The 140,179-nt window shown below is 42.4% G+C and overlaps 13 protein-coding genes across 27 annotated transcripts in view; 7 read left to right on the forward strand and 6 right to left on the reverse strand.

The window, feature by feature from the left end:
* Positions 1–9,922, forward strand: part of LOC135642399 (DEAD-box ATP-dependent RNA helicase 57-like) — a 47,821-nt gene extending 37,899 nt beyond the window's left edge. For 2 of the 3 annotated variants that reach the window (XR_010497964.1, XR_010497965.1), the window contains exons 8-13: positions 7,249–7,443; positions 7,529–7,619; positions 8,047–8,169; positions 8,361–8,511; positions 9,317–9,582; positions 9,662–9,902. Coding sequence is in view for 1 of the 3 variants with exons in the window: in XM_065158526.1 (XP_065014598.1) it covers positions 7,249–7,443; positions 7,529–7,619; positions 8,047–8,169; positions 8,361–8,511; positions 9,317–9,522 (766 nt within the window). In the remaining 2 variants the exon portion in view is untranslated. Of the gene's footprint in view, positions 1–7,248; positions 7,444–7,528; positions 7,620–8,046; positions 8,170–8,360; positions 8,512–9,316; positions 9,583–9,661 lie in introns of all 3 variants that reach the window. The other variant, XM_065158526.1, reaches the window with a different exon arrangement.
* A 14,399-nt stretch (positions 9,923–24,321) lies between these two features.
* LOC135642520 (phenylcoumaran benzylic ether reductase Pyrc5-like) lies at positions 24,322–26,357 on the reverse strand. Its single transcript, XM_065158732.1, has 5 exons — positions 26,061–26,357; positions 25,841–25,975; positions 25,166–25,403; positions 24,817–25,020; positions 24,322–24,721 (listed from the first exon to the last, which is right to left on the reverse strand). The coding sequence occupies exons 1-5, from the start codon at positions 26,244–26,246 to the stop codon at positions 24,555–24,557; spliced, it is 930 nt and encodes a 309-aa protein (XP_065014804.1). The 5' UTR covers positions 26,247–26,357; the 3' UTR covers positions 24,322–24,554.
* Positions 26,358–28,295: 1,938 nt separating this feature from the next.
* Positions 28,296–30,534, reverse strand: LOC135642990 (putative pentatricopeptide repeat-containing protein At5g40405). Its single transcript, XM_065159474.1, has one exon. It carries the CDS (start codon positions 30,349–30,351, stop codon positions 28,384–28,386), a length of 1,968 nt encoding a protein of 655 aa, XP_065015546.1. The 5' UTR covers positions 30,352–30,534; the 3' UTR covers positions 28,296–28,383.
* Positions 30,535–31,043: 509 nt separating this feature from the next.
* LOC135642210 (mitochondrial outer membrane protein porin 1-like) lies at positions 31,044–35,629 on the forward strand. Its single transcript, XM_065158166.1, has 6 exons — positions 31,044–31,246; positions 31,339–31,406; positions 33,893–34,003; positions 34,575–34,664; positions 34,760–34,968; positions 35,095–35,629. Exons 1-6 carry the CDS (start codon positions 31,204–31,206, stop codon positions 35,399–35,401), a joined length of 828 nt encoding a protein of 275 aa, XP_065014238.1. The 5' UTR covers positions 31,044–31,203; the 3' UTR covers positions 35,402–35,629.
* A 3,544-nt stretch (positions 35,630–39,173) lies between these two features.
* Positions 39,174–40,700, forward strand: LOC135643164 (uncharacterized). 2 transcript variants are annotated; one of them, XM_065159812.1, is made up of 2 exons: positions 39,174–39,836; positions 40,208–40,700. In XM_065159812.1, exons 1-2 carry the CDS (start codon positions 39,513–39,515, stop codon positions 40,277–40,279), a joined length of 396 nt encoding a protein of 131 aa, XP_065015884.1. In that variant the 5' UTR covers positions 39,174–39,512; the 3' UTR covers positions 40,280–40,700. The 2 variants fall into 2 exon arrangements, with proteins under 2 accessions (XP_065015884.1, XP_065015885.1); XM_065159813.1 differs by having other exon boundaries at positions 39,178–39,836; positions 40,323–40,700.
* A 3,846-nt stretch (positions 40,701–44,546) lies between these two features.
* On the forward strand, positions 44,547–46,072 carry LOC135643172 (uncharacterized). 2 transcript variants are annotated; one of them, XM_065159827.1, is made up of 2 exons: positions 44,547–45,208; positions 45,580–46,072. In XM_065159827.1, the coding sequence occupies exons 1-2, from the start codon at positions 44,885–44,887 to the stop codon at positions 45,649–45,651; spliced, it is 396 nt and encodes a 131-aa protein (XP_065015899.1). In that variant the 5' UTR covers positions 44,547–44,884; the 3' UTR covers positions 45,652–46,072. The 2 variants fall into 2 exon arrangements, with proteins under 2 accessions (XP_065015899.1, XP_065015900.1); XM_065159828.1 differs by having other exon boundaries at positions 44,551–45,208; positions 45,695–46,072.
* A 3,853-nt stretch (positions 46,073–49,925) lies between these two features.
* LOC103991041 (uncharacterized) lies at positions 49,926–58,731 on the forward strand. Of its 2 annotated transcripts, none has more exons than XM_018828704.2 (2): positions 49,926–50,580; positions 50,952–51,080. In XM_018828704.2, the coding sequence occupies exons 1-2, from the start codon at positions 50,257–50,259 to the stop codon at positions 51,021–51,023; spliced, it is 396 nt and encodes a 131-aa protein (XP_018684249.1). In that variant the 5' UTR covers positions 49,926–50,256; the 3' UTR covers positions 51,024–51,080. The 2 variants fall into 2 exon arrangements, with proteins under 2 accessions (XP_018684249.1, XP_009408681.2); XM_009410406.3 differs by lacking the exon at positions 50,952–51,080 and adding an exon at positions 58,259–58,731 and having other exon boundaries at positions 49,929–50,580.
* Positions 58,732–70,422: 11,691 nt separating this feature from the next.
* On the reverse strand, positions 70,423–71,754 carry LOC103991177 (uncharacterized). Its single transcript, XM_009410535.3, has one exon. It carries the CDS (start codon positions 71,468–71,470, stop codon positions 70,583–70,585), a length of 888 nt encoding a protein of 295 aa, XP_009408810.2. The 5' UTR covers positions 71,471–71,754; the 3' UTR covers positions 70,423–70,582.
* Positions 71,755–77,006: 5,252 nt separating this feature from the next.
* On the reverse strand, positions 77,007–80,342 carry LOC103991040 (internal alternative NAD(P)H-ubiquinone oxidoreductase A1, mitochondrial). 4 transcript variants are annotated; one of them, XM_009410405.3, is made up of 9 exons: positions 80,305–80,335; positions 79,089–79,703; positions 78,794–79,007; positions 78,453–78,613; positions 78,288–78,353; positions 78,044–78,207; positions 77,830–77,944; positions 77,515–77,694; positions 77,007–77,430 (listed from the first exon to the last, which is right to left on the reverse strand). In XM_009410405.3, exons 2-9 carry the CDS (start codon positions 79,677–79,679, stop codon positions 77,275–77,277), a joined length of 1,647 nt encoding a protein of 548 aa, XP_009408680.2. In that variant the 5' UTR covers positions 79,680–79,703; positions 80,305–80,335; the 3' UTR covers positions 77,007–77,274. The 4 variants fall into 4 exon arrangements, 3 of the variants coding, with proteins under 3 accessions (XP_009408680.2, XP_018684253.2, XP_065015758.1); XM_018828708.2 differs by having other exon boundaries at positions 77,113–77,430; positions 80,256–80,342; XR_010498143.1 differs by having other exon boundaries at positions 77,293–77,430; positions 77,515–77,726; positions 80,256–80,342.
* A 1,374-nt stretch (positions 80,343–81,716) lies between these two features.
* LOC135582512 (uncharacterized) lies at positions 81,717–98,223 on the reverse strand. 3 transcript variants are annotated; one of them, XM_065157767.1, is made up of 9 exons: positions 97,850–98,219; positions 90,666–90,830; positions 89,628–89,828; positions 88,620–88,698; positions 88,364–88,506; positions 87,651–87,732; positions 85,705–85,778; positions 82,475–82,733; positions 81,717–82,390 (listed from the first exon to the last, which is right to left on the reverse strand). In XM_065157767.1, exons 1-9 carry the CDS (start codon positions 97,904–97,906, stop codon positions 82,311–82,313), a joined length of 1,140 nt encoding a protein of 379 aa, XP_065013839.1. In that variant the 5' UTR covers positions 97,907–98,219; the 3' UTR covers positions 81,717–82,310. The 3 variants fall into 3 exon arrangements, with proteins under 3 accessions (XP_065013839.1, XP_065013840.1, XP_065013841.1); XM_065157768.1 differs by having other exon boundaries at positions 82,475–82,724; positions 97,850–98,217; XM_065157769.1 differs by lacking the exon at positions 90,666–90,830 and having other exon boundaries at positions 97,850–98,223.
* A 433-nt stretch (positions 98,224–98,656) lies between these two features.
* On the reverse strand, positions 98,657–118,394 carry LOC135642007 (B3 domain-containing protein Os07g0563300-like). Of its 4 annotated transcripts, none has more exons than XM_065157748.1 (12): positions 118,049–118,394; positions 117,486–117,567; positions 117,249–117,347; positions 110,636–111,432; positions 110,372–110,468; positions 109,108–109,231; positions 108,243–108,319; positions 107,399–107,767; positions 104,937–104,986; positions 101,204–101,317; positions 100,237–100,304; positions 98,657–99,456 (listed from the first exon to the last, which is right to left on the reverse strand). In XM_065157748.1, the coding sequence occupies exons 1-12, from the start codon at positions 118,195–118,197 to the stop codon at positions 98,870–98,872; spliced, it is 2,613 nt and encodes an 870-aa protein (XP_065013820.1). In that variant the 5' UTR covers positions 118,198–118,394; the 3' UTR covers positions 98,657–98,869. The 4 variants fall into 4 exon arrangements, with proteins under 4 accessions (XP_065013820.1, XP_065013821.1, XP_065013818.1 ...); XM_065157749.1 differs by having other exon boundaries at positions 98,657–99,402; positions 109,108–109,282; XM_065157746.1 differs by having other exon boundaries at positions 109,108–109,282.
* Positions 118,395–124,811: 6,417 nt separating this feature from the next.
* LOC135642525 (probable NAD(P)H dehydrogenase (quinone) FQR1-like 1) lies at positions 124,812–129,935 on the forward strand. Of its 2 annotated transcripts, XM_065158738.1 has the most exons (4): positions 124,812–124,966; positions 126,927–127,020; positions 127,952–128,214; positions 129,486–129,935. In XM_065158738.1, the coding sequence occupies exons 1-4, from the start codon at positions 124,944–124,946 to the stop codon at positions 129,715–129,717; spliced, it is 612 nt and encodes a 203-aa protein (XP_065014810.1). In that variant the 5' UTR covers positions 124,812–124,943; the 3' UTR covers positions 129,718–129,935. The 2 variants fall into 2 exon arrangements, with proteins under 2 accessions (XP_065014810.1, XP_065014811.1); XM_065158739.1 differs by lacking the exon at positions 126,927–127,020 and having other exon boundaries at positions 124,838–124,966.
* Positions 129,936–139,263: 9,328 nt separating this feature from the next.
* The window catches only part of LOC135643059 (probable indole-3-acetic acid-amido synthetase GH3.1), a 2,299-nt gene continuing 1,383 nt past the window's right edge, over positions 139,264–140,179 (forward strand). The window contains exons 1-2 of the mRNA XM_065159603.1: positions 139,264–139,723; positions 139,836–140,179. The exon at positions 139,836–140,179 is cut by the window's right edge and continues 561 nt beyond it. Coding sequence (XP_065015675.1) covers positions 139,401–139,723; positions 139,836–140,179 — 667 coding nt within the window. The 5' untranslated portion in view covers positions 139,264–139,400. The remainder of the gene's footprint in view (positions 139,724–139,835) is intronic.

The raw sequence follows: 140,179 nt of genomic DNA on the forward strand, positions 1-140,179 counted from the left end.
AGAGTCTGCTCTTCTTCTGGGCCTATTAAAATTGATTATGAAGCTCAGATCACAACCAGATTTTGATGGTGAGAAATATTTATGTAATTATATGTTTTTTGTCATCATGCCAACACTCACCTCTTTGAACATGAGGATATTCTTATCTGTTTATTCTTAATGGCTTCTCATTTGTCTGTATATGCATTATTCTTTCTGTGTTTTATTTGCTTACATGATGTAGGCCTACCGCCATGCCAGTGACCTTTATGGTGTTGTGTTACCACGCATCAACCATGCTCATGCCTCCATGTGGTAGCATGCACCAGTATATATATGCCATGGATGCACTTATATGCATGGGAAGCAGAATTATGCTTCTCTGTTTCATGCTAAAATTGAGCTGATGTAATACAAAATTAGCTGGTACTTAGCAAATAGTGTTGTACTTTAGGCTTGGTTAAAAGAAAATGTATTGGGAGTTTAGAGTAATTGAATAGGACTGTTGTGAGAATACAATAGCATGTATAAAATATTAAGATCTCTATCGAATGTTGTTAGACCATTTCTAACATCCTGCACCTGATTTAGACCATTTCTTTTTTAATCACAATATGCAAATTCAAGTTTGTGAAGTCCTTATCTTACAGGGATTAGAAATGGCACATGGAAGTAAGGTTCGTAATTTCGTTTCATACTAGAGTATCGAGCTCAACTCGATTTGGTACGGTACGAGTATACCAAGCAGTACGTTTTGGCATATCGCTTGGTGTGTATGTGTGTGTGTGTGTATATATATAAAAAATAAAAAAATAAAAAAAGGGGCGACATCGCCTCATTTCTTTTGCCCGCGTGGGAAGAGGAAACGTTGCCTCGTTTCGCCTCGAGGTTTCTTGTCCCCGTGAAAAAAAGGGTGGCATCGTCAAGGCAACGTCGCCTTGTTTCTTCTGCTCAGTTTCTTCTCCTCGTGCTATCACAGATTTAGCTAGAATTGCCTAAGTCGTGAGGCACCCTTGCGAACGCGTATGTCGCAAGGGCACCTCATGACTTAGGCAATCTTAGCTAAGTCCGACAAGTTGGCGCGAGGGTGCTTCGCGACTTAGGCAACTTAAACTAAGCTCGCGTCTTGGCCGCAAGGGTGCCTCACGACTTAGGCAATTCTAGCTAAGTCCGTGACATTGTGGTATCAGAGCGGGCAAGCAATTCGAGCAAGCAGCGAAGGAACTTCGCAATTTTGCCATGCCAAAGCATCGTGGCGAATCAAGCATAGCGGGGCAAGCCAGACCTTTGCCCCAAGCAGTTGCAAGTGCAAACTCACTCTCATGTCGTTGGAGTCGTTTTGGAGAATCGTGGCAGCGAACATGATGAGTGAGAAATTGGCTACTCTCTGCGAGCGGAGGAGGCGTAATCTGGAGCGCCAACCAAGAAGAAGAGCCATAAGGAGAGACTCATTGCGGCGGAAACTCGCTTGGACATTCTTGAAGCAAGATTAGAGGAACTCTACCAAGGCCAACGAAGGCTTCTTGGGGTAGAGAGCTCGCAAGAAGAAGTTTAATCCCGAATTGACAAGGTCGAGGCCCTAGTCGATCGGCTGTCGGACGACACCAAAGACTCCGTGCAACATCTGCAGGAAGTCGTGGTAGAACTCACTTCTAGGGTGACTATGCTCACAAGGGCACTGAATGCGAGAGGAAGCAACACCCGTGTTGCACCGACAAAACATGAGGGCACTCAAGCCGTATTGTTATGGAGGTGCCAGAGATGTTAAAGTGCTCGAGAATTTCCTATTCGACATGGAACAATACTTTCGAGCTAGAAGGCCTGATTCTGAAGAAACCAAAGTTTCGATAGCAACCATATATTTAAATGAGGATGTAAAACTTTGGTGGCAAACCCGTTTGGAGGAGATCCAACAAGGTCGATGTCCGGTGGCCACATGGGAGGACTTAAAGCGAGAGTTGAGAACTCAGTTTCTACCTGAGAACACAGAGTTCGTCGCAAGGAGGAAACTAAGACTACTCCGCCAAAGTACTTTCATTCGAGACTACATGAAGCAATTTTCTGCACTAATGCTGGACATACAGGATATGTCCGAGAAGGATAAGCTATTCAGCTTTCTTGATGGTTTGAAGCCATGCGCCCAACAAGAACTGCATCAAAGGAATGTCACCGATGTGATCGGGGCAATTGCTGTCACAAAAAGACTCACCGACTTTGTTTCCTCTGAGGACCCGAGAAAAAGGAAACAATCTTCAGGAAATCGCCCTCTAAAATATTCTCGTGGGATGGAGCCCGGGTGCGAATAGAGGAAGAAGGGTTCCCACAAAGGGCCAAACTCAAAAGGCAAGGCTCCAAAACCTGTCGGATACTTCTTGTGCGAAGGGTCGCACATGGTGAGAGAGTGCCCACAGAAGCAAGCACTAAATGCCTTAATAGCTTCTATTCATCACCTCAAATCAGACAAGGGCAAGGCTATCGCTCTTACTTCGAGTAGCTCAGAATCCAGCAGCGACGATGAGGAGTCACAAGGACCCTGAATGGGAGCAATGCGTTTGTTGAACGCTATGCGGGGTCAAGTGAGGGAGAACATGAAGGCAAGGCCACAAAAAGCAAGAAGTAGCGAGCTGATGTACGTAGACATTAAACTCAATGGCCAAACGACCCGTGCAATGGTGGACACGGGCGCTACTCACAACTTTATTGTCGATCGAGAAGCAAAGCGACTTGGACTGATCTTCGAAAAGAACCCAAGTCGAATGAAGGCGGTGAACTCGGAGGCCAAGCGAATCTCCGAGTTGGCAAAGGGAGTTCCCATCAAGATTGGAACATGGAGCGGGAGCACAAACATGATGGCGGTGCCACTGGACGACTTCCAAGTGATTCTTAGAATGGAATTCTTGCACGCGACGAAGTTGGTGCCGATGCAGTTCCTAAACTCCCTATGTATGATGGGAGGTGACAACCCCTATGTGGTTCCCGTCTCTCGGAGGGGAACCAGGGAACCCCAATAGATATCGGCATTACAACTAAAGAAAGGGGTACGAAAAGGCAAATTAACGTTTGTGGCTGTTATAAAACTAGAGCCACTCGATGAGAAGGCCATTCATAAACCTACTGTGGTGGCGAATGTCCTGAAGGCCATTGATATGAGGCGTGGATCATCATATCAAGCTGGAGCTAGGAGTGAAGCCTCCAGCGAGACCACCTTACCACATGCCCCCTCCATAGTTGGTAAAGCTCAGAAAGCAGTTAGGCGAATTGCTAAGCGGTGGTCTAATCCGCAGTTCTAAAGCATCATTCGGAGCTCCAATTCTCTTCCAAAAGAAACAAGATGGGAGCCTCCGACTATGTGTTGATTATCGAGCCCTCAATAAAGTGATGGTGAAGAACAAGTATCTCATCCCGCTCATCGTGGACTTGTTCGACCAATTGGGCAAAGTCAAGTAGTTTTCAAAACATGACCTCCGGTCGGGGTATTGGCAGGTGCACATTGCTGAAGGCGACGAAGTGAAGACTACCTGTGTGACCAAGTATGGAGCGTTTGACTTCTTGGTGATGCCTTTCAGCTTAACCAATGCTCCAACCACATTCTGCACTCTTATGAACCAACTATTCAAAGAATATTTGGATAAATTCGTGGTCGTCTACTTGGACGATATCGCCGTCTACAGCCAAATGCTCGAGGAGCATGTTGAGCACCTTTGGACAATTTTCAAGGTTCTCAGGGAGAACACTTTTTTCGTGAAAAGGGAGAACTGCTACTTTGCTCAACTAGAGATCTTATTCTTGGGGCATCGAATCGGTGATGGCTCCATTCAAATGAACAAATCGAATGTGCAAGCTATTACGAAATAGCGAACTCCAAAGAAGGTGCTAGAGCTGGGATCCTTCCTTGGTTTCGTCAACTACTATCGACGCTTCATAGCGGGGTATTCGAAGCGTGCAACTCCACTGATGGAGTTGCTGAAGGAGAAGCCTTGGAGGTGGTCTGATAAAATGTGAAGCTACGTTCCAAGATCTGAAGGCTACTGTGTTGGAAGAACTGGTGCTCAAATTGTTAGACTATAGGGAGCCCTTCGAAGTCCATACAGATGCTTCAGACTTCGTTATCGGGGGAGTACTCCTGCAGGAGGGTCATCCGGTGGCCTACAAGAGCCATAAGCTCAACGAGACCGAGCAGCGGTATTAGGTGCACGAGAAGGAAATGACAGCGGTGGTCCACTGTCTATGAGTTTGGCGACACTATCTTCTTGGATCGTAATTTGTGCTAAGGACAGACAACATCGTTTTGAGCTATTTCCAAACTCAAAAGAAACTCTCCTCAAAGCAAGCACGATGGTAGGACTTCCTGGCTGAGTTTGATATGGCAATGGAGTATAAGCCCGGAACGGCAATTGTCGTGGTCGATCCATTGAGTCGGAAAGTGGAGCGTGTGAATGTCGTATAATTAGAGGGCAGAGGCTAAACAAGTTAGTTGCACTCCAAATTTCTTTCCAGGATCAAGGATGGATTGTACAGTGATCCCCAAGCAGTAACCCTGATGCAGCTCATCAAAGAAGGCAAGGCACGACGATTTTAGGTCCAGGAGGGACTCGTTTACACAAAAGGGAGTAGGGTCTATGTCCTTCAAGTGGACAATTTAAGGTGTGAGCTCTTAAGAGAGTGTCACAATTCCTTTTGGGCTGGACATCCGGGCATTCACAGAACCTTGGCTCTCATGGAGAGGGTCTTCTACTGGTCGAAGATGGGGACTGATGTGGAGGAATATGTTCGAACGTGCCTCACTTGCCAACATGATAAGGTGGACCAACGGAAGCTGGTGGGACTTTTGGAGCCGTTGCCCATACCAGAAAAGTCATGGGAGAGCACTTCCTTGAACTTCATATCAAGCTTGTCGGCAGTAGGGGGACTTGGATCGGTACTCGTGGTGGTCGATCGATTTTCAAAGTATGCAACTTTCCTTGCTGCACCCCTACACTGTTCAGCAGAGGAGGCGGCCAAGCTGATGATGAAGAATGTGGTGAAGTATTGGGAAGTCCCGCACAATATCATTAGTGATCGAGACGCTCGGTTCCTGGGACGATTCTGGACCGAGTTATTCAAATTGTTGGGGTCTAAGTTATACTTCTTCATAAGTCTCCCACCTAGACTGATAGCCAACCCGAAAAGATAAACTCACTCTTGGAGCAATATCTTCGACACTACGTGAGTGCCTACCAACGAGTTTGGGTGAAGCTGTTGGACATAGCGCAGTTCTCCTACAAACTTGCAGCGGAGCTCTGTATCTAACAAGAGCCCCTTCGAGATCATTACAGAACAACCGTCGGCTCCTCACACCTTGGCTATCGGATATACTAGGAGTAGTCCGTCAGCATATCACTTTGTAAAAGAATGGCACCGAAATGCAGATATTACACGGGCTTACTTGGAGAATGCAGTCAAAAAGGTGAAGAAGTGGGCCGACTTGGGAAGGCGACCATAGGAGTTCAAAGTCAGCGATTTGGTGTTGGTGAAGCTCCAACTAGCATCACTCCAATTCTTTAGGAACAAAGTACACAAAGGATTGGTGCGCAAGTATGAATGGCCCTCTCCAATTATCAGTAGGGTGGGCAACGTCTCCTACAGGTTGCAGCTGCCCGCGTGGCTCAAAATTCAAAATGTTTTTCACGCCAGTAACTTGAAAGCCTACCACACAGATTCGTAAGATGCTTCCCGAAGTGTTCCAACTCGGCTACCCCTCACCAGAGCCTCCTACGAGAAGCAAGTTGAAACCATTTTGGCGAATCACAAGATAAAGCCACCCAATGGAGCTGAGCAGACCGAGTACTTGGTGAAGTGGCAAAAGCTTCCCCAAACTGAAGCTAGTTGGGAGCCCGAAGACGCCCTACGACATGAAGAAGCAATCATCAACAATTACCAACAAGCGTCAACGAGGGCGTCGACAATTTAAGTGGGGGAGAATGTCACTAACGATCGTCGCGCACCCGCAACAACTTCGTTCAACGAACCGTTCCTTGCTTTTGCATGCTTGTACCGAGACATGGCAGTATGTTTTGCCTTAGTTTTATGTGTTTTTGCTTGTAAAAATGCATGTTCGAACAGGTTGCAACGTTGCAATGCGATCGCTCGCCGCGCCAAGCCGAACTGCTCAAAACAAATCCGTTTTCGCGTGCCACGGCTTGTTTTCTGCAAGCCGCAGCTGCGCGCGAAATGTCAGCCATCTCAGCACCTTGGAACCCCCCGAGTGGCACAAGGCTGAATGGGGCTTCGGTACATTGTCGAGCATTGAAAAACTCTTTACAAGTTCGCACGTTAACTTGAAGGGAACTTGCTTTCGTGCCTGGCACTCGGTGAGCAGTTGTTTGTAAACTTGCAACTGTTCGTTCTACCTACCTTCTGAAGTCCTTATTTTCCTCCTTTCTCTCTTTTCTCCTATGCACACAAGGTACTTGCTGAATTGCTTATAAAGCTTACCTCTTTGCGAGATGTCGGGACTTGTCCGTCGCTCGTTTTCAATCTAATCAACTTTTTATTTTACAGATCCTTCGGGACCTGTACGAGGTTGCAACTAGGTTGACCCTTTGTGGACACGTATGTCGCAAGGGTGCCTTATGACTTGCGCAATCCCAGCTAAGTCCGAGAAGTTGGCGTAACGGTGCTTCGTGACTTAGGCAACTCAAGCTATGTTCGCGTCTTGGTCGCAAGGGTATCTCACGACTTAGGCAATTCTAGCTTTGTCCGTGACAGCACGGATGAGGAGAAGTCGCCGACAACGCTGAGGCCTCATCGCCTAAGATGAGGAGGCGATATCTTATCTGTGGCGTCCGACGAGAGAGGGTGGCGACAGATCGAGATTGTCGAGGGAGAGCAACGTTGGATCTCCAGGTTCTTCCTTTTCTTCCCCCTCTTCTTCCTTCTCCCTCAGCTAATATCGCCCGATAACAGGCGGCGACGGTCAAAATCAATCGTCACCAATCGATTTCGTGTGGTAACAGGATGGAAACAGTCCCAATTAACGGTACCGCCCGGTAGTAGGCGGTCCGCGCATCGGTCTGCTGGCGGACTGATACGTATCGCCTGGTACGAGCGGTATCATTTGAAATTAAACTCCTTGCATGGAAGTATTATAGATATTATAAACACATAAATATGTTGTCATATTGAGTTTGTATCCATAGCATTCAGCATTTTATGTAATAAGTGGTGTATAAAGTGCAAGAATTTTTATTAATGGTCCTGCATATCTCATTTAGTATTTGCTTTGTGCAGGGTTAAATATCTTGTCTTGGATGAAGCTGATAAGCTTTTCGAGCTAGGTTTTGTAGAACAAATTGATTCTGTGGTCAAAGCCTGTTCAAAAACTACTGTAGTACGTACACTGTTCAGTGCGACTTTGCCTGAAACTGTTGAAAAACTTGCAAGCACAGTTATGGTTGATGCAGTTCGAATCATCATTGGTAGAAAGTATGCATGTAGAATAGTATTTACACTATGAACTTCCCAGTTTCTTATTCAGATGATACATCTCTAACAGAACAACTTTTGACAGAAATTCTGCCTCCGAGATGATTAAGCAAAAGCTTGTTTTTGCTGGTAGTGAAAAAGGGAAATTGCTTGCTATTCGTCAAAGCTTTTCGGAGGTACAACTGATATCTTTATATAGCACATTAAATCCATATGATTAATCAAATATGCCTGTCTGTCAAGCAGAACAGGAATGATATCTTATTCCTTTTTAATGATGGATATCCTTTCTATATTATGAATATAAATATGTCAGTGTAGTGCACTAATACAATTGAAATTGTTTAAACAGCAGTTCGAGGCTCCCTAATAATATTGTTATTAGTAGCAATTTAGATTTATTTAACAATTTTTAAAACATTGAGCACTCTCTTTTTCTCATACAGCAATTCATTTAAACTTTGATTCACTGAACTTCACTGTGGTTACTCAAAAATAGTATATGATGCGCTTGGGCTTCTTTGCTTGATTCAGAGTTGTTCTTTTTTTCTGCTGGATTACTAGCTAAGGTTTGACTAACATCTCTGTAATTTTTACCAATAGAGTCTGAATCCTCCAGTGCTAGTGTTTGTTCAAAGCAAAGAAAGAGCGAAGGAACTTTACAAGGAATTAACATTTGATGACATAAAAGTTGATGTTATTCATGCAGACCTTTCCCAGCAGCAGGTTAGCATTTGTGCAGTTGATTGTTAAGAAAACTGGCTAATTGACTTTTGTGGATCTTTTCTTCAGAACATTAGAAAAATTGCTTATTGCAACACTCAGATTTTGGTTGAACAGTCATCTTAATTTAACATTTACAATTGTCCTTCATACACATCATTTCCCTAATCATAACTTTTCTTTTATTGTTATAGCGAGAAGATGCAGTTGATAACTTCAGATCGGGCAAGACATGGGTTCTGATAGCAACTGATGTTGTTTCTCGGGGTATGGATTTTAAGGGGATCAACTGTGTGATCAACTATGATTTTCCTGAATCAGCTGCAGCATATATTCATAGAATTGGTATGCAGCTAAACTTTTTCCTTACTAGTTGTAGTATAACCTTTTTGTAATCAGCAAATTGTTTTGGCTTCATGCTTGAAAATTTATCTGGCTTCTCTAAATGGACCAGCACGGTTCCGATCCATGCCAGCATACTGACACATGGTATGCTGGAATATATTGTGGTACTAATCTTCTGGGGTAGCGAGGACTAGGTTAATGCTCAGACCAGTAAATATTGGCCGGTATGGTCCGATCTTGGCAAAATTGAGTTCTATAATATGAAGAGTAATATTTTCAATTGATGCTAATAATCAACCATCCTGCAGAGAGAGGGAGAGGGTCAATAGTAGAGGTAAGGTTTGGGACTAGCATACCAGGTCATGCAAACTCAGGTTGGGAATGGATCCTAATACAGAAGGCAATGCAGATTCAGAACTTTGGATTAGGATTGGATGTTATCATCTTGATGAGAATAAACAGATGAATAAAGTTAAGTCTTACCAATAAGCAAATACGAATTCATGATTGGATGACACGTTTATGAACCTTAAAATAATAGTACCATGCCCAAAATTCAATTAACTTTTGCATCTTCTACCTAGTTTCTACTGTTGATGATCTTTATGCAGATGCACACTCAGGCTTCATGCCTTGTGATTGTCTTTCCAGATTCTAATGCTTTTCTTTTCCCAATCTTATGCTTTTCTAAAATTTGTCTATCCAGATTCTAAAGCTCTTCTTTTCCCAATCTTATGCCTTGTGTTCTTCTACCTAGTTTCTCCTATTGTTCTAAGTTTATAGTATCTTCTTTCTCAATCTTCAGGTCGATCTGGACGAGCTGGAAGACCCGGAGAAGCTGTAACATTCTTCACTGAAGAGGATAAGCCTTTTCTGAGGAACATAGCCAATGTGATGGCAGCATCCGGCTGTGAGGTTCTTTCCTGGATTCTAGCTTTGCCTAAGCTCAGAAAAAGAAAGCACCGACCACAGAGAGACTCGATATCAACCATTCCCGATGACAGTGCCTAGTAAAAGAAATGCTGCAGTATGTTCTAAAGCATCAGGTTCATTGCTCCCATCCTTCCGGAGGTTGGATTTCAATCTATTCACACGTGACTTGGTTAATCTTCTGTTTGTAAAATCTGATTGACAGTGTTGTTTATTACAGAGTCTACTGCTGTAGTTTTCATCAGCATTTTGACCCTTCAATGCCAACACTGAGTTTGCGGACGAAGATTGCGATTCAGGGAAACAGGCTTCAAACAGGACTGATAAAAATGTTTATATGTACTTCATAACTTAAGATTTTTAAGATCGTGTTTTGAGTTAGAACATTGAGCTAAGAAGTGTAACAGAAGGAAGAAAAGCAGTGCTTTAATTAGCTTTAATTAGGCACTTGGGTGTGGCAACGAGGCTCGAGCTTCTTGTGTGTGGACCAAGTGGTGTGCTTCAATGGGGCGTCGTTTGAGCGCTTACTCAAACCCAAGCATTGGGCACTTCGGACAAGCATCCGGTTCAAATAAATGAATCGAACTAGACTTAAAAAGTTTTGTTTGGTTCAATAACCCTTTTTCTTACTCGTAAAAACCATTCTTCACACCCGCATGACCTCGAGCCAACTTTAGCATTGCCAAACGTGGCCACTTTTTCTATTGTTGCCTCAATCGTAGTTTTCTTCTGTCACTTAGTGTATAGTTCCTTTACGTTGCCAAACGTGGCTTGCTTACCTCTCCTCTGGCGTTGCTACTTACCTCTCCTCCAGTGTCGTTGCTTCTTGTTCCAAAGGCGGAGATCGCTTAGTCACCTCTCGCCCTCACAAGAATCTTGCCTATACTGTCGTGGTGGTCATCGTTCTCGCAATTGCTCGTTCTCGCATCTTGCTCGAGCGAGAAGAGCTGCTATCGCCATCCTTGTCGCATAGCCATCATTGCCTTCCTGCGGCAGCAGGAACGATTACAGTTCTTGCAACTTCCATCTGCAGTCGCTTCCCTCTACCACAGCAATTTCTCTGCTACAGCAATTTTTACTACCGCGGCAAGCTTCAGCAACTGTAACAACTGTAGAGTTTTCCATCTAATCGCTACAGATTTTTTTCACCTAATCGCTACAGATATCTCGAGCTAATCACTACGGATTTCTCGTGCATCGCTACAGCCTCCTCTGAAGTGCGTCGCAACCTCCTCTGCAGTGTGTCGCTACAGCCTCCTCTGTAGTTCATCGTTGCAGCTTCCTCGCTCATCACTGCAACTTTCTCGCTCATCACTACAACTTCCTCGCTCATCGCTGTAGCCTCCTCTATAGTGCATCGTTGTAGCCTCCTCAGCAGCGCATCAATCTGCCTCCCTCCTATATCTTTACATCTTCTGTAAAGATCGCTTAAACCGCCACAAAATGTCTGGGATGTCTTCATTTTCTTCTTCTGATATTCCTATTACTGTTTCTGTAGTGACTGTGAACACTTCTCCTACAAGGCTTATCTCCATCAATGCTGCCACGTTAATCCCTTTCAAGTTACCAAAGGGTGGCAACTATGCATCCTGGCCAACATAATTTTCTAATCTCTTATTTGGATACGACTTGCTCAGCTACATTAACGGCTCCTTCAGTTGTCCGCCAGCCATGATCAATATTCTCGGAGAACCCAGTCCTATACCAAATCCGGCTCACAAATTTTGGCTGCGTCAGGATCGTCTCATCCTCCGCTATTCAAACCTCAATTGTTGGATCCGTCGCTCCATTGATTTCTACATATGTGACTGCTGCCGATGCATGGTGTAAACTGTAAATAACCTTGGCGAATCATTCGTATACTCGCAAGCTCAATCTTCTATCCAAGCTGATGGTGACCAAACAAGAGGAAAGTACTATCACTGATTATCTACAAAATATCAACGTTATTATCGATGACTTGGCTTTGATAGATCATTCCCTATGTGATGAGGAGATCATCATTCATACCTTAAATGGTCTTGGAGATGACTACAAGGAATTGGCAGCTGCAATTCGGGCACGCGACTCGCTAATCTCCTTTGAAGAACTCTATGACAAGTTGACTGACTATAAGATGTATTTAAAGTGTGCGGATAAACTGCCCGAACCATCTATCACAGCTCAAGTCAGTTATAAGTATAAGAGAAAGAACACCCAATACCCTCCGAACATCACTAAAGGTACTCTTGATCCTATGAGTCCTATGCAACACCCCTCTTATCCCTCTAATCATAATTTCTCACAAAGTGGCAACTCCAATACTCGTCCGCCTTGGCATCCTGCCCCTTCAAGCCAACAACGATAGGTTGTCTGCCAATTGTGTGTTAAAGTCGGACACTCCGCTAAAGTTTATCAGTCTTGACCCCGTCTTCTTGCTCCATCACACTGGCCTCAAGTAAATCTCCTCACTTCTCCGACAACTAGCCAGCCCAACTGGATTGTGGACCCTAGAGCCTCCCATCACATCACCTCTGATCTTCAGAATTTGTCTCTTCACAATCCCTAGGGTGGCGATGAAGATATCATCATCAGTGACGGTAAAAGCCTTCCTATAACTCATATTGGTTCCACAACGCTTACTTCTGATACTACCACATTTACACTCGATAATGTCTTATGCGCCCCTAATATTAAACGCAACCTCATTTATATTTCTTAATTTTATAAAAATAATAATACTTCAATTGATTTTTTTCTTGATTTCTTTCTTGTTAAGGACTTGAGCATGGGGGCATTCTTAGTTCAGGGCCTGAATAGAGGCAACATTTATGAATGGCCGTCAGCTCCACAAATAACCCAACCCACTATTCATTCTTCTGTTGCGGCTCCACATGTGTGGCATCGTCGTCTTGGTCATCCCTCATCCCTTATTCAGCAAAAATTACTTTCTCATTTCTCTCTTCCTATTTTTAAATCATATAGTTCTATATCGCATTGTGATGCATGTCTCAGTAATAAAAGTCATCGATAACCATTTGGCTCATCTTTCATTTTCACCTCTAAACCATTTGAAATTATTTATACTGATGTTTGGGGCCCTGCCCCTATCCTGTCTTTTGATAAATTTAGATTTTATGTCATTTTTGTAGATCACTTCACTAAGTACACATAGTTATATCCTCTTCACCATAAATCTGACGTTTCAACCATCTTTCCCACTTTTCGAAAGTTGATCGAAAATCACTTTCAATCTACCATCAAAATGGTTTACTCTGATGTTGGTGATGAATATCAAGCCCTAACTTCCTATCTCTCAGCTTGTGGTTTCCAACACCTTAAGTCTCGCCCGCATACTCCTCAACTTGTTGGCTCCACCGAATGCAAACATCGGCATATAGTGGAAACTGGGCTCACACTTCTCCATCAAGCTTCCATGCTTTCAAACTTTTGGACGGCAACCTTTCAAACTGTCGTCTACCTTATAAATAGCATGCCTACGCTAGTCCTACAATACCAGTCCCTCTTTGACACACTATTTCACAAACCCCCAAACCTTCATAAACTTAGAGTATTTGATTGTCCATGTTATTCATGGTTGCGTCCCTATGCCTCTCACAAATTAACATCACGATCTAATCCTTGCAATTTTATAAGTTACTCTCTTAAACATAATGCTTTCCGCTGCTATAATCTCCACGCTCAAAATTTTTATATCGTGTCATGTTATTTTTTTTTAGTATGTCTTTCCTTTTCATAACCATACCTCTCCTACCATGCAGACCACCTCATTAACTATTTCTCATTGAGGTATACCTCCGATCCAACCGGATGAGCCTCCCATAACATCATCCAGTTCCTCCTCTCATGATCCACATTATTCCACTCCTCCGGTTCAGCAATTACCCATTCCTACTCCACTTCTCTCTTCTCCGACTATTGGGGTGCTTGGTTCAGGATCACAACTGTTATCTTTACCTCCTTCTCGGCCAAGTGACCCTAACGTACCTCACTTGACCCGCCCTGTGTCAATGACTCTCAACCCCTTCTTCCAACAACACAGTCTCACGGTCCCATAGTCTCCAACCACCCTATGACCACACGCTCTAAAAGTGGTATTTTCAAACCGCATCAGGTCCTTAATCTTCATGGTATCGTGAATTCCTCATCCACCACCGTTGAACCCACCACCTTCACTCAAGCCCAAAAATTTTCGCATTGGCGTACCACCATGTGTGAGGAATATAATGCCCTCCTCCATAACTCAATATGGGATCTAGTACTCTTTCATTATATATAAAACATCATTGGGTGTAAGTGGGTTTTTTGAGTTAAGCGGAACCTCGATGGCTCTATTGCCCGATATAAGGCACGCCTCGTCACCAAAGGGTTTCATCAAAGACCTGGAGTTGATTTCACTAAGACATTTAGTCTCGTTGTTAAGCCCACTACAATCAGACTTATCTTGAGTCTCGCCACCACTAAGGGTTGGCAATTACGCCAATTGGACATTAATAATGTCTTTTTACAAGGGACTCTAACTGAAGATGTTTTTCTAACTTAAGATTTTTAAGATCATGTTTTGAGTTAGAACATTGAGCTAAGAAGTGTAACAGAAGGAAGAAAAGCAGTGCTTTAATTAGCTTTAATTAGGCACTTGGGTGTGGCAACGAGGCTCGAGCTTCTTGTGTGTGGACCAAGTGGTGTGCTTCAATGGGGCGTCGTTTGAGCGCTTACTCAAACCCAAGCATTGGGCACTTCGGACAAGCATCCGGTTCAAATAAATGAATCGAACTAGACTTAAAAAGTTTTGTTTGGTTCAATAACCCTTTTTCTTACTCGTAAAAACCATTCTTCACACCCGCATGACCTCGAGCCAACTTTAGCATTGCCAAACGTGGCCACTTTTTCTATTGTTGCCTCAATCGTAGTTTTCTTCTGTCACTTAGTGTATAGTTCCTTTACGTTGCCAAACGTGGCTTGCTTACCTCTCCTCTGGCGTTGCTACCTACCTCTCCTCCAGTGTCGTTGCTTCTTGTTCCAAAGGCGGAGATCGCTTAGTCACCTCTCGCCCTCACAAGAATCTCGCCTATACTGTCGTGGTGGTCATCGTTCTCGCAATTGCTCGTTCTCGCATCTTGCTCGAGCGAGAAGAGCTGCTATCGCCATCCTTGTCGCATAGCCATCATTGCCTTCCTGCGGCAGCAGGAACGATTACAGTTCTTGCAACTTCCATCTGCAGTCGCTTCCCTCTACCGCAGCAATTTCTCTGCTACAGCAATTTTTACTACCGCGGCAAGCTTCAGCAACTGTAACAACTGTAGAGTTTTCCATCTAATCGCTACAGATTTTTTTCACCTAATCGCTACAGATTTCTCGAGCTAATCACTACGGATTTCTCGTGCATCGCTACAGCCTCCTCTGAAGTGCGTCGCAACCTCCTTTGCAGTGTGTCGCTACAGCCTCCTCTGTAGTTCATCGCTGCAGATTCCTCGCTCATCACTGCAACTTTCTCGCTCATCGCTACAACTTCCTCGCTCATCGCTGTAGCCTCCTCTATAGTGCATCGTTGTAACCTCCTCAGCAGCGCATCAATCTGCCTCCCTCCTATATCTTTACATCTTCTGTAAAGATCGCTTAAACCGCCACAAAATGTCTGGGATGTCTTCATTTTCTTCTTCCGATATTCCTATTACTGTTTATGCAGTGACTGTGAACACTTCTCCTACAAGGCTTATCTCCATCAATGCTGCCACGTTAATACCTTTCAAGTTACCAAAGGGTGGCAACTATGCATCCTGGCCAACATAATTTTCTAATCTCTTATTTGGATACGACTTGCTCAGCTACATTAACGGCTCCTTCAGTTGTCCGCCAGCCATGATCAATATTCTCGGAGAACCCAGTCCTATACCAAATCCGGCTCACAAATTGTGGCTACGTCAGGATCGTCTCATCCTCCGCTATTCAAACCTCAATTGTTGGATCCGTCGCTCCATTGATTTCTACATATGTGACTGCTGCCGATGCATGGTGTAAACTGTAAATAACCTTGGCGAATCATTCGTATACTCGCAAGCTCAATCTTCTATCCAAGCTGATGGTGACCAAACAAGAGGAAAGTACTATCACTGATTATCTACAAAATATCAACGTTATTATCGATGACTTGGCTTTGATAGATCATTCCCTATGTGATGAGGAGATCATCATTCATACCTTAAATGGTCTTGGAGATGACTACAAGGAATTGGCAGCTGCAATTCGGGCACACGACTCGCTAATCTCCTTTGAAGAACTCTATGACAAGTTGACTGACTATAAGATGTATTTAAAGCGTGCGGATAAACTGCCCGAACCATCTATCATAGCTCAAGTCAGTTATAAGTATAAGAGAAAGAACACCCAATACCCTCCGAACATCACTAAAGGTACTCTTGATCCTATGAGTCCTATGCAACACCCCTCTTATCCCTCGAATCATAATTTCTCACAAAGTGGCAACTCCAATACTCGTCCGCCTTGGCATCCTGCCCCTTCAAGCCAACAACGATAGGTTGTCTGCCAATTGTGTGTTAAAGTCGGACACTCCGCTAAAGTTTATCAGTCTTGACCCCGTCTTCTTGCTCCATCACACTGGCCTTAAGTAAATCTCCTCAATTCTCCGACAACTAGCCAGCCCAACTGGATTGTGGACCCTAGAGCCTCCCATCACATCACCTCTGATCTTCAGAATTTGTCTCTTCACAATCCCTAGGGTGGCGATGAAGATATCATCATCAGTGACGGTAAAAGCCTTCCTATAACTCATATTGGTTCCACAACGCTTACTTCTGATACTACCACATTTACACTCGATGATGTCTTATGCGCCCCTAATATTAAACACAACCTCATTTATATTTCTTAATTTTATAAAAATAATAATACTTCAATTGATTTTTTTCTTGATTTCTTTCTTGTTAAGGACTTGAGCATGAGGGCATTCTTAGTTCAGGGCCTGAATAGAGGCAACATTTATGAATGGCCGTCAGCTCCACAAATAACCCAACCCACTATTCATTCTTCTGTTGCGGCTCCACATGTGTGGCATCGTCGTCTTGGTCATCCCTCATCCCTTATTCAGCAAAAATTACTTTCTCATTTCTCTCTTCCTATTTTTAAATCATATAGTTCTATATCGCATTGTGATGCATGTCTCAGTAATAAAAGTCATCTATAACCATTTGGCTCATCTTTCATTTTCACCTCTAAACCATTTGAAATTATTTATACTGATGTTTGGGGCCCTGCCCCTATCCTGTCTTTTGATAAATTTAGATTTTATGTCATTTTTGTAGATCACTTCACTAAGTACACATAGTTATATCCTCTTCACCATAAATCTGACGTTTCAACCATCTTTCCCACTTTTCGAAAGTTGATCGAAAATCACTTTCAATCTACCATCAAAATGGTTTACTCTGATGTTGGTGATGAATATCAAGCCCTAACTTCCTATCTCTTAGCTTGTGGTTTCCAACACCTTAAGTCTCGCCCGCATACTCCTCAACTTGTTGGCTCCACCGAATGCAAACATCGGCATATAGTGGAAACTGGGCTCACACTTCTCCATCAAGCTTCCATGCTTTCAAACTTTTGGACGGCAACCTTTCAAACTGTCGTCTACCTTATAAATAGCATGCCTACGCTAGTCCTACAATACCAGTCCCTCTTTGACACACTATTTCACAAACCCCCAAACCTTCATAAACTTAGAGTATTTGATTGTCCATGTTATTCATGGTTGCGTCCCTATGCCTCTCACAAATTAACATCACGATCTAATCCTTGCATTTTTATAAGTTACTCTCTTAAACATAATGCTTTCCGCTGCTATAATCTCCACGCTCAAAATTTTTATATCGTGTCATGTTATTTTTTTTGAGTCTGTCTTTCCTTTTCATAACCATACCTCTCCTACCATGCAGACCACCTCATTAACTATTTCTCATTGAGGTATACCTCCGATCCAACCGGATGAGCCTCCCATAACATCATCCAGTTCCTCCTCTCATGATCCACATTATTCCACTCCTCCGGTTCAGCAATTACCCATTCCTACTCCACTTCTCTCTTCTCCGACTATTGGGGTGCTTGGTTCAGGATCACAACTGTTATCTTTACCTCCTTCTCGGCCAAGTGACCCTAACGTACCTCACTTGACCCGCCCTGTTGACACGGACTTAACTGGTTTTGCCTAAGTCGTGCGGCACCCTTGCGTGTCCGTCCGCAAAGGTCAGCCTCCCCGAAGACTCCCATTGTCCCTTAGGACCAACAAAAGAGAGAACAGGCAAAAGAGAACGCCTCAATCGGGATCCACAAGCAAACATGTCCGAAAAACACTTCATAGACAATGCAAATTACAAACAGACTTTACAAGCTCTGAACAGTGGCACAACAAAGGGTAAAATGGTCCATTACAGACCGAAAAGCTCTCTCACGTGTCCACATGACACAACCTTTATTTACAAGCCTAAAGAGGCCACCAACCCAACTAAAATGGGACTTATAAGCCTTCGGCTGCCCCTTTACATTCTGTACAGGGCATGAACATGCCAAAAGACACGGACACACATAAGCATTACATCCAACGTCTTGTTGAGAAGTTTGTCCGTGACATTCTCCCCCACTTATCCCTTCGACGTCCTCGTCGAAGCCTTTGTGAACACTGCAACTCTTCGCCTTTGCTGAGTCTTCAATCTTCTGCTCCAGCTGCAATGCGCCTCCTGGCTCCCAGCTGCTCTCCGCTGCTGTTTTTGAGTAGTCGAACCTTTGATCCGCCATGCGGCTTCAACTCGCCAATGACTCTGACTCTGGTGTGGGGTTGGCTGAGTTGTGTTGATCCTCGTTGATTCCTGCGGATCCACCAAATGAAGGAAAAGACCATCCTTACTGCGCCAGTCTCTCAAAATTTCCACATGCTGCTTGAACTGGGTGGATGCTTGTTGGAGCTTTAACGAGCATCGCCTCGCAAACTTCTGAAATTTTGGGTCCTTCCTCCACAAAATCTGCTCATTGACTCTTCTTTCAGTTAGTTGTCATATCCAAGTAGGTTCGCATCACTTCCGCTTTCGATTGGCATTTCGTTGGGAAATGAAGCGGACAATCTACTCTCAGTAGCACTGATCACCGTTGGTGAGGATTTGACAACTATTGTCTTCCATTATCTTCGAAGGGTCTTTGAACTTGTGCAGAGCTCCTCTGCTGGATAGATAAGAGAATTGGGGTACTCGGTTTCGCCCATTCTCTTAAGAGTTGAGAAGGCAAAGGTTACTTGACTTCGCCCGCCTCCTCGAGGTTGTACTTCATGCATCGAGCTGGTTACTGGCCTTCGCCTGCTCTTTGCTCACACTTCTGAAGCACTTGAAGTGTTTGCACTCCTTGCATTGAGTTAGTTACTGTGATTCACCTTCTCAAAGCCATTGAACTTCTGGAATGCAGGAAGTTTCCACCCCAACTTGGAGTAATTCTCTGATAGATGAGGTCGCCTCTGGGATTGTACCGTCTTCTCCATCAACCCTGCCGCCTACTCCACTGAGTAGCAAAGGTACAGCACCGCGTACTGCCAGCTTCGTTCCTTGGTCGTGCACTCTTACATGACCCGAAGTCCTTCACTTACGGCTGTCTTGATGAGAAGCACACTGACACCGGTCTTACGAAGTTCCTCGGCCTCTGCCCTTCAGCCTTGTCCCGGTACTTGGAGATTGCCTCTGCATGCTCCACCTCCTCGGCCCCTTTCACGACCAAACGCTCTCCCTCCGTGAGAGCAAGGGATCAATGACTTGCACGGAAGTCCCGCCTCTGCGGTACCATGGCGCTGCAATGCCCATGGCCCTACTATCCGTCGCCTCGCATCTGCATCCCTTTTCTTCACGATCAGTAGACATGTCTCCGTGGCCCTCCTCTGAGTCCACCTCCATTCTAACTGATGCTTGATTTTGGGTAGCTAAGTCCCTCTGGACTCGTCGTCGCTTCCTCGCCCCTTTCGACCCCCTGCTTCAACACCTCTGTGTTCTCCAAGCAGCTCCTTCTGGTCGATGGAAAGACAGACTGCACTCCCATGCATGGCCTCTGCCATCGCATTGTAGGGTTTGCACCGATTCTGTTCTCCATAGCTTCCTTGGTAGCAACGTTCGCTTACTCGGCCTTGTCCTCTGACTTGCCGGGCTCCCTTAAGCGAATATGAGCTCTGGAGCAGTCCAACTCTCCAGCTGCTTCGATCATACCTCTGCATGATCAAGTCCCTCCCATGGAACTCACTAGTACTTGCATTCGAACTTTTCCCTTGGTGGAACCCAGCCCCCATATGCTGATGACCAAGGTTTTCATCCGATGCAAAATTCGGTGCACGCCCGGAAGACCCGCCTCTGCGGTACCATGGCCTTCACTCCTTGAATCCATAGCCCTTCTTGCCGTCGTGTTGTTCACCGAAGCGGAGCTCCCAGTAGCTCCCGATCATACCTCCATATGATCACATCCCTCACGGGACGAGTTGTGTGTATCGCATTGCCACGAACTGTTCCACCACGATCCGCTGCACCATGTCGCCTCCTGGTGACATCTCCATTGCATTCTGATCCTTGGGGAATAAACTCAAATTGTGAACCCTCCATGTGTGGCCTCTGCCAATACATCGCCGAGTCTCTTCCACCTTCGATTTTGTTCGCTCCTTTGGCAATCGATCTTCATCCACCCACTCTTGGGTCACACCTAGATGAAGCACCGCTCTAGGACAGTCCGTCGCCTAGTAGCTCCCGAAGTCCGCCGACTTCGCTGTAATTTGTGCACCATTGCCTGGATCCTGGGCCTCTGCCCCTACCAGCACAATCTCTGCTGCGCACCGCTTCCTTCCTAGCAACTCGAATGGCAACACTGTGGCATATTCTTCAAGAGTACCCGCCTCTGCGTCCTCTTGCCCCGTGCTAAGGCCTTCTGAACTCAACTTCGCCTCCGCAAATTGAGTCGCCTTAGTTCCTTCATCAAATGCTCCTCCGAGATAAGGTGCATGTGCCCCGAAGCTCCCTTCGTCTTTGGCACCATGCAAGATGAGTCCGCTCCGTCAGAAAGAAAGACCCATGGAACAACATGATCCCACTCTTGCCTCTGCAAGAGTTCATGTCCTTGACCTCTGTCTAAGGAAAGCACTGTGCCTCTGCTCCATGTTCCAACTTCTATGCTGGCTTCCTTCATGCGGCTTGGGTACTTCGCCAAGTTACACCCAAGTTGCTCCGCTCCTCGTTTCTGCATTGAGTCGATGGTGGCCCTCGCGCCCACCATTCCACGGGTCAGCCCTCCCTTGAGTCCGATCTCCACATAGACTCCAAGTGTGCCTTCATTTAAGTTGCTTAAGGTCGCTCCCCCACTTGATCTCGCAATGCATCCACCAATGCATTCTCTCGAGCGAGATCATGCGACAACTCCTTGCCGCTTGCTCAGTCCATCGAGCTTCGTGGAGTACTCCTCAACATGTGAAGTCCGTCTCACATGATTCTCCCTCTGGAGAGCTGAGACTTATCCCTCCTGGATAACTGTCCCATTGGAGCAACATCTCTCTTCGTTTCGGAGACCACCATCCCCTTGGACTACTCCGATCTGCTGAACAAACTGTGCATTGTTCTGCCTCTTGCAAACGCACTTGCTAGATTGCGCCTCCACGTCAATACAGCCACCGCTGCACCCCTCAAGGCCTAGCAACATGCTGAACTCGTTGCACACTTCATCCTCCTACGGACGTATCCTTCACATGCCGAAGAGAAAGTTTCAATGCTCCATGGCGCCGAGTCTCGGCCGCCTTGGGATGGCCACGAACATTCTGTCGTCCGCATACAAGCCCATGCATGAGTACCAAATTCTTCGAGTTAGCAATTCCCCTCACCTCTGTGAGCTTTGCATAACTCTTTTGGTCGTTGAGCAACTCATTCCACCTTGGATGGTCTCATTCTTACCAAGCGCCTCGCTTGCCTAGAGCACCATCAAGTATAGTTGTCAACGTTGAGCCGTAGCTCAAACTCAGCCATCCCAACCTTTGTGCGCTCCAAATTCTTCCAAGCTTGCCTGTTCTCGTGGTGCCTCTTGCGCGAAGGGTTGGCCATTCCTCTGAATGCCAATCTCAGATGCCCGCTCCTCTGAGCGACTCTTTTCCCTACATCTCCATGCCCGTTTTCCCTCAAACGGTCGCGCGTGTGCTGACTGCCCTCAACGCAGTCCCGCTAGGTCCCCCACGTTTGCATGCTAAGTGTTTCTATGAGTGCTTGTCCCGCTCTGATACCATATGACACGGACTTAGCTGATTTTGCCTAAGTCGTGCGGCACCCTTGCGTGTCCGTCCGCAAAGGTCAGCCTCCCCGAAGACTCCCATTGTCCCTTAGGACCAACAAAAGAGAGAACAGGCAAAAGAGAACGCCTCAATCAGGATCCACAAGCAAACATGTCCGAAAAACACTTCATAGACAATGCAAATTACAAACAGACTTTACAAGCTCTGAACAGTGGCACAACAAAGGGTAAAATGGTCCATTACAGACCGAAAAGCTCTCTCACGTGTCCACATGACACAACCTTTATTTACAAGCCTAAAGAGGCCACCAACCCAACTAAAATGGGACTTATAAGCCTTCGGCCGCCCCTTTACATTCTGTACAGGGCATGAACATGCCAAAAGACACGGACACACATAAGCATTACATCCAACGTCTTGTTGAGAAGTTTGTCCGTGACACTGTGTCAATGACTCTCAACCCCTTCTTCCAACAACACAGTCTCACGGTCCCATAGTCTCCAACCACCCTATGACCACACGCTCTAAAAGTGGTATTTTCAAACCGCATCAGGTCCTTAATCTTCATGCTATCGTGAATTCCTAATCCACCACCGTTGAACCCACCACCTTCACTCAAGCCCAAAAAATTTCGCATTGGCGTACCACCATGTGTGAGGAATATAATGCCCTCCTCCATAACTCAATATGGGATCTAGTACTCTTTCATTATACATAAAACATCATTGGGTGTAAGTGGGTTTTTTGAGTTAAGCGGAACCTCGATGGCTCTATTGCCCGATATAAGGCACGCCTCATCACCAAAGGGTTTCATCAAAGACCTGGAGTTGATTTCACTAAGACATTTAGTCTCGTTGTTAAGCCCACTACAATCAGACTTATCTTGAGTCTCGCCACCACTAAGGGTTGGTAATTACGCCAATTGGACATTAATAATGTCTTTTTACATGGGACTCTAACTGAAGATGTTTTTACGCAACAACGTCCTAGTTTCACTCATCCTCAATATCCAAGGCATGTTTGCAAACTTTGAAAATCTATTTATGGACTTCGTCAGGCTCCAAGAGCTTGGTACACTGAACTTGGCTTTTTTCTAACTTCAATTGGCTTTCTCAACTCCAAATCTGATTTCTCGTTATTTTTGAGATACCACCATAGCAACACAATTTATATTTTGGTCTATGTGGATGACATCATTGTCACAGGCAACAACCTTGAAGAAATCCAAGTATTCATCAAATAGTTGGCAGATCGATTCTCACTCAAAGATCTAGGACCCCTAAACTACTTTCTGAGTGTAAAGGCTACATTCACACCTTCCGATCTCTTTCTGTCACAAAGAAAGTATTCAAGATTTATTATCCAAAACAAACATGCAAGATGCAAATGTGGTTACAACCCCTCTATCTACTAGTGGCTCTCTCAAATTATGTAATGGAAGTCCTACTACGGAACCCACTCAATACTGACAAGTCATTGGTTCTCTACAGTACAAAGCTCTCACCCGTTCCGACATCTCATTTGCAGTTAACAAATTATCACAGTTTATACAGAGACCGTCTACTATGCATTGGTCTGCGGTCAAATGAGTCCTATGATATCTTAAGGGGACTCTCAATCATAGTGTCTTTCTTCATAAATACTCTCCACTTCAGCTTCATGCCTTTATCGATGTTGATTGGGCAGGCAATTTTGATGATCGAACATCCATATCGGGGTATATTATCTTCCTGGCGCTAATCCAATCAGTTGGAGTTCTAAGAAGTAAAAGATAGTCACACGATCTACAACTGAAACTGAATACCATGCCATCACCACTGCCACTGCAAAACTCAATTTGGTCACAAATTTGCTCAAAGAACTCAACATCAACTCTACTCCTATAATATATTATGATAATGTCGGAGCTACCTATATGTGCGCTAATCCAGTGTTCCACTCACGCATAACATATTGCTATCGACTTCCATTTTGTGCGAGATCAAGTTGTCCGTCGTCAACTACGAGTTTCTCATGTCCATTCGGTTGATCAATTAGCCGACTCACTCACGAAACCCCTCGCTCGCCATCTTTTTATATTACATCGGTTCAAGATTGACGTCCTTGATAGGAGCGGACATGTGAATACAATCAAGCTTCTTCAGTTATTCTTTTCTATCTCTTTTCAGCTATGTTGTTAGAAAGTTTTCACTCATGAAGAGATTGTCGTGAGACATCCCTTAGGTCGCATGTATCACTTGTATAAATCGTCAATTCCCTTGTTTTCGTAAGTATCGTATGAACTCTCCCGGATCATCCATCAACCTTTCAACCAAACCCTCCTTGTGTGGACTTTACCGCCCAAAGTGTTCATGGCTTTTGTAGAGATTCATCAACTTTCGGTTGACAATACCAAGCCACAGCTCCAACCAGTAATGTGACACTTCAAAAAGGTGACTTGGACGCAAGTATAACGACTCTTCTCTTTCTATTTACAGATCCGGAGGATTCAATAAGAAATATTCCAACTCATCCAGCTTCTAAATCAGTGATCAGAGGAAACAGGAAAAAGAAAAAGAGCATATGATTGCTATTAATCAAAATGATAGAAATCCAGAATCACTTGGAGCCATGCTTTTCAACAATCAAGCGCGTACAATGCCATTGCAGCAACTAAAATGATAAGCTTTCATGTGAAACGAATAACAATGGAGTGACAAACTCAAGAACAAGAAGCCAATGTTATTAGATGGCGTGTTCATTGGCCACAGAGAAAGCCATTGAACTGTTTTACTTGCGTGTTTATTGGCTATAGAAATATGTTCGCGGCATATTCTCAGAGGAAGCGATTCAAGTATTCATCTACAGTCGTATATTTGACATCAGGATAGAGTGCAGTAGCCTCCACACCAGATGACGGATCGATTTCAAAGTTGGTGTGATCCCCCTTGACAAAAACAGAGTGCATGATCGCAAGTATGATGGTCATTTGGAAAGGTCCTTCTGAAGAAATGAGTAGATGGTTAGTGAGTTGATTTAAATTACCAGATTGGTGTCTAATCAAAACAACTATGAGCTCGGGAAGTCTTTCTACACACCTTGGATCTGCTTCAAAACTTCTTCTTCAGGGACGTAAACCCGCTCAAAAGTCCTGCCAACCTTTTTCTCCCAGAGAGATACAAGCTCATTATGCGTTAAAGTGTTAGCAGACGGCCTCACATACAGAATCTTGTTCAAAGTTCTTGGGTCATCGGCGGACCTAACGGTGTATGTCCCGATATCATCTTCATCAACAAATATAGCTGAACATCCAAATACAAATGTGTGAGAAGCGAGACTTATTTAGAGTATACCAATACTGTTGATGGTCCTGACGGAAAACTCAAATCATTTCTTTTCCCGTATTTCCTGAAAATCCACGGAGATGGGTACTTTTGATACGTTTACCTTTGACATTTCCATCGCCTAATATAGTGACTTTGTCTACGGGAAGGCCACTAGCTCCTGCTTGTGCCAGCGTCGGAAGGAAGTAACCAGCGAACCAGTTGCAGGCCACGAAGGTGTACGGGATCCCTGATGCCTCGACAGTCCGTCGAAATTGAACCTTCTCGACAAGAATTGGTTTTGCTGCCTCCACCAGATGTGCACGATCCACATCGTTCCCAAACTCCGACGGAAAAAACCTCTGCGAAATCGTGTTGAACAACAACTGTCAAGAACTGCTCAGAAGAAGGAAACTAAAAGCTCAGAAGTGACCGCCGAAGAACAATAGACTTTTCACCGGTGAAAGAAACAGACGAGCCATATTTAGCAGAGATGATTGTTCATGTTTCGATACCTTAGAAGATTCATTGTTTATATCTCGATATTCGTGAAATTGCAAACCAAGGATGCAAAACTGCGAGGCCCTACGATTATAAACTGAACAATAGCAATCTCCGATAAAACAATTAAGGCAAACTAAAAGCAAAGTCACCGAAACAGGAAGCCATTTACAGTTTTTTTTCTTTTTTGAATCTTTCTTGATTCCGTAAAGATTTAATTTCACGGCCGCTTCGTTGCCGGATTCCCGCACAGAAGAAATTAGAAAGGGAAAGGAAACAGGGGAGAATTATTAAGAACCTTGATGTTTCCGGCCTCTTTAATGGCATCCAGGATCTTTGACTGATCCGCCGTCTGCATGAACCCCACTGTGGAGATGACCACGTCTACCTGCTTAATTGCTTTCACCAGGCTCTCGTGATCGTACAAATCCCCCTAACTCATCAGCGATAAAGAAAAATTAGAAAAAAGAAAAACAGAAGAGGTGAGATGACGAGAAAGAATTGGAGGAAGAAGTTACTCGGAGAAGGGTGACGCCGGAGGCCTTGAAGTCTTCTAAGAGCTTGGCCTTGGCGGGGTCGGAAGGAGTGGAGTCCCTGATCAGAGCGAACGTGGGGTGACCGGAGCGAACGCTGGCTGTCACCATGAACTTGCCAATATACCCCGTCCCTCCGATGATCAAAATCTTGCTCTTCACTTCCGCCATGTTTGTTTGTTATCGATGGTGATGAAGATTTAAAAGCACCAGTAGCTTGTTCATGATGTTGGAGGAAGAGGAATATTTATAGTCAGAAAGGGAGGAAGTGGCGATCCCTACGGCGGCCCGCCTGTAAACCATACAAAACGAGCTGGAAGAGAATGGTTGGTTACCGTGTTGCATGGTTGTTGCCGATGAATCGATGACCAGGAATGGCGGCATTTTGTGGTGATGACGCACCGCATGAGCTGTCAGCAGTTTTCTTTTTCTTTCTTTATACTCTTCTAGAAGAAAGATGACGTTTGAACACTTTTACGATTTTTCTTGTCTGTTGTTATCGTTTGTCTCGTCTTCCGCCTTTCTTTCTACGGCGCAGCACATTTTATGATGGCATCCACATGAATCAGCTTTCAGCCAAAGTCTCTGCTTAGCCAACTCTTATTTCCCAACCTATACCATACCCATGATATCTCTTCATCTCCAAGGGAAAGGGAAGATGGGTTTCACCTTCGTTATTGACTACGTGTAGTTGGTGAGGAACATATCATAAACGTAGTCTCCTTAGAGAAGTCCATGAATCAAAATGGTGTATATTAAAGTATACCTCCAGGACATAAGCCCTGTCACTAGCTACCTTGATCTGCTTTAGAGGAATTTCTCCAAGTAGGTGATGCTTATAATTTTTTTATTCACGTAGGCAATCGATTACGAAGGTGGAACTCTTCTTCTTCTCGTCCTTCACGAATGTTGCAGTTTCTCCATTGCTCTCCTCTGTCAACGCAGATTCACAACTATAAATGTGAACTCCTAAGCTAGTTAGGCTCATTATCTTCTCTTTGCTTTCTTTTAAATGTGGAGGGAACCGTGAGAGTGGAAGAGGGTTGGGGAAGAAGAGTTGAGGAAGAACGAGAAGGGAATAAGTTAGCAAAGGATAAACATTGATATCTTTGTAAATAAAATAGCTAACCACTAATCATGGGCATTTTCTCCCGATATAATATAAGGAAGACCAAGAGAACCTCATTAAGAAAACCAGGAATTCACCGCTATGTTGCCATGCCACTAAAGAATAAAAAATATTGCATTTATTAGAAAGATAGAAAAGAAGGATAAGATCATGGCACCCGAGGCCAACGCGAACTTAAGCCCAGATTTCTATTGTCTAATAGGACTAAAAAACAAATCAGAAAAAATAAAATACTATAATTATACACCATGTAAATATTTGCCACACACCATGACATCAAGAGTTGGACCATTTCATTTATTAGGAAGGCTTCTCGAGGTGCCGGTCTCCAACCAAACATCTAAAACTTTGACATCATAGTGATCGATTTTCCACTTTAAGTCGCAGCCATAGTAGGTACACCAACTCCGAGAACCAAACGACCAAACAGCTTTGCCACTATGGGCTCACTGCCCATTCCAACGTATCATAATGGGCGTTGACTATGTTTCCGGTATCTTTGGCTCAAACAATGTCAATAAGATCGGAAAAAATATTAATACTTCCACAGCATTGCTATCCATGTAATCCAATAATCCTTTCCCTTCATATTAGTACTCCTATTTCATATCCATAAAATGTATGTGTTTCCTTGCCTCAATTTCTCAAAAAAAAATGATGAATGATGCAGGCCAAGGGAAAGTGATTTATGGCTTAGATTATCACTTGTTTGATGTTTGTGGTAAAGAAATTCTAATATCGGGTGAAATCATGTGCGTCACGTTTGAAAATTTTTAATTAGACCATTATATTGGATGGTAAAAGAAGAATATCCCATGTCTTTAATAACATATGAGTAATTCGACACAACTCGATCTCGGAGAGTGACGTAGTAGATTCTCAAAACCGTTCACTCCATGAACAAACCAACTAACATATATCATAATTCTATATATATGAAATTTTTGTTTTGATTATGTTAAATCAATCATTTTTCCCCTTATATATATATATGTGTGTATGTATATGTATATGTATATACATATACATATACATATACATATACATATACATATACATATGCAAGCTCTTCATCGTTGTGAGAATGTTAATTCTTGCAAATCAAAAACAAGTATGGCGATTGTGTTTATGTGATGCTCCAACAAAAGGAAATAAAAATAATAAAAGAAGTGGAAGCCATCACCAGTAATCCATACAAGAACACATCCCATCTCTGAAGTGGTGAAACCGGTTCCTGTCCCTGACGACGATGTCCCTCTGAAACACCTTGGATATCAACTTGGTAGCATCATGGCAATCCCAACACACTCTAAGGTTCTTCACGATCCTGATGCTAGCGCCCTCTCCCGAGGCAATCAGCCCGAAGGCGATCGCCAACTTCTCACTGTGCCAACACACAGCATCCTCCTTCTCCTCTTCCTCTATGTCGAACATCACCGCGTTCGTTTTGGCCGCGTACCCCGCCAACCTAAGCCTCCTCGATATCTCTCGCAGCATCACCTCGATCTCCCTGTACCTGGGATGTGAGTTGTCCCCCACAAAGAACTCATGGACCTCACCACCAACCTCTATCACGCTGCAACCTGGCTCCTTCCTCACACCCTTGGCCTTCATCGACTCCCTGACATCGTTAACTCCTCCCCAGTTCCTGGATTCGGCGTAGATATTAGACAAGAGGACATAAGCCCCATGGTTCTTCGACTCCATCTCCACCATCTTTTTCATTGCATACTCGCCCAATTCAATGTTCCTGTAAATTCTGCAAGCGTTGAGCAAAGCTCCCCAAGCTCCAGCATGCGGCTCAATGGGCATCGAATTGATAAAATGGACGGCATCGTCCAACCGCCCAGCTCGCCCGTACAAGTCCACCATGCAACCGTAGTGCTCGTGCCATGGATCGACTCCGTACTGATCCCTCATGGAGTCGAAGTGCCGGCGGCCCTCCTCGACCAATCCAGCTACGCTGCACCCACGAAGCACGGAGACGAAGGTGACCCCGGTAGGCAGCACGCCATGTTCCTTCATGAGCTCGAAGAGATCGAGGCATTCTTTGCCGGCTCCATGCATCGCCAGCCCGCTCATCGCGGTGCTCCAGGTGTAGACGTTCTTCTCCTGCATCCTCCAGAAAACATCCATCCCCCTCCCGACGTCGCCACACTTGGAGTACATGTCTACGAGGGCAGTACCGAGCGTTACCGTAACGCGGAGTCTGTTCCTTTGCATGTAGGCGTGCACCCACTTGCCCTGGTCAAGCGCGCCCAGGTGGGCGCATGCGGTGAGGACCGAGACCAACGTCGCCACACTGACTCTGACACCCTCCAACTGCATTGAGGAAAACAGTTCCAGCGCCTCTCTGGAACGGCCGACCTGCGAGTACCCGGCGATCATGGCGTTCCAGGCTATGGGGTCCCGGCGGGGCATACTGTCGAACAACTCGCGGGCGAGGACAATGTCACCAGCGGCGGCAAGGGCTCCAAGCATGGCTGTGCGGGAAACGAGATCAGGGTCGGGAAGCTCGTCATAGACGCGGCGGGCAGCGTCGAGGAGGCCGAACTGGGCGTACATGCGGATTAGAGCGCTGTGGACGTGGGGGTTGGAAACGAAGCCGCGGCGGAGGGCGGCGGCATGTGCAATGACCCCGGCGGCGGAGGAGGGCCCTCCTCGGCCGCAGGAGCCGACAAGGAAGGTGAAGGTGAAGCGGTCAGGGGAGAGAGCGTCGGGGGAGCAGAGCAGTCGGCGGTAGAAGCGGAAGGCAGGGGCCGGGTCAGGGCCTCTCGAGTGGGCGCGAATTAAGGAGTTAAGGACGAAGGTGGTGGGCGGGTGCGGAGAGTAATCGAGAAGCCGCTGAGAATAGAGGAGCAGGAGTTGTCGTTCGTGGTGCTGAGGAGAAGAGGGGGTGGTGTTGCTGGGCGAGAGAAGGGCGACGGCAGCGAGGAACTGGACGAAGAGGAGGGGGTGGTTGAGGTGGCCATGGACGAGGAGTTGGGCGTGGATTTGGTGGACGTGGGCAAGGGTGACGGGGCCGAAGGATGAGTCGAGAAGCGTTATGGGGTTGTGTCTGGTGATTATGTTCCGAAGTGACGTTGTCATCGCAAGGGCACGCGCGGCGTCGAGCGGTGTGGAGGGAGGGATAATTTTAGTCGTCATTCAAAGAAGGGGCATTGCCTGAACAATAGGAGTCGCATAGAAACACACTCCGTGCACTGGAGATGTCGACGTGGAACAATTTTCATGGCAGAATGCAGAGCGAGGAGGCAGCGTTGGCAGCCACGCAGAAGTACTCTACCGGGGGAGATGGACAAGACCGGTGCTGAGACTGAACAAGATATGCTTTAACAATTTGAGACTTGAGCATGGAATGCCGGATAGCTATTTCGGAAAAGAATCAAAATTGATGATGGAACGAGATAAATTTTAGAACGGAGAGTTTTCCTAACAAAAATTTTGATTATCCGAACAACTTTCAAGGATCAAATTTGTAGAATAATCCAAGAGGATAAGTGCCCAACTTCAATTATCCTGAATGCATGCTGAGAGAAAAACTCAACAAATTGACTGAGGTTTTGGCCCTCTTTTTTTTTCGATTGCCGTCGCTGCTGTAATTTGTCACAATGATATGTGGGTCGACGTGTCATGTCGGTCACATCATCCCTGAAATACTTCGAGGGCTCGTTCCGATAGACGGCTGCACCCAGCAGTCAAAGGGCATAACCCGCCCCAGAAATCAATCCGGGTGACCTGACAGTTCATCTAGCGGTTCCAGAGCACTTGACCCCACGAATTCAACGGCTGTCATCTCCCTGCACCAAACAACGGGTCGGTCTCATCGCCGTCTTATGGTTCTCACGGCGGATTAGGGCCTTCACGCTCGCTCCTCCACATCCGTCTCACTTCACGTTGTTGATATTTACTAATATTTAGGAAGGCGCCGCTCTGTCCTCTCTCCGCCTTTCCTCGCTGCGACGTTTTATCTTCCTTACCACTCTGCCCTTCGGTCTCATGGGTCCGGGTCTCTACTCCGAGATCGGCAAAAAGGCCCGAGGTAATTTACTTTCTGTCATTTTTTTTTTTTCCATCCTTTCTTTCCTTCCTTTTTCCGTCTTTATGCTGGACATCTTTGATTTTTTTTTGCAGATCTTCTTTACAAGGATTATCAGACTGACCACAAGTTTACCGTCACTACCTGCACCGCAAATGGAGTCGTAAGTGATTATTTTCTTTTTCTTTTCGGTTTTTCTTGCTCGTTGATCTTGCTTTTGTGTCGTTGGAAATGGGTTTGGCGTCATATATTTGCTGATTATCTTCTTAGCTTCTCTCCTTCCGATGAATGGATGTATTTATGTAGTTTAGTCATGTTGTGTAAACTTAATCTCGAAATCACTTAGATGCCTCTATGGCTTGCGATTTCTTTTTGAAACCTCACAATCTATGACCCAAAGGGGTGTTGTATAGGTGGTTTTTTTTTTTCCTCTGATTGATCTATGGATCGTCTGATGGACTCCAAGCAAGGAAGATTGTGCTTAAAAGAATGACAAGGGTAGAAATGCCACTTGGATATTTTCCAAATACTGATGTTTGTTTGGCCTTTGTGCAAGTTATAAGAGGATCTTACTCTGAGGGTAGGAGGGTAGGATTATTCGTAACTGTCTCTGGGCAACTGGAATCCCTAACAGGTCTGAGATATCTTATTGTGGTACTTAAATTGGACCATTAGATATCTTTGATCTGTTGATTGCACTGCAGATCAATTGTTTCAACATTTGGCTCTTTCTGTAAACTGAAGTGCCGAAAGATCCTCAGAAGTAGGAATATACTTTTACCTTGAATTTTTTAGATGTTTGGCGCATGATTGCCTTCGACAGAGCTCATGGTGTGAAAAGATTCATGTAACTAGCTCCCAGTAGTCATGACCCAAGACTTGTGGTGTTAGTGTAGGCATGATATGAGCAATTGTGACTTTTTCCCAGAAGCTGTGACTATGATTGAGATAAAAATTGGATCGTAATATGACAACAAGCAGTCTTTATGTGCAGCAAAGTTATTTTTGTTTGATAGTTGGGACCTTTTGGTTTGTAATTGCTTTCTTCTGGTTGTTTACCATAATCACTTTGATGTGGGACAATTTTTATTTTTTTATTGAATAAATTTTATTAATTTAGGGATATTTTGCAAATGTCATAAGTTTCCATATGAAAAATCTTCTATAATTCTATATTAATTACCAAGATTGCCAAAAAGAATGAAAAAAATGAAAATCCAGAAGGAAGGATGCAAACATACCTTTATAAAGGATGCAATGTTTGATTATTGATATGACTTGATTTTTGGGATATTATTGTATTCTTCTTCATTTTTAAAAACATATCTTTTTTTGGAATATTATTATTTGAGGTCTATAAAAAGGAAAAAATGAATCGTAATTGAAAATTAGAGAATTAATGAATGAAAGAATATTTTTTCCACAAAGTATAAGTTGACAACGTGTGAGTTGTATGAGGACATTCCAATGGTGAATTTCCATCAGTCATATATAAGATGTGCGGAGGTGAGATTTTCATCCCTGGCAGTTGCACAATGAGCTGAGTCTAATACTTATTCTTTGTTATATTATCTATTTCTCTTCTCTCTTTTGCTTATTCTATTCTTAAATAAAAGAATATATTTGCTTGTCATGAACTGGTCTTATGTTACACACTTCATAATCATAGTCTCTTAGGAGTCCGCTATAGTATTTTACTATACAATGTAACTCTAGCAGTCCTGGGACAGAATTTTTGGCATGTGGTGATGTTAGCATGCCTATCATTTAGTGGTGACAGGATATAGTATCTCCTTCCTCTTTTGTTTTTTAGAGGTCAGGCCTTCCAGTCATAATATTCTTTCCCCATTCCATATCTTGTCTGCTAATATAAAACAGTCTAGTTTTGTGTGTTTCATGTTAGCTTCACTAATTTTTTGTTTGTTCGTGTTTTCATGGCATTTGACACTCATCCAGCTGCTCCTGTTTTTAAAGTATGTGACTGTCTGGAGCACTTAGAGCAACAACCACCATTAAAGATCCTTCCTTGTGTATTGCTGGATATAAGTTATTTTCAATTACCATTATGTTCTTTCAGCACATGCTATGGGATATTGGCAATTTCTTAATTGACTTTCTATATGATCTCATGGAAAAGGGAAAGCTAGTGAAGTAATTATGGTCTTGGTGCTGGCATATGACGGTTAGAATTTGTTCAGGTGGACAACCAATGTGCTTTGAACTTTGATTTATATTGACCCATTCTACATTGGTTTGGCTAGTTTAAGCTGTGGGTCTTATAAATATGCATATTACTGGAGAAACTGAATTTACTAAAAAATATATTAAATGTGCATTGTACATTGTCTTCTCTTTCTACATTGGTTTGGCTTGTTTGAGTCTGGTTTTACTTAAAATATATATTTCTAGTTTATGGGAAAAGTAATGGTGGATAAGATTCATGTGGCCACCTCCAAGTATTCAGGAACTTGGTCTTCTTGTTGATTCTACTAATCTAGGAAACATGATGGTTAGAACTTTCTAGTTCAATCATCCATGTAGAGAGCTTGTTTGCTGACAGTCAGCTTCTTGGCATTTGTGATCCTTAAGTTTCTACCTTTTTTGCAACACTCTACCATTCTAGTTGTTTGATCTTTTTCTCTGCTGCAGGCAATTACAGCTTCGGGTACAAGGAAGAATGATATAATTTTTGGTGAGATTCAGTCTCAGATAAAGAACAATAACATCACTTTTGATGTGAAGACAAACTCAGATTCAAATGTAAGATTTATTACCATTTCATTGTTGTTTATGAATTGACATGTATGGTGTATGAAGCACAAGGCTTTTAGATGTAATAGTTTCTGAAAATATGAGAAATGTTATGCTGTTTCATTGGCCATGGTACATACAATTTGTTGTGGTTATTAAGCACAATTTTGGAGCACCTATGGAGAAGTGACCATTATTCTTATGGAGCATGTTTTTTGTTTTATTTTTTTTACCTTTTGTATCTCATACTTAATTGTTTCTCCAGCCAAATGTTCCATAGTCATAATAAGTTGATCTGTTTTGCATTATAACATGGTTAACCAGTAACTAATATTTGCATTTACAAAATAACTTGATAAAATAAATGGTGATGCAGCCAAGTCAATGATGATTATTAACCACATGGTTTTACTTATCATGAAAATGGCATTTTCAGGATGGATGATACTGAGCTTGTGTATTCTCAAGTCAATTGCTTTTAGGGCACTAAAAACAGACATGAGAGGATGTACTGCTTCCTTTTGTATATGAAAATTTTCTTCTACCAGATGGTCATAACTATTATTGTCATACTTGCTAGGTGACAACTACAGTTACCATTAATGAACTTGCCACCCCAGGTTTGAAGACAATTTTCAGCTTTGTTATTCCAGATCAGAGGTCTGGGAAGGTGAGAAGTTCTAGTTGTATTTTTTGTTGATGAAGATATGTTCAGCATAATTGTTCTCTTTTTCATTTCAATCATTAAATAAACTACTTTTTCAGGTTGAGCTTCACTACTTGCATGATTATGCTGGGGTTAATGCAAGCATTGGATTGACTGCAAATCCTGTGGTTAACTTTTCTGGTGTGGTTGGATCTAAGACTGTCTCAGTTGGTGCCGATGTGGCATTTGATACTGCAACTGGGAATTTTATCAAGTACAATGCCAGTCTGAGCATCACTAATGCTGATCTTATTGCTGCCTTGGCTCTGTGAGTATTTTCTCTCAAGTAAAATTTCACCAAATAAAGAATTTTTTTGATATTTTGGTGAAAATGCCAAATTCTAAGCATGGTCTTGGATATTTATGGTAAATTTTGACTTTTATTTGCATGCAGGAATAACAAGGGAGATAGCTTGAGTGCTTCCTATTACCACTTGGTTAACCCTTTGTCAAGCACAGCAGTTGGTGCAGAGCTGACCCATAGCTTCTCTAGCAACGAGAACACACTCGCCTTTGGAACTCAGCATGCGCTCGACCCTCTGACCACAATAAAGGCACGCTTCAACAATTATGGCAAGGCTAGTGCTCTTATCCAGCATGAGTGGAAGCCCAAATCATTTTTCACCATCTCAGGAGAGGTTGACACCAAGGCCATTGAGAAGAGTTCAAAAATAGGCTTGTCCTTGGTGCTTAAGCCATGATGAAAAGTTCTTGGGTATTGTTTGCAATGTACTTCCGTTTCAAAATTTAATGGAATGGAATAAGTTTAGAAGGAACTATGCCCCGATTGGTGGCAGCATCATTTTTAGTTGTTGTCATGCTTGTAGTTGCTTAACGTTGGGCATGGGGGCTTTGTCTCCCTGCTTGTTTTGATACTAGTCTGTAAGAATAATTCTTATCCAGCGACTGAGACCAGATGCTGCCCTGCATATTACCATTTTCTTCCTAGATATATAAACTGGTTGTGAGCAGAGATTGGTATCAAATGATTAGAATTTGCTTTTTGGTATTCCTCCGATTATAATTTTCTGCCAGTGGTATTTGGCGTACATATCTTTAGCATGCTTAACCTTTTGGAACAAAGATATGATCGACTGGTATTTCTACGTTTATTTAGTGGGGGTAATGTCATTCTCTGAGCATTTAAGGGTAAGTGTAGCTTTCCAACGGATTATAATTAGGAGTCCCATCACTGTCCTTTTGGGTAAGCGTAGCTTCCTCGAATTTCCATGCATAGGGTCATCTTGTAGACTAAGCTCTTAGAAATACTTTAGTCAAAATAATTTGAAGTTACACATAAAACCAGCAACCTAGCAGTTTGAATGATGGTCTTTTTAATGTTGAAGCACGTAGAAAAATAGAGAACAATCATTAACTATGCCCGAATATATACTGTCAAAGTTAAACATTAACTGGATGATGCTTTTCTTATTACTATGATCAGCTCTAAGAGAGTACTATAAAGCTGGAGGTCAAGTAACAAGTATAATTTAAGTTGCATTATAGCATAGTCATTACTTTTATTATCACTGGAAGAGAAGTTTTATGGATCATATATGCAGTTTGTAGCTTGTCTTGTGATTCTCGATGCCAAAATCTAATCCTTAAATTAATTCTGACTCCATGCAGGGTATATAAGACGATGCAGAAAAGAGTGATCTTGTACAATGTTGATGAAGAACTACTAGAATGAAGCGAGCCATGGAAGGGCTCAGTGTCATGTGCAAACTTGTGCAGAAAAGAAGAGACAGAATCAATGAGAAGATGAAGGCACTGAATAGCTGTTACCTCGTTGCAACAAGGTGATCTGACATACTTCTTTCCACAGTCGATGAAAGAAAATATCATGTTTTCCTGTGCTCTTGTTGCATTTTCTACAGCCATGGAATCAAAAGCTTACGGTTCTTGATAGCAGTAGCAACTAGTGAATACACCCCTTGGTACACACAAAGTTTAAAAGTATTGGTTTTGAAAAAAATAAGATTATATGAAAATGACATCAAATGCAGATTAATATTTCGAAATGTGACAATCCATTTCCATGATGTGCTCAGGCCTATTTTATTCTTGTGCATTCTATTTTATATTTTTTTTATTATCAACCTAACGACCTGCCTTCTATGTTTACGTGAACTTGTGACCCCGTGAAGAGAGTGCCGAAGAACGAAGACGTGAAAATATCCTGATGCAAAAGACAATGTGGTTTTTTTTCGATATGATGCAATGAAATTAAATAGCTGTAAGTTCATGAAGTCACTTTAGCATTCAGTATTCTGAATACACGAAGTCACTTTTAGCTGTAAGTTGTGCTTAGCATTCAGTATTCTCATATGCCAGTAATGAAATTTCTCAAATGATTATTGTCATTTGAACTATATATATATATATATATATATATATATATATATATATATATGCGAGAATGGGAAGGGACAGGTTGTAGAAGTTTTTATTCATAAACTCATATCCTTGTGGTTCTTTGTGAAGGTGAGACTGTACCGGCGGATAAAAATGTAAGTTTCCTCATCTCTAGGCTTTGTTTAAGCTTCCCTATAACTATGCCTCATCTCTTTTACACTTGTTAATATTTTGCTCTTTTTCAAGATGGTGTATGAAACAATCAATGACAGACGATAGGTACTACTTAATCGTATTATCTAAGGGTATATATGCTTGTTTCACGGCTCCATGCCTCCGCGAACGCAAGTGTCGTAGTAACTCATCCAACTGGATGGAAACATGTTATCCGACGTGACCCGCATCAGGATTGGGCGCTCCTCACATCACAATTACCGTCCGTCCGTCCGTCCGACGTCCCTCTTTTGGCGAAAGAGTGTAGAGAAGGCAATGCGAACCCGACCGTTTCCAACTTACGCCGATTGGGCCGACATCGGTGCCTGACGTGTCGGTGGCAAACCCCCGCCCTCACCTCACCTCACCTCTCAATGTTTTTAGTTCGTACCCCCGCTTTGAAGTCCCGCCGGACAAGTGTCTACCCTGGCCCACTGTCCTCTCCGACGCATCTCGCCTCGCTGGCCTCGCCTACAGACCCATGTGGGTGGTTGATCAGTCATCCTGGGGTGTCCACCGCTTTCACGGCAGCCCATGCGTAGCCCGTGGACCCAGCCTGCCGTACCCAACGCACCTAGTCGGCTTTGGTTCGGCACGGCCTCGTTTCAAGTTGGACTTACATTCCTCCGTCCTCCAAGTTGTATGAGCGTTGGTTATTCCTTTGCATCCCCACGGATTCCCATGTTGTTTCTGGAGCACGAGCATCGGGGACGAGGAAGAATCCCTTTTATAGTCGTTTACGTTTCGATATAACAAATAAAGAGAACCGCTGATCTGCAGACCCGCAGGCTTAGGCTTTGCCCCTCGCAATTAGGGAGCCTATGCCTAAAAATGCAACCGGACAAAATCACTTTAGAAAATAATTTTCGAATGGCATATACAACCAATGATATTTATAGAATAATAAAAATAATTTTAGAAAAATATTATTTAGTTTTTAAAAAAATTTCTATTGGTTTTAAAAATGCATTGACAAATCAACTAATCGAATTAGCAAGAGTAAAATCTTTGAGAGAAAAAACTATTAGTACAAAGTAAAAAAAAAAAATCAAGGGAATAGTCGAACTCCAAGCTTGATATGCATCTAACAACTCCATTTTAAATTTGGTGATAGTATGAAGGTGTGATATGCAATAAAATTTATAATTTTTAACAAAAATCACGAGTCAAATATTAGCTACTCTACTATTGATGATAACTTAAAGCAAACCTTTAACACGAGAGGATAAATATGAAATGAAATCAGATCAAACATAACCTCTTGAATTAGAATAAACTCAAGCATGTGGACAAGGGGGGGCGATAAAATGAAAATAAGAGATCATTTGCGAAGAAAATGATCTCTTATTCAACCTATCAACTAAAGGGACTATAGGAATCGAAACCTCCATCGTCATCGATATTGATTATGATTTATAATTTTACTTAATTTTATATCAAAAATTTTAATTATATCATAATTATCATTACATATTTTGACTTATTAAGTTATTATGGATATACATCAATATTTAAAAATTTAAAAAATAAAAAATTATATTATAAATTAAGTTTAAAAAATATTTGATTACAATCAACTGAATCAGAATCGAAATCGGGGATTAAAACTAATGATTCTGGTTCAGTTCCAGAGTTAAAATTTAATCGATTCGTTTTTAATTCTAAATTTTTAAAAATAAAAAATCGATGATTCTAAAATCAAAACAACGATCCTAAAATCGAAGCCGAGGATGCCGTCGATCACATGCGGCTCCGTCATGTGATCGCATCCGGCTTTCGTCGCCAAGGATACCGTCGAATCTGGAGCCCTGCCGCTTCTCCACGTATACCCTGCCGCTTCTCTCCTTTCCTCTCACTCCGTTTCGGGAGTAGAAAACAAAAGCTGAGAGCCCCGAGAGTGAGTGACCCCACTGTCAGTCTTTTTTAACCAAGCGGATACAAAGACAGATCAGGCCTTCTCCGCGAGCGTCCGAGAGATAAAAGAGCTAGTCATCATCGTCGTCGTCGTCGTCAAGCGTCATTGTCTCCACCGTTTCCCTCCTGTCTGCTTCTCCTCCGCGCCCAGGAATGTGATGCCCTACGGAAGGCCATTTTGAGTGTCCCCGTTCATCACAAGGCCACGAAGTGAGGAGGTGGCAGTGCTGGTGGTGGAGGACGAGGAGAGAGGAAGCGGAATGACGGAGCTACGGTGCTAAGAAATTCCGTAGCAGTGGGTGGGGAGTGAGCACGCCAGAGGGAGGGATGGGCGAGAGCGGGGGCCCGACGATGGCGCCGCTGAACGTGGCGGCTCTGAGAGGAGAGGAGAGGTGGCGGCACTTCGACGACTCCGTCAACGCCGTCTCATTTGGCTTCGTGGCCACCGCCATCCTCATCTCCATGTTCCTTGCCATGGCCATCTTTGAGCGCTTCCTCCGCCCCAGGTCCCCTCTCCTCTTTTCTTCCGACAACGGCCAGCGCGGCGGAGGAGGGCCTGTCTCGGCTTTCCAGAGGGGGACGCTCTTGTCCGCGGATCTGGAGGCGCAACCCCAGGGATTCGCTGGCAAGCTCGATTATCCTTCGCCCAAGGTACGGACTAATTTGAGATTTATGCTGATTAGCGCACCAATGCACCATATCATGCTAACAACCTACTTTTGCTGCTGCTGTTATGTTTAACCCTCATGAGTTACGCCCTCCAATCCTTATTCGTTGTGGATAGATAATGAAATTATGCCCCTTCCTTTTGATCTACTACTGGTCACACGACTCGGCCTAAGTTCGTTTAGCTTTCTCTGGATCTCATCTTCTTTTTTCTTTTTTACTCCGTCTTCAACCTTTAATGATTGGTTTGGCTCAAATGGGCTTTTGTCATGACTCATAACTGCGCTGGACAATTCTAAACGCTTCTAACAACTTGTACCCTTGTTTGGACTTTGTTTTCTCTCTTCGTCGACAAGACTCCGGAAAACGTTCGAAAGATAAGAGGGTTTATGTTTCCACAATCTGAATTTTCAACGGACCACTTGTAAAGCGGCTGATCATTTTTCAACAAGATATACTATCTTTGTACAGGACCACGTCGGATTGTATATATTGTCCTGTTTCTGATATCAAATGGAATTGAGAAAAAGGAATATGCAGTAATAAATGACCCATTTGTCATCTATCGACAAGGAAACAGGCATCCGTAAGGAGACAAGAATGTCCTCTGATAGCGTCCAAAGTTTAAAAAAGAGGTGCTCTGGAGTCCCCATCGTCCCCCAGTCATTCCATGGCTGAGGCACTTGCACAATGCCTCCTATAAAGAAGTGACCTATCGAATAAAAATTAGTTTTAAGCTAATTTGTACCAAAAAAGTTATGTGATAATTCATTGGGATCATTATTCGTATGTTATCTTATGCAAATTGGGTTGTGTGGTCTCAATCACCACAAGGATTTTCACCTGAAAGTTATGTTTGATCTGATTTTTACAGAAAAGTGACATTGTTAACTGTTTAAAGTCCCAGTATTATGTGCTTGCAGCCTAAATACTGGTATTATAAACCTAAGCCATTCAATTTCATCCAAAATTAGTCTTCTTTTAATTATATTTGGATCTGTATCACAACCATCAAAACCCCTTAGATTTGTCAAACTTATTGGAACTGGGTCAAATGCAATCACAACAAGCAGAATCTAACAAAACTATTTGGGTTTTTGGGTGGCTCTTGGCTGAAAACAATTTGCTTCATTCAAACTTTAGACCCTAAATCCAAGGAATAAAAGAAACAAGGTACAAGCATTGCTCTTAATTTTCAAACACTGCTAATTTTCCATTTCATTATGATGCCAAATATAACATTTCACTTGTTTAATAAATTCATTTTAATCGGATCTATGCTTTTGTAATCTGTGAAGAGGCCTTAACATGAATGTAGTAGGTGATGAATCGTTGTGTTTTTTCTTGTCCGTGGCAATGTTTTAAAAAAAGAGAAAAGTTAGGAAATTTCGGTGAACTTTGACCATACACCTCTTGGTAACAGTTTTAGAGCAAGCAAGCTCTTGCCAACCTTTTGCTCCATTAGTATCTTGATGCAAGCCTTATTTTGTTCAAGATGGGTCGGTGAGAGTACAATTCGAGTTTGAGAAATGCATCACGGATGAAATGAAATATTTTATGGCTAATCTGAGTCAATCTACTCAAGTTGGTTATGTATCATGGCAGAGATAAATTAACATGAACAATGACCTTGCCTAGACATTCGAAGACTAAAAACATGCAACTGGAATTGGGATTGGATTGCCTAGGACAAAAAAACACTGGCTGGAATTTTTTATATTGCATTGCAATCATGTCTCTATCTAAAAGCGGCATGGATGAAAGCCCAATCATACACTTGTGCAGCTCCTCATGTTCTCCTATTTAAGGCCTTTCATCTCTTCCAGGGCTTCCAATTCAATTGCAGCAACTTCATGATGATTAGCCTCAATATAAATTTAATTGCAAGAATCATGACCAGCTCATCATTGTCCCACTAAATCAAGTTGTAGGTTCTAATACTTATGATAGATATGATGACATACATGAGCTCCTTATGAGTATATTCATTTCGAAGGAATTGTGATACTTATATAACTAAAGAAATTGGTTAGCTGTTTCACAATGGGTAATGGTGGTTTTATGGAAATAATATATTCGGAAGGCAAAAGTTTATGCTTTATTATTTAGCAACATATGAGGTATTGCTTCTTTGTTTGGAGTAGTAATCTTGTCAAAAGCTTGAATAACTCTTTAGTGTGATGACAAACAACTTGAGATATGGAGACTGAGTTCCTGATCTATGATAAATAAACTCAGACGCTGTTTCTCGCCAAAGGCCTTTTATTGTTTATCCATGATGAAATCCAGAAGATGTATAGAAGTTTAAACTCAACAGTTTTGAAAGCTTGGTTTAGTGCATCTGCTATGTTTTCTTTTAACTGGGATGCACCATCCTATCTAGGCCTGGCATACAAGGTATATAAGGAACTTATCATTAATCATTCTAGACCAACCAGTACAGTCGAAATATGAATCCTTGGTGCTCACTAAAGATTGAAAGCTTTCCTTTATCTTAAACAAAAGATACATCCCAGCTAAACTATGTCTGGTTGGGACTCGATTCTATCCAAGAATATTTATGCACTCAGGATTTATGCATTGCCCAAAAGGATACAATATGAGTGCATGTTGGTGTAAATACTATTGTGAGATGCATCATTATTAGCAATTTTGAATGCCTATTTGTGCATTTTATATAGTTTGTTTAACCTGGATATGTATATTATATCCTTATCAGCTTATTCTGGGGTGTTTCAGGTAAAAGAAAAAAAGAACTGCAATGTAACAAGATAAATCATGCAAACTATAGACCTATATTTTAATTTTCATTAATACTTTGTGTTTGATTTTATGTTGTGCTGGTTTTATATCTTTGATCATTTTTTCGATACTGTTGAAGTGTGATTGTCATGATAATGTATTTATCCTATTAGACTAGCAGCTAGAGCAAGGAATCATAGTCCATCTTACAGTGTATCTAGAAGATAAATATAAGCAGTTATTCATCATGTTATTTTCAATGCCATAATTTCTCTAAAATGTTATATGGGAATGTTTATTCAGATGAGAGAAAATAGTGTCAGAGGTTGAATAAATAAAAAGGAGCTTGTGTAAAATTAGAATATACCTTTTTGCCAATAACAACAACAAACCCGTAAGTCCCAATTATTTGGGATCGGTTACATAGATCTTTTGCTGCTATTGAGATATGTAAAAAGTCATATGTTTAGTTAAGTTCAAAATACTTAAATATTTATTTATAGTTCTTATTAAAGTCTTTTTAGGTATTCCTTTATCTTTCCTCGTATCACTAACATTAATCATTTCATCTCTTCTAACTACCACATCCGGAGGTCTCCTAAACACATACTCATACAATCTTAAACAATTTTCTCTCATCTTATCCTTTATTGAAGCGATACCTAGTTGTTCACAAATAAAAATATTTTTTTTCTATCTTTCCTAGTAACTCCATATATTAACATTCTCATCTCGGCAACACAAACTTTATATATATGTTGCTTCTTAACTACCCTTTTATAGTCGTTTACGCTTCGATATAACAAATAAAGAGAACCGCTGATCTGCAGACCCGCAGGCTTAGGCTTTGCCCCTCGCAATTAGGGAGCCTATGCCTAAAAATGCAACCGGACAAAATCACTTTAGAAAATAATTTTCGAATGGCATATACAACCAATGATATTTATAGAATAATAAAAATAATTTTAGAAAAATATTATTTAGTTTTTAAAAAAATTTCTATTGGTTTTAAAAATGCATTGACAAATCAACTAATCGAATTAGCAAGAGTAAAATCTTTGAGAGAAAAAACTATTAGTACAAAGTAAAAAAAAAAAATCAAGGGAATAGTCGAACTCCAAGCTTGATATGCATCTAACAACTCCATTTTAAATTTGGTGATAGTATGAAGGTGTGATATGCAATAAAATTTATAATTTTTAACAAAAATCACGAGTCAAATATTAGCTACTCTACTATTGATGATAACTTAAAGCAAACCTTTAACACGAGAGGATAAATATGAAATGAAATCAGATCAAACATAACCTCTTGAATTAGAATAAACTCAAGCATGTGGACAAGGGGGGGCGATAAAATGAAAATAAGAGATCATTTGCGAAGAAAATGATCTCTTATTCAACCTATCAACTAAAGGGACTATAGGAATCGAAACCTCCATCGTCATCGATATTGATTATGATTTATAATTTTACTTAATTTTATATCAAAAATTTTAATTATATCATAATTATCATTACATATTTTGACTTATTAAGTTATTATGGATATACATCAATATTTAAAAATTTAAAAAATAAAAAATTATATTATAAATTAAGTTTAAAAAATATTTGATTACAATCAACTGAATCAGAATCGAAATCGGGGATTAAAACTAATGATTCTGGTTCAGTTCCAGAGTTAAAATTTAATCGATTCGTTTTTAATTCTAAATTTTTAAAAATAAAAAATCGATGATTCTAAAATCAAAACAACGATCCTAAAATCGAAGCCGAGGATGCCGTCGATCACATGCGGCTCCGTCATGTGATCGCATCCGGCTTTCGTCGCCAAGGATACCGTCGAATCTGGAGCCCTGCCGCTTCTCCACGTATACCCTGCCGCTTCTCTCCTTTCCTCTCACTCCGTTTCGGGAGTAGAAAACAAAAGCTGAGAGCCCCGAGAGTGAGTGACCCCACTGTCAGTCTTTTTTAACCAAGCGGATACAAAGACAGATCAGGCCTTCTCCGCGAGCGTCCGAGAGATAAAAGAGCTAGTCATCATCGTCGTCGTCGTCGTCAAGCGTCATTGTCTCCACCGTTTCCCTCCTGTCTGCTTCTCCTCCGCGCCCAGGAATGTGATGCCCTACGGAAGGCCATTTTGAGTGTCCCCGTTCATCACAAGGCCACGAAGTGAGGAGGTGGCAGTGCTGGTGGTGGAGGACGAGGAGAGAGGAAGCGGAATGACGGAGCTACGGTGCTAAGAAATTCCGTAGCAGTGGGTGGGGAGTGAGCACGCCAGAGGGAGGGATGGGCGAGAGCGGGGGCCCGACGATGGCGCCGCTGAACGTGGCGGCTCTGAGAGGAGAGGAGAGGTGGCGGCACTTCGACGACTCCGTCAACGCCGTCTCATTTGGCTTCGTGGCCACCGCCATCCTCATCTCCATGTTCCTTGCCATGGCCATCTTTGAGCGCTTCCTCCGCCCCAGGTCCCCTCTCCTCTTTTCTTCCGACAACGGCCAGCGCGGCGGAGGAGGGCCTGTCTCGGCTTTCCAGAGGGGGACGCTCTTGTCCGCGGATCTGGAGGCGCAACCCCAGGGATTCGCTGGCAAGCTCGATTATCCTTCGCCCAAGGTACGGACTAATTTGAGATTTATGCTGATTAGCGCACCAATGCACCATATCATGCTAACAACCTACTTTTGCTGCTGCTGTTATGTTTAACCCTCATGAGTTACGCCCTCCAATCCTTATTCGTTGTGGATAGATAATGAAATTATGCCCCTTCCTTTTGATCTACTACTGGTCACACGACTCGGCCTAAGTTCGTTTAGCTTTCTCTGGATCTCATCTTCTTTTTTCTTTTTTACTCCGTCTTCAACCTTTAATGATTGGTTTGGCTCAAATGGGCTTTTGTCATGACTCATAACTGCGCTGGACAATTCTAAACGCTTCTAACAACTTGTACCCTTGTTTGGACTTTGTTTTCTCTCTTCGTCGACAAGACTCCGGAAAACGTTCGAAAGATAAGAGGGTTTATGTTTCCACAATCTGAATTTTCAACGGACCACTTGTAAAGCGGCTGATCATTTTTCAACAAGATATACTATCTTTGTACAGGACCACGTCGGATTGTATATATTGTCCTGTTTCTGATATCAAATGGAATTGAGAAAAAGGAATATGCAGTAATAAATGACCCATTTGTCATCTATCGACAAGGAAACAGGCATCCGTAAGGAGACAAGAATGTCCTCTGATAGCGTCCAAAGTTTAAAAAAGAGGTGCTCTGGAGTCCCCATCGTCCCCCAGTCATTCCATGGCTGAGGCACTTGCACAATGCCTCCTATAAAGAAGTGACCTATCGAATAAAAATTAGTTTTAAGCTAATTTGTACCAAAAAAGTTATGTGATAATTCATTGGGATCATTATTCGTATGTTATCTTATGCAAATTGGGTTGTGTGGTCTCAATCACCACAAGGATTTTCACCTGAAAGTTATGTTTGATCTGATTTTTACAGAAAAGTGACATTGTTAACTGTTTAAAGTCCCAGTATTATGTGCTTGCAGCCTAAATACTGGTATTATAAACCTAAGCCATTCAATTTCATCCAAAATTAGTCTTCTTTTAATTATATTTGGATCTGTATCACAACCATCAAAACCCCTTAGATTTGTCAAACTTATTGGAACTGGGTCAAATGCAATCACAACAAGCAGAATCTAACAAAACTATTTGGGTTTTTGGGTGGCTCTTGGCTGAAAACAATTTGCTTCATTCAAACTTTAGACCCTAAATCCAAGGAATAAAAGAAACAAGGTACAAGCATTGCTCTTAATTTTCAAACACTGCTAATTTTCCATTTCATTATGATGCCAAATATAACATTTCACTTGTTTAATAAATTCATTTTAATCGGATCTATGCTTTTGTAATCTGTGAAGAGGCCTTAACATGAATGTAGTAGGTGATGAATCGTTGTGTTTTTTCTTGTCCGTGGCAATGTTTTAAAAAAAGAGAAAAGTTAGGAAATTTCGGTGAACTTTGACCATACACCTCTTGGTAACAGTTTTAGAGCAAGCAAGCTCTTGCCAACCTTTTGCTCCATTAGTATCTTGATGCAAGCCTTATTTTGTTCAAGATGGGTCGGTGAGAGTACAATTCGAGTTTGAGAAATGCATCACGGATGAAATGAAATATTTTATGGCTAATCTGAGTCAATCTACTCAAGTTGGTTATGTATCATGGCAGAGATAAATTAACATGAACAATGACCTTGCCTAGACATTCGAAGACTAAAAACATGCAACTGGAATTGGGATTGGATTGCCTAGGACAAAAAAACACTGGCTGGAATTTTTTATATTGCATTGCAATCATGTCTCTATCTAAAAGCGGCATGGATGAAAGCCCAATCATACACTTGTGCAGCTCCTCATGTTCTCCTATTTAAGGCCTTTCATCTCTTCCAGGGCTTCCAATTCAATTGCAGCAACTTCATGATGATTAGCCTCAATATAAATTTAATTGCAAGAATCATGACCAGCTCATCATTGTCCCACTAAATCAAGTTGTAGGTTCTAATACTTATGATAGATATGATGACATACATGAGCTCCTTATGAGTATATTCATTTCGAAGGAATTGTGATACTTATATAACTAAAGAAATTGGTTAGCTGTTTCACAATGGGTAATGGTGGTTTTATGGAAATAATATATTCGGAAGGCAAAAGTTTATGCTTTATTATTTAGCAACATATGAGGTATTGCTTCTTTGTTTGGAGTAGTAATCTTGTCAAAAGCTTGAATAACTCTTTAGTGTGATGACAAACAACTTGAGATATGGAGACTGAGTTCCTGATCTATGATAAATAAACTCAGACGCTGTTTCTCGCCAAAGGCCTTTTATTGTTTATCCATGATGAAATCCAGAAGATGTATAGAAGTTTAAACTCAACAGTTTTGAAAGCTTGGTTTAGTGCATCTGCTATGTTTTCTTTTAACTGGGATGCACCATCCTATCTAGGCCTGGCATACAAGGTATATAAGGAACTTATCATTAATCATTCTAGACCAACCAGTACAGTCGAAATATGAATCCTTGGTGCTCACTAAAGATTGAAAGCTTTCCTTTATCTTAAACAAAAGATACATCCCAGCTAAACTATGTCTGGTTGGGACTCGATTCTATCCAAGAATATTTATGCACTCAGGATTTATGCATTGCCCAAAAGGATACAATATGAGTGCATGTTGGTGTAAATACTATTGTGAGATGCATCATTATTAGCAATTTTGAATGCCTATTTGTGCATTTTATATAGTTTGTTTAACCTGGATATGTATATTATATCCTTATCAGCTTATTCTGGGGTGTTTCAGGTAAAAGAAAAAAAGAACTGCAATGTAACAAGATAAATCATGCAAACTATAGACCTATATTTTAATTTTCATTAATACTTTGTGTTTGATTTTATGTTGTGCTGGTTTTATATCTTTGATCATTTTTTCGATACTGTTGAAGTGTGATTGTCATGATAATGTATTTATCCTATTAGACTAGCAGCTAGAGCAAGGAATCATAGTCCATCTTACAGTGTATCTAGAAGATAAATATAAGCAGTTATTCATCATGTTATTTTCAATGCCATAATTTCTCTAAAATGTTATATGGGAATGTTTATTCAGATGAGAGAAAATAGTGTCAGAGGTTGAATAAATAAAAAGGAGCTTGTGTAAAATTAGAATATACCTTTTTGCCAATAACAACAACAAACCCGTAAGTCCCAATTATTTGGGATCGGTTACATAGATCTTTTGCTGCTATTGAGATATGTAAAAAGTCATATGTTTAGTTAAGTTCAAAATACTTAAATATTTATTTATAGTTCTTATTAAAGTCTTTTTAGGTATTCCTTTATCTTTCCTCGTATCACTAACATTAATCATTTCATCTCTTCTAACTACCACATCCGGAGGTCTCCTAAACACATACTCATACAATCTTAAACAATTTTCTCTCATCTTATCCTTTATTGAAGCGATACCTAGTTGTTCACAAATAAAAATATTTTTTTTCTATCTTTCCTAGTAACTCCATATATTAACATTCTCATCTCGGCAACACAAACTTTATATATATGTTGCTTCTTAACTACCCTTTTATAGTCGTTTACGCTTCGATATAACAAATAAAGAGAACCGCTGATCTGCAGACCCGCAGGCTTAGGCTTTGCCCCTCGCAATTAGGGAGCCTATGCCTAAAAATGCAACCGGACAAAATCACTTTAGAAAATAATTTTCGAATGGCATATACAACCAATGATATTTATAGAATAATAAAAATAATTTTAGAAAAATATTATTTAGTTTTTAAAAAAATTTCTATTGGTTTTAAAAATGCATTGACAAATCAACTAATCGAATTAGCAAGAGTAAAATCTTTGAGAGAAAAAACTATTAGTACAAAGTAAAAAAAAAAAATCAAGGGAATAGTCGAACTCCAAGCTTGATATGCATCTAACAACTCCATTTTAAATTTGGTGATAGTATGAAGGTGTGATATGCAATAAAATTTATAATTTTTAACAAAAATCACGAGTCAAATATTAGCTACTCTACTATTGATGATAACTTAAAGCAAACCTTTAACACGAGAGGATAAATATGAAATGAAATCAGATCAAACATAACCTCTTGAATTAGAATAAACTCAAGCATGTGGACAAGGGGGGGCGATAAAATGAAAATAAGAGATCATTTGCGAAGAAAATGATCTCTTATTCAACCTATCAACTAAAGGGACTATAGGAATCGAAACCTCCATCGTCATCGATATTGATTATGATTTATAATTTTACTTAATTTTATATCAAAAATTTTAATTATATCATAATTATCATTACATATTTTGACTTATTAAGTTATTATGGATATACATCAATATTTAAAAATTTAAAAAATAAAAAATTATATTATAAATTAAGTTTAAAAAATATTTGATTACAATCAACTGAATCAGAATCGAAATCGGGGATTAAAACTAATGATTCTGGTTCAGTTCCAGAGTTAAAATTTAATCGATTCGTTTTTAATTCTAAATTTTTAAAAATAAAAAATCGATGATTCTAAAATCAAAACAACGATCCTAAAATCGAAGCCGAGGATGCCGTCGATCACATGCGGCTCCGTCATGTGATCGCATCCGGCTTTCGTCGCCAAGGATACCGTCGAATCTGGAGCCCTGCCGCTTCTCCACGTATACCCTGCCGCTTCTCTCCTTTCCTCTCACTCCGTTTCGGGAGTAGAAAACAAAAGCTGAGAGCCCCGAGAGTGAGTGACCCCACTGTCAGTCTTTTTTAACCAAGCGGATACAAAGACAGATCAGGCCTTCTCCGCGAGCGTCCGAGAGATAAAAGAGCTAGTCATCATCGTCGTCGTCGTCGTCAAGCGTCATTGTCTCCACCGTTTCCCTCCTGTCTGCTTCTCCTCCGCGCCCAGGAATGTGATGCCCTACGGAAGGCCATTTTGAGTGTCCCCGTTCATCACAAGGCCACGAAGTGAGGAGGTGGCAGTGCTGGTGGTGGAGGACGAGGAGAGAGGAAGCGGAATGACGGAGCTACGGTGCTAAGAAATTCCGTAGCAGTGGGTGGGGAGTGAGCACGCCAGAGGGAGGGATGGGCGAGAGCGGGGGCCCGACGATGGCGCCGCTGAACGTGGCGGCTCTGAGAGGAGAGGAGAGGTGGCGGCACTTCGACGACTCCGTCAACGCCGTCTCATTTGGCTTCGTGGCCACCGCCATCCTCATCTCCATGTTCCTTGCCATGGCCATCTTTGAGCGCTTCCTCCGCCCCAGGTCCCCTCTCCTCTTTTCTTCCGACAACGGCCAGCGCGGCGGAGGAGGGCCTGTCTCGGCTTTCCAGAGGGGGACGCTCTTGTCCGCGGATCTGGAGGCGCAACCCCAGGGATTCGCTGGCAAGCTCGATTATCCTTCGCCCAAGGTACGGACTAATTTGAGATTTATGCTGATTAGCGCACCAATGCACCATATCATGCTAACAACCTACTTTTGCTGCTGCTGTTATGTTTAACCCTCATGAGTTACGCCCTCCAATCCTTATTCGTTGTGGATAGATAATGAAATTATGCCCCTTCCTTTTGATCTACTACTGGTCACACGACTCGGCCTAAGTTCGTTTAGCTTTCTCTGGATCTCATCTTCTTTTTTCTTTTTTACTCCGTCTTCAACCTTTAATGATTGGTTTGGCTCAAATGGGCTTTTGTCATGACTCATAACTGCGCTGGACAATTCTAAACGCTTCTAACAACTTGTACCCTTGTTTGGACTTTGTTTTCTCTCTTCGTCGACAAGACTCCGGAAAACGTTCGAAAGATAAGAGGGTTTATGTTTCCACAATCTGAATTTTCAACGGACCACTTGTAAAGCGGCTGATCATTTTTCAACAAGATATACTATCTTTGTACAGGACCACGTCGGATTGTATATATTGTCCTGTTTCTGATATCAAATGGAATTGAGAAAAAGGAATATGCAGTAATAAATGACCCATTTGTCATCTATCGACAAGGAAACAGGCATCCGTAAGGAGACAAGAATGTCCTCTGATAGCGTCCAAAGTTTAAAAAAGAGGTGCTCTGGAGTCCCCATCGTCCCCCAGTCATTCCATGGCTGAGGCACTTGCACAATGCCTCCTATAAAGAAGTGACCTATCGAATAAAAATTAGTTTTAAGCTAATTTGTACCAAAAAAGTTATGTGATAATTCATTGGGATCATTATTCGTATGTTATCTTATGCAAATTGGGTTGTGTGGTCTCAATCACCACAAGGATTTTCACCTGAAAGTTATGTTTGATCTGATTTTTACAGAAAAGTGACATTGTTAACTGTTTAAAGTCCCAGTATTATGTGCTTGCAGCCTAAATACTGGTATTATAAACCTAAGCCATTCAATTTCATCCAAAATTAGTCTTCTTTTAATTATATTTGGATCTGTATCACAACCATCAAAACCCCTTAGATTTGTCAAACTTATTGGAACTGGGTCAAATGCAATCACAACAAGCAGAATCTAACAAAACTATTTGGGTTTTTGGGTGGCTCTTGGCTGAAAACAATTTGCTTCATTCAAACTTTAGACCCTAAATCCAAGGAATAAAAGAAACAAGGTACAAGCATTGCTCTTAATTTTCAAACACTGCTAATTTTCCATTTCATTATGATGCCAAATATAACATTTCACTTGTTTAATAAATTCATTTTAATCGGATCTATGCTTTTGTAATCTGTGAAGAGGCCTTAACATGAATGTAGTAGGTGATGAATCGTTGTGTTTTTTCTTGTCCGTGGCAATGTTTTAAAAAAAGAGAAAAGTTAGGAAATTTCGGTGAACTTTGACCATACACCTCTTGGTAACAGTTTTAGAGCAAGCAAGCTCTTGCCAACCTTTTGCTCCATTAGTATCTTGATGCAAGCCTTATTTTGTTCAAGATGGGTCGGTGAGAGTACAATTCGAGTTTGAGAAATGCATCACGGATGAAATGAAATATTTTATGGCTAATCTGAGTCAATCTACTCAAGTTGGTTATGTATCATGGCAGAGATAAATTAACATGAACAATGACCTTGCCTAGACATTCGAAGACTAAAAACATGCAACTGGAATTGGGATTGGATTGCCTAGGACAAAAAAACACTGGCTGGAATTTTTTATATTGCATTGCAATCATGTCTCTATCTAAAAGCGGCATGGATGAAAGCCCAATCATACACTTGTGCAGCTCCTCATGTTCTCCTATTTAAGGTCTTTCATCTCTTCCAGGGCTTCCAATTCAATTGCAGCAACTTCATGATGATTAGCCTCAATATAAATTTAATTGCAAGAATCATGACCAGCTCATCATTGTCCCACTAAATCAAGTTGTAGGTTCTAATACTTATGATAGATATGATGACATACATGAGCTCCTTATGAGTATATTCATTTCGAAGGAATTGTGATACTTATATAACTAAAGAAATTGGTTAGCTGTTTCACAATGGGTAATGGTGGTTTTATGGAAATAATATATTCGGAAGGCAAAAGTTTATGCTTTATTATTTAGCAACATATGAGGTATTGCTTCTTTGTTTGGAGTAGTAATCTTGTCAAAAGCTTGAATAACTCTTTAGTGTGATGACAAACAACTTGAGATATGGAGACTGAGTTCCTGATCTATGATAAATAAACTCAGACGCTGTTTCTCGCCAAAGGCCTTTTATTGTTTATCCATGATGAAATCCAGAAGATGTATAGAAGTTTAAACTCAACAGTTTTGAAAGCTTGGTTTAGTGCATCTGCTATGTTTTCTTTTAACTGGGATGCACCATCCTATCTAGGCCTGGCATACAAGGTATATAAGGAACTTATCATTAATCATTCTAGACCAACCAGTACAGTCGAAATATGAATCCTTGGTGCTCACTAAAGATTGAAAGCTTTCCTTTATCTTAAACAAAAGATACATCCCAGCTAAACTATGTCTGGTTGGGACTCGATTCTATCCAAGAATATTTATGCACTCAGGATTTATGCATTGCCCAAAAGGATACAATATGAGTGCATGTTGGTGTAAATACTATTGTGAGATGCATCATTATTAGCAATTTTGAATGCCTATTTGTGCATTTTATATAGTTTGTTTAACCTGGATATGTATATTATATCCTTATCAGCTTATTCTGGGGTGTTTCAGGTAAAAGAAAAAAAGAACTGCAATGTAACAAGATAAATCATGCAAACTATAGACCTATATTTTAATTTTCATTAATACTTTGTGTTTGATTTTATGTTGTGCTGGTTTTATATCTTTGATCATTTTTTCGATACTGTTGAAGTGTGATTGTCATGATAATGTATTTATCCTATTAGACTAGCAGCTAGAGCAAGGAATCATAGTCCATCTTACAGTGTATCTAGAAGATAAATATAAGCAGTTATTCATCATGTTATTTTCAATGCCATAATTTCTCTAAAATGTTATATGGGAATGTTTATTCAGATGAGAGAAAATAGTGTCAGAGGTTGAATAAATAAAAAGGAGCTTGTGTAAAATTAGAATATACCTTTTTGCCAATAACAACAACAAACCCGTAAGTCCCAATTATTTGGGATCGGTTACATAGATCTTTTGCTGCTATTGAGATATGTAAAAAGTCATATGTTTAGTTAAGTTCAAAATACTTAAATATTTATTTATAGTTCTTATTAAAGTCTTTTTAGGTATTCCTTTATCTTTCCTCGTATCACTAACATTAATCATTTCATCTCTTCTAACTACCACATCCGGAGGTCTCCTAAACACATACTCATACAATCTTAAACAATTTTCTCTCATCTTATCCTTTATTGAAGCGATACCTAGTTGTTCACAAATAAAAATATTTTTTTTTTATCTTTCCTAGTAACTCCATATATTAACATTCTCATCTCGGCAACACAAACTTTATATATATGTTGCTTCTTAACTACCCAATGCTCAGATTCATAAAGTATTGTTGGTTTCATAATTGTCTTATGAAATTTTTTTTAATCTCAAAGATATTTGATAATCACACAAGACTCATGACGCCTCTCGCTATTTTAACCATCATGTTTTTGTATAATGAATTATATCTTCATCGATCTTTTCATCTTGTTGAATAATTTGTTTAAGATACCTAGAGTCTTTATTTCAAGAAATTTCTTGTCTATCAAACTTAACTATATTATTCTGTCTATTACTAGAATTACTAAAATTGCATCTCATATATTCAGTTTTAGTCTATAATTTAAAACCTTTAGTATCTAAAATTTTCTCTATAGTTCAAGTTTATAATTAATTTCACTTGGTCTCTCATTAACTAAGATAATATCATCAACAAATAATATATACTAGGGACTAGGGAGGTCTATCATATAAGTGATTGGTAAGTTCATCCATTATTAATATGAAAAAATAGGGACTTAATACAGATCCTTGATGTAATCGTATGCTAATTGGAAACTCACTAGACACACTCTTTATAGTTCTAACACTAGTAGCTACATTATCATATATATCTTTAATAACATCAATATAATTAGTAGATATATCTTTTTTTTCTGAAACCTACCATAATAAATCTTTAGGAACTTTATTATAGCTTTTCTCTAAGTCAATAAAAAGCATATGCAAATCTTTCTTCTTCTCCCTATACTTTTTCATTAATTGTCTTAATAAATAAATAGCTTCTATGATTGATCTTTCAAGAATAAAATCAAATTGATTTTCAGAGATATTTATTTAAAGTCTATTTTATTTTCGATAACTTTTTCCCAAAGTTTTATGGTCTGACTCATGATTTTAATTTCTCTATAAATTAAACATTTTTGTATGTCACTTTTATTCTTGTAAATTGGTACTAAAAACCTCTTTCTCCATTCATGATCTTTCTAAATATTATGATATTGGTAAATAAGTTAGTTAACCAAGTTACTCCCTTGTCCCCTAAGTTTTTCTAGACCTCAATAGAGATCCCATTAAGTCTCATACTCTTAGTTATTTTCATATTTTTTATTACGTCTTTTATTTTACTAGTTCTAATTTTATGAACAAATATATGATTATTAAATCTATTACTACTATTTATCATTAAATCTTAGTCCTATGTGAAATATTCATTAAATAATTTATAAAAATAATTTCTTCGTATTTCCTTAATCTTGTTATCATTAACAAATATTTTTTTATCTTCGTTTTTAATGCTTCTAATATTATCTAAATCTGTATACTTTCTTCCCTAGCTTTAGCAGTTTGATATGTATCTTTTTTACCATCTTTAGTATCTTGTTTATTATAAAAATTATCATAAGCTTTATATCTTATCATACTAACCATTTTTCTTTTTTTATTTTCTATAATAAACATCTAGTACTATCAACTTATGTTGATTTACTAAACTTTCCCCAGGTATAACTTTACAATTCTTACAAATAACTTTATCTATCTTTCTAGTGAGAAAAAAATTTATTTGACTACACCACCATCTTCATTTCTCTCCCATAACTAAAGCCGCCATGCACCCTTCTATATTCACCATTTTCTCTATATGACTATTCAAATTTTCTCTAATTATAAGTTTTTTGGTTATAGATATTTCCTTGAATGATAGAGAGGAATAATCTAAGCTTTCCCAAAATTCTCTTTTGATTTGATCATCTAATCCGACTTAAGGGGCATAAGCACTAATGACATTCAAATCATTATGTCTTTTCATAAATTTTAGGACTATTATTCTATCGTCAAATCTTTTTGCGTCTTCAATATTGTTCTTAAATTTTAACTTTCTTAGTATATAAAATTTTAAATCGAGTACTACCAATCTCTTTAGATTTTTCCTCTACCCACTTAGTCTTTTGTAAGCAAATACTATTAATCCTAGTATTTTAAATCCAGAACATACCTTTCTGCAATTATCTACAAATCCTAGAATGTAGGTTGATTATGTTAGGGGCAGAACTGGATCCCAATCAGCCTGGTGGTAAAGAAATACATACGTGAGGTATACTATCTGGAAAGCTTAAAAGAATAAGTCATGCTCTCATAAATCAGATGCTTTTTACCATCTCATGTCTATCCTATACAAGTCCATTTGCTTAGACCATCTGCTCACTAATGAATATCAACACTTCCCCATTCAATTATGATACCTTGGTCATGGTTCTAAATCTTGGATGCTAGACTCATATAGGTCCCTTGATGGTCCAGTATAGGTCCTGTATGCACCGATATACCAATTTATTGTCCGTTGGTGCACATATAGCACCAAAAGGAGGAAAAGGAGAAGAGTAGGAAATGGAGGTAAAGGCGGAGATCAAGGAGGAAGAAGAGGAGAGGAGTACATGGCAAGCCAATAGCAACGACATTCGGCACAAGAAGTAGTTGGGCTACAGTGATGGCCAAGGGCAAGCGTGGATGGTGTGAAGAGGTGAGGTGAGCGCACATGTGCGAGAGAGAGAGAGAGAGAGAGAGAGAGAGAGAGGTTTTAACCCTAAATAAAAGACCTATACAAGATCTGAACCACCTGAAAAAAGGTCAGCTTGTAACCCGGTTCCCAATTGGGCTGGTAAATACCACTCAGTATGGACCGTTCTAGAGAGTAGAACCTTGACCTTGATAATAACACCCCCTGTGTGACCTTGTTCGAGTCAATCCCACATGCAATGATAACCCAATTATGCATTCCTCGAAAGTGCATGGTGCCAATCCACAACTCAACCATCTAAACATTGAGTCGGTATCAAGCTAGACAATCAACTGCTTATTTGTCTCTTAAAGCTAGTCAGCTGCTCAGAACCAACAGCGTCGGTCGGCTTAATCACCATATGTATAGGAGTCTGTCACTATCTATCATCAATTCCATTACTTGTCTGCCATAATTAAACCACTGATTTTGAGATCACATGTTGAGGAGAGAACTGGTTCCCAGTCAGCCTACTTGTAAAGGATACATTCAGGCATCACCAAACCCAAAATCATAAGCCTCGTGGACTCTCATGTCATATACCCACTTACTATTTCACGTGATCATAATGGTGAGGTTATTCATTTAACCCTCTACTCAAGTGTACACCCAACAATTTCCCCAACACACTCTGGAGAAACTCTAGGGACTAATTATATTTCAGTACGCCTGGGTTGTTTGCGGATCTTTTTTTGTCAACTTTTGTGTTATCATAACAACATAGTGGCTATTATGTCTTCCATTATTAACCTAATCAGTACAGTATCTGCGAAGATGAAATTGAACAATGAGTTATTTTCGAATTCCCAGTTCTGTTGAACATGGTTACATAAAAGTATCATTATCAATATGAAAAATCATTTTCAGCTTACTAGTATATCTAAAAATTATATGAATGATGAGCCCTCTTGCAGCACATTAGCTGGGAGACTTTGAACTAGTGTAAGATCTATTTGAAACACGAACAGTAACAATTAAATTAGGAAGCAGGTGAGTTTAAAAGAGACTTCTTTGACTTCAGTGAGAGAGGCTTCATTGATTCAGATTTCTTTGCATTTAAGTATAGATAACAGACCAGAACTGGTAGTTTCATATATATAAGTGTATATGTATATGAGTATGATATATTGATGCTGTTTAGTCTCTCTGGTTTTAGTTTTTAAAATTTTCAACACTGTTGTGCTTCCTATATGATTCACTTTATATCCTCTGATACAGAATTAGGTTTTAGCATAGATGCTGTAATTTTATAAAAGCAATACCTGCAATTTAGGCAGTCTAATCCTTGGAGGTCGCTCTACTTATAAAAGACATACCTTCTTTTGCATCAAAGTATCATGTCTACCATGTGTAAATAAGAGAAAGCTACGTAGCATCTGATTGTCACCCATGATATACAAAATAGGAACCACTTTATAGAAAGCTATTTATTAGTTCCCTGCTTATAATTTTGGTTAAATTTAGGAGGACATAGTTATGTAAAAGTTTTAATTCAGTAATAATAATATCATAACTAGTGGGCAACAGATGCTCAGATGAAAGAATTTAGTAACCAAATCCATCTATCTGTTTAAGATAGTTACTGACTGGTACTTGCTTTCTATCACTGTTATTTATGTTCTCTTTCTTGATCAGATGTCGATCTATTCAAAGGAGGTACCAGTGCTGATGCCCGGGCATAGCGTGCCCACCTTCATTGCACATCCTGCTCCTGTTCCCTGCCGACCTGAGCGGATCCCATGGCCTTCTCATCAACAATACTCAATTAGTGGATCTCCCTCAAATTTAGGCTAGTGAACATCAAATTCAAGTTGAACTTGGTTCCATCTGCGGGACGTTCTGCTATCTGGCAGTGTCTCATCTTGTTATAGAACTCGTTGCTGTGGTTAGATAGGCATTGCCGGTGTCTGTATAGTTGTTTTCTTTGGCTTCAATCAAGTATGCTGCCCCTGTTGCTCACTGTAATAGAGAGGTAGCTTTCTTAAGGCAAGTTTTTATGGGTTCTACTTGGATACTTTGAAACAGTTGTTAGCTCATTGCCCTTGTTTCAGTCTGTCCAATGAATTTGTTTAAGCTTTTCCATGAGAAATTAATTGGTTCCAGATGAATTTCCTTTGTTTGGCCTTCCAGTTTCGTGCGTAAATGAGTGCAATCCTTTGTTAGGGAACTGAACTTTAAGCTTCTAAGAAGTGGTTTGATTTTTTTTTTTTAAAGATTTTTTATTACATCTATTATTAGAAAGTTGTATGAAAGCATCCATGTTTAGATAATGTAAATTCTACAGATGTGTGTTTAAAGGTAATTGCATAATTGAGCTGTATATATATATATATATATATAGTGTCAGTTGAAGGGGTCTCAAGAAAAGGATATTGTGTTAACACGAATTAAATGGGGAATTAGGAAGAGCAATCAGCAAGGAGGACCCAAGTTATGTTTATCCATGGGGTCAATATTAAATCTGACCATGCTCTTGGTTAGTGTTGAAATAAAAAATGGTTTATATGTATGTGTATTATAAGCCTATTACTACCATGGACATTAAAATGCAGTCACAATTTATCAGTGTGGAAAATTAAAATGTGGTTGCTGAGAATGCTTGTAGGGTTCTCATGTTTGCACATGTCTGTCTCGTCCTAATAATGGAAAGTAAGATCAACCAGAAAACCATTGATCTGATGGTGACCCTTTTTGTTTTTTTCTTCTACCAGTGATTCATGTTAAGCTTATATATCGTCATTTCTATTTTAGATCAAGTGAATTAAAAATTGTTGGCTGCTATGTTTGAAGACAATTCTCATCATGAAGTTGTAAACCCAGCAAGGGTCTCTTCGGACGGAGTTCAGCTAACCCAATTGGGTAGTCTCAAGGATGGCAGTTGGTGTGTCTACTCGAACATGACTTTTTCGGAACGGGAAAGACACGCCGTTGCGTTGGCGCCCGTCGACACGCCACCCCCGTAGCCATGGAGGTTGTACCGTGTTGACACGGACTTAGCTGGTTTTGCCTAAGTCGTGCGGCACCCTTGCGTGTCCGTCCGCAAAGGTCAGCCTCCCCGAAGCCTCCCATTATCCCTTAGGACCAACAAAAGAGAGAACGGGTTAGCGTTCTTGTGAGCATAGCCACCTTTGCCGTGAGTTCCGCCACAACATCCTGTAGGTGCTGCACGGAGTCCTTGGTGTCATCGGACAGTCGGTCGACTAGGGCCTCGACCTTGTCGATCTTGGACTCCGCTTCCTCTTGCGAGCTCTCTACCCCAACAAGTCTTTGTTGGCCATGGTAGAGTTCCTCCATGCTCGCTTCCAGAACATCCAGGCGGGTTTCCGCCGTCGTGAGTCTCTCCTTATGACTCTTTTTCCCAGTTAGCGCACCAGATTGCGCTTCCTCCGCTCGCGGAGAGTTGCCAACTTCTCGCTCATCCTGTTCGCTGCCGCGATCCTCATGAGCGGCTCCAACAACATGAGAGCGAGTGTGCACATGCAGCCCACCTGCGGCTGTTTGGGGCAAGGGTCCGGCTTGCCCCGTCTTGCTTGATTCGCCACGATGCTTTGCCATGGTGAAGTTGCGAAGTTCGTTCGCTGTTCGATCGAAGAGCTTGCCCGCTCTGATAGCACAATGTCACGACCTTAGCTGGAATTGCCTAAAGCGTGCGGCACCCTTGCGGCTAAAGACGCGAACTTAGCTTGCGTTGCCTAAGTCGCGAGTCACCCGTGCGGCAAAGACGCGAACTTAGCTTGCCTTGCCTAAGTCGCGCTTCGCCCTTGCGATCATGCTCCGCAAGGATCAGCCCACTTTGTAACCTCTCGTAGGTCTCGAAGGACCTGTAAAAGAGAAAGAGAGTTAGATCGAAAGTACGAGCAACGGACAAGTCCCGAAGTCTCGCGAAAAGGAAAGCTTTACAAGCAATTCGTCGAACACCTTGTGTGCACAAGAGAAAAGAGGGAGAGGGAGAAAAACAAGGCTTTCAAGGATGAACGAACAGCTGCAAGCCCACAAACAGCCGCTCACCTGGTCCCGGGCGCAAAACCAAGTTCCCGTAAAGGTCACGTGCGAACTTGCGAAAGAGTGTTCAACGCCCGGTATATAACCGAAGCCCCATCCAGCCATGTGCCACCCGGGGGGTTCCTGGGTGCTGAGATGGCTGACATTTTGGTGAGCGGAGGCAGAACTCCGCTCACCTCCCGCGGCAGGCGAAAACGGAGCCGTTTTGGGCTGTTTTGCTCGGTTCGGTGAGCGATCGCTTTGCAACGCTGCAGCTTGTTCGAACTTACATATTTACAAGCAAAATGACCCAAAACCATGGGAAAACATGCTGTCAAGCAGCTGTACATGCGGGTGTGAGCGACGAACGGTTCGTTGAACGGAGTTGTTGCGGGTGCGCGACGATCGTTCGTGACATTCTCCCCCACTTAAACTGTCGACGCCCTCGTCGACGCTTGTTGGTAGTTGTTGATGACTTCTTCTTCATGTCGCAGGGCGTCTTCAGGCTCCCAACTGGCTTCAGTTCGGGGAAGCTTTCGCCACTTCACCAAGTACTCTGTCTGCTCCGCTCCGTTGGGTAGCTTTATCTTGCGATCCGCCAGAATGGTTTCCACTCGCTTCTCGTAGGAGGCTGTGATGGGAGGTAGCCGAGTTGGAACACTTCGAGAAGCATCTTGCGGATCTGAATGGTAGGCCTTCAGGTTGCTGGCGTGAAGAACGTTGTGAATTTTGAACCACGCCGGTAGCTGCAACTTGTAAGAAACATTGCCTACCCTGCTGATAATTGGGAAGGGTCCTTCATACTTGCGCACCAATCCTTTGTGGACTCTTTTCCTGAAGAATTGGAGTGATGCTGGTTGGAGCTTCACCAACACCAAATCGCCAACTTTGAACTCTTGTGGTCGCCTTCCCAAGTCTGCCCACTTCTTCATCCGTTTTGCCGCCTTCTCCAAGTAAGCCCGCGCAATATCGGCATTTCGATGCCACTCCTTTGCGAAAAGGTAGGCTGATGGACTACTCCCAGTATACCCAATTGCCATAGTGTGCGGAGTCGACGGTTGTTGTCCTGTGATAATTTCGAAGGGGCTCTTGTTGGACGCAGAGCTCCGCTGCAAGTTGTAGGAGAATTGGGCGATGTCCAACAGCTTCACCCAATCTCGTTGATTGGCACTCACGTAGTGCCGGAGATACTGCTCTAAGAGCGAATTTATTCTTTCAATCTGACCATCCGTCTGGGGGTGGAGGCTTGTAGAGAAGTATAACTTTGACCCCAACAATTTGAATAGCTCGGTCCAGAAACGTCCCAGGAACCGAGCGTCTCGATCACTAACGATATTGTGTGGGACTCCCCAATACTTCACTACACCCTTCATCATCAGTCCGGCCGCCTCTTCAGCTGAACAGTGTAGGGAGCAGCAATGAAAGTTGCATACTTTGAAAACCGATCGACCACCACAAGTATCGATCCAAGTCCCCCTACAGGTGGCAAGCTTGATATGAAATCTAAGGAAATGCTCTCCCATGGCCTTTCTGGTACGGGCAACGGCTCCAAAAGTCCCACCGGCTTCCGTTGCTCCACCTTGTCTTGTTGGCAAGTAAGGCATGTTCGAACATACTCCTCCACATCAATCCCCATCTTTGGCCAGTAGAAGGCCCTCTCCACGAGAGCCAATGTTCTGTGAATGCCAGGATGTCCAGCCCAAAGGGAATCGTGACACTCTTTTAAGAGTTCACGCCTTAAATTGTCCACTCGGGGAACATAAACCCTATTCCCTTTTGTGTAAACGAGTCCCTCCTGGACCCAAAATCGTCGTGCCTTGCCTTCTTTGATGAGCTGCATCAGGATAACTGCCTGGGGATCACTATACAGTCCATCTCTGATTCGGGAAAGGAAGTTGGAGTGTAACTGACTTGTTTGGCCTCTGCCCTCCAGTTGTGCAGCATTCACGCACTCCACCTTCCGACTCAGCGCATCGGCCACGACATTCGCCTTCCCGGGCTTATATTCCATTGCCATATCAAATTCAGCCAGGAAGTCCTGCCACCGTGCTTGCTTTGGGGAGAGCTTCTTCTGAGTTTGGAAATAACTCAGGGCGATGTTGTCTGTCCTCAGCACAAATCGCGACCCGAGGAGGTAGTGTCACCAAACTCGTAGGCAGTGGATCACCGCTGTCATCTCCTTCTCATGCACTGGATACCGCCTCTCGGTCTCGTTGAGTTTGCGGCTCTCGTAGGCCACCGGATGACCTTCTTGCATGAGTACTCCACCAATAGCAAAGTCGGAAGCATCTGTATGGACTTCAAAGGGCTCTCCATAGTTTGGCAATTTGAGAACTGGTTCTTCCAGAACAGCAGCCTTCAGATCTTGGAATGCTATCTCACATCTGTCAGACCACTTCCAAGGCTGCTCCTTCTTCAAGTTTTGTGGCGGTGCAACGCGGGTGTTGCCTCCTCCCGCATTTAGCGTTCTTGTGAGCATAGCCACCTTTGCCGTGAGTTCCGCCACAACATCCTGTAGGTGCTGCACGGAGTCCTTGGTGTCATCGGACAGTCGGTCGACTAGGGCCTCGACCTTGTCGATCTTGGACTCCGCTTCCTCTTGCGAGCTCTCTACCCCAACAAGTCTTTGTTGGCCATGGTAGAGTTCCTCCATGCTCGCTTCCAGAACATCCAGGCGGGTTTCCGCCGTCGTGAGTCTCTCCTTATGACTCTTTTTCCCAGTTAGCGCACCAGATTGCGCTTCCTCCGCTCGCGGAGAGTTGCCAACTTCTCGCTCATCCTGTTCGCTGCCGCGATCCTCATGAGCGGCTCCAACAACATGAGAGCGAGTGTGCACATGCAGCCCACCTGCGGCTGTTTGGGGCAAGGGTCCGGCTTGCCCCGTCTTGCTTGATTCGCCACGATGCTTTGCCATGGCAAAGTTGCGAAGTTCGTTCGCTGTTCGATCGAAGAGCTTGCCCGCTCTGATACCACAATGTCACGACCTTAGCTGGAATTGCCTAAGGCGTGCGGCACCCTTGCGGCCAAAGACGCGAACTTAGCTTGCGTTGCCTAAGTCGCGAGTCACCCGTGCGGCAAAGACGCGAACTTAGCTTGCCTTACCTAAGTCGCGCTTCGCCCTTGCGATCTTGCTCCGCAAGGATCAGCCCACTTTGTAACCTCTCGCAGGTCCCGAAGGACCTATAAAAGAGAAAGAGAGTTAGATCGAAAGAACGAGCAACGGACAAGTCCCGAAGTCTCGCGAAAAGGAAAGCTTTACAAGCAATTCGTCGAACACCTTGTGTGCACAAGAGAAAAGAGGGAGAGGGAGAAAAACAAGGCTTTCAAGGATGAACGAACAGCTGCAAGCCCACAAACAGCCGCTCACCTGGTCCCGGGCGCAAAACCAAGTTCCCGTAAAGGTCACGTGCGAACTTGCGAAAGAGTGTTCAACGCCCGGTATATAACCGAAGCCCCATCCAGCCATGTGCCACCCGGGGGGTTCCTGGGTGCTGAGATGGCTGACATTTTGGTGAGCGGAGGCAGAACTCCGCTCACCTCCCGCGGCAGGCGAAAACGGAGCCGTTTTGGGCTGTTTTGCTCGGTTCGGTGAGCGATCGCTTTGCAACGCTGCAGCTTGTTCGAACTTACATATTTACAAGCAAAATGACCCAAAACCATGGGAAAACATGCTGTCAAGCAGCTGTACATGCGGGTGTGAGCGACGAACGGTTCGTTGAACGGAGTTGTTGCGGGTGCGCGACGATCGTTCGTGACATTCTCCCCCACTTAAACTGTCGACGCCCTCGTCGACGCTTGTTGGTAGTTGTTGATGACTTCTTCTTCATGTCGCAGGGCGTCTTCAGGCTCCCAACTGGCTTCAGTTCGGGGAAGCTTTCGCCACTTCACCAAGTACTCTGTCTGCTCCGCTCCGTTGGGTAGCTTTATCTTGCGATCCGCCAGAATGGTTTCCACTCGCTTCTCGTAGGAGGCTGTGATGGGAGGTAGCCGAGTTGGAACACTTCGAGAAGCATCTTGCGGATCTGAATGGTAGGCCTTCAGGTTGCTGGCGTGAAGAACGTTGTGAATTTTGAACCACGCCGGTAGCTGCAACTTGTAAGAAACATTGCCTACCCTGCTGATAATTGGGAAGGGTCCTTCATACTTGCGCACCAATCCTTTGTGGACTCTTTTCCTGAAGAATTGGAGTGATGCTGGTTGGAGCTTCACCAACACCAAATCGCCAACTTTGAACTCTTGTGGTCGCCTTCCCAAGTCTGCCCACTTCTTCATCCGTTTTGCCGCCTTCTCCAAGTAAGCCCGCGCAATATCGGCATTTCGATGCCACTCCTTTGCGAAAAGGTAGGCTGATGGACTACTCCCAGTATACCCAATTGCCATAGTGTGCGGAGTCGACGGTTGTTGTCCTGTGATAATTTCGAAGGGGCTCTTGTTGGACGCAGAGCTCCGCTGCAAGTTGTAGGAGAATTGGGCGATGTCCAACAGCTTCACCCAATCTCGTTGATTGGCACTCACGTAGTGCCGGAGATACTGCTCTAAGAGCGAATTTATTCTTTCAATCTGACCATCCGTCTGGGGGTGGAGGCTTGTAGAGAAGTATAACTTTGACCCCAACAATTTGAATAGCTCGGTCCAGAAACGTCCCAGGAACCGAGCGTCTCGATCACTAACGATATTGTGTGGGACTCCCCAATACTTCACTACACCCTTCATCATCAGTCCGGCCGCCTCTTCAGCTGAACAGTGTAGGGAGCAGCAATGAAAGTTGCATACTTTGAAAACCGATCGACCACCACAAGTATCGATCCAAGTCCCCCTACAGGTGGCAAGCTTGATATGAAATCTAAGGAAATGCTCTCCCATGGCCTTTCTGGTACGGGCAACGGCTCCAAAAGTCCCACCGGCTTCCGTTGCTCCACCTTGTCTTGTTGGCAAGTAAGGCATGTTCGAACATACTCCTCCACATCAATCCCCATCTTTGGCCAGTAGAAGGCCCTCTCCACGAGAGCCAATGTTCTGTGAATGCCAGGATGTCCAGCCCAAAGGGAATCGTGACACTCTTTTAAGAGTTCACGCCTTAAATTGTCCACTCGGGGAACATAAACCCTATTCCCTTTTGTGTAAACGAGTCCCTCCTGGACCCAAAATCGTCGTGCCTTGCCTTCTTTGATGAGCTGCATCAGGATAACTGCCTGGGGATCACTATACAGTCCATCTCTGATTCGGGAAAGGAAGTTGGAGTGTAACTGACTTGTTTGGCCTCTGCCCTCCAGTTGTGCAGCATTCACGCACTCCACCTTCCGACTCAGCGCATCGGCCACGACATTCGCCTTCCCGGGCTTATATTCCATTGCCATATCAAATTCAGCCAGGAAGTCCTGCCACCGTGCTTGCTTTGGGGAGAGCTTCTTCTGAGTTTGGAAATAACTCAGGGCGATGTTGTCTGTCCTCAGCACAAATCGCGACCCGAGGAGGTAGTGTCACCAAACTCGTAGGCAGTGGATCACCGCTGTCATCTCCTTCTCATGCACTGGATACCGCCTCTCGGTCTCGTTGAGTTTGCGGCTCTCGTAGGCCACCGGATGACCTTCTTGCATGAGTACTCCACCAATAGCAAAGTCGGAAGCATCTGTATGGACTTCAAAGGGCTCTCCATAGTTTGGCAATTTGAGAACTGGTTCTTCCAGAACAGCAGCCTTCAGATCTTGGAATGCTATCTCACATCTGTCAGACCACTTCCAAGGCTGCTCCTTCTTCAGCAACTCCGTCAGTGGGGTTGCCCGCTTCGAATATCCCGCGATGAAGCGTCGATAGTAGTTGACAAAACCAAGGAAGGATCTCAACTCTGGCACCTTCTTTGGAGTTCGCCATTCCGCAACTGCTTGCACCTTCGACTTATCCATCCGAATGGAACCATCACCGATTCGATGCCCCAAGAATAGGATCTCAGTCTGAGCAAAGTAGCATTTCTCCCTTTTTACGAACAACGTGTTCTCCCTGAGAACCTTGAAAATCGTTCGAAGGTGCTTGACGTGCTCCTCGAGCGTTTGGCTGTAGACGACGATATCGTCCAAGTAGACGACCACGAACTTATCCAAATACTCCTTGAATAGCTGGTTCATGAGAGTACAGAATGTGGCCGGAGCGTTGGTTAAGCCGAAAGGCATCACCAAGAACTCAAACGGTCCATATCTGGTCACACAAGTAGTCTTTGCTTCGTCGCCTTCAGCAATGCGCACCTGCCAATATCCCGACCGGAGGTCGAGTTTTGAGAAATACTTCGCCTTGCCCAATTGATCGAACAAGTCCGCAATGAGCGGGATGGGATACTTGTTCTTCACTGTTACTTTGTTGAGGGCTCGGTAGTCGACGCATAATCGGAGGCTCCCATCTTGTTTCTTCTGGAAGAGAACCGGAGCTCCGAAAGGTGCTTTTGAGCTGCGGATGAGACCACCGCTTAGCAGTTCGCCTAACTGCTTCCTGAGTTCCACCAACTCTGGCGGGGGCATGCGGTATGGTGGTCTCGCTGGAGGCTTGACTCCTGGCTCCAACTCGATACTGTGATCCACGCCTCTGCGTGGTGGGAGAGTCTTCGGCAACTCGGGTGGCATAACGTCTTTGAACTCCTTCAGGACGTTCGCCACCACTGCAGGTTCTTGAATGGCCTCTTCGTTGAGTGGCTCTAGCTTCATCGCAGCCACAAATGTCAGTTCGCCTTTTCGCACCCCTTTCTTCAATTGTAATGCCGAAATGTGTTGGGGCTCTTTGGTTCCTCTCCGAGAGACGGGAACCACGCAGGGGTCATCGCCTCCCATCATACATAGGGAATTCAAGAATGGCATCGGCACCAACTTCGCCGCGTGCATAAACTCCATTCCAAGAATCACTTGGAAGTCATCTAGTGGCACGGCCATCATGTTGGTGTTCCCGTTCCATGTTCCGATTTTGATGGGAACTCCCTTCGCCAACCCGGAGATTCGCCTGGCCTCCGAGTTCACCGCTTTCATTCGGCTTGGGCTCTTCTCCAATGTCAACCCAAGTCGCTGTGCTTCACGATCGGCTATGAAGTTGTGGGTAGCGCCCGTGTCCACCATTGCACGGGTCGTTTGGCCATTCAGCTTGATGTCCACATACATCAGTTCACTACTTCCTGCTTTTTGTGCCTTCGTCTTCATGTTCTCCCCCACTTGACCCCGCATAGCGTTCAACAAACGCATTGCTCCCATTCGGGGTCCTTGCGACTCTTCATCGTCGCTACTGGATTCAGAACTGCTTGAGCTAAGGGCAACAGCTTTGCCCTTGTCCGATCGGGGAGGGTGGATGGAAGCCGTCAAAGCATTGAGTGCCTGTTTCTGTGGGCACTCCCTTACCATGTGCGGTCCTCCGCACAAGAAACATCCTCCCGGGTTTGAGGCCTTGCCTTTCGGGTTCGGCCCTTTATGGGAGCTCTTCTTCTTTTGTTCGCCCCCGAGCTCCTTCCCTCGAGAATGTTTCGGAGGGCGATTGCTTGAAGATTGTTTCCTTCTCGCTGGGTCTTCAGAGGAAACGAAGTTGGTGAGTCTTTCTGCAGCTGCAATTGCCCCGACCACGTCGGTAACATTCCTTCGATTCAGCTCTTGCTGAGCCCATGGTTTCAAACCATCAAGGAAACTGAACAACTTGTCCTTCTCGGACATGTCCTGTATGTCCAGCATCAATGCAGAAAACTGCTTTACATAATCTCGGATGGTGGTACTTTGGCGGAGTTGTCTCAACTTCCTTCTTGCGACGAACTCTGTGTTCTCCGGTAGGAACTGAGTTCTCAACTCCCGCTTCAAGTCTTCCCATGTGTCGACTCGACACTGACCTTGTTAGATCTCCTCCCAACGAGTTCGCCACCAAAGCTTCGCATCTCCATTCAGATACATTGTCGCTATAGAAACTTTGGTATCTTCAGAATCGGGCCTCGTAGCACGGAAGTATTGCTCCATGTCGAACAAAAAGTTCTCGAGTTCCTTAGCATCTCTAGCCCCTCCGTATCCATGGGGCTCAGGTGCCCTCAAGTTTTGTGGCGGTGCAACGCGGGTGTTGCCTCCTCCCGCATTTAGCGTTCTTGTGAGCATAGCCACCTTTGCCGTGAGTTCCGCCACAACATCCTGTAGGTGCTGCACGGAGTCCTTGGTGTCATCGGACAGTCGGTCGACTAGGGCCTCGACCTTGTCGATCTTGGACTCCGCTTCCTCTTGCGAGCTCTCTACCCCAACAAGTCTTTGTTGGCCATGGTAGAGTTCCTCCATGCTCGCTTCCAGAACATCCAGGCGGGTTTCCGCCGTCGTGAGTCTCTCCTTATGACTCTTTTTCCCAGTTAGCGCACCAGATTGCGCTTCCTCCGCTCGCGGAGAGTTGCCAACTTCTCGCTCATCCTGTTCGCTGCCGCGATCCTCATGAGCGGCTCCAACAACATGAGAGCGAGTGTGCACATGCAGCCCACCTGCGGCTGTTTGGGGCAAGGGTCCGGCTTGCCCCGTCTTGCTTGATTCGCCACGATGCTTTGCCATGGCAAAGTTGCGAAGTTCGTTCGCTGTTCGATCGAAGAGCTTGCCCGCTCTGATACCACAATGTCACGACCTTAGCTGGAATTGCCTAAGGCGTGCGGCACCCTTGCGGCCAAAGACGCGAACTTAGCTTGCGTTGCCTAAGTCGCGAGTCACCCGTGCGGCAAAGACGCGAACTTAGCTTGCCTTACCTAAGTCGCGCTTCGCCCTTGCGATCTTGCTCCGCAAGGATCAGCCCACTTTGTAACCTCTCGCAGGTCCCGAAGGACCTATAAAAGAGAAAGAGAGTTAGATCGAAAGAACGAGCAACGGACAAGTCCCGAAGTCTCGCGAAAAGGAAAGCTTTACAAGCAATTCGTCGAACACCTTGTGTGCACAAGAGAAAAGAGGGAGAGGGAGAAAAACAAGGCTTTCAAGGATGAACGAACAGCTGCAAGCCCACAAACAGCCGCTCACCTGGTCCCGGGCGCAAAACCAAGTTCCCGTAAAGGTCACGTGCGAACTTGCGAAAGAGTGTTCAACGCCCGGTATATAACCGAAGCCCCATCCAGCCATGTGCCACCCGGGGGGTTCCTGGGTGCTGAGATGGCTGACATTTTGGTGAGCGGAGGCAGAACTCCGCTCACCTCCCGCGGCACGCGAAAACGGAGCCGTTTTGGGCTGTTTTGCTCGGTTCGGTGAGCGATCGCTTTGCAACGCTGCAGCTTGTTCGAACTTACATATTTACAAGCAAAATGACTCAAAACCATGGGAAAACATGCTGTCAAGCAGCTGTACATGCGGGTGTGAGCGACGAACGATTCGTTGAACGGAGTTGTTGCGGGTGCGCGACGACCGTTCGTGACAGTGTGGTGGCAGCACGTTACCCTCAAACTTTTTTCGATCCAACGTCCACCACCCCTTATATCACACAGTCTCCTCAAAAGTAGCTCTCCCTCGAACGCCGTAGGCAACCGCAAGCCGCCGCCTCGTCTTCCGCCTTTGCTTTCTTTGGATTCCGAGAGAGCAAGTCACGTCGCTTTCGTCTTTTATTCGCTCATCGAAACTCGACTCGCGGATAAACCCAAGTGGTCCTGCGGTGTTAAAACCCAACAACCGCAGTGGCCATCGCTAGCTTTGGGGCTCCTCCATCGTCAAAACGACGGAACAAAGTCACATGTACATACATGTTCACGTTAGGTTCGCTGACGTCCCTTCTCCAACTGTTGTCGTCTTCGTCTCCCTCCCTCTCTTCGTCAGCTTGGTTGCAGTTCGATTTGGCATGCAAGGGAATTGCTAGGTCCTGTATTAAAAATAAATAAATCCCCTCTTTATACGTTGGCTGCCTGCGAGACATTCTTTTCCTTTCATCAAACTCACGAAGCTAACTAGCATTAAGGATTAGAATTCTTATGCTAATACCAGAGTCACCATTTCCAAAAAGAAACAAAATTAATAATAAAAGTTAGAGGAAGATGAAGCACTCCAGGGAGACGAAAGGGTTCTCCAGCGACTCCTTCGCTTCCCCTGCAGATCCCGCGGCCTCGCCGCCCACTATGCCCTCGTCTTTTACGCATAACTTCTTTTCTCCCTCGTCCCCAGGCATCTGCTGCTTCGTCCCGTTTGCCCTCGCCGCCGCCCGCTTCATAACCGGGGACACCGACCGCCTGCCGGATCTCTCCCCCAGGTCTCCTGTGGCCCCGGGTCTGGAAGCTCGGCTGCTCGCAAACTCTCTGGCGGAGTTCGTCCTGGCGACGGCGGCGTGCTCCGACCTTCTTCCCGCAGGCGAGAATGAGGATCTCCGGCTGCCGCAGCCGACGGCAACGCTCCGGTCCCTCCTGCAAGCGAAATCTCCAGAGACGGACCGCTTCCTTTGGTACTTCGCCGGCGAGCGCTCCTCCCTCGTCGCCCTCATCCCTGCCTCTGCCACAGCTCCTCGTCGCCTCTCCGCCGTGGTGGCGGAGGCCGAGAGGGTCTCGCTCTTCGCGCTGACGCTCCAGGCCTCAGATGCGTCCTCGGATATGGAGTCACAGCCGTTGCTGCTGTCGATCGAGAGGGGAGCAATGCCGTTGAGAGGAACACCAGTGGCGTAACCCTTTTCGATTATCTCGACCTCCTTGGAGTTGGCATCTTCACATGCGCTCGTCCTGGTGGTTGGTAATGGCGGGGTCGACCGCGGCCTGGGCGTCTCCAAGAGGACTTCTTTCACCGCCTCCTCTGCTTCGGTCTCTGGCGGCCGTGAATCCCTCTGCACCAACGGGTCGCGATGGACTGTGGCAGAAGCCGCAGCCGGCTTCCCCTTAGCGAGAGACTCTTCCCTTTTGGTGATACTACTACTGAAGCAGCCGCCCATCCTACAGCTAAGCTGGCATCTCCTCCAGCAGCAAGAACAGCAGTTACGGATGAACTTTTAGATCTTGGCGTATCTGAAAGGGAGGAACCTTGGATATTTTTTTGGTGTTTCTACCGTGAAGACAATGCAAGTTCCCGTTTCTCTTTTCGACATGTGAGGGGACGACGCAACAGAAGAATGAGATCCTCGTTATAGTCCCAAGAAGAGGGAGAGAGGATTCTTTTGTCTTTGGGTCAAAAAGTATGGGGACGGTTTAAAATGCATTGCGGTTACCCTAAAATATAAATCTTCATGTCCATGCCTTTTCTTTTTCTACATACATATATGCCTTTTGACTGACTTTAAAGATTATTACATGATTTTTATATACTATTACATTGTTTTACAAAGTGTCAATCTGTTCAAATTCGATTTAAAAATCTCTATAATCATCTAAAAAATCAATATTTATATCATAAAATTTTAATATTTATATCATAAATGAACGGTGTGATGCTCGATTGTTCTTACAAATAGGCTTAAAAATTTTTTAAGATTACATAAAAATTATAAAAACAATGAAATCACTATATACAAATATATATATATATATATATATATATAATGTTTGTTTAATATATTGAAATATGATTGTGATATGAATAATTTTAAATTTATGATATTACATAGTTAAAGCTTTATGGTATCACACACTTAATTTACAAGTGTAATACTATAAATTTTATCCAACTCACCTTCAACTTTCACAATCCAAAAAATATTGTATAAATAATTAATTCATTATTTTTAAATTTTTAATTATTTTAAGTACTTTTAGAGTACTACAACGATAATAACAAGGTTGCAAGTCTTAATTATTCTGGGTCAGATCATTTGTCGACACTAAGATAATAATTATAAAAAAATCATAATTTTAAGTACTTTTAGAGTCTATTTTAATATTTTCATCTTAATTTTGTAAGTGTAGCATAGTTCATTTAACCTTGCTCAACTCACATCAAGCTTTCACAATCGAAGCATAACATTATGGATTTTGAAGTCCAATTTGTTGGTAGATAAATCAGTTTGATTTATTTACACAGATGGTTTAATCAACTTTTGGGTATTTGAGTAGATCAGGATGCCCCTAGGTAAATATTGAATAAAGGGGCACTCTTAGCTAAATATTGATTGCAGATGACCTTTTGGGTAGATTACCCTCTTTTACCTTTTGTTTCTTTGGAGGATTTATCGAAGAAATCATCCTAATTTATTTTTTTTTCATCAAATGTATTGAAAACTTTAAGGTATGATATGTTTTGAAAACTTTAAAGTGAAGAAGTCAAATATAATATCAATATCATTTTTAAAATTTTCTATTCAGGAATATCCTATCGAATTTGTTATGTTTTCAATAAAAATTTATAGTCGAGTGTAGTTCAATTTATCTTCAAGCGTAACAAAATGAAAGTTTCTTCCAATCACATGAAACTTACGAGTAAAATATGACACTAATACTCTTTCTATTTTTTTAAAAAAAATTTAGAATGATTTTATGGCTATTTTAAAATATGAGTCAAATATGATACTAATATGCTTTTTATTTTTATTTTAGGATGATTTTATACGTTTTTTTTTACCTGAAATCTGGTGTTATTTTTGGTTGAATTTATAGTCAAGTGTAGTTTATTTTTTATTTTTAGTAATGACATGAAGTTTCTCTAAACCACTGTAAACTTTCATTATAGGAGTCAAATATGATACTAATACTATTTTTAGTGGTTTTATTATTTGATGATGATTTAAGAGGTATCTTATGTCGAATTTTACATGTTTTCAGCAAGAATATATAATTGAGTGTATTTTTATCTGTTGATGAGTGTAATAAGATGAAGCTACTCCAACCAAACTTTGGAGTCAAATATAATACTTAAATGTTATTTCCATTTTAGGATGATTATATGTCCATTTTAATATATTTTCAAGTTGAATCATTGTATTTTAGTCTATTTTCAAGTGTAACAAAATAGAGTTTCTTAAAGCTACCAAAATGTTTCACCATGAGAGTCAAATACAATACTAATATTCCTTACAGTGACTTTTACATTTTAGGACAGTTTTATGAATATTTTGTCGAATTTTACACTCCCTTAGGTAGAATCAGCAGTCAAGAATAGTTTAGTTCATTTTTTTATTATAACAAAATAAGTTCTCTAAAGTACTTAAAACTTTGATCATTTGAGTAATATATGATACCAATATCCTATCTTTTTTTTTTCATTTTAGGATGATTTTATGGGTATTTAATGTTGGATTTAATACATTTTAAGGGTAAATTTATAATCGAGAGTATTTTAATTTATTTTTTGAGTGTAACAACATGAAGTTTCTTCAAATCATCGAAAATAATTATCAAAAGAAGTAAAATATGATACAAATACATGCTCCATCATTTTTTAATTATTTTAGGGGTTTCTTATTTCAAATCTTGCATGTTTTCATGATGAATCTATATTTGGCTGTAAATCAATTCATTTTCAAGTGTAGCAATGATAAATTTCTCCACTCCACCAAAATCTTTATCATAAAAGTCAAATATAAGTACTAATACATTAATTATTTGGATATATTTTATGGATATTTTATGTCAGAATTTGAGATAGTGATACATAGTATTCAACTCAAGTATATTTTGATTTATTTTTGAGTGTGACGAGATAAACATTTTTTAAACCACATGAAACTTTAACCATGGGTATCTAATACACTAAATATAGTTATGCAATTGAATTTTTTTTCATATTTTTTAGTATTTTTTAATATAATTAATTATATATATATGTTTTCGGGATAAATTTATAGTCAAGTATAACTTAGTTCAATTTCAAATGTAATAATATAAACTTTCTCTATTATATGGAGTTTGAGTCTCGTGAGATATTGTGATTCCAAAACTCTTGTAGGAAAGATTTTATGATAAGGACTAAGGAACAATGATAGAAATTCAATGACTATATTTGAACAAATGTCAAAAGTTAAAAGACGGAAAGCTTCGCTGTGGAATAGATTGATGTCTCCAACACTCCGTCACGTTGCCTTTACTAGATTTTGTGCTTCTTGATCATAAGATACATGGTGCTTGTTCATTAGACAAAGGGAGGGTATCACTAGATAGATAAATGGGGAGAACAAAAGAGATAAATTTAGGATTTCTTAAATCAGATAAAATGGGGAGAACAAAAGAGATAATTTAGGATAGAGGAACAATTAAAACCGTAGTCTAGAATGGATAAGTTATGAAAAAAAAAGAAAAGAAATGACATTGGTAATTCTAGTTAGGAACCCCATCTAATTAAAAAGAATTAGGGTGTATATTCTTATTAATTAATAGTGAAACATAATCGAGTGGGAAAAAACAAAAAACAAAAAACAAAAAACAAAAACAAAATTGATATCCCATCGGCTCTACTTCAGTCGCTGGCATCACGTGTTTTTGGTTCCTTTCTCGCCCTGCGTTCTTGTTGTTTTTGGTTCCCTTCTCGCGAGCCTCGCGTCATCGTCATCATTGGATTCCATAGGCGTGTCAGTCGCGTCGTGTGTAGGGAAGAAGATATACGGAGGAAGTGAAAGTGGCCAAAGCCATCGGTCCTATTTAGTTTTTATCCTATGGGTCATTCTTATTTAGGATCAACCATGAATTAAGTGACTCCTCGACACAGGGAACATGCCATTTGTCGGCAGCGGTAGCCACTGCGCTAAATGTCTCAAGTGCTATCGACAAAATTACAGCATTCGAAAGCTACAGTTGTTTAATGTTCCACTTGTTGGTTATCATTTTTTTTTGTTGAATTTTCTGTCGACACTTTGAATTGAAAAAAAATAATTTTTTTTTGTTGAAAAATCTCCAAATTTTATCAATTTAGAATTTATATTTATTATTTTTTTATGGGTTATTTTTATTGGCATGTTGTTTCAATCGAATCGACAAAGATTGGATTTAGCCAGATTTATCGGGCGATCAAATCAATGCGTCCGTTAGAGATCGAGGTGAAGGTAGTACATGCAAGTCTATCTGGCCAAATCTCACAAGAGAGGGGTGATTTGATTTCGACATATGCTGAGCATGCACCTTGGTCGAATTGCATATAAGTCGAATAATCGTATGGCTGAATGCGAGGCCTGCATGCCAAATGATCCAACGCAAGGCCTCCAGGCACAATGGTTGAACACAAGGCCTTCAGGTTGAATGATCGAATACACAACCTCTGGGCCAAATATACATTTCGATGACGCACAACTTATGGGCTAAACATGTATTTCGATGATGCACAACCAATGGACCAAACATTCAGTTTCGACAATGCATAGCCCATGGGCTAAACATATATTTTGATGATGCATAGCCCATGAGCCAAACATGCATTTTGACGATACACACCCTATGGGCTAGGCATGTATTTCAACGATGAGCAACCTATGTGCCAGATGTGTATTTTGATAACACACCACCTATAGGCTGAATGTTCATCTCGATGACACAAGATCAAATAGATAATGTACAAACTTTCCATTAAAGCTAGCAGCACCATGACTCGATAGCCTTGCATTCTAACGACCCCAAAGAGAGGGGACAAGGACAGGGTTAGCGATGATAAGGAATGACTAACATGTGGTTCCATGTGACTAGCATGTGGTGATACATAACCGACGGGCTGACCACTGAAGACCACGATGGCCATACGTGGCCAGCTTGCAATGGTTGGATTTGAAGACATGATCAAAGGTTGATCGTCCAAGCCTCATGATTGGCATAATCAACCTACCTAGTTATTAGGTGATATGTATGGAGTTTGGGTTCAACGATCCATCGACTCGATAACTGGATGAAAGTTTTGATAGAGGAGAGAACTATCGTAGAAAAAAATAAGTGTAAAATCGAAAGAAAAATAAAATATATTATTTATAAAGTCAAAATTCTAACTTCAAGACTTGAAAACAATAGAATAAAAGAATGCAAGTTATTTCTACTTGGGTGCTCTCGACAAATTATATAATGTTACTTATTTCAGTTCTTCTTTTCTCTTGCTAGAACCTCCTCTCGAGATTTGGACAGTAGGCAAAAAGTTTTGAGGACTTATCGCAATAGTTAGACGAAGCTTTGAGGTAGAGCTTTGGCTATTGGAATTTGAGGAAGGAGGTCGTGGTTCGAAAGTTTGATTACTTCCTATATATGTTTGGCTATTGGAACCATGTAGATAGAAAGTTTGGTTGTGATTCAATGCCTATATATGTTGAGATTGACTTGAAACAAACCTCAGTTAAATTCGGATCCGATCATCATCTCAACTCAGACAACCAGAAATATATATATATATATATATATATATATATAAAAAGTAAATATAAGAAAATAAAAAATAAAATTGTTCACTGCACGCACCACTATTGGATGGCTCATGCTAGGATAATGGATGATGCCAAAGATTTGGACTCCGAAACCTAAGACCACACGGTTGTAAAGAATCACCACTAAGACCACACGGTTTGTAAGGAATCATCAACAAATGGGCACCATTCATAAACGAATATATAAATATGTATGTCGTGGGGCATCACTAGACGACGACGACCCTAACTAAAGAGAAAACAGCGGATACAGCGGATACTGGGAGTGGTGAATCATCATCATAAGGCAGCAGCAACATAGCGGCGACGACACTGAAGATATATGCTCTACCGGAAAAAGGAGAGTCGAATCGAGTCGAGTCGAGTCGAGTCGCGTCGCGTCGAGGGCATGTCTTTCCGCCTCCGATACCAGCCTCAAGTCAACCTATTCTGGAGTTATCCCTACCAAATACAAGAGTGGTAGCCCAGTTGACTGCGACGTAGAACCTGTTCCTCCAGCTTACCACACGAGTCAGGTAGGCGGAACGCCAAATAAACCAGCTGACGAACCCAGCCATGGAAATGCCCTTTGCATCCTGTGGAACAATGTCAAGAGAGAAACTTGAGCGTCATACAGCTTCTTTCATGGCGTATCAAGATGGCGGCATGAGTAAAAGCACCTTGCTCTGCCTTAGATCCACTAATGCTTTGTAGCGCCCGACAGACGCCATGCTTCCTAGGTGCCTGTACACGAAGGGATCACCCAGAGGAATGTCTTTGGCACAGTGCGCCCTGCCACCATTTTGCTTGCCCATCTGATTGAACAAATTAGCCAGATATTTGCCTTCCCTCTCGGCAACCTGCAGTTTGCAGGACGCATGACGTCCGAGGGCTGAGAGTTGTTTCAACGATCTTGAACCACTTATAATCGAGCGATGCTACATCACCACAAAGTCTAGTGTGTGGTGCAAAGAGAGTAAGCCAAGGAAGCTGACCTGAGCCAGAGCAGGAAGAACTGGCCTTCCCGTTTGCTCCAGGAAACCTGCACAGTCCCCGAGTGCAAAAACATCCTCCACGGAGGGAACACGAAACCACTCGTCAACACCAATCCTGCACAGAGATTGTCCATGCGTTATGTATAATGTGAAGCCTATACACGCTGACAGCAAAGAAAAGCATGGCGAATCTAATGTATGGAGTTCGTCTCACCTTCCACCCGGAGACTTGGGAAGGTCAAGCGATTTGACAAACTCGGAGGGCCCAACTCCGGTGGACCAGACAAGCAGACCGTACGGCACACAAGTTCCATCGCTCAGAAGAATCTTCTCCGGAAGCACCTCTTTCACAACGCCTCGCACAAGCCGAACTCCCGACTGTTGCACAAGGAAAAGCTCGATCGATCGGTCTTCAAATTTCTACCTGGCAGCATTCATTGAAATCATGAACATATTACCTTTGTCAAGTGATTCGTTGCATATTGCCTCAATCCGACGTCGAACGATGATAGTATTTCACTTGCCTGCTCAACCAACCCCCACAAAGGAAACAAAAAAGAAAAATCAGCCAGCGGGCACCATCACGAGCTCCTGCCTAGCATGTATACGAAGATTGCACGTACCTCTATAAGAGTAACTTGAATATAATCCTTCGCGTGAGAAAACCTTTGGCGCACATCTCTCATGATGAAGTCACTCAGCTCCCCGCTGAACTCTACTCCGGTAGGGCCTCCTCCGATGACAACACAGTGTAGGAGCCGCTTCTTCTCTTCTTCTGATATGCCTGTCGTTTCACATAACAATCGAGTACTAAGTTTCTTCGATCAGTACAGAAAGCCAACTTTTTTTAGTAATTGGCATTCAAATAATAATTATTATTATTATTATTATTATAATCCGAAGGTTCTCCCTTGTGATTGATTCTGCGGGAAGAAGACAAATCACAGCACCTCGTATTGCTTACCTGGAGCTTCCGAGAGCATGAGGTTCAAAAGAAGCTTTCTTCGTATTTCTTGAGCATGTTGTACTTCACGGAGAAACATCGCGTGTTCTTTTACTCCTCTGATATTGAAAGTTAGAGGATCCGCACCAGCCGCAATGACCAGCTTGTCGTAAGCAACCTTGAAGTGGTACGGCTCATCAGGTAGGCCAGCGCTTGAAACGGATTCACAGCACACCTGCAAGACCCAACGATCGGATGAGCTCGATAGCACGGCAACAAATAAAAACTCTGTCCCTGCTAATTAGTTGTTTCCTACTTGATGCTTGTGGGTGTCGATTCCTGTACAAGACGCCAGGTAGAAGTAGGAATTAGGGGCTCCGGAGAGAGCAGACTGGATCCGGCTGACAGGCTCAGCTACGGAGCGGAATTCCAGGGTCCCAACGCAGGTGGAAGCAAGCAGGGGAGTGAAAACCATATGGTTCCTCGGAGATATGCACACGATGTCATAGAGCTTCGTGTCCAGTCCTTTAAGGAAGCGGCAGCCAGCCCATCCAGTGCCAAGAACCACCACCCTCGGTTTCTCGCCGGCTTTCGTAGGCTCCAATCCTGGGACCCTTGCGTCATCAGCCCCCGAGTACAAATCATCCTGAACTGCTTCGGCTGAAGGATATTGGAAATGCGGGGTGTGGCCGATTCCTCTGCTGTTGACTCTGAAGACATCAGCTGGGCGGAGCAGAGACGAGCGGTCGCCGTTACCGCTGGCGATAACGTCCCGAAGCCAAGTGTGGTAGGTTGGAGCAGCGGGAAAGCCCTTGCGGAGCATCCCCATGTAGTGGTTTCCGGCGGCTATTCTGGCGGCCTGAGACGACTGGCTGAATGCAGTCTTGGCAATCCTAGATAGTAACATTTTGGTGGTGACAGCAGCCACAGACTGTCGAAGAAAAAGAAAGCAATATGAGCAAAGCCAACAAACAACAAGATAGATCACAAGCATAATTAAATCATCATCATCATCATCATCATCACCAAACATTCTAATATTTCAAGACGGTCGTCGAAACAACATCTCCCCTCCCTTTTACTTATGATAAATATGATAAAGCAATTAATTACAGGCAAAGCCGCACAACAGTCCGCTAGAACAGATCCTATCGGACGGGAAAGAGGAGACGGCTGGTTCGGGCACCGAGCAACAAAGTTGCACGTGAACCGAAAAAATAAGCAAGAAACCTCACCCTATGTAATGTCACTATCGAAAAACAAGAGGCGGAGGAAAAACACAGGTGTCAAACTAAATTTATCGTAAGATGCTGCAATGTACTTTTCATCAGAAAAAAGGTTGCACAGGCGACCGGTAGAACCCAAACAAGCCCACACGGCATTCTCCCAAACAAATTGGGAAAACAAAAGAGAGAAAATTCATGCCACGAAAAGCTCTCGTTTTTATCATAATAAACTTTCAAAACGTCAGGTCGATGGCAACCTCGCCTCAAGGAAACATCAAGAAAAAAACGAGAGCAACAAGGTGAGACCGGCTGTCCGTAGGTAGGAAGAAGACTGACGAGCAACGAGCAGATGAGACGGGGAGACGGAGAGAGCCCCCGGATTTATAACCGGGGGGGGGTGGTGGTGTGCTTCCGGCTCAGCGACTTCAACCACACGTTTTCTCCGAGGAGATTCTTGGAACTTTTCGAAGTGGGACATCGAACCACAGACCTCGGGAGAGTCCTGTTCTGGAAACAGGGAAGCTACTTCTCACGGAGAACGTGGACCCCAGACAGACGCGCACTCAGCCACATCAACCCCTGCAAAACTCTCGTCTCCCTCGCCTTGTGCGTCCGTCCCGGACGCCAAGATTGACTTACTACCGACACCTGTTGTGCATTTCGCAAGGAACCAAATGTTCATGTTCAATGTGGAAAACAATAACGAGGAGTTTCAACGAGCGGGGGATAGGTACAATAATAATCGTGGCAAGGGGCGATGTGTCTGCTTCTTCGTTTCACGTGTCCAAACAAGACGGAGAGGGACAGAGAGAGGTGGGTGGTGCAGAATGGGAAACGGAGACGAAGGGTGAATTCCGGACCTGACTTTGCTGGGATCGGGTGGCGACGTGTTTTGACTTGGCCGCCTTCCGTGGAAGGAGTGGAGAAAATTCTGTTGAAAGAGAATATTCTCAAAGGTGTTGCATGCTTTTGACAACGAGACTACGTCAGGTTCAATTCATGTGCCCGCTCGAGCCGCCAATAAGGTAAAAGTTGAGAGTCGTCAACCACCATGACTCTTAACAGTAACATTGCAGAGGTTAGTACCGAAGAAACCATCTACAAATGACTTCGTTAACGTTAGAGCTCAGCTCAGAATGATACATAGGCTTGTGGATATGGGTTACAATCTACATTCAATACTTCTTCAATGTGTTAATGAAGGAAGATTATATTCTGATCAAACTATAAATTTTCTTCATAATTGACCACTCTTTTTTTTTTTTTCTCATTCTAGATAGAATAGGAAAATGATAATGACACTCAAAATGTTTTCTCACAACCCATCAAGACTTAAAAGATACAAAGTATTTAATGAACAATTAAACTTTTTTTTTCTTCTTTACCTAAAAGCATTTCGAGAATTGTTTTTTTTTTTTTAAAGCTACAAAACAACCGAAACATAAATCCAATACATATATGCCGTCAGCTGTAGGGATAAATTATTATATGCTGTGAATTAAATCACGATTAACGTCATCAGCCTTTTCAATCGCGGGGCAGACCACAGCTGACCTCACCTTCACCTCACATATGGGGAAGACTGTCTGCGCGACGGAGAGAGATGACGACATCCCTCCGCAAAGCAATACTCTAATAAAAGATTAGAAAGCAGGTGATTTACATAGCCTGGCCAGATTGCAGCATTTGGCATCCTTCAAACCAACTTTTCCAAGCAATAAAACAGATCATTTCCAATCAACATAGAATTATTGCATGAGATCCAAGTACAGTCAAATCTTTAGGACATCACTAATCTTCATCCAGTCGTCATCAGGCACATAATATGCCCGATGGCTCCTACTCATGTCTAGCTGAGGTTACTCGCAAACTTTGACAATGAATGGTTATCGAAATACAACATACTTGTTGCAATGAATCTGAACTAATATTAAATGTTTAACCTTGCAAACTTCCAGCAATGTTGTGATCATTTTCACTTGGATCCCTATTTAGTCAAAAATGTCACCATAGCCAGCCGCCAATAAGGACAATTCAGCATCCTTTTAATTTCCGTGAAGACAACCTCCGGCTCTCATCCCTAGCCTTTTGATTCCCATGTTTTTTTGTCAGAGAGATTGTCCTTGCAGCTAGCTACCAAGGAGGTTAAATCATTATCCTCTAGATTGCATTGCCGATGAAGTATGCATCTTATCCTTCTCGGAGACATCAGCATCTAATTTGCATGACTCCTTGTCAGAGAGAATCTCACCACCGATAGCCGCTAATGAAGATGATACATTGTCTTCTGGTTTGATTGTAGTCGGCTTTTGTCACTCGTCAGAGTTAACAACTTGCCAAGGAGCCCGCTGGCCACTTTCTTCCTCATTACTGCACATTGAGTTGTCTTTTCCTACAGAGGCCATAAGACATTGATCAGAATTACCAAAAGCTCCATGAATGCTCAAGGAATGAGCACATTCAACAAGCTCATCACCTTTTATGCCTGTCCACCAGGAATTTGATTCCCCAACATAAGTAGAAACATCAGTAGATTCCTTTCGACCAGAAGAGAGAAGATCCTCGTCATTGTCAAATAAACTTCCACCCAATAGTGCAGAATATAATTCCTGTGGGTGAGTAACGGAACAAAGATTTCCTTCAGTCACAGGTTTGTCTTCTTCTATTGTACTATTCAGCTGTTCAGAAGTGCCTTGCGAGACCTGTCGTTCTCCCGAAGTTCCTACCTGAATAAGCTAATGGAACAAAATAAGAAAGCAACATATAAACAGGTGAACTCATAAATACTCAAGCATAACTCTTTGAAATATCACATATATTTAATTTGGTAATGCTTCCATATATTCATTATAATCCTGCTGCTAAAAATGGAATATATCAGTACATTCACATGTGTAGCAAACTCTACAAATGCCTTTTTCTTCATACTATCCACTAAAGTTTCTCTGTTGATAAGTCAGTTGGGTATTTACTCATTCAATTCAAATGATTCATATCCAACAACCCATAAACTTGACAAGGTAAGCCATTGGGCTGACATATTGGAGCTGGTGGCCTAAAAAAGGAGGAAAAGGTTGTTCTGATGACTTGAGAGTTCTAATGACCAAAAGTCCATTTTCTCTAAATTTTCTGCCTCTTGGAACTCCACCTTCAAGGCCAATCAATTTCCAGTGAACCAAAAGCAAGAACTCAGGTAAATTAAACCAAAAGTTCACTTGGCAAAATAAGCAAGCCCTGTGGATAAGTTTTATGAAGTAAGCAAAGCAATGAGGCTTTAACTCAATGTAAAGGAACCAGTTCAGTATAGCCCAGTTAGGGAAACAGGCTACTCCTTGTTATAGGTTAGATGTATTAAAACTAATAAAGAACCTATTTAAAAAGCTAATAATGATATGTTTTTTGGTTTTGAGATTTATAACAGTTTGAAACATATATAGAACTGTCTATCATCCTGCATTCATATTCAATGCCAGCAGTGAAGTGACACGTGAATGTGTATGTGAATATAACAAGCATGGCATGACTTGTGTATATATCATGCCAATGTGTCACGAACGGTCGTCGCGTACCCGCAACAACTCCGTTCAACGAACCGTTCGTCGCTCTAATCTACATGTACAGTTGCTTGGCAACATGTTTTGGCTTGGTTTTAAGTCCTTTTGCTTGTAAAAATGGAAGTTCGAATAAGTTGCAGCGCTACAGTGCGACTGCTCACCGAACCGAGCAAAACAGCCCCAAAACAGCTCCGTTTTCGCGTGCCACGGGCTGATTTCTGCAACCCGCTGCTGCACGCGAAACGTCAACCATCTCAGCACCCTAGAACCACCCAGGTGGCACAGGGCTGGATGGGGCTTCGGTATAGCGTCGGACGTTGAACAATCTTTCGTAAGTTCGCACGTTACCTTGACGGGAACTTGTTGTCGCGCCCGGCACCCGATGAGCAGCTGTTTGTGGACTTGCAGCTGTTCGTTCAACCCTCTAAAGTCCTTGTTTTCCTCCTCTCCTTCTTTTCTCTTGTGCACGCATGGTGCTCGCTGAATTGCTTGTAAAGCTTCCCCTTTTCGCGAGACGTCGGGACTTGTATGTCGCTCGTTCTTCGAACTAATCAACTTTCTCTTTTACAGGTCCTTCAGGACCTATGAGAGGTTGTAAGTGGGCTGATCTTTGTGGACACAAATCGCAAAGGCGAAGCACGACTTAGGCAACGCAAGCTAAGTTCGCGTCTTTGCCGCAAGGGTGCCTCGCGACTTAGGCAACGCAAGCTAAGTTCGCGTCTTTACCGCAAGGGTGCCTCACGACTTAGGCAATTCTAGCTAAGTCCGTGACAAATGGCCGACCAGCATATAACTTAACATTGTTTTGGAAATTTAATAAAGAGTGGCCTTCGATAGGCAAGTGTGATACCGGGTAATGCGGAATAGATTTTCAAAGAAAGCCGATAGTACAATTGTATTTGCTGGAATAAGTTTTTCGGATAGAAAAAGAACGAACTCACAATAATACTTTAATAAAATCGAAAAATAACTCATCACCAAGTTTAAAATCACAGAGGGATACAGAAAGTTCACCACCTCAAGGATAATAAACAAGGATACAAAACTGATAACAAAAAACTCACCACTCAAGGAAGCATCCAAGAGATACAGAATTTAAGAGAGAACTCCAAGAGAGTTTCTGTCAATATCATCAATTTCTAAACTCCTTTCTAACCCTAAAACACCAAAATAAGTACTAGTGCATGAAACAACCCTTCATGCATAGGGAATTACGAAATTAAGTGTTTTACAACTGGTAACTAACTCATTTAATGCATTTCTTGGTCATAAAGAAAAAAACCTTGAAATAGCTTTAACTTTGTTTAAGGAATATGCTCATGAGCTTTCATATTTGAGTGGGATGGGTTAAAGGCTATGAGACAACATTGTGGGCTGTAGAAAATACCATAGGATAAGCAAGATCCACATGAGTTGATTGTAGCAAATGAGGCACTCCCGTGTCAAAGTGATGCATGGATCATACTCAAGCTTGTGGTATTATAATGATATTAATGAATCATCATGATATTCCCATATCATATCATCACTATTGTCAAGAAATAAACAAGAAAGATAGCAAAATAAAGGTAGAAATCCAGGCAACTATTCAATTGTACATATAATTGAACGCTTGGACAAGTTCTAAGGTTTGAGGTCTATAACAAGGATATAGATAAAAACTTTAACTGAAACAGGCAATGCATACCAAAATCTTTTTAAGCTTGTATTCAGCAGGGATATTTGATTTTGCTCACATAATAAGACACCTTATACTATCAAAACTAAATGGCACACAAAACCAATATAAATTGCAACCAATTAGCTAATTGTACTCTCTGAATCAGGCACAAAAAATTTAGCATCAGCTATCATTTGACCACAACTTGATCTCATGTGTTTTATTCTCGTTTTCTTGATCAAAATTCAACAAAAATATTCAACTATGTCAGTTCTAGCTATTATATGGTTGTATACCATTGAACTAGAAGCAACATGCTTGCTTCATTCTGACTTGTTTTGGTTACTCCTGCTACATTTTTCCATCTTTTTACAAATTACTTTCCTCATGTTTGGTAGTTTTTGGCCCTCTCCAATTACCATATTTTCCATGTAAAAAAGAAAATGAGATAAATGAATTTATGCTAATGCTCATGATAATACACAAACTAACCACATCTGTATGTATTTGTCCAGAGATCATCTTATCCCTGAGAATGTCCTTCACTGACAAACTTTCCTCATCATCTGCATAAAGAAAATCAAACTATCAAATGCCAGATTATTTCTTTTCTTTAAACTAAGAACAAAAAAGGAGGAGACATGTCAATAAAGCAAGATGAAGATACGATATCACGAAAAGTTCAGCATGAAAGCTGTCACTGCAACAGGCAAATATGGCTTTATCTTGTCCCTTCCAAGTTAAAAAAAGGAGTCCAACTGTAGAAGAATCAGCTAGTTGTCATTTATGTCACCTAGGAGGTCTCTTGAGTTTAGATTGTAATCCTCTACCAGCATTATTTGGCAATCATTATCTAGTGATTAAAAGTATTAAAAATGAAGGGTAGCCAATAGAAATCATGAAAGATAATAAGTTGCAATTTACTTCTGTTCTTTATTAAGTCGGAGTTTGTCAAGCAGTCTAAACTTCAGTTGATTGTTTCTGACAGAGGCCAAATGGCTGAAAAGTAAATCTTGTTTGTGAGAAAATACAAACTTAAGTTATTCTAGACCAGCAGATACGTTCTTCCCCTTACTGATTAGTTTCTTATGAAATGAATTAATTTAATTTTGGAATATTACTGATAATGTCTTGACTAGATAATCAATTTTTCTGAATGATTAAGCATCTGAGATATTTTCATCATTTTTAAGTGTATCTGGAAGCAAATAAGTGATTTAACTATGGGGAAAATTATTCAGTGAGATACCCCAATTTGACACATCCGAAGAGGATGGTAGGTTATGTTGGTAATAATATTCAGTAGTTTTACAAATAAGTGATTTAACTTGAACTCAAACCCACGTTCGTAATTTCACACCATACTGACGTTTTGAGCTAAGCTCGGTATGGTATGAGCATACCGAGCAGTATGCTCTGGCGTACCAATCAGCATATATATATATATATTAAAAAAAAGTTTAAAAAAAAAAAAAGGCGTGACGTCGCCGAGGATTCTTCTCCCCATGCGGATGAAGAGAAGCCGCCTACGACACCGAGGCATCGTCGCCTCAGACGAGGAGGAGGCGACATCTCATCTGCGACGTCCAATGAGGGAGGACAGCGATGGATTGGGATTGTCGAAGGAGAGCGACGCCGGATCTCCAAGTTCTCCCTCTTCTTCCTTCTCCCTCGACTAATACCGCTTGGTAGCGGACGACAACGGTTGAAATCGATCGTTACCAATCGATTTCGGGTGGTAATGGAGTGGAAATAGCACAATTGACGATACCACCCGATAGCGGGCGATCCGCGTACTAGTCTACTGGCGGACCTTACCGAGTGGTGTCATTCGAAATTAAAATCCTTGGCTCAAACATTATGAACCACCAAGTATAATGCCTATTATATTCAGCTTACGAGGTCATTGGGCCAAATAGGATGGGTCGTGACAATTGGTACCATAGCATCTTTGCAAGTCATTCATATGGGCTAACATGTGCAAAGATAAGATTGCTTCATCACATTAAGACAAGGGTTTTTTCTTTTGTTAAATCCACATTCAGACCACAAAGGTGGAAATTGGTTGTGCATTGGATCCTCGACAAGGATGTCAAGTCTATGATTGGGAAGATTGTGATACCCTTGCCAGTCCTACATGATGTATGTAAGTTTTGATAAGCCTAGTACTAGGCAGCTTAAACATTATTATTTTGAGCCACATGGCTAAAGTTATAACAAAGTTACTAGGTCAGTGGGCTTATCAGGCAAAATTGTGCACCATGTCATTTGAAGGTGACTAAATTGATATTTTACATGCAATACTCTTTTTAATTATAAAACCAAAAAAAGAAGAAGAAAAAGACCATTCAAGGATATCCTAGTTGCAAATTGAGAACTGCCTTATCAAGAAGCTTCATATATGCATTACAATTTACACCACCAGAAAAGAGACATACGGAATTTGTATTGATTGAGTAGAGCTGCTTCAAGCATCGCTTTAAAATCTGATGCAGCAGATGCTACAGGATCTGTCATATCCTGCCAATAGGTGGAAAAACAACATTATAGAGCAAATTAAGAATGCTTTAGCTTTAAACACCAGAAAGTGGAAAAAATGACATTTCAGAGCAAACTAAGAGTGGTTAGCTTTTAACAACATAAGTAGCAACAACCTCCCAAACAGCATGCCTTTGCAAACAACAGAAACACAATAGCATCATAGCGTTTACCTTGAGAAGAGGTCCATTTCTGTTTTCTTCTTACTTCAGATATATGGTTCTGGACTGACCATTATTCTCAAATCTCAACCAGCCTCAAATCTACTATTTTCTTCTTACTATCAGACATGGTTGTTAACTTACGATTCATTTCAAGCCATCTCCAAATATGTGTCATTTCCGGAATTATCAAGAATATTTAATTAGGACTTGAAAGGTAGACATTTAACAGTTTCTAAAACTAAGATAATGTGGTGTTCCTGATGTTGGCAATGTTCTACAGGATTTGCACAAACTACTAGTGGGATAGCAAGGTTGAAAGTGTACCCCGCCTTGACCTGCATGGTAATTCTTGTATCCAAAAACCAGAAGCTATATAAGCAACAGAAAAGAGACAATGAGAGAAGTAGATATTTATCCATCTTGGAATTAGCTAAGAGATGTTCATCTACCTTCTCTGAAGAATCTTGTTGATTTCCAAAAATGTCAGGACCAAATAAATCAAGGGAATCAAGCTCTTCTGCAACTGACGATGCTTGCTTTGATTCCAATATCAAGCCTAAATCAAGCTGTGGGTTTCCCAAGGATGTGTTCTCTTCATATAATGAAGCAATCAAACAATATGATGCACATCGTGAGTCACTAAAAAAGCTAAAAAAAATATCACTGAAATTTTTAATCAATAATCAGATCACCAGCTAAAAGCACCTGTTATGCCACAGCTATTATCATGAATAAATTCTTCAGATCCAATAATGTGTGGAAGTGGACGGTATACTAACCCAGTCTTGATTTTTGAATCAGAAAAAAAGCAGATAAAAATTAGATATCAGGTAGATAGAATTCCACTACTACTATCATCAGATAACTAGCAAATAAGAAGACTTTTTTTGCAACTGTTATTAATCAAAATATAGTTGAACATACAGATATGCACTAAGTTACAATTTTAAAATATAAGGACAAAATGGTTAGCAAATGTTCATATGTTTTCTGTAAACATTCCAATCTTCAGGCATAGGAAACCAAATGTTGTATTGGAGTTTGTGTTTCAGGAATTGACTATATTTTATAAATTACTCTTTTCATTTCCATCCTTTCTTCGGAAAATAATGTTATCTACTCTTATAAATCAATAAAAATATTGCAAAATTTTGGTTCAGGTTATGCAATGGCACCAAGATGTAATACAAAAGAAAGTGTGCACCTGCAGTTTATGCTTTCTAAAATATTAATTGGCATTCACAGGCAAAAGGTTGCAAGTAGAATGTTAACCATATCTGAAGTCAAACACATAAAACTTAAAAAGTGTTGCACATAAGGTGAAATAGCATGAACTACATTAGGAAACACTGCAAGTATTACCACAATTTTGTAGCTCAAATTACCTTAAGAAAGTAAACTCGGAATATCATCGCATGAATCTCTTTTAATCAAAGGAAAACCAAAATAGAAAATCTAAAGTATTTTGCTAGATTTTTAACTCTAAACATTTAGACATAAAACACAAGAAAATTTGGTGTGGGTACTGAGAAAATGATGGAAAAAGATGCTGATAGAAATAAGAAGCCTTGAGGGGGATTAATGGTGAGAAGGAATTTTGAGAGCTGATCATGCACGGATGAAATAAAGCCCATCCATGGAAAAATATAAAGAAAAAAATTCATGTTCAGAAAATCTGAATAACATTTTGTCATTAGAAGACACAAAACTTACTCTAGAAACAGAACTGGTCATATGCCTTCTCTCTATACCATGCAAGTGTTTTCTGCAGGAATTCAAACCCAAAGACAAAGCATTCTTATATCTTGGTAGTATATCTTTTTGATAATCCTGAGCAGGAATGCCCGCTTGAGCCGAAGATTCAGCATGATCCTTCAAAGGATGACAAACAATGCCATCTTCATCAGATATCTTCTGTAATTCAAAATGGAAAATACTTTCACGATCAGAAGATAAAGGACAGGGATTATGTAATCCAGCTATAACAAAAAAAATCCTTTACACTGAATAAATAATTTACAAGTTAAAACTAAAATTGAGCAAAAGAAACAGAACAACAAATTGCAGTATAATGGAACATTTATTTTATTTAAGAAAAGATGCAAAACATGTAAAAAACTACTATGTGAGCCACTTCACAAGATACATGTAAAGAATATATTTAATTGATAGCTTGACCATGACATAGTAGTCAATACTTAGAAGTTCAGCCAGAATTTTTGTTAGTTATTTGCACTTAAAAACAATAGCTAAGTAGAAATAAACTATATAATTTAGCTTCAAATGAGACAAGATAGAATATATTAGAAAAATCATTATCATACCAGTCAAGAGTAATCTATAGAGAACAACCGACAATGATGAATTTTATCACTATTGTAGCACATAATATCTAATTTGTCAAGAACAAATTCATGAGCCTTTGCATTTCAAGGTGCTATGAATTTTATCTAAAGAGAACAACCAACAATGGTGAATTTTATCACCAGTGTAGCACATAACATCTATTTTGTCAAGTACAAACTCATGGGCCTTTTCCTTTCAAGGTGCTATGAATCAAAATGGAAGGCAATCCAAACTGAATGAACAGAATTAAGTATAAGACCCTCATATTCAAGTTAGAGATTTTACCTTTGTAAACATGTTGCTTGGCTAAACTAAAACTAAACAGTGGCATGTCAGTTTGAAAACCCACAGCAAAGAATTTAAAGATTAATATATGCACTTGTAACCATTGTGATCTGTACTTGCATGATTGATAAGTAGATCGCGTGATAAATTACAGAGGGTGTTGACAGTGTTCTTCAGATCTAGTTCCACAGCCCCAGCTTGGTCGAATAGTCCATTCACTTCCATTTCGGTATCTTTTGCTCTCTGAAGCAGCTTTTCTGAAAACTCTGACAGCCATTTTAGAACCTAAAGGGACAACTTAATAAGATTAACAATGTGTATTTATACAGATATATCTTCAAAGTTCTAAAGTCAGGAAAAAGTAGGTGATAGTAGATGATGCAATTAAACTCTAAAGTGTCCATCGTCTTTCTCCAGAAGCTAGCTTACCAAGATATGCAAAAGATGAAGAGGGAAAAAAGGACTTTCTAATTATGACTTTTGAAATTCTGATATTGTTCTTGGTGTAAAACCCACATGGAAAAAATTGTTGACAAAATTTGTTAATCAAATCACTAATAAAAATAAGTTTCTTTTTCTAGTATTTTTCTAGTATGCATTTGAATGATGGCCTCCCATGAATACTCTAGGTACTATAGACCCGAAAGAAGTTTTTAAAGCACTACTTAGTTCGGATCAAATTTCTTTCAGTAATGAGACCTGTTCAAGCAGCAACTCGGGAGAAATATGGAGGTCTATGTCGACGACATGATTATCAAAAGTAGGTCGGCAAGCATGTATCTAACCGACCTAGCCGAAACCTTCCAAACCCTCAGGGAATTCAACATGCGCCTTAACCCTTCAAAGTGCACCTTCGGGGTCAGGTACGACAAGTGCCTCGGATTCATCATCCACCAAAGGGGAATAGATGCCAACCCAGAAAAAATCTAGGCCATAAAGGAGATGTAGCCCCCGCGATTGGCCAAGGAAGTACAGTGACTCACCGGAAGGCTAGCAGCACTCAACCGATTCATGTCACGCTCAGGAGACAAATGCCTCCCCTTCTTCCGAGCCCTGCGCCAAGCGAACGGGTTTTCATGGACCCCCGAGTGCGTGCTGGCCTTCGAGAATCTGAAGGCGCACCTTGGACGGCTACCACGCCTTGCCTCGCCCGAACCGGGCGAGACCCTTGGCCTGTACTTGGCAGCCTCAGAGCAAGCCGTTAGCTTGGTGCTGGTACGGGAAGGTCCAGAGGCACAACAAGCCATCTACTATGTCAGCCACGTCCTCGCCGGGCCCGAGGAGCGATATTCCCCGATCGAGAAGTTGGCATTGGCGCTAATAAAAATAGTCTGGAAGCTACGACCATACTTCCAAGCTCACACAATAAAGGTGATATCCGACCAGCCACTCCGGCAGATCCTCTCCAAATTCGACGCATCGGGTCGGATGCTCGGGTGATCAATCGAGCTTGGAGAATTCGACATTCAATACGTACCCAGAGCCACCATAAAAGCACAGGTATTGGCCGAATTCATTTCTGAGCTAACCCCCGACGAGCGCCTTGTTCGACAGGAACTCGCCGAGCGCACCTGGTCCCTGTACGTAGACGGGGCCACGGTCTCGGGAGGAGTAGGGGCGGGGCTCATACTAAAATGCCCGCAGGGCGAAACATACGAACAGGCACTCCAGCTAGAGTTTAAGGCCACCAACAACGAAGCCGAATACGAGGCGCTACTCTCGAGACTACGACTCGCCTTGGAAATGCACATCCAAGACCTGAAGGTCTTCAGCGATTCACAGCTGGTAGTAGGCCACATCAACGATAGCTACGAAGCTCGAGACCCAACCATGGCGTTATACTTGGCCGAAGCAAAACGGCTCACGGGCCGTTTCGATCGCCTCTCGATTGAAAGAATACCGCACGCCCAGAACGTACAAGCCAACGCCCTAGCCCGACTAGCCTCCTCCCGCAGCTCGAGGGAACTCCTGCCCAGAACTGAAGTCCTCTCGGCCCATCTCGACCGAGATCGTCACTACAACTGAAGTCGCCCCGAACTGGATGGACGAGGTTCTTCGTTATAAAAGGGAAGGAGCGCAACCTGACGATCGAGCCGTCGCCCGCCGACTCCAGTGCATCCAAGCAAGGTACTGTGAAGTCGGTGGGAAGTATACCGAAGAGCCTTCTCTCAACCCCTCTTACGCTGCTTGGCGCCACCCGAGACTGAAACGGTCCTCGCTCAGGTCCATGAAGGCATCTGCGGGGAACATGCCGGCAGCCGAACCTTAGCCCTCAAAGTCCTTAGGCAAGGGTATTACTGGCCGACCCTGCGTCGGGACGTGCGGTCATACGTGCAACGATATCAGCAATGCCAGAAGCACGCCCGAATACAACACCAGCCCGCGGTTCCTCTCACCTCGATGGATGCAGCCTGGCCTTTTGCCCAATGAGGGCTTGACCTCCTCGGGCCCTTTCCCCCCGCATTTGGACAAAGGAGATTCATCATAGCCGAGGCAGATTACTTCACAAAGTAGATCGAAGCCGAGCCGCTGGCGTCCATCACTAAAAAGCAGGTGGAGGGATTCGTCTGGAGGAACATCATTACCCAGTTCAGGATCCCAAGGGCCATCATCACCGACAATGGAGCCCAGTTCAACAACGCCAAATTCAAAGCCTACTGCTAGTCCTACGGGATACAGTTGAAGTTCAGCTCGGTCGCGCACCTCCAAACTAACGGCCAGGCCGAAGCCGCAAATCAAGCCATCTTGGAGGGCTTGAAAATTGGGTGACTGAGGCTTGCGGGGCATGGGTCGATGAGCTCCCAAGCGTTCTATGGGCATCCCGGACCACACCCAAAACAGCCACGGGGGAATCCCTATTCAGCTTAGCATACGGAACCGAGGCAGTTTTGCCACCCGAAATGGTGTTATCCACCCTGTGCATCGAGAACTTCGAAGAAAACGCCTTAGAGGAAAGCCTCCGGGCAAACCTCGACCTGCTCGAAGAAAGAAGGGCCGAGGCACACCTCCGCAACTTGGCATACAAGAAGGCCATGGCCCGACTCTACAACCGCAAAGTCCGACCCCGACAAATAAAAGCCGGAGACCTCGTTTTACGGAAGGCCGAGGTAAGCGACCTGACCCGAGCCAGAGGGAAATTAACCCCAAACTGGGAAGGACCGTACCGAGTCTATGATGTGGTCCGAGAAGGAACTTACCGCCTCGAAACCACAGAGGGAAAACCTCTACCAAGGACGTGGAACGCCACAAATCTCAAAAAGTTTTATCCTTAGACACGTCGGTACGTAAAAAACATAACCATGTTTTCCATAATTCAAAAGGCACGTACATTATGCTTGGTCCAGGTATTACAACTCAAAAACTCAACCCGATCAAGAGACAAAAAAGAGTAGAAAAAACAAAACACCTCTCAATTCGGGGGAGCCTCTAGGCTGTCATCGAAGGGGACCTCGTCCAGCATCCTGACGTTCTAGTCCCCAAGAAGATTGGTGAAGGGATCCGACTCCACCTCCAGGTCGGGACACTTCGTCCGGACGCAAGCAAGGGCGACTCGGTACCCAAACTCATAAGTTACTTGGCCCGATCTCGGCAAAACAAGCTCGAACCCTGGGGACTTCTTGTATTCGGAGATAGCCTCTTTCACTCTTTTAAGTGCCAATCGGCGCTCCTCAGCCAAAGGCTCTTCCGTTGCCCGGGACGTTGACCGCGTAGCTTCGGCATTTCGCGAAAGGGTCAATAGCTAGTCATCCAGAGCCCGAACCCGCCCCCGACTCTCCATCAATTGACGTTAGGAATCGGCCAGCTCGGCCTTTAGTCGTTCGACCTCAGCTTCTAAATCCATGGCACGCTGCTCGGTCGCTGGACCAGGCCCACCTTTTAGCTCCTCGATCTCTTGGTGAAGGCCCGAGTTCATCTCGCCCATGCGTTCGATCACCCTACCGACGTCGTAAACGCGATCGATCAAGGCCATGGTGTAATGTTGAACCTGCGTAGGATTGACGTCAGCACCAGCTTCCAAACAGTAGCAAGAAAAACGCCAAACTCACCCAAACGAGGGACTTGGCCGCCCGATCCATCAGCACCACGGAGGGTGAACAGTATAACTGCTTCGCCAGCGTCGGATGCAGCACCCCCCGCGAGAACTCTTGGGTCGCCGACCCATCAGACCAGATCCTACTCTCAGCTTTGAGAGTTGGCCATCTTGTGCTGTAGGGAGCCCCCGGCTCCTCCGCTGCAAGGTCGGCCATATTAAGGGCCTGAAAAGGCTCCCCTTCGGAGCGAGCCCGGATGCGACACAAGTCCCGCATCGACTTCGGGCGAACTGTAGATCTCTCTGAAGGGCCTTCACCAGGAGAGCCGACACGCCCTCTCTCCCGCGCACATGTCAAACCCTCACCTTGGAGGCTGCCACCCAACTCACCCATCCCCGGGGTCGCCACTCTGCTATTTGCCATGCCTTCCGACACCTTCTGGGTGCTGACCTTGGCCTTCTTCTTCGGTCGACCTGCCTCCGGCTCCCTAGGCGACTTCGACCCATGCGCCGATGTGCCCTTTTTCAAAGGAACCCCGGAGCCGGATCCATCGCACTCCCGGGTCGGCTGCGCCACGGCCGAAGGGCAAGGCATCCCCTTCAGAATCTAGAGGTTCACCATTTCTGCGAAACAAAGGTTCGATTAGTAAGACGTCAAAAAAAAGAGCACTTTGGGCACGAATCTGATTGTACCCCTAGTGGCTGGGCTTAGCCCCGCTTCAACCAACCACTCCTCGGTCATTCCCTTGATGGCTAGAGAGGAGGACAGGATCTGTCTCAATCGCTCCACGTGCTCAGTCTCTTCATGTCAAAGAAATGGGGGAACATTGTTAATAGCTCGAGAGGTCCACCCAACGCAAAACCCCCACCTCCGACTACAACTCACGAAGAGATGACGGGTTTTCCACCCCTTGTTATTGGAGGGTGCCCCGTTAATCTTAAACCCACTTCGGGCAGTCAGGTAATACCCGCCCCGCCCCTTGCACAGGTGAAAGCAAGCTAAGAAAAGGGTTCGGGTCGGTTCGATCCTTGCCCCTCGACACTCCCCGAGAAAAACCACTAGATAACGTCAGGAGTTCGGCGCCATATGGGATGGTGAGATCCCCCACCAGCGGAGGCATTCTTTGATAACCGGGTGCAACGGGAAGCGCAGCCCCGCCTCCAGAGCATCCGTGGTCAGCCCAAACCCATTGGGAAACGGATCGTAAGGACGCGGAGCATAAAGTCCATAATTCTTCGGGAGACTGTAACGATCCCGAATCGGACCTAAAAGGTTCTTGGTCACCACCGAGTCGACATCATGCCATGACCTCACCACTTGAAGGGCCGCAAAGGCCTTTGAATCCGCCGGGGGCGAGTCACCCGACGAAGAACTGATCACCTCTACCCTAGAACTATCGGAACCCGAGTTGCTGATCTCGGAAACCGACCGACCCGAAGAGGGGGAAGACGAGGAAGACGAAGACATCCCGACCTCAAAATAACGAGCAACGATCGGAGGCGCGAGCAGAGAAAACGACGACTGAGCAATGCCACCGCATTCCACAGTCAGGGGTTTATAAAGAAGAAACACGCCACCCCAAGCCGACGTTTGGACTCCCCGAGGCAAGAAGTAATGTTAGCATCCAATTTGGCATAACTCCCCAGATCCCCCAAATTTGCCGAATTCCCGCCAAAAATCCGTAAACCACCAAAAATTCATGCCAGAAACATGTAATGGAGCACGAACGAGTCACGCAACTCGGCCAACAGTCATACGAGCAGCGTCTTGTCCAATCAGTCCATCCAGTGCCCGAGTCACGCAACTCGCCCAGCGGACGTACGAGCAACGTCTCATCCAATCAGTCCATCCAGTGCCCGAGTCACGCAACTCGACCAACAATCGTATGAGCAGCGTCTCGTCCAATCGGTCCATCCAGTGCCCGAGTCACGCAACTCGCCCAGCAGTCGTACGAGCAGCGTTTCGTCCAATCAGTCCATCCAGTGCCCGAGTCGAGTAGCTCGGCCAGCAGGATCAATCTTTGCCCGAGTCACGTAACTCGGCCAATAATCGTACGAGCAACGTCTCGTCCAATCAGCCCTTCCAGCGCTCGAGTTAGATAGCTCGACTAGCAGAATCAACCTTTACCCAAGTCATGCAATTCGACCAAAGGACTCACAAGCGACGCCTCACAAAGTTGCCACCCGACCGCTGCTTTACCAACCCAGTCGTGCCCTCAGCTCCTCATAAGGACCCAAAGACATGGCTTGATGGGGGGGAGAAGTGATAGGGCACACATTATGGATCATCCTACAGGGACCTGACCCCCGCCACATCAGCCCGAGCACAAGACCTTGGGAGGGAGATAGAGCCACGACAGATGTGCCACTAATAATCCGGGATGCAACGGTCATCTCCCCACGCCGTTCGGCATCGCATGGCGCCGTCCCACGTATCCCGGACAGCGAACACCCGAAGGTACATTGGCCGCTCACCGGGGTCGATCGTACGGTCGACCCCCGGGAGTCACAATAAAAACCCCTTGCCAGCATCTGACCGGGGGGGGGGGAGGGGGGGCATGAGAACATTAGTAGACCACTGACTCAAGCTTCGGAGGGGCCCAAGTCGGGATCATCCCCCATCCCGACCTAGGTGCAGCAAAGGCGAACGAGTTCGGGGAAGAAGATTTCGGACCGACCGAGATCTTCGTGATCCTGGACGTCACAGGGTTGACCAAGCCGTGTCAGCCTCGCAGTCACGGCACGAGGTTCGCAGAACAAGATCATTATTTCTGAGTTGATTGTGTTATCTTCAAACTGGACACTAGTGCAAAGGCAGAGACATCCTAAAACACTCCTCCAATCCAAGAACCATAAGGAAAAAGGATTCTCGGTGATCCCACTTTCTTTTTACTGGTCTCAGATGGTCGATGTTTTACCCCTTTCTGATATTCCATCCACCACTTTCTGGTCTCAGTACATGAACCTTATTAGATCAATTATCCAATACTATGGATCTCATCACGGGAACTGGGGAAAAGAAGAAGAAGAAGAAGAAGAAGAAGAAGAAAGAAAAAAGCGAATAGATGATGCGTCCATACTACAATGATCACAAGAAAGTCTCAATCGGTAGATTATTTCAAAAGAAAAAGGTTAAGGACCTAATAGATTATTTCAACCTAAAATACAAAAAAAAACACTAAAACCACGTCAAATAGATTATTTCAACCTAAAATGCCAAAAAAAAAAACTAAAATTAAATTGAGAGAGTAAACGGGAAGAAAAGGTGAAGGACCTCGTTTTGCAAGCGAAGACGCTTCTCAAGGGAATCAGATGTAAGGGTTTCCTGCATTTTTCCACGAGATCGATCGATAGAGGGCTGTCGGTCGTCGATCGAAGCGACGGAGGAGGATAGATAGAAAGCAAGAGGAGGCGTACTATCGGCGGAGCCACAGTCAACCGTCAAGCAGATTCCTTCGGGCCGAAAGAAAGAAAGGGCAAAAAGATGGAGAAATTTCAAAGATGTTAAAATCTCAAACCTCTTATAGTTTTTATTTATACGATCTTTTTAAGTTGCCGCAGTTTGGTGAGTTGACGATCGATTGATGGGTAAGAAATGGTTTCTTCTTTTGTGTTTTTGGCAATTTTCGGAAAAAAAAAAGAAAAAAAAAACAGAAAGAGGATGATGGATCAATCCATCAATTACTTGATAGTCAACTCGGCCTATTTGTTGGATGGGATAATATCCATCCAACAAATAGGGAAAAAATTTACTGATAAGGAGAACTCTTTTTTATAATACACATGATTAGTAAGGTAAGATATTTAAAGAGGTGAGGTTTTCTAAACAACAATAATTAACGAAATCAATGTGTACTAGATGAAGGTTCGTGAACTCAACAACGTTGCTGCAAATTTCCACGAGTCATCAGGCGTTCGTTACACAGCTTTGCATGGACGTTTGTCTACCTCATCCTTTTTTCTTTTTTTTTCTAAACAGTGGACAAATAAGGTAGAACAAAAATTCATTATCTGTGTGTGATGTTTGAACCAGCACAAAAGGATTTTAATCCGACTACAACAAGCCCATCCATCCTGCAGCTGGACAAATTGAACACAACTTGATTTGAAACTACTCAGCCAGGTAAAAATACATATTTCACATAATATATTTCCAACTCAAAAAATGTTCATACTGCAACAGTTGCTTCCTCGAAAAGTTGCCACATCATCATCAGTATAAACTCGAAGATGGTTGAACGCAAGTTACAGATGCGGACCACCTTTCTCACTTGTTTCAACAATCTAAAGCTGTTTACGTCGCAGCATCTTGCAGAAGCCTCATCATGCTGCCAGAGTCAGATTTTGGTGATGGTTCTTCCTCTCGCTCTGGTTGAATGTTCAAATCAATCTGAGGGGCCTTGAGAGGAGACTGCGATGCTCTTCTTCGCTCGAGTCCCTCATCACTGATCCCCTCATCATTTGTCATTGCTTTCCGAGGGGTTTTGTTCACACCTAGATCAGTTTTTAATGGGTCACTTCCTCCTGGTGCTTTCTCTGGTGATTGGTTGGACTGTTGTTTCTGCTGCTTCCTTGCAGTCTCAGCTTCCTTCTCTGACTGACGCTTCTCCCTCCTAAGCATGAGGGTCCTGAACCTGCGTTTGACTGTGAGGCAAACATTGCATGTGCAAGTCTGCTTGTGCTTAGGGCCCTTGCCACTTGGAGGCTGTATACATACAATGCATGTGCAGCCAGGCCTATGCCTTGGATGCTTTGTTGTAGGTTGAGAAGGGGGAAGGTTTTCACCCTCTCCAAGAATGGCAAGGTTAGCAAGCGTATCCAGCCCATCTGAAACTTCAATATTGTCAGTTTCAACTTTAACCTTTGATCTCTTAGATGCACCTGCATTACTTCAAAAACATTACTAGTACTAAATGTCACCATATCAAATGACACATACAGAGAACAGAATAACAAATCAAAATTACATTCAACTTTTTAACTTCACAACATGCTTTTTTAGTAACCAGAAAATTCTTAATAGTTAATTCACTTCACATGAACTTTAATATATAAAAATGTAAATTTGCAAACAAATATACATAAGATTGAAGAGCAAAATTAGGCATCATAAATGTGATTTAATATTGGGAGGATCAAAATCCACTCCTGGTGCAATGATTATCTACTGTAATTCTGCTTTATATCCCTACAAGGATGATGTGGCCTTAAGCAATATGAAAGAAAAGTACACATTAGTACAAAAATCAAAGCCCCCTCAGATAGGTTCCCATAGGTACTGAGTACCACCAAAAATTTCATCAGCATATGACATGAAATTTGACATTGAGGCACCCATATAATATGAGCCACCTCAGATAGTGGTACAATCCTCTATAAAAAGCCTCTACCAAGAGTAGAGACTGATCCTAGAAACATTAGGTTTGTTTCATTTGCAAGTGTCCCAAGACATATTTTTGTTTTCCAGTGGACATGCTAACAAGAATAGAATATCTTTGTCTCCACCACCAAACAGTTCTTCAATGCTTGAAATAGTATATAATGTTTTACCCGTGAATTATACATGATTACTAGTCATATTGAGGAACATTTGACTTTCTGCACTTGATTAATCAAGAAATTCAAGCATACTTGAAAGATTTAAAACGAAGATATCCACACCTGCTTTACAAGGGATCAATTCTGCCAGTTGCTCCATGCTCAATTCCTGAGCAGCTGAGCACAAAGACCTAAATTGAAAGAATATAAAATAGCAGTCAAGCAAGTAAGTGGAACAAAGTTACATGTCCAATCTACAAAATCTGTATTGATCAATAGTTAAAAACCCCTGATAAATCAAATATTCAATATATCTCAAAACAAAGCTTCAGAAACAAAATTTACCCCTAAGCATAACTGCATGATTTTCAACTGGCAGAAAACTTGGTAATTTTAAATTTAATAGTAACTTGTTAGACTTAAATTATAATAATCCTAGTACTTTCCATGATTTATGCTGCAAAATTTGGGACTTGTACTTTCAAGTGGTACATATGAATGAAGCAACAAGGGGCCATCCTAGTCTCAGACACATCAACTTGGTTGACAAATACTTCCAAAGTTTATTTTAAGGCATAGTGGGAAAAAAACCCATCTTTTAGGAAAGGTGACCACACAAGGTGATTTCTTTTGTGCAGGAGATACCAGCTAAATTATATGAACCCCAGAACCTGCATATCAGTCACAGGCAACAGGCAACATAGGTGCATTCACATGATATTGTCCCAGGTAATTAAGCTTATAGGCCACAAAGTTGTTCATTTCACTAAAAGACAGAAAGAACTTAAATTGATAGTGATACCAGAAACATACTCAATCTACTGGTGGCCAACACTCTATTTATCTGCACAAGCGTGCACAATAATTATCAATTACAAAAAGGGTAGATGGACACAACAAAAGAGTTCATATTAACCTGTAATTGAATAAATTGACATTATGTTTTGTTTCGTAAAAATATCATCCAGTGGAAAGTAATCTTATACTCTATTGTAAATGAAACCTATTGGAATAAGATTTCCAACTTTTAAGTAACATTAGCAATGACTTCCTCATTAACAAGTTTGGATACGAGACTAATCCCAGTCACCTTTCAGGATCCGACATATTGTTGGAACAGGTCCATCTAGAAGGCAGAAGTGCATCTACAGGCAGTCGACGCCATTTTGAGCAATCTTCGCACTGAGCCCATTGATAGTTTTCACTGTCACAATGCACAAAACATAAGTAACATTATGTAAGTATTGCCTGTTAAGGTTGATGCTAAGATGAATATGGAAATGATGCCAGTACACTAAGCTATCACATCATTTCAATTTGAAATTTAAGATGAAGTCTTCAATCATGTCAGTAATCTCTTTCATCTGTATATACATATAAAAAGAACACGACAATCAGGAAAAACAAAAAAGAGAACCAAGAAGTAAATCTCAAAAACACACGACACTCGTAGAGATACTAGACAGAAGAAATGATATAAGCAAGAAGGGAGAAGAATACGAAAGTAGAACCACAACAAGAAATCAAATTTGTCACGATGCCACACTGGCTGAGACATGACACGAAAGAAACTAGACCAATTTTGTGCATTGGTATCATTGTTTCAAGGTATAGGAGTGTGTTGAAAGTTGAAACATTCCCGGCATAGCACAACTGGCCATGCGGCTATCGTATATATCATAGACCAAAAATCGATGTATCCATAGGTGAACACCTTCATATGATGCATATTAAAACTTTCTGGGACTTACATTTCGACCTGTGCAAGCTCGTGCAATTAGTGATCAGTTTATCATGCACCGGTGTGGAGTCGAATAGGTAACAAATATACTAAACAGATCTATCTATTCACCTCACAAGATCAGTCTAATTAAGTTTTCATATTCATCTTTCTTTTTTATTTCAATGGTGGCAAAAGATCCAAGTAGCCGACCTAGGATTCTACAGCTTTGTTGTTGTTGTTATTGTTATTGATCATCTTTCTTCTCTTTTCTGTGTTCTTTATTCCTGTCTGGATATACAAACATTAATGGCAGAGGATAAGAATCCATTCTAAAGAGATCGTGGCTCACTGCAACGAACTAAGAAGAGGTATATACAGGATTTTGCACTTTACTTCACTTCCTAGTTGACAGTTATCTGATGTATCCATGATTGTCTGTTCTACACATGCATGAAGAATGAATTGATGTATCATTACATTTGTAGGTGTAGTAGATATGGCAGAATCTGATCAAGAATCTGATTCAGGCTTGGTATGGATCATTTCATACACTGATCTAAGGAGCCGATCTGATTACCTGATTTCTTTACCCAAGCATATATGGTTTCAGCACTTATTGGGACTGATATTTACCTATAAGATTAAAAGAAGTAAATTATTCTACCCAGATATCCCCATAATAAAACAGATTTCACTTATCCAATCCTTCCTCTTACTCAAATCTTTCTAATCATAGTTTGCTGCCATTGGCTAGAATAACTCTCACTCTTCACGTCTCACTCTTTCCCTGATCACATAGATATGATAACTCTGACAAGTGGCATTCAGATTCACCAAGCACAAGCATAAATTTGAGTACTACAACTCCAAGATAGAAAATTGTGAACAACATATTCTGGAAGTCACCAAGCAAAAGCATAAATTTGAGTTCTAGGTATCTGCTGTGGTCATCTCCTTTGTCAATATCCCAATGAAAAAAAACTACAAGGAAAACAATAACAAACCAGGATCCATTTCTCTCACTCCTCTCTATTTCACCTTGGTCACCTAATTTGTTACAGACCTCGCCATGTCAAATGCAACCACCTCAATGCTGATCTCACAAATGTGTTTGTTTAGAAGCATCAAAATAGATATATTTTGAGAGAGACACCCATCTAACAGTCTTCTGATCTCCCAGCAGAGTGAATTTCCTCGTCACACGAATGTGCTCCAAAATTGTTGAACTCATTTGACTTGAAGATCCAGTTAACAATGGAGTTGGATATGGATCAACTTTTAGCCAAATCATTGATTTTCCCAATTGCTACAAGTCTGATACTTGGATCAGGCTGTGATCAATTCTGACTCAATCTGAACCTGACCGATTTACATGCCAAGTACCATATTGACATTTGTAAGTAATCTATGGCTGGATGGGCAATCCTAAAAGGAGAATATTTTTACAATATTTTACTTATTCATCTTAGCAATTTTGTTAAAAAATGCCTAAAAGTGAGTTACTAGATTTTTTTTTCTAGTGAGTGATGCAAATGTTTTTGTTTCAAGGGATCACATTTATTGTGAAATAAATAATCTAAATAATAACATCCCAATGACGACAAGAAGCCATAATTCCCAACAATACGGAGTCGGCTCGATGAATCTTCTCCAACCATTTAACTCTGTCGATGACAATATGATTCAAAGAATACAATTTCACTTGAACCATTTTGTACCAGCCGATGTTTACCGTTCTGGTGTGAACTTGGGTGTGGACCTTTCAAAAACCAGTCCGGGCATGAACTGGACCGCCCCTTTTCAGGTGGTCCTGTCTGATTTATATTTTGTTCAAAAAACTCTATGTCTTCATTTCCTCGAGTCACAAACATGCAACTTGAGAGCAGCCTGCCCACCGCACACTGCCACCACCAGACCAGTACTTCTTCCTCCTACTCAATCTGCTGTTCCGCCTCCTCGTCTTCCTCCTCATCCTCCTTTCTTCCTTGTTCCTCTTCTTCTTCTTCTTTCTCTTCCTCCTCACCCTCCAACCAACATGGTACCATGGTACATGCACACATACTCTGTGCCAATACGCCAGCATGGATCAAACCTGAATTGGTTTGGCATGGATCAGAATGGATCTGGTACTGAAATTGCATTCCTTGATATGATTAGTCAAGCTATACAAACTATTAAATCCCTTCTTGTTGTTCATCCTTTGTCTGACTTCAAAATGAGATGAATCAGTTCACCTTGCTTAAACAATGCATTTGTAGTTCTTTTAAACAGATTAAAACATTTAAACAATTTTCAGCAAAATTGGAGGCTACAGTCCTATGCCAGCATTAATTGCATCAAAATAATGGCACAACAGTACTATGAAATGCAATGATGTGGCAAGAAAAAATTGGTAGAGAAAATGATGCAATAATGCTGAAGATATGCAGCAAACTTGATGGACAACCCTGAACCCCTTTTTGCGTTTAAACAGCCAGAGCTGATTCAACAACCATGTTAGTTCTAAACCATCTAAGCTGGTTTAGAAAAGCTCATAGATTCCAAAAAGAGAAACTATGATAAAAGAATCAACTACGTCCACTACACCTGGCATAAGTTTACTGTAGAAGTAATCAGATTAGGTTAAGAAAGCCAGAAATCAACTTAGCTCTACTAATTTGATAGATTTAAACTCATTTAGTAAAATTTGAATCTATCAACCCAATCACCCTGCTAAGTGTTCTTAATGGATCAAGGAGATGCCATTCTAAACATTTAAATATGTCCATCAACTATTCTAAGGTTTGATGCTGAAACACTGCTTTATATAATTAAGGATCTTGCTGGTTCATTTATCTTCCTGATATATTTAGCCATTCACGTCAGAATTTAACTTGAGAATACCAAGCAATACTTTAGCAACCTAGCTACAAGTATACCAACCAAAAATCAGTAACATAATCAATGCACAAAGTGCCAAACTATACCCTCTCCAAACAAACATTAACCTAACTAATACAAGCATACAGCTAATTAAACATGTGTCAAAGGTCATGATAACAAATGCAAACATAAATGTTCATGCCATTTTAAGACAAGCAAGAATGAAAAGAGAGGTCACCCAGATTGATTAGTGGTAAAGTATGTCGGCTTCCCAAGCACTGGTGCTTCCTGTCATAAATAACCACATCATCATAAAAGAAAGAAAGTACATTTGTTCATATAAATATTTATATATTAAGAGTCTTACAAGAATAGAAGTACAGTAAGTAGTGGATTGGCATATCGAGTGTCATGTATGGTGTTCAACTAATTGTTATAGTACTATATTGTATAATCAATAATAACTATAGAGCTCCGAATTGCTCCATGGTTACAGTTTCATCCAAGCCTATTCCTACAAGATATGGTGCTAGCTAGGAAGTTCAAGTCCTACTCAAGGACACAAGGATGATTAGCTACGTAGCCATCGATGGTCTGTCTCCCTCTAAGGATGCAATATAAATGGTGCTAGCTACAAAGTTATAAGCCATAATAAAGAAGGATGATTAGCTATGTAGCCAATGCTTTGTCTACCCTATAAGGATTCAAAATGACTTGCTAAGGCCTGATAACAAACCTGGAAAACTACAAACAACAACAAACCATAATGTCCCAATAATTTGGGTTTGACTACATGGATTTTTTTCAGTCAATGAGTTGAAACATGTAGAGAAACACCACCATATAATATTCCACCAGCAGAATATATTCAAAAGGAAAGAGAGGAAAGAAGGTACTGACATAGGAAATTAAGGTATACACAGCACTTTGCCAGCAACCAACAGGCGGGACCAAACCCAGGTGGCACCGACCACAGCTGCCACTATCCTCAGTGGAATCCAGTCTCCAAGATGGCAACATGTTCAAGATATTGGACATCATCACATATAATTATAGTGTCATGAGTTGCACAATCTTCTTAGTTTGTCTTATTATTTTCGTATGGTTTTGCTTTCTTCATTTATTATTGGTGTATGTTATTTTCATTTTTCCATTTTTTTTTCTTATTTGTTATTTTATACACACACACACACATATATCATCTATTTATTGGTGCTCCTTTGGACATCTCAAAACAATCTTAAAAGATACTCTCATTTATTCATGCTTGGAACTACCCCTAATAATTCATGTATGTATTTCTTTATCTACACTCATCATAAGTGGCCAAAAGGACTCTTCATAACCTTAGTTTTAAAACATTTTAGCATATATTGGAATATAAGAGCATCTGTAAACTTTTTTTTTTTTTGAGGCCATGTGTAAGTATTCTAATATTTTTCCAAGCATGATTCATTTTACTGATCCGTACCGATATACCAATCGGTCATTGGTACGATACATACCAACATATAGTATGGTAAGGTGTAACGACAAAATAGAATGTACCACCCATACCGGTCCCCTACCTATCGGATAGGTACATATGGCAAACCTTGCTTCTAGGTACTGTTTTTATGTGAAAATTGATTAAGCTCTTCTTTGGTTATGCAAAATAAAGTCTTAAGCATAAAATTTGCTTTGTAAGCCACAACATCAATGACAAAGCAGAAAAAAAATCCTTCATTTGATTGTGGTACTTTAACAGAAAATGGAAACAAAGGAAAACAAAATTAGGTCTAATTAGAAAAAAAAATATCCAATGATGACATAAAGCAGGAAACGAGCTTTCTGTGTTAGCGCCTGAAGAAAGAAAGACATCAAAGGGATTGAAACGAGCATGATGGGAAAGATAACCATTACAATAAACTCCTAACACTCAAAAGATCAATTAACTTTTGTCAACTAATAACAAGAACTGTGGCAAATACAAGTTAGACACAAGCAAGGTTTAAAATACTGCCTGTACTGATAAACATGGGCTAGTTTTTAGCAGTCCGATAGCCAACCAGGACAAGATCGGGCAATTTTGCCCTGTTTGGTAAAGCATGAGATGTATCATGTGGTAAGTTCACAGTATTGAACTTAGATGTGGCAAGCAGACTAGTACCGGGCATTAGTAACACTCTTTTTTTTTCACTCTTTCCCTTTTTCCTCCCCCTGAACTGCAGCAAATAAAAGTTAGACACAAGCAAGGCTTAAAATACTGCCTGTACTGATAAACATGGGCTAGTTTTTAGCAGTCCAATAGCCAACCAGGACAAGATTGGGTAATTTTGCCCTGTTTGGTGCAGTACGAGATGTATTATGCAGTAAGTATTGAACTTAGATGTGTCAAGAAGACTAGTACCAGGCATTAGTAATACCCTTTTTCTTTTTTCACTCTTTCCCTTTTTCCTCTGCCTCCTCAGCTGTTTGTCCATCTCTGTTTTTCTATCACTCTAACTTCCCCCTATCACTTCCTGCCTACTCGTTGCCTCTGGCCCTCACCCTACCCCCACCCCAGCCACCCCTCATCTTCTTCCACCTCCCCTCTTTGGGCCAGAACCGCAACAATGTGGGGGAATACCATCCAAGGACTGATGTCAGTACCAGATCAAGATTTGAAACATTCAAGTTTATACAATACCAAAGTTGTAGGAGAATTCCGAATCAGGATACCTCATATTCTTCGAACTCATGACCTTCAACCAAAACAACACTAGGAATACAGTTAGGAGGTGGACGAAGCAGCTGTTGAGCCTCTTCCCATGTTACTTTCAATTCCATGGAATCCTCATTTTCAATCCGTAGACGTTTACTCTTGGAACCAAGATTGCCACCTTTCCTTCTACTACCCTGTGAGGATCTAGCATTGAGCCCATCCTTTTGTAACAGGCCTTCATTTGCTAACTTAGTGCAGTTCCACTGCTCTGCTGTATTGATCAAGTTTCTTGGTTCTGGATTGCCCTTAAAATCTTTAGCAGTGCCTTTGTTGTCACCCTCTGGAGGTGTTGAGAAACCGTTGCCAGATTTAAGTGTTTGAGAGTCCTGTCAATAAATGAGAACAAAAATTATGATCATTGAATAAGTGGAACATAAGATTCAATTTAAAGTAGCTCACAGTTGAAACATTCTTGCACCTCATCTTTCACCAAAACTAATCACCAAAAATTATTTATTACTCATTTCCATATTCAGCAACTTACACATATGGACTTATCATGATTCTAGTAGTTAGGAAATTATTGAGACCACCAAGTATAGACAGTAATTATTATTTATAATTTATATAATAGGCATACTAAATCGAAATCTCAAATTAGCAGCTGGAAATTACAAGCAAGAGAGTTTCAGACTCCAAGAGCAAACGCATTTAAACTTGGAATGTTAGATAAACACATAAACACACAGGACAAACTCTTCAGGCATCTCTAGATTAAACAAGCTTCAAAGGAAGGAAAAATCTTTCTAAAGCTCCATATTCTTTTGACAAGTATACAACACAAAATCTTCACCAACAAACCTGTTCGTTGGAGACACTAGAAGCCTTTCTGAATCCCATAATTAACTTCCCTTCTGGATCTATCCGGCTAAATGTTACTGCAGAGGCACATTATAATTTTAGATCTGCAGATAAAAGGCATTCCTGTCTTACACTAAAATCAAAGTAATGGAAAGATATGTTCAGGTTTAAGGCCCAATGCAATCGTGTTATATGTTATTGAATTACAAAAAATGTGTAATGCAGCAAAAGAAAGTAACATATACATAAGCACATGTAATTATTTCATGTACATGTATAAATGCATATACAAGTAAATATATGCATGCACATATAATCATACACAAGCATATATGAACATACATATTAATGTACATGCATAAATTAATTTACATGCATATACCATAACCATCCTTAAGCAACTTAATACGGAAAGTTTGACGGATTCAAGAAAACAGTATCACCTATTAATAAAAATAAATCAAAACTCTTGAGAGTACAAATTAGTTAACCCGAACTCTTTCCCTAAATATCTCATATCATGATCATGACATGTGATTTTTCAAGAACTGCCATAGTTTGTCATTGACATGATAGTTAACTATGCATGTTATAATTCCATGCAAACTCAGGATATCCTGTAACCCAAAACTACTAGTTAACCGACCCCAGTCAAAATAAATAAATAAAGAGCTGATAAGAACATTATATGGGCATGCAAGGCTAAGTCTTTTGGGAGTACAGAATACAGATATCCAAGAAAGAATCTAGTTCGAGAAAATAGAACTACAGGATACTTGCAGAAGCAAGGTAAGGTAGTGTACACGTGGTCTCAGTTGAAGGGCACCGAAGAGCCATGACACTTGATTCAAGTCTAAAAACATACCTGTGTCACCTGCTTGCAATTGCATTGCCTGAATACAGGGTGTTACCCCCTCCAAAACATACATCCTGCTGTTATTATTAGGCCAAAAACGAAATTGGAACACCCAGTCCTTGCCATTTGCATCCTGAACTTTTAAAGGAAGTCCTTCAGGTTGAGAAATTGTAGGAAAGTAGGCCTGCTTTTACAACCAGCCATTTGTATTACTAAAAGCAACTCAGAGAATTTAATCACCCATTATGATATAATGATACATATACATAATTGAAAAGAAGTAACTGTGGAAGAGTTCAAATCTGCTATCTACAATTAAACATATTCAATGTTTTATCCTTTGAGACAAAGCGCCAGCATATAAAAAACCATTAAGCCAGATATTCAAAAGCAAATCAAGGCGACTGCTGTAATGTTGATCGACTAGCAAAGAAGTGAACAAAAATAATGCATAACTGCTTAGAGTTCAAACAGAGAATCAGCAAGTTTAGCTGGAAAGTACAGCCAGAGAATATGAAATTACAGAACAGCCATAACTGCACAAACAAGGTGACTGCTGTCATGCTACAAAATCCATATTCCACATATGTAATAAAAGATGAGTGGCTTCCAATTGCTCCAACTATATAAGTTACCCTACTGAGATATTGTCAAGTTTATTTTTAAACCAGTGCATTATTTTAAACAATGCTGTAAAGTAGCCATGTGCTCCTAGTTCCCTGCATTATAAAATGCAGTGTCTGCCGTACCGAAGCATACCGGCCGTACCAGGCGGTACGTACCGGTCCGCCAGGTACTCGGTACGCGGACCGCCCTGTACTGCTACAGTGCTACAGCACTGCTACAGTATCGGTACACCAGGGTGTACCGCTCGGTACGCCTTAGTGTACCGCTCGGTACGCCCTGGTGTACCACCCGATACACCGGTACCATACCGTACCGAGCCCGGGTCGAAACTCCGGTACGGTACGGTATGACGGACCTTGATAAAATGAACCTTCAGCATTTTGTGTTACTCCCAAATGTTGGCCAGTGTACCTTTTCAAAAAATTGCAAAGAAAAATTGATTAAATAAATGTGTATATATGTTTACCAAAATTAATTAGAAATACAACATAACCCAAGTGTCACATGGGCAATTAACTAGGAATTAGAAAATGTACTATAGCCATAACATCCTAGTGAAACTTCAACTTTGTTGCTGCAGTGCTCAAACATGAAAACAGTCACAAAATGATTATAACTCCCGGTACAGGAAATCTGGATGACTTACCTCAGCACATTTTTTTGGCAGCACGAGACGTCCAATCCGACCAGCATCACTAGCACTCAACATCTTTTCAAACAATGGAGTAATCACAGAGTTTGAACTTATAATATGTCAAGCAAAACCTAAGTGAGACCGATATCATCATAAATTAACCATAACTAATCTTCATATGCATTGAGAATCTTCTTTTAAGTTTTAACATAGTAAAAACTAAAAAGAACATACAAAAACAGGAGCAGAGTTATTATGATGAAAATGAAAGGATACTCTCCCGATATTTGTTGTAGCTCTTTATCGGTTATTCTAGGCCAATATCGAGGAAGTAACTGGGACCGTGCTCGGTTATCTACTCGAGATTTTCCATTGCGTATATGAGTTTGTAATTCAGCATCCATCATGCTTTGAGGGTAGAATTGCTTTGACAGAGGATAACCTGCTTGACCTTGTGATTGGTTTGAATATCTACTTGGCTCCTTCAGATCATTTGCCGATTGAAAAGGAGCAGCCAATCCAAGAGGTGAAGTATCTTCCTTTATTGCAGATGATGTTGCTGGCTTCACACATGAATTTGGATGTGCATCAAGGTTAGCTCCAGAAGCACTGGTGGAACAAGGGTCTCCATTCACAGATTTCCTTGTAGAGACAGAATCATTTTCTCCAACAAGGCGGCAAGAATCTTGCACTCCATCAGCATTGTCTTCTCCATGGAACATACCAAAAGTAGAAGCTGCATCAATACCTATTTTACCATTGACATATCTTTCTCTTGCGACATTGCTAGTAATTGGTCTCTCAGAGAGGTTTTCGAATTTCTTTTCATGCGCTAAAATAGAATGACGGCCACCAGGAGTAAGTTTCTCAATGCAATTAGGTCTGTCAAATTCATATGACAACCGCTGTTGCAAGTCTGATTGTGCACTTGTCATGTTCCACATATGTGGTGATTGACGCCACTGTCCAAAAAATGGACCATTCAATGGTTTCCAGCTTTTAGCAGGAAATTCCTTCCTCTCGGATACTTGTTGGGACATAAGCATAGGAGAAGATAACATCTGATTTGGTGCCTGAGGAAACGTCAGCACATATCAAGGTATCAAGAAAGAGATAAATGCATAAATAAGACTGAGGTGCTCTGCTTTTAAGTATAAAATTAAGCACATAATATCATAAATATATAATGGAATATAAATAATAACAAAAAGGCCCCAACAGAAGGCAACAGCAATGAGGATGACATGGACAGTCTTGAGCCTAGAAAATGACCTAAATAAATTATTACCAATGAAGAATTTGGTTCCAAACAAGAATCAAGAAATTTCTTTTCACCTGGACCAATGCGTACTAACCAATATTCAAGGTTCTGAATACCATACCATACCAATATACCGATCAGCTATCGGTACGATACGTACCGAACTATATAAGTGTACCGCCTATACCAGTCCTCTATCGGATCAGTACGTACCGCCCATACCGAGCTGACACGGACTTAGCTGGTTTTGCCTAAGCCGTGCGGCAACCTTGCGTGTCCGTCCGCAAAGGTCAGCCTCCCCGAAGCCTCCCATTGTCCCTTAGGACCACCAAAAGAGAGAACGGGTTAGAGAGAACGCCTCAAACGGGATCCACAAGCAAACATGTCCGAAAAACACTTCATAGACAATGCAAATTACAAACAGACTTTACAAGCTCTGAACAGTGGCACAACAAAGGATAAAATGATCCATTACAGACCGAAAAGCTCTCGCACGTGTCCACATGACACAACCTTTATTTCGAACATCTTGTTTAGAAGTTTGTCCGTGACATTCTCCCCCACTTATCCCTTCGACGTCCTCGTCGAAGCCTTTGTGAACACTGCAACTCTTCGCCTTTGCTGAGTCTTCAATCTTCTGCTCCAGCTGCAATGCACCTCCTGGCTCCCAGCTGCTCTCCGCTGCTGTTTTTGAGTAGTCGATCCTTTGATCCGCCATGCTGCTTCAACTCGCCAATGACTCTGACTCTGGTGTGGGGTTGGCTGAGTTGTGTTGATCCTTGTTGATTTCTGCGGATCTCCCAGATGAAAGAAAAGACCATCCTTACTGCGCCAGTCTCTCAGAAATTCCACATGCTACTTGAACTGGGTAGATGCTTGTTGGAGCTTTAACGAGCATCGTCTCGCAAACTTCTGATGTTTTGGGTCCTTCCTCCACAAAATCTGCTCATTGACTCTTCTTTCAGTTAGTTGTCACATCCAAGTAGGTTCGCATCACTTCCGCTTTCGATTGGCATTTCGTTGGGAAATGAAGCGGACAATCTACTCTCAGTAGCACTGATCACCATTGGTGAGGATTTGACAACTATTGTCTTCCATTATCTTCGAAGGGTCTTTGAACTTGTGCAGAGCTCCTCTGCTGGATAGATAAGAGAATTGGGGTACTCGGTTTCGCCCATTCTCTTAAGAGTTGAGAAGGCAAAGGTTACTTGACTTCGCCCGCCTCCTCGAGGTTGTACTTCATGCATCGAGCTGGTTACTGGTATTCGCCTGCTCTCTGCTCACACTTCTGAAGCACTTGAAGTGTTTGCACTCCTTGCGTTGAGTTAGCTACTATGATTCACCTTCTCAATGTCATCGAACTTCTGGAATGCGGGAAGTTTTCACCCCAACTTGGAGTAATTCTCTGATAGATGAGGTCGCCTCTGGGATTGTACCGTCTTCTCCATCAACCCTGCCGCCTACTCCACTGAGTAGCAAAGGTACAGCACCGCGTACTGCCTGCTTCGTTCCTTGGTCGTGCACTCTTGCATGACCCGAAGTCCTTCACTTACGGCTATCTTGATGAGAAACTTGTAGACACCGGTCTTACGAAGTTTCTTGGCCTCTGCCCTTCAGCCTTGTCTCGGTACTTGGAGATTGCCTCTGCATGCTCCACCTCCTCGGCCCCTTTCACGACCAAGCGCTCTCCCTCCATGAGAGCAAGGGATCAATGACTTGCACGGAAGTCCCGCCTCTGCGGTACCATGGCGCTGCAATGCCCATGGCCCTACTATCCGTCGCCTCGCATCTGCATCCCTTTTCTTCACGATCAGTAGACATGTCTCCGTGGCACTCCTCTGAGTCCACCTCCATTCTAACTGATGCTTGATTTTGGGTAGCTAAGTCCCTCTGGACTCGTCGTCGCTTCCTCGCCCCTTTCGACCCCCTGCTTCAACACCTCTGTGTTCTCCAAGCAGCTCCTTCTGGTCGATGGAAAGACAGACTGCACTCCCATGCATGGCCTCTGCCATCGCATTGTAGGGTTTGCACCGATTCTGTTCTCCATAGCTTCCTTGGTAGCAACGTTCGCTTACTCGGCCTTGTCCTCTGACTTGCCGGGCTCCCTTAAGCGAATATGAGCTCTGGAGCAGTCCAACTCTCCAGCTGCTTCGATCATACCTCTGCATGATCAAGTCCCTCCCATGGAACTCACTGGTACTTGCATTCGAACTTTTCCCTTGGTGGAACCCAGCCCCCATATGCTGATGACCAAGGTTTTCATCCGATGCAAAATTCGGTGCACGCCCGGAAGACCCGCCTCTGCGGTACCATGGCCTTCACTCCTTGAATCCATAGCCCTTCTTGCCGTCGTGTTGTTCACCGAAGCGGAGCTCCCAGTAGCTCCCGATCATACCTCCATATGATCTCATCCCTCACGGGACACTGTCGTGTGTATCGCATTGCCACGAACTGTTCCACCACGATCCGCTGCACCATGTCGCCTCCTGGTGACATCTCCATTGCATTCTGATCCTTGTGGAATAAACTCGAATTGTGAACCCACCATGTGTGGCCTTTGCCAATACATCGTCAGGTCTCCTCCACCTTCGAGTTTGTTCGCTCCTTTGGCAATCGACCTTCATCCACCCACTCTTGGGTCACACCTAGATGAAGCACCGCTCTAGGACAGTCCGTCGCCTAGTAGCTCCCGAAGTCCCTCGACTTCGCTGCAATTGGTACACCATTGCCTGGATCCTGGGCCTCTGCCCCTACCATCACAATCTCCGCTACGCACCGCTTCCTTCACGGCAACTTGAATGGCAACACTGTGGCATATTCTTCAAGAGTACCCGCCTCTGCGTCCTCTTGCCCCGTGCTAAGGCCTTCTGAACCCAACTTCGCCTCCGCAAATTGAGTCGCCTTAGTTCCTCCCCCAAATGCTTCTCCGAGATAAGGTGCATGTGCCCCGAAGCTCCCTTCGTCTTTGGCACCATGCAAGATGAGTCCGCTCCGTCAGAAAGAAGGACCCATGGAACAACATGATCCTACTCTTGCCTCTGCAAGAGTTCATGTCCTTGACCTCTGTCTAAGGAAAGCACTGTGCCTCTGCTCCACGTTCCAACTTCTATGCTGGCTCCCTTCGTGCGGCTTGAGTACTTCACCAAGTTACACCCAAGTTGCTCCGCTCCTCGTTTCAGCATTGAGTCGATGGTGGCCCTCGTGCCCACCATTCCACGGGTCAGCCCTCCCTTGAGTCCGATCTTATATCAACTCCAAGTGTGCCTTCATTTGTATTGCTCCCCCACTTGATCTCGCAATGCATCCACCAATGCATTCTCTCGAGCGAGATCATACGACGACTCCTGGCCGCTTGCTCGGTCCATCGAGCTTCGTGGAGTTGTTGTTTATTGAGGTACTCCTCCTCAACATGTGAAGTCTGTCTCACATGATTCTCCCTCTGGAGAGCTGAGACTTATCCCTCCTGGATAACTGTCCCATTGGAGCAACATCTCTCTTCGTTTCGGAGACTACCCTCCCCTTGGACTACTCCGATCTGCTGAAAAAACTGTGCACTGTTCTGCCTCCTGCAAATGCACTTGCTAGATTGCGACTCCCCGTCAATACAGCCCCCACTGCACCCCTCAAGGCCTAGCAACATGCTGAACTCGTTGCACATTTCAGCCTCCCACGGACGTATCCTTCACATGCCGAAGAGAAAGTTTCAATGCTCCATGGCGCCGAGTCTCGGCCGCCTTGGGATGGCCGCGAACACTCCATCGTTCGCATACAAGCCCATGCATGAGTACCGAATTCTTTGAGTTAGCAATTCCCCTCACCTCTGTGAGCTTTGCACAACTCTTTCGATCGCTGAACAACTCATCCACCTTGCATGGTCTCATTCTTGCCAAGCGCCTCGCTTGCCTAGAGCACCATCAAGTATAGTTGTCAACGTTGAGCCGTAGCTCAAACTCAGCCACCCCAACCTTTGTGCGCTCCACATTCTTCCAAGCTTGTCTGTTCTCGTGGTGCCTCTTGCGCGAAGGGTTGGTCATTCCTCTGAATGCCAATCTCAGATGCCCGCTCCTCTGAGCGACTCTTTTCCCTACATCTCCATGCCCGTTTTCCCCCAAACGGTCGCGCGTGTGCTGACTGCCCTCGACGCAGCCCCGCTAGGTCCCCCACGTTTGCATGTCAAGTGTTTCTATGAGTGCTTGTCCCGCTCTGATACCAAATGACACGGACTTAGCTGGTTTTGCCTAAGCCGTGCGGCAACCTTGCGTGTTCGTCCGCAAAGGTCAGCCTCCCCGAAGCCTCACATTGTCCCTTAGGACCACCAAAAGAGAGAACGGGTTAGAGAGAACGCCTCAAACGGGATCCACAAGCAAACATGTCCGAAAAACACTTCATAGACAATGCAAATTACAAACAGACTTTACAAGCTCTGAACAGTGGCACAACAAAGGGTAAAATGGTCCATTACAGACCGAAAAGCTCTCGCACGTGTCCACATGACACAACCTTTATTTACAAGCCTAAAGAGGCCACCAACCCAACTAAAGTGAGACTATTAAGCCTTCGGCCGCCCCTCTACATGCTGTACAAGGCATGAACATGCCAAAAGACACGGACACACATAAACATTACATCGAACATCTTGTTTAGAAGTTTGTCCGTGACAGAGCGGTACAGTACGTTATTGCATATCATGCCAATATTCACCGATTTGATCCATGGACCTAACCTAATTCTGCCCGTTCAGTGCAGCCATAAAAAACTAAAAAAAGGCATGCCTCCTCCTTGCGATCCAGCCCAAATCGCGAGAACAAACCTTGACACATGCTGCCTCCCCCCCATCGTCCACTGCTGTAACCGACCAAGTACGCTCCACTTCTACTACTTTTCCTCCACTACCTCATCCCTCCTCTTCCTCCAGTGGATCCTTTCCTTCTTCGTCTTCCTCCTTCCTCTTCCTCCATCACCTACTCTTCCTTTATTGTCTCCTCTCCTTCCTTCCTCCACTATCTCCTCTTTTACTGTCCTCTTCCTCCACCATTTCCCCTTCTTCCTTCCTCTTCGCCCACCTCCTTTCTCTTCCTCATTCTTCCTCTGTCGTCTCCTCTTCTTCCTTCCCCTTCTCCTTCTTCTTCCACTTTAGTATGTACCAAATGTCAAGACATTGATACCAGAGGTACATAACGGTCTAGCCTAGGATCGGATACTAAATTGCGGCTCTTGATACCGTAGGTAATATGACCATATTTTTTGCTTTTGTACCTGTATATCCAAAAAAAAGTAAATAGAATAATCCTTGACCAAAGTTAACTTTTTAAATCTAACAATTAATAGAAAACAAAAGGCAGACCAAACCAAAAACAGAATGATCATATTATTATAAATATGCTCCAACCAAAGAGGTAATTGAACAATCTTTAAATGTCAACGATTCAACATTATAAATTTTAGAAAAATAACTACGATCTTAAAATTAAAATTATTATGGTTATGACTTGTCATGAAGATGTACAACCAATTATCTGTGACCTTAGGTATTTTAGTCACTGTAATTTGTACAAAAATACAAAAATTAAATAGGGTGAGCTATAAAAAATACATGAATCCGAAGAGGATGAATTTTTTTCTGCTCACCGTGACAAGAGATTTCCTAGCACATGCAACACAATCGACTCCACCAGCATCAACAAACACGTAGGTAGGAGCTGAAACGATACACCCACAATGCACCCGCTGAAAAAAAAAAATGCTGAATCAGAAAATTTGCCAAATAGAGTAACAAAAACACCGATCTTCTGAAATCATCATTCTAAAGTTAATCCAACCATGATCAATTAATAAGAGAAACTAATGAACAATTTAAATTCTAACCTTGCCACATGTTTCGCAGTTCCTCCAACCCCCATCATCAGAGTGAAACGTTTCGCAGAAATTACCTTGCTCGAACATGCAGCTAAATGAAAACCAATAGACTTAGAGAATATAAATGGAAAATTCAAAAGTTTTATACCGACGTGCCCAAAATCACCGTTGGTGAGAAACTCAAATCTATCTGAACTCGCTTCAAATTGTGGATCAAAAGGTCCAATAGAAAAATGAAAGCTAAAATGATTGCAAGTTTTGGCGTAAGGTTTTGGCAAATAAGCACCGTCGGCCACCACTGGAACTACAAGGTAAAATCAACGAGCAATTTCCACTAAAAACAATCAAAATTTGAGTTCTAACATCCAAAGAAGAAGGAAAACAATGAAGAAGCCACCGCCTTTCAGTAGGCTCGTTCGACGCACCAGCATGGGGAACCAAACCAAAATCGAAACCATACGGCAGAAAACAAACCGCCAGATCCAAATATAGAAACACTCCGACGCGTAAAGAGACGAGGGGAAGCATCAGGAAAGTGAAGCACCCGATGGGTGGGGTAAAGAGGGGCATACGAGCATCGGTCGCAGAGCTCGGCGATCTCGCCGGAGCGTAGGCGCCACCCCTTCCTCCTGGTGGGCGGGGTGTCAGGAAACGGCTCCTTGCACTGGGAGTTGAAGCAGATCTTGGCGGTGGTAGCCGCCGCCGACGAAGGCGAAGACATGACGACTACAAGAAAAGCAGAGATCAAATCGAAGTAGCCCTAGAAGAGAGAAAGAGAGAGGGAGAGAGAGCTGGCAGGAGGCAAGAAGTTTCGATTTGGAACCATAAAAACAGAAAGAGGGAAGAGGAAAGGGGGAGGGAGGGTTTGGGAGAAGGGATCGAAGGAGGAGAAGAAGGGATGAGGGGAGGCGACGAAGGAAGAATAAAAGGTCGGCGTCTCTTTAATGCGTATATATATAGAGAGAGAGAGAGAGAGTGAGTGTGTGGGTATATGTTTGAGATGTGGCAGGGGGGGGGGGCGTTGGGTTGTCATTGTGTCGTGTGTCTCGACGTCGCCTCAAGCGTTATTCCACTCTAACCACTGCCACGACAACGCTTGTTGCGAGACATTTCTTCGTATCGTCCGACCTGAGTCTGGGGAAGCGATGTGTGTGTGGGTATATGGCTGGCTCGATGCGTGTTCCCATTTTTCGATTTTCCTATTATTTCTTAATTTTGTGTTCCTATTTTTCGATTTTCCATGATAAAAAGAAAAACTTATTTCTTAATTTTGCGACGGAGAAAGAGATGGTTTTGACAACTGCACCCCCCAAATCATCAAAACTCGGTCATACACTTTTTTTATTTTATTTTTTTCCATCAGTGTCGGTGGTATAGACTTGAGTTTTTAACAATACTAATCGCTCAAATACCGGCCTTTATCGGTCGCACACAGGAGAAGAAGAAAGGAGATAAAATTAGGTTTTTGGCAGAATAATTAAGACAGGCAAGCATAGATTACGTTGTTGTCACCGGTGAGCGATGCGAAACGGAGACCGAGTGGGATGGGTTCTCTGAGTTGCTCGTAGAATATGTACGTGACGACGACGGTCACGGACGCCGTCTCCGTGCTTTCGCGGGACCAAAACACCCCTCACGAGCCTTGACGATTCTAGAAGATATGAGATGAGGTAAATTAGACAACTAATTTTATTTTCATTTTTCCTAAATTTTAGCTCTGGGAAGACAGGGATAAACAAATGAACAAGCATAATAAGGAGAGAGAGAGAGAGAGAAGGGGTAAGTTTATTATTATTATTATTATTATTATTATTATATATTTATATATATATATAGTTTTTGCATTAGTCACGCTGGACGGTGAGGTCACGAGTAACGCCTCCCCACTCACGCCTTACACGCGCCTCGTGCGGGATCCCATGTCTGTATCCTTTCACGAATGACATTTACCTGCAAATGGGAGGACGACGCCATGCAGCGACTCCGAAACGACATCACGCTCGGGATCTAATAAAAAGGTCAACACTCCGTAACATGCAGAGAAAAAGGAGGGAAGGAATCAACTTGCATGTGTGTTTGAATCTGAGGATTCAAACGTCAGATTCCTTGTGATCAGTTAATTATCCACCGTGTTCGTAACAGCCGACTCCGGAACATAATAAAAGTATGCCTCCATAATTTTGGAGCTAGTGGAAGATACCTAAGATGCGGTCACACACAGAATCAGCTGAGTTCGGCTGGTCTACCTACCCCACCCATTCATTAATATTGGTAACGTAATGACCGACGTGGCATGAAGCCAGGTGTTTTCAAATCAACAACTCAGCCAGCAGCCATTCTATGCATCATGTCTGCATGCTTGTTAACTAGCCAGTCAGCCAGCCCTCCGTAAACATGATGTAGAAAAGTTCCAAATACTCAAATTCAGCGTAAGCCGACCGACGTCATAAGCATTATCAGAATGGAATTGAGATTGCTCGCCATAATGTATTTATGTTGTTTTCATGCAGCATCGAGATACAGGGATTTTTATATATGATTTTTATAACGTCAGTAAATCTTTATCCGATATATGATTTTTATATAATATTTACAATGAAAAGAATAGATAAATATTTATCCATATGGATAAGAGTCTAAGATAAATGATTATAAGTTATCTCCCTTTTATCGTCTACTAAGATAAAAGAACAATAGACGGTTAGAAATTGTATCCCCGAATATTTTATAAAATATTTCATCATTTTACGATCATATATAAAAGATCATTTTCAACACAAAGAAATAAGGGAATCATTTTTTTTATCAGCATCCACACTTACCTACCTCAAGTTACTAACTTGGGGCATCAGAAAGATTTGGATGAGAAACCTCTCCCAATCTTGGTATTCACATAGGTGACATCTCTAGAAGTTCCATGTTTTTAGCTCGGAGGTATCTCAAACAATCCTACGCACATAGGTTCGGACTATATCCAGTTGACTATAACATCAAAGATTTCTTCCTATAATATTTTTAGCGCTAAAAAGAGGCCTGATATTACAAGAACGTTTGCTTGTTAATCATTCAAATAAACACTTAAAGCAAAAAGGTTTTACCTCTAACTCATAGTACTTTCACCTAAGGTAGACAATAACAACTTTTTCCATACATGAGTGCATCCACCTCGACCTAGATGTCGATACGATACTAGCATCTATTCAAAAACTTAGGCCTCTCATCCCGAAGGACGACCTTAAGCTACCTACTTATTCTCACCAAGGTGTTCTCAAATCTAACTCAGTAAACGTAAACACTAACAAGATACAAGCAATTGCTCCTTTTTTTTTTTTTTTTCCTAATTAGCATAACAAGCGATACCACTAGCTTAGACATGGTCATCGGCTCAATTGTTGTTGAGCCCATCGAGATTTCCCAACTAACGTGGTATCGACATCCAAGGTCGAGAGAGGCTTGGGACCGACGCACCACCGTCGGCTTGGATAGCCAAGGTGAACAAACAACATCTCTTTTTCTTCTTCTAGACCACCCTCCCACCGAGTAACGAACCAATCGTTCTCCACCTCCAGCCACAATCAGCAGAATTCAGGCATATGCACCCAGAGGGAGCACAGAAACCAGCCGCTCCAGGATCCACTCCAAGTCCATGAAAGCAGAAATGGACCAAGAGGAAGAAGGGAAAGTCGCCCCCAAAGCTCAGCAACCTGAAGGGATTAGCCTCCACCGAGCGACGGAGCTCATCAATCTCTTGATATCCTCCTCCTACTCCGTCAGATCCTTCCTCGCAAAGTGGCAGCTGATCCGGGACAAGCTAGAACAAATACACTCTTCCTTGGCCGCTGCAGCAGAGGGCGACAACTCTGCAACAAATTCTGATCTCGTCGGATTACTACAAGCTATAAAATCGACTGCGAGTGAGACACAGGTGCTGGCCAATAGGTGTAACGATGAGTCCTACGGTGGTGGCAAGCTCCACCTGCGGAGTGATCTTGATGTGATAGCATCAAGCTTCACCTCCTCATGAGGCGCCTGGAAGAGATCTACGCATCCGGGATTCTGACGTCTTAACAAGCCATCGTCGTCTCGAGGCCAGGCGTTGGTGCGAGCTGGGAGGACAAGCGGTTCTACGTGAAGGATCTCATCTCAAGGTTAAAGATTGGCGATTCGGAGATAAGGCTTCGAGCCTTGAGCGCCCTTAAGCAGGTGCTTTGCGACGACGACAAGTACGTGAGGATTTTGGTCGCCAAAGTAGCCGAAGGTGTTGCTCTGCTAGTGAGCTTTCTCGAATCCCAGAGCGAAGGCGTTCAAGAGGAGGCAGCCGAGGCGATCTCAGTCATCGCTTTTTTTTATTCACACAAGGGAGCTCTTGTGATGGCTATTTGGTAAATTCTTTGTTTGTTATTGATAAATCAAATTTTGATTGTCATATACATGTAAGGATTTAAATCTAATCAGGGGTCACTTTTACACTTGTCACTATTATTATGATCATGAATGCACTAAGAGAGGGGGGGACACCAATTGATTTTATCATCAAAATTCGAGATGAGAGGAGGAAGATTTTATCATCAAAATCCTGATGACTATTGAGTCAAGGTAGAGGTTAATGTTAAGAATGATTGTGTTGATTGTTTAATTATCATTGAGGCATAGGATTATGCACTAAAACATTGGTCATTGCAGTTACAAAGTAATAATTTATATCGAGGGACACCAACTATTGTTTCGATCAAATTGATTATCCTATTAATATCAAATTGTCCTTGTAAGTCGAGGATTGACTGACACATTAGTCGATTGGGTGCGATGTATCATTAGAATGCCCACATATCAAATTTTTTGTTCACTTGTACCCTTAACATATTTTAATATATGGAAGGTGTTGGGACACGATATCAAAGAGTAGGCTGGTGATTTACATCCCTCATTACATATCTACATATCTACCTTGATTCAATAAGACTTGGGCATGAGGTTTCATGGTGGAGTCGATTGCATTATCATGAAGGGATCCTTTGTAATGAAATTTGATTGTACCATCATAATATAATACTTTATGGCCAAATTTGACCTAGTCGTAGTAGCACTCTCTATAGCTGAATTCGATGGCATAATCATGGTAGGAGGCTTCATGACCAGATTTGATCATATCATCTTAGTAGAACACTTTGTGACCAAATTCGATTAAGTTAGTATGACACTTTATAGTCGGATTTGACCACATCACTATAGTAAGATATTTTATCATTGGATTCGATCATATTATTGTACCATGAGCTTCATTATCATAATCGATCTCAACATCATAGTGGGATGCTTCATCACTAGATTTAGATAGATGAGGGACTATAGATACACGATAACTGAGGACAGATAACTCTAAAGGATTAGATTCTCCTGTATCGTCTATGGACTGTGACGTAGTGGCCAAGTACGTCCGTAGTCGATGTGTCGAGTGAATTATTACAGAAATAATAATTCACTGAGCTGGAAGGAGTTTTGATAGGTATGACTCATAGCCAGCTCGATATTGGGCCTAGAGGATCACACACATATGGTAGGTGTTACGACTAGTAGAGGTTCAGATATAAGATATCTGTCGGAGCCCTTATCTTATTAAATATCCATTAAGCTCGTGAATTATTGGATCTCATAGATGAGATCCAATAAGAGCTAATAAGAGATTATTGAATAAAGACCCACTAACATAAAAAGCTTGAGTAATTAGATGGAGATACAATACCCAATAAGGTAGGATCCATTATGGTTAAGTTGACATGAGACCTCTATAAATATGAGAGAACCAAAAGGCCATATGTTAGACCTTTTTTGCTGCCACCTCCTATTCTTCTCTTCCCTTTTCCTCCTCAACAAACAAGGGTGTGTGGAGATTTAGGCAATGATTTGAGGAGCATTTTTGTAGCCCCTACCATATGGATCACTACTAGAGAGGAGGGCAGTTGACCTCCTTCATCCTGTCCCACAGATCTACAGGATTTCAAGAATATACGATCTCCCTAGGTAACACAACTATCTCACACGTAGTTTTCTATTTCATGGGTTTTATGCACCAATCTTCATATGACGATGAAATCTTTTTGTGAAAATATGAGATTTTTGTTTATATTTTTTCGTTGTGCATGTGATGTCGCTCATGGATTTCCCAACAAAAAGGATTCACTCTCGAGCCATACACCTCGACATGAAGAGCCGAGGTTGGCACCTAGATCGACCCCATGCACTCCCTAGTTGTGCACTCAGTATGAAGACCCAAAGCTTGCTCCTCAGCTGAGCCTACTTGCTCTTAAGCCATGCACCTCAGCGTGAAGAACCAAGGTTTGCACTTTAGGTGAGCTAACATATTTTTTCGACGATAAGCAAAGAAGCCACCAAAAGAAATACACAAAAGGCACACCTCAAATCCCCTATGAGAGATATATATTACACCTCTACGGTGGGGGAGAAAATGATAGAGGATATTTTGGCACCACCCAATTGACAACCACCTCAGATCACACATGGCGCCACTCTAGTCAAAATAATGTGTACATATCAAAGTAATGCAAAACAACATAGATCGATATGGAAACGATCGCATTTTGAAGCGACGCAACCCAACTCAAAAGCGACGCCACTCGGTTTTGAAGCTGCGCACTACAAATCCATGCCATTCGAAATCAAGTGATGCTTGCCAGCGAGGATATAACCCCGCAAGGCATGGGGTCGGAAGGATAGCTCTAGAACATACAAACCGCTCGTTGAAAATATCAACAGACACCAGTAAGCATAGGGGGAGTCGACTCCCTACGAATGATATAAAAATCACTCCCGAGGAGATGCCAGGAAACATGATTCACTATCTACAAAAACTAACTTATGTTTTGGCAGGGTAAGCCGGAACTCCCATCTCAAGCGTTGACCTGTTATGCAAGGACTCGGGACCTAAAGCCCCTCGCGGATTCGTCGGAGAACACCCTAGAAGACGACGACCATAACTCTTCGTCCCTTCTGCGAGAAGCTTTCCTTCTGAGTAACCACGCGAACAAACTTATACAATCGTGATCGAACCAAACCGTGTTTCTTCCGAAACCATGACATAAAGAATCACAACAATTACTATATAAGCAATAGTTAGAGGACCAATCGGTAACAATCTACCAAGTTTAGCTTAAAGAACACGTAGGTTGGGTCCAACCAAATGCGACCATCGACTCGACTCCGCAGATATACATGGGAAAAGAAACCGTGTTCCGTGCGCCAACCACGAGAATGACGTGATCAATGATTGATAGGACTTCACGAGACCGGAAATCAAACCGAACCACGTTCGGCCCTCGCTATACATAACGGACGGACCGATATTTGCCCCTTTTCCCCCTCCCAGAAGGGGCGCTGTTTTTCCCTCACCTTCTTCTACCCTTTCTCACATATTCGGAGTCCCTCGGTCGAGCTCCCACAACTCCATTGATGGCCACCAAAGTCTTTATCGTGTAAGCTTTTCAAAACCTTATTTTGTCTCTCCTTTGCTCTCTTCTGTCTTCCGCGTCCCTGCGGATACCATTTTTTGTTTCTGATTCTTCACTGTTGTTTGTTGTTTTCGTTTAAAAGTTGTGTTTTCCTTTTTTTCTGTAGCCTTTTTTTCTATCGATCTTTTCTTCAGACATGGATAAGGTTGGGATCTTTCGAATTTTCACACAAGGATCTACGACCTAGAGCAATTCTTTTGGGGTGTACTTTACAGATAGTTTCAGTTTTGCTTCTTGCCCTTGTTCTGGCTTCGTTGGAATCCATCGTATTTGTCTGTTGATCACTTGTTCCCGTGAGAATTTTCCTTCAGGAGAACGCGATTCAAAATATACAGTTTGATGTCTTGTTCCTCTTGAAGTTAGTTTAAGTTAGAATGTTAGGAATTCCTTCGCGTTCGTTGTTGCAAATTGTTTCTGAAAGTAATTGGATTACTTTTCCTGGTCGTTTAGCTCTGTTCTCTTTTCGTTGCTGTGCATGTTTGAGCTCTTTTGTGCTAAGGAGGAGAGCTATTGTGTGCCTGCGACCCACCATTAGAGACGTTGAAAAAAGTAGAAGGCATAAAAAAATGAATCGAAAAATGATACCTTTATCTTAATCTTGGTACAATTTTAGTGTTTAGATCGGTTCCATACACTATGAATCCCCATCAACATGGTGAACCAATTTTATTCCTGACTTAATGGAGGGCCTGCTCATTTTGGATCCTTCCATAATTGTGCTTGGCCTGATGCGGTTTTCTATCTGGCTTTGTACCAGGACAGCTCACCAGAATTTTCCCGTGCTTTATGCATTTTTAGAGACAAAGCTATCATATGCATAAGAACATCCTCTTAGCTACTGGTACTTGATATAATTATTGGATTGTTACTGTTCCAAAGTTTTGTATTCTTTCATGAATATCTAATCTTACGTTATAAATATATTGGACACTTTTCTATCAGTTTAAGCTATTAATATTACCAGGTAAGCCAATCAAAATATTTATCATAGAGTGAAAGCAAGACATAAGTACGATTCTCACATCTATCACCTAATATTTAATTTAAAATATATGTGTAATATTCGCTTTTCATTTGATTTTGCACCATAAAATTGGAATTATTGGTAACTTAATCAAATTATTTATCATGGTATCAAAGCACATAACGAGTTTAATTCCTAGATCTGTCATTCTTTATTTCATTCTTTATTTAATTAGAAGTATTTATGTCATATACTTGGATTTACCTTCAGGTATCAAGCTAGCCTAGATCAACTTGCACATGAAAGGGGATCCTAAAGCTTATAAAAATATTAGGCTCCTTCCTATGAACTTAAGCTTTTAGGAATACTAATAACCTAATCAAAACATTTATCATCTAGAAACCTTTTTTTCTCTTTTCTGTTTGGGAATAAATAGTTGAAGCATCAAATATAGGCTTCTAGAGTATAAGTTTTTAATTTCTTATTATTAGATTATGCAATATCTACTTGTTTCAAGATTAAAGATCATCATATTTACTGTCACGAAACGTAGTTCTGTAAAAATAGTAGAAGTAATTCATTCTTTTACAAGTGAAATGGGAGGTCTCTTTTCATCTACTTTCAAATTACATTGACTTATTAGCAAGATAGTAGTTTTGCTGATTTATCTGTGTCCCCTCCATTACATGGTTAGCCATGTATGATAGTTCAAAATTGGGACCAACATGATGTGTAAGCCCTTAGCTAATTCATAGAATAGTACAAGACTAATTACTTGGTGTGGTTACAAATATGTAAGGGTTGCTAAAGCATGTTAAGGTATAAACAATTATGTCTCTTGATTTCTTTAAATAAGGTATACTATATATGTAGAAAGGCATTGTTTGCATTCTGTAACCCATGAACTTGAAAGTAGTTATTACTGTTAATGAACATCACAATTTTATGATGCTTGAACAGATACTACTCTATGTATGGCCATGTTGAGAGGTTAGCTGAAGAGATAAAAAAAGGTGCCTCATCTATTGAAGGAGTGGAAGCTAAAATGTGGCAGGTTTGTGCGACTGGATTCCATTAGAATCGATTTCAATTTAACAAATTATAAGGTTCCTTGATTGTGTTTGGCCTAGTTGCATTACGTTCGGACTATCATTGTAGATGTCAAAGTCTTCAATCAGTGCTGATTTGGACTTCTAAGAATGTCGATAGGTGTTTAGCAGAAGTACATGAATTTGTCTTTTAAGTTGTTAATTGCTGGTGTGATGGATTACGTGGACCTGAGAATAATGCACACTGTGATGCTTAAAAGTGATATTCTTATGTATGGTAACTTGATTAAGAACCATTAATCTTATTTCTTGGAAGTCACTTCTAGAACCAAAGCCAGATGATATTTTTGGAACCCTCTGGCAGATGCTTCTAATGCTGGTTGTCCACAGAACTAGTCACGTTTGACTTAGCTTACTAGATGGAAGGAAATGTTATCTCTGTGATAAGATATTTGCTAATACCAAAAAAAGCATCTCAGGAGCAATTCCATTCCCGGTCTTTGTTTCAGTCTGCTCTTTGACTGTGCCACATCCTTTTGAGAAAATTTTGGTTGCTTTGGTGCTTTCATCTGTTCCACTCCCCCATTGCTATCCGTAGGATATGATACCACATTATATGATGCACTAAACCTGTATTGACACAGCAATTAGGAAGCTACATGGTTCACTGTTTACCCTGTTTGTCTTCCCTCCTTGTTGGTCTAAGAATCTTTCTAGTATCAAATATCTACACATCTATTATTCTGAATTAGGTGATGGTACATTATTAAACTAAATGCTTTCTCAGTAAAGATCTGTGAAAATTTTGTGATTGGAGGTAAGAACAATATTTTACGAAAACACTTTTTCCATAGTCCATACACATTAGGAATGCTTGGCAAAACGAATCATCCATTAATTGCATGTCATTGATGTGGACTTACATCAACTGAGCAGGTACCTGAAATCCTCCCTGATGAAGTTCTTGTGAAAATGAGTGCACCTCCTAAAAGCGAAGTACCAATTATCACAGCAAACCAACTTGCTGAGGCAGATGGTGTTCTATTTGGATTTCCAACTAGATTTGGTATGATGGCTGCACAATTCAAAGCATTTCTTGATGCAACTGGAGGTCTTTGGAGATCTCAACAGCTTGCAGGCAAGCCTGCAGGAATCTTCTATAGCACTGGATCTCAAGGCGGTGGACAGGAGACTACTCCGTAAGATACTTCCTAGAAAAGAAGATTTTAATATTACTTATGTTGCATTCTCTTGAAACGTCCCTATTTACGCACAAGTCAGCTATCAGGATTATTAGTCTTTAGATTTCAGGTAGATGAATAAGATGTTGATTTCATGTTTTTCGGCTTCAATTATAATTCTTATGAATAAAATCTAGGTTGCATTCATAATTCTTAAATGTTATATTTCACAGTAAACCACCATTATGCTGTCAGTTCTATCATTTAAAATGTAAGATCTTTGGAACAGCATGGCTTCTTGCCTTTAGAGGTTACTTATATAGAATGCAATTTTGGATACACACCTGTCCGGTTGATGGCAGAACCAGTATGTTTCTCTGTATATATACATGTGTTGATACACAGTATGTCAGCATGTACCATGGTTCCATTCTGCTGGAGGATATGCGTAGAGGGGAAGGAATAACATGGAAGAAGGAAAATGAAGAAGAAAGGAAGAATGAAGAAGAAGAAAGAAGGAAGCATATGAAGAGCAAAGCAGAAGAAAGAAGGAAAAAGAAGGAAAGAGGAAGGAAGATGAGGAAAAAGAGGCAGTGGAGATAGAGAAAGAAGAGGTGTACTTGTTTAAAAAGAGGTGGGCAGCATGTGGATGATGATAAAGAGCAGGCAGCAAGCAGCGGTAGTCGGACGATGCATAGCAAGAGACGACTTCCGAGTCGTGAGGCTAAAGGCATCCAGGCCTTTAAAAAATAAAAAAACTTGTTTAGAAAAGAGAAAAGCAAATCACATTACCCAAAATGAGACAGTCCATGTCTCAGTTCATACGTGGATCGATAAATACCTGTAGATATATGGCCCGGTCTAGGCAAAATCAAGTTCATTGGTCATCATCCCATGACAATTTCCTGAACCAAGTCCAAATAACATGGATATACGACAAATTGTTATTAACAATTTTTTTAAAAATATCATGTTCGTTGGGTTATTCAGTGGCATATTTATGTTATTTGGCATCTTTAAGTAAGCTAAAGGCCATTCTTGTCTTCAGTTTTGTTCATTTAGGAGATTTTGTGATTAGAGTTAAAAGCCACTACCCGAAGCTAGACAAGTTTCTGTTAGCTTTATCATTGTACCCACATTTATATGATAAGCTTTGCTGCCATAGTCAGATTGAGGAAATAAACTTGTCATTTATATACATGTCATTCTTTATCTTTAGATTCCAAAGCCTTCATAAAGAACTTAAACCACCATGCTACTTGCTGTCACCTTCTTTTTCTTTTTTACAGTTTGACTGCAATAACTCAGCTGGTTCACCATGGAATGATCTTTGTGCCCATTGGTTATACCTTTGGAGCTGGTATGTTTGAGATGGAGAAGGTGAAGGGAGGCAGCCCTTATGGTGCAGGCACTTATGCTGGGGATGGTACCAGAGTCCCATCTGAGCTTGAATTGGAGCAAGCTTTTCATCAGGGAAGATATTTTGCAGTAATGGCAAAGAAGCTTAAGACATCTGCTTGATCTCTGATGAACATAAATGATCAAAAGGTCGACTTCAAAATATAAAACATATATGTACAGTCTTTGTCTTTGTTTTCTGCAATTTATCTCTGGTTGTTAATACTGCAAGGTTGTTTGATTCTTGTGCCCAGCGAGATATTATTTGTACCATTAGATCGATGGATCATGTCCTGTGAAGTTCTTCTTCTAATGGTAACCATCTATCTCTTGTTTCCTTCTGCTGACGGTCTACAATCTATTAGCTACATCAGCATTTGTTCTGTTAGTAGAGCTTATGAGCGTTATTTCACGAGATTATGACTCAGTTAAAGAGCAAGGAGGACTTTTTATTTCACTGTCACGATCATGTGCTAAAAATGATGAACCCGTCATGTAGAATCTGAAGCCACTGTTGGACCAACGCATCAAGACTCGTATTAAGATGGTGAGAAATCTTGAGGACGTGCCAAAACTACTTTTGACACGATCAGACGTCATCAGTGTATCTTATACATGTCATGAGGAATTTGAATGGATAAGATTTTGTGTTGTCAAGGTTTCCTCCAGAGTCCAACCCAAAAGCAGCAAACTGCGACCTGTAGGTTCTGAAACAGGCAAGCCCTCATCATGCAGCTTGGTGTCTACTGACCATTCCCATCACTCTCCCACGCCCACATTGCCACAAACAAAAAACAAAAAGTTCACAGTGAATGTAACAGTCGAAGATGGCTACAAAAGGAAGAAGAAATTTAATGTGATGGCCCCCCACCAAAGCTGCGTCCGCTGTCCCATCAATCGGTTCACCTCCTCTGGTCCTTCCTCCCTCCCCTATGGGTTCCATCCCTCTTTCCGTTCTGCAGCCTATCCGCTCGACATGCGGCGATCTTTGCTCGCTGTCGGAAGTTGCTTCCAGGTGCAAAACCACCGCCACCACGCGATAGGGCCAGGGGACCAATGGATCACTCCTGCCATGCCGAAAGCTGTAGAGTGAAAGCTCGATGATCAAGAACTGGTGCCGGTTTTCCCCTAATGCTTACAACAGTTGATCCTGTTGTGCCATGAGTCCCAAGCTTCATCCAGTATCCACACGAGAGATGTCTCCTCTTCAACTCGGATATTCTATCACGCGTCCATTGAATATATCATCGTGAAGGGTGTCGTCCCTTGGGTCACTGCACTAGTTGTGGGGATACAGGACACCACCATCGATTGCCTCCGTCGACCGAGCAGGCCACGTCGATCGAGGGGCATGCATGCTACATGTCGGAGTTCCCATGCGTAGCAGTATGCATGCACATGCACGAAGAGGCTTTGCCATGAATGTGATTTATATGCCCACGGAAGACATGCGGCGGTTCTGAATGTGCAACGATTAAGTTAAAAGATAGAGGATTAGATAGTGATCAAATCTTTACTAAAACGTGAAACAAGCCGTCCAGCTACTCTTGAATTGCTGCCACAGCTCGGAAGAAGCACAGAGGAAGTGGACAAGATAGATAGATAGATACACAGCTCAGCTCGGCTCATTAGAAAGAGTAGAAGAAGACCCTGCATGAGCAAGACATCTCATCGTTTCCTCACTGACGCCAAGTCAATGGTGATCCAAAAGCATGTTCTAGAACAGTATCCAAACAGAAACCACTGGTCCTCTCCCTGTTCCTCCCTTCCTACCTTCTACTATTATATTGCTAGATGCCACGACAGTAACACAGATATGGCAAAGCGAGACCAACAGTGCGTATGAATGAATGAATGAATGAATGTTCAACCCCAAGAGTACTCTCAGACACCAAATGTCATTCTGCGACTGGAGGAAGGATACTTTAATGGGTACTTGATGATGCTGGTTCTCCCGAGCGAGGAGGCCCTTCGCTTGGAGACAACCAAACCCACCTTTAATTTGCAACCCCTTCAACAATGACATCAGACGTTGCTTTGATCGGAGGAAACCCACGACGCCTTGGGACTGGAATCTAGGGATGGGGAGCCGATCGTTCAACGTATTTCCTTTCAAGTCTTCGTCATCTCCAAGATTGAAGGATCCACCTTGTCCTCCTCCATGCACCCACGATTAATGCTCCCTTTATCATCTCCAAGTGTTCCAAACACCTTCAAAATATGATCTTCCAATGCCTGTCATGCAAAGTGTTGCTAGTTGTCTCCTTCTGCCTACCAACCTTTGAATTTTGCGACTCACGATTTGACGATTGATATGGAGGGAGCTATACAGCGTCTATTTTTCTTTTTTTGGGCGTTTCAACGAGGGGACGGACGAGTATTTTCAGAATTTTAATATGATTTAAATTACTTTAAAATTAAAATTATCTGAAGAATGATTTCACGTATGAAAAGAAACCCTTGTGTACCTCATGATTTTGGTAAAAGAGATAGAAAGAAAAAACATTTCGAGTTGCTCTTTTTTTTTTCTTTAATTGATATTAGAGATCCTAAGAGAGATTTAGTATAAGAGACTCCACACTTAAATTTGAGTTGATTCAAGAGAGACATATTATATTTATTTGGTTATTTTTTTTATACACAAGTGTTGAACCATATAAAATTTTTATTAATTATTTTCTTGTTTGTGCTTTTATCGTTGATCCTCTGTATTATTAGTAGTTCTTTTGGTATCCAAGACTTGTTTCCCCTCCCCTATCATGGACAAAGAAAGTTGCAACGAGCCCACAACGCAAGCGGTGAATTCATCATAAGAATAATCATGCAAACCTGAAACACAAAACATCAAAGGAATAAGATAAAATGATGAAGATGGAGAGAGGTAAATGCGATTAATGACTACGATGAACCGTGAAATTCAGATTAATCAACAGGTGCTGCTACTTCTTTTAGCTGAGTAATTAAGAAAAAAAGAGACTGTATTGTCGGAAGGAACTGGCATTGGCAAGCGAGAATACACTTGCAAAGCGACAGCAAATAAGATGTGATAGAGAGGACAGACTCATTTCGATGGTCCAAGTGTGGATTCATGAAGAAGATTTATGTCAGTCCCTGTAGCATCAACAAGAGACTACTTTGGCGGGGTGAGATGTCAGATTTTGATACCTACTAAATTTGAACTTGATGAAAGCGGGAACAACAAGTGGGTTTAGATGTAAGATGTTGCATCTTGTGTCGTTGAAGCTTCTGTCTCGGCTGTCTTGTTCTTTGGTTACATCGATCCATGTTTCATGAAGATGCACTTGTGTAATTGTCACGATACTCGAGCAAGAAAGTTCTAAGAGGTTGGCAGAACAAGGTGTGGAACCATTCCGCGGGAAGATTCAGGTGGTATATATATGCCCATGCATGATGTCAAGCGCGAAGATGGCAACTAGCTAGCTAGTGCGAGTCGCTAATTAAATTCCATGCTTCCGAGCGAGGATAACAAACATGGGAAGTGAACAAGCCAGAGAGAGAGAGAGAGAGAGAGAGAGAGAGCGAAAGTAAACAATGGGACTTCCTTGCCACGGTGGGTCACGTCCGTCGGTTGCAAGCTTAATTAACCGGGAGTCCCAGTAGAGGTTGGAGTTAGAAATGAGAAGCTTCCGAGCTATAAGCTTCCCAACAATGTCATGTCTTCTTAGCTTTGTGTCTGCTATATATATTCCGGAGGACCTACGGTTTCTGTCCACTTCCACATCCGGTCGTTGTTTTGTTGTCATCCCTAGCGGACGGAATCACCCACCGTGAGATTCGCGTAGGACGTCTTTTGTCTCCGTGCTGCTTTATTCTATGCCATTGGAACATTAATTATGAGCTCTTCCGGTAAGACGCCAAAAGTTTCAGCCATCAAAACCGTACACACTACTGCGTTGCCGTCAGTCACAGCATGTTCGTCGATCGTCGGCGGAGCTGGAAGAGAAACCGATCGACATGAGGGTTGGGACTTTTTATGTTGTTCCAGATAGACCTAATTAACCATGAGTTGCCTGTACATCTTTCATACTTGTTCATCACCTATTTCTCTTTCCTCTCGTCGGAAGAGTTTGCCCGCGCGTAGGCAGTTGATTTAATGTCATTTATTGTCCGTATGGGAAGTTCAAGATTTTTAATATTCACAGGGCAGTAAAAAGAGCTGTACGACCAAATTAAAAAGACTGTGTTATGGTGACAAGCAGTAGCGTAAGAGGCAGAAATAATAATGGCTAATAAATGAAAGGGTGTCTCCGGACAAGATATGAACAATTCACGAAGGTCGTCGACTGTTTGGCGCTATTCAGAAGACCATGAAATCATGTAGGAACGACCGACTGCCATCTTAATTTCTGTGCGCACAACTTCTTAGATGGGATACTTATCTCTCTCTCTCTTCTTAAGATCTGTGCGCACGCCTTCTTAGATGGGAGACATCTCTCTCTCTCTCTCTCTCTCTTCTTAATATCTGTGCGCACGCCTTCTTAGTTGGTATACATCTCTCTCTCTCTCTCTTAATGTCTGTGCGCACGCCTTCTTAGATGGTAAACATAGCTGTCTCTCTCTCCCTCTCCCCCCTCATGTATATATACAAAAAGATTGATAGATATCCAGATCATCGATCAATTCACTCTCTTTAGCGTTGTCGTCTACCGTGACATACATATTACCCGAACGTATAAATTAACTGTATGACGGTGATGCATTTCGCCAAAGCACCTGCTTGGGATATCATCATGCTGTAGTTATGGCTTCGTTGTCATTCAGGTCAACACCATCATTACATCTCCTTTTCTGAAAAGAATAAAAACACCATTCATTACGTCTCCTTGTCGAGAAATACCACTCGTTACAACTGGAGACATATGTTTTGTCGGTAATGTACAAACAGTCGTCGCTAGCTTCCTTCCGTAACCCCATTAACCTTAGCGCCTCTGCAACACCACCCTGTCGGAGGATGAACCAGGAAAAACCCGAGACAGGAGAATAATGCAACATTCTGTACAACGACGAGTCGACGAAAGCGGTGCCACTCGGTGGCCCTCCATGTCGCACGATCTGCCCGACACTAGTGTCCAAACAGTGAACAGATGGAGACGCCACAACCGCACCTACGCATCGCCATCGCAGAGAGGAGAGGAGAGGAGAGGAGGGGAGGGGAGGTGAGGAAACCCTTTATGGAGCATTTGGACTCACCACCGATGACAGAATGGAAAATAACAAAAGTTAGCGGAGAAGATAACAGAGGCCGGAGCCACAGATGCCTGCCCGCCTACCTTGGTTTATGAAGGAAAGCCATGGAAAGGGACCTGCACAAGGATCCAGGGGAAACGGTGTGAAGCTTAATGCAGGGATCCATCACATCCATCCATATGTACATGCTGACCCCTGACTCGGACGAGAGGGGCGCCTCGGCGGCCCTGGGTTGACACGCCTGAGAAAGATCGGATCGGTGTCTCACCTTTTAGCCTCGCCAAGCCAATTGCTGGGGACTGCAGCAGCCATGGGAAGTAGACTGTGATGGCTACGCTGGAGAAGCATGCTGGGCCATGCTGATAACAGCAGCACAATAACCCACCCGACATGTCGTTGTACACGCGTTCGCAGGTGTGGATATATCGTTAGCGCACACGCTGCTGATGTACATATCCCGCCAAACTTGCAACTGTTGCCATGCAGATAGATTCATATTTGTGCTCGTTGGAGAGACACGTTATCCATCTTTGGTTGCTTGTTCGTTTGGACTATTGCCTTGATTCCCATTCCACATTGTAGTATATGACGGCAGAATTATGTCACGTCCCGTCCCCGATAGCACCACTTCACAGCGCAAACCATCCTTGATCCTACGCGTGAGTATACATAACGAGTGTATTATACATATAAAACTTAGATGTTGTAGCATCATCATCATCAAGCATATATATACCATGTTTCGCAGGAGGTTCCGAAGTAAAAGTGTCTTTCAAGCATTAATTCCCAGCTGCGAACTCGTTACACGTACAAGGAATGGCAATAGAAAAGTAGAAAGTAGGCTTTGATTTCCAGGGTATAAAAACTAGGAATTTGACAGCCATCAATGGGACATGAGGACCGGTTTCCTATAGGTGACAGCAGACACTCGACAGCCCCCACGCATTAATCATTATTGTTTATATATAATGTTGAAGCACCGGGCCATGAGCAGCAGGGCCACCGCCATGGACGCACCATATCGACAGCACATGCTTAATTACTACTGGAAGAAGAAAAGAAGAGGGAATAGTTAATACGAATGTTAGACAGGACTAAGCTAGCTACTTCTGAGATCCCTTCTTCGGGGAACTCAATGATTATGGCGTTGTGATGTAATCTTTGTTAAGCAAGACAAAAGGCTAACATGAGTCTGCAGGCAACCAACAATACGCTACCTCTAGAACATACTAGTTAGACGATGATTGAGAGTTGCATTGATTACAATCCAACTTGAAGAAGTTTCCTGTGGGCTTGCTTGGTCAGACATGTATCAGAGAATCCTATTTGTTTCGCCTTGCGATGACCAACTTGCTTAACCATGCGTACGTATCTAGAGCCTTTTCACTGGACTTACCGCCCGGTCTTTACTTGGTTAGTATCCTGTACTGCGTGCGAGATGGCAACTGGTATTTTGGGAGTCTTGCAAATCTGCTCCTAACTGGAATATATATGTATGTATGTATGTATGTATATATACATATATACATATATACATATATATACATATACATATACATATATATACACCACAAGTTTGCTTTCAAACGTATGATCATCGTAATAAAGTGTCATCCAGAGAAGAGGGAGAGCGTGTGTGTGCATGTAAAGGAGAGAGTTTCGTTTACATGTATATATATTCATGTAAATGATAGTGTTTTATTTTCTTAGAAAGAGAAAATGATAAAAAGAAAAAGATAACAATTCTCTCACTCTTGTTCCAGGCTTCCTTACATGGAACAGTAACGAGAGTGCAGATCCAGCTGATCCCCACAATCCTCACCATTCTTTTAATTAACTTGACCACCACGAGCTTTCGAGGTCAGTTCAAAAAGGAAATTAACGAGCCGGCACCTTCTTTTTCTCTGCGTTGGTGCACCCAACTCTCCCAAAAGTCGACTAATATTTAATGTGGTAGCGTTGTGGTGAGCGATTCTTTTCCTGCCTCTTTTTACCCCATGCAAATAAAATAAACAAACAAACAAAGAAAATTTATGTCTATTTCGTATCATAAATGGATGGGCTCACAGTGTTCGGGTTGACAAAATCGCTCCTAAAGTGATCCTCTCTCATTGACATGACGTGTAGGGCCTACGTGTATGCTGCTTCCATTACTTCAAGTCCGTCCATCGCAGATCACATCACCTCGGAGACAAATCTAAGCTAAAGGAATACGACTAATAGATGATAAACAAGGTTTACAAGTATCTCATCACACCACGTACACACGTTGCCGATCGATGCGTATCGAGGAAAACCCCGCCGCTTCTGCCCGACGTGTCGAACGAGTGTGCGCAAAGCTTGTGTTGACGACGCTGCGTTTACGACATCCATTAACTCGACGAGCCATGGAAAGGAAGGAATATCTCAGCCATGATCGTGATCAAGACACACAGATACGAAAGAGAGATCGACCTCAGGAATCATATCAACGACAAGATGCTAAACGTGTGGCCTATCGATCACTAGCATGACCGATGCATCCATCCCGGCTTGCTTTTTGATGCATCTTGCACGGTTTCAGTGTCGCATCGTTGCTATCTATCGCTCGCATCCGATTCGATTGGTCGCATTGGCAGCAAGACTCAAACAACTTTTGAGAGATGGATAGATAGATAGATAGATCCGTGGATAAAATAAAATGTACGTAACTTTAGTCCTCCTCCTATCTTTTCAATGATGTGAACTCAAAGCTTAGGAATGACCCTCCTTCGCTACATCCAAACACGCACTGTGTGCATCGGAGTAAAAATTTTCTCTCGGCGGGTGATGATGATAATGATGTCCAATCCCAACTATTAATTATCTACTCTTTGTCTTTGCAAGTTTTAGGTACACCAGGAAGGCGGAAAAGGGGGGTTTCTTCTTCCCGCATGGAGTGGTATGTGACATCGCCTGTCATGTTGCCTGCAGCTCCAAGTCCGAATGTGAAATGATCAGCTTAGTTCGTCAACACACTTTTTTCTCCACATCCAAGAAAGTTAATTCACCAGCTACATCCATAAAGCCGATGCATCATGGGATTCCTCCCCAGGCGAAACGATCAGCTTAGCTCTCGAGCTGGCCTCTAATTAGTGCATGGTGACAAATGAATAGATCACGCGATCCAGTACATGTCGAGCGTACGATAAATAAATAAAGCAAGGGTGGAGACTCCAACGCATCCATCCATCCATCTATCGCACGGCACAACACAAAAAGGGTTCACGCACGAGGATTCCTATCGACCTTGCCTTTCCAAGACACCACCATCCCAGCAGCCATGGAGTATAAAGCTCGTGCAAGCAATTCGCTCTCCTTTTCTTGCCGATACGCACTTCCACGATGTAGCTGCTGCATACGAGTACATATGTACTCGGGCATGATTCGTAGGCAAAACCTCCTACTGCGTGCGTACGTATTTATGTGACATTTGTTGTAATGCAATGATTCGTTTTCGTATTTTATTGTTACTGCAATTTGTTTCGAATACATGTTTTGGTGACTAGGAAATACGGAAGAGTCCATCAATTAATCGTATGCAATGTCATGTTGATCTGCCACAACATTGCTTCGATCAAGTTTGATTAATGGTTCGTCCCTAATGCGTGGGTGCATGATGACTATTACTACTACTACTACTACTACTACATGCCCCTTGGCACCATCTGCTGGCAAATTAATGCAGCAATTATGATGTTTTTTTTTGGATACCAAATCCGACGAAAGAAAAATGTCTTCCTAGCCATCCATCCTTGTCTGGTGTTGCCACTCGCCACCAAGAACCTGGCCCGATCTTGTCCCTCATGATTCCTCTCGATTCTGCTTGGGATTACAGAAGATCTGCGAGTGAGTATATATATGTATATATATACACAACACACATACGAACGAAATACATATATCTCTCGAAATAAAATAAATAGATGACTTGGTAAAACCTAATCGTGCTAATGGATAAAAAATCCTACCACAGCAGACATGTAAAGCTAGTCGATGAAATTTAATTATCGTTTAAATTCTGGCATCGCTTAAATTTCGTCACTCGAAATGCATGGATGGAAAAAAAAAAGTAAGCGAGGGATGGATGGATGATGAGACCCAAAAAGTAATCATCGAAGCAAAGGTCTTGGACTGACCAAATATGTGATCATTCCAAATGTATGAAGTGCGCGAATAATACATGAAGCTTATACACGAAGAATACATGGGGTTTACGTGAGGTTGCCAATTTACGGTGATAAGGATGAAAAGAAGAGCTTATTATATAGCTACATAAAAAGGTATTCCTTTCGCTTCGACTGTTTGATTTGAAACATGAGTGAGCCACAACTATTCCTCTCTATAAATACTTCGTCACGATCCTCCCCCCCTCCCGCACACATCGACAAACTTGAGTCTTCTTCTTCTCTCTCATCCTCTCCCTCCCCCACAGCCTCTCTACTCTCATTATTTCTCTGCAAACCCCATCTCCGTTGCTGCCAGCCACTTCAACAAACCACAACCCCCCCCCCCAACCCCCTCCCAACAAGAATCACAGCTCGTAGGCTGTTGCTTCAGCTTGATTCACCGTCACCACCATGCCAGAAGCGCCTAAGCTCGTGCTGCCGCCAGCTGTGGTTCCGGAGGAGCACCGGCAAGCTCTCCATTTCATCGAAGATGTGACCGCGAACGCCGACCTCGTCCAGCGCCGCGTGCTTGTGGAGATCCTCTCGCAGAACGCCGCCGCCGATTACTTGCACCGTCACGGCCTCTGCGGCCGAGCTGTCCCCGACCCCGACGCCTTCAAGCGCCTCGTCCCGGTCGTCAACTACGAAGATCTCCAGCCCGACATCCTCCGCATCGCGCATGGTGACACCTCCCCCATCCTCTCCGGCCGCCCCATCTCCGAATTCCTCACCAGGTGCGTGTGCTTCTCATTTTGCCATACGGCGTGGCATCATTGGTTGAGCGTGCACGGTCAACACGTGTTGCGCGGTTAATCGTGGTTCATGCCCTCTGTGTCTTGCCAATAGCTCCGGGACGTCGGGCGGCGAGCGGAAGCTGATGCCGACGATCGACGATGAGCTCGACCGCCGCTCTCTACTCTACAGCTTGCTCATGCCGGTGATGAGCCAATTCGTGTCTGGCCTCGACAAGGGCAAGGGAATGTACCTGCTTTTCGTTAAGTCGGAGGCGCGGACTCCCGGTGGCCTCGTCGCCCGCCCCGTGCTCACCAGCTACTACAAGAGCCGCCACTTCCTCAGCCGGCCATTTGACCCCTACAACGTCTACACCAGCCCGAACGAAGCCATCCTCTGCTCGGACTCCTACCAGAGCATGTACTCTCAGCTCCTCTGCGGCCTTATTCAGCGAACCC

The sequence above is a fragment of the Musa acuminata genome, chromosome BXJ3-7, assembly GCF_036884655.1.
Source record: "Musa acuminata AAA Group cultivar baxijiao chromosome BXJ3-7, Cavendish_Baxijiao_AAA, whole genome shotgun sequence".
Lineage (NCBI taxonomy): Eukaryota > Viridiplantae > Streptophyta > Magnoliopsida > Zingiberales > Musaceae > Musa > Musa acuminata.

What these genes read in the sequence shown, in the direction of transcription:
- LOC135642525 (XM_065158738.1), top strand. Translation starts at nt 124,944, where the DNA reads ATGGCCACCAAAGTCTTTATCGT. An exon ending in GCCACCAAAGTCTTTATCGT is followed by an intron (nt 124,967 to 126,926) that starts GTAAGCTTTTCA and finishes ATGCTTGAACAG; the next exon opens with ATACTACTCTATGTATGGCC. An exon ending in TGGAAGCTAAAATGTGGCAG is followed by an intron (nt 127,021 to 127,951) that starts GTTTGTGCGACT and finishes TCAACTGAGCAG; the next exon opens with GTACCTGAAATCCTCCCTGA.
- LOC103991041 (XM_009410406.3), top strand. Translation starts at nt 50,257, where the DNA reads ATGGGCGAGAGCGGGGGCCCGACGATGGCGCCGCTGAACGTGGCGGCT. An exon ending in TCGATTATCCTTCGCCCAAG is followed by an intron (nt 50,581 to 58,258) that starts GTACGGACTAAT and finishes TTTCTTGATCAG; the next exon opens with ATGTCGATCTATTCAAAGGA.
- LOC135643164 (XM_065159812.1), top strand. Translation starts at nt 39,513, where the DNA reads ATGGGCGAGAGCGGGGGCCCGACGATGGCGCCGCTGAACGTGGCGGCT. An exon ending in TCGATTATCCTTCGCCCAAG is followed by an intron (nt 39,837 to 40,207) that starts GTACGGACTAAT and finishes TTCGTCGACAAG; the next exon opens with ACTCCGGAAAACGTTCGAAA.
- LOC135642990 (XM_065159474.1), bottom strand. Translation starts at nt 30,351, where the DNA reads ATGACGACTAAAATTATCCCTCCCTCCACACCGCTCGACGCCGCGCGT.
- LOC135643172 (XM_065159827.1), top strand. Translation starts at nt 44,885, where the DNA reads ATGGGCGAGAGCGGGGGCCCGACGATGGCGCCGCTGAACGTGGCGGCT. An exon ending in TCGATTATCCTTCGCCCAAG is followed by an intron (nt 45,209 to 45,579) that starts GTACGGACTAAT and finishes TTCGTCGACAAG; the next exon opens with ACTCCGGAAAACGTTCGAAA.
- LOC103991040 (XM_009410405.3), bottom strand. Translation starts at nt 79,679, where the DNA reads ATGTTACTATCTAGGATTGCCAAGACTGCATTCAGCCAGTCGTCTCAG. An exon ending in TCGACACCCACAAGCATCAA is followed by an intron (nt 79,008 to 79,088) that starts GTAGGAAACAAC and finishes TGGGTCTTGCAG; the next exon opens with GTGTGCTGTGAATCCGTTTC. An exon ending in CAACGAATCACTTGACAAAG is followed by an intron (nt 78,208 to 78,287) that starts GTAATATGTTCA and finishes CTTGTGCAACAG; the next exon opens with TCGGGAGTTCGGCTTGTGCG.
- LOC135642007 (XM_065157746.1), bottom strand. Translation starts at nt 118,197, where the DNA reads ATGTCTTCGCCTTCGTCGGCGGCGGCTACCACCGCCAAGATCTGCTTC. An exon ending in ATGAGTTCGAAGAATATGAG is followed by an intron (nt 104,987 to 107,398) that starts GTATCCTGATTC and finishes TATTTATGACAG; the next exon opens with GAAGCACCAGTGCTTGGGAA. An exon ending in TTTACCACTAATCAATCTGG is followed by an intron (nt 101,318 to 104,936) that starts GTGACCTCTCTT and finishes GCATTGTGACAG; the next exon opens with TGAAAACTATCAATGGGCTC.
- LOC103991177 (XM_009410535.3), bottom strand. Translation starts at nt 71,470, where the DNA reads ATGGGCGGCTGCTTCAGTAGTAGTATCACCAAAAGGGAAGAGTCTCTC.
- LOC135642520 (XM_065158732.1), bottom strand. Translation starts at nt 26,246, where the DNA reads ATGGCGGAAGTGAAGAGCAAGATTTTGATCATCGGAGGGACGGGGTAT. An exon ending in AAGAGGCCGGAAACATCAAG is followed by an intron (nt 25,404 to 25,840) that starts GTTCTTAATAAT and finishes ACGATTTCGCAG; the next exon opens with AGGTTTTTTCCGTCGGAGTT. An exon ending in AGGCGATGGAAATGTCAAAG is followed by an intron (nt 25,021 to 25,165) that starts GTAAACGTATCA and finishes TTGGATGTTCAG; the next exon opens with CTATATTTGTTGATGAAGAT.
- LOC135582512 (XM_065157767.1), bottom strand. Translation starts at nt 97,906, where the DNA reads ATGCAGGAAACCCTTACATCTGATTCCCTTGAGAAGCGTCTTCGCTTG. An exon ending in GTCTTCGCTTGCAAAACGAG is followed by an intron (nt 90,831 to 97,849) that starts GTCCTTCACCTT and finishes TTGTCCCTTTAG; the next exon opens with GTTCTAAAATGGCTGTCAGA. An exon ending in GCGATCTACTTATCAATCAT is followed by an intron (nt 89,829 to 90,665) that starts GCAAGTACAGAT and finishes TTTGAATTACAG; the next exon opens with AAGATATCTGATGAAGATGG.
- LOC135642210 (XM_065158166.1), top strand. Translation starts at nt 31,204, where the DNA reads ATGGGTCCGGGTCTCTACTCCGAGATCGGCAAAAAGGCCCGAG. An exon ending in CCTGCACCGCAAATGGAGTC is followed by an intron (nt 31,407 to 33,892) that starts GTAAGTGATTAT and finishes TCTCTGCTGCAG; the next exon opens with GCAATTACAGCTTCGGGTAC. An exon ending in CAGATCAGAGGTCTGGGAAG is followed by an intron (nt 34,665 to 34,759) that starts GTGAGAAGTTCT and finishes CTACTTTTTCAG; the next exon opens with GTTGAGCTTCACTACTTGCA.